This window comes from Schistosoma haematobium, chromosome 4 (assembly GCF_000699445.3).
Source record: "Schistosoma haematobium chromosome 4, whole genome shotgun sequence".
Classification (NCBI taxonomy): domain Eukaryota; kingdom Metazoa; phylum Platyhelminthes; class Trematoda; order Strigeidida; family Schistosomatidae; genus Schistosoma; species Schistosoma haematobium.
This window is the reverse complement of record NC_067199.1, coordinates 12,006,502-12,125,527: the sequence shown is the minus strand read 5'-3', so window position 1 is coordinate 12,125,527 and position 119,026 is coordinate 12,006,502. Positions and strand designations below refer to the sequence as shown.

At 35.5% G+C, this 119,026-nt stretch overlaps 2 protein-coding genes across 2 annotated transcripts; one reads left to right on the top strand and one right to left on the bottom strand.

Moving 5' to 3' along the window:
- Window positions 1-18,582: 18,582 nt before the first annotated feature.
- On the top strand, window positions 18,583-66,174 carry MS3_00007405 (uncharacterized protein). Its single transcript, XM_051215673.1, has 2 exons — window positions 18,583-19,112; window positions 60,923-66,174. The coding sequence occupies exons 1-2, from the start codon at window positions 19,050-19,052 to the stop codon at window positions 63,374-63,376; spliced, it is 2,517 nt and encodes an 838-aa protein (XP_051066203.1). The 5' UTR covers window positions 18,583-19,049; the 3' UTR covers window positions 63,377-66,174.
- A 4,867-nt stretch (window positions 66,175-71,041) lies between these two features.
- CEP44 (Centrosomal protein of 44 kDa) lies at window positions 71,042-106,163 on the bottom strand. Its single transcript, XM_051215672.1, has 12 exons — window positions 105,749-106,163; window positions 105,342-105,714; window positions 101,260-101,467; window positions 100,207-100,359; window positions 98,692-99,007; window positions 87,330-89,203; window positions 84,443-84,552; window positions 83,336-83,907; window positions 80,540-81,082; window positions 78,027-78,590; window positions 73,806-74,167; window positions 71,042-72,309 (listed from the first exon to the last, which is right to left on the bottom strand). Exons 6-12 carry the CDS (start codon window positions 87,410-87,412, stop codon window positions 72,180-72,182), a joined length of 2,364 nt encoding a protein of 787 aa, XP_051066202.1. The 5' UTR covers window positions 87,413-89,203; window positions 98,692-99,007; window positions 100,207-100,359; window positions 101,260-101,467; window positions 105,342-105,714; window positions 105,749-106,163; the 3' UTR covers window positions 71,042-72,179.
- Between the last annotated feature and the right edge of the window lie 12,863 nt (window positions 106,164-119,026).

Sequence of the window (119,026 nt, the reverse complement as noted above, 5' to 3'; positions counted from 1 at the left end):
TTGATGCTGACTCAATTAGTTTTACATGACACACCACCACTGAATGCCTCCTATCACCCACCAACACGAGGTCATGAGTAATTTCGCCGTGCTTCACCTTCCTTGCAGCTACTAGCCAGCTTAGATCAAATGCTTCTCAATATATCGGCAATTGTGTCTAATATAACTTCGGGTGCATTTTTTACTGATTTCTGGTTTGGCTTGGTAGGTATCATTCGAATATAAAGATATTGCGCACGAATGTGTCGTCAGATTTTAAATAACCGTGGCATCTTCAACTCCTAATAAAAGCAGGATGAAACTGTGCTTGTAGTATTCTGAGGTCCTCTTATTAAAATTTGTTAGATACACCACATAGACACTTGTCGATAAGCCAGCAGAAAGCTGTTGATGACAACCGTGTACACTGATGAGTCATCCGGTTAGTGATAAAACACAAACGTACTAAGATTCTGATTGAGTGGGTCGTAAATTCAGTGTGTAGTAGAACTTAAATCTGCAGGACTTGAAATAAATTTTACATGGTGAGCTTATCTATTTTCGCACCTAATTTTGGCTTGGTGTTTCTACTGAGGCACGGACAGTTGATACACTCGTAACTTACAACTCTAACATCAAGAAAAGCACATTTAAATTCAGGTACCTAAAGTTTATACTCAAAATGAGAGTTATCAACCCAAATATAGTTCTAATGAGATTTTAGGTTTTCAGAGCAAAATTTGCAAAATACTGAACCAAACATTGTGAAGCTGAAGGTGTTTAGGGCCAAAATTATAAACAAACGCCTTGAAAGTTTGAGTAAGACAAATATATCTAAAACGCAATGAAAATTATGTTCATGACAACAGTTAACAGTTCAGTAAATGTTCTGAATTTCTCATGTGACCTTTCTATTTTTCAAATGATAATCACAGTCCATCAGAGTTACCTGGAGTAGTTTTATCGAACAACGCACATAGTCGTAGGCTATAGCCACATTAAAGCAACCTAATCAGGCAGTTAGTGGCAAGTTGATAACCTATTATTCGTATAAAAATATGATAGATATGGAGTTTATTTATTTCCATGTCATATGTAGGTATCGTGTTTCCGAACTCCGTTCAATTTCTCCTTTTGAATGGTGAACATTTTGTACTTCTCGAAGGTTATTTCAAAGCTCTCCATTTGCTCCTCAAATTGTGTAATAACCAGTAAAACTGTGATGGTATTCGTTTTCAACCACACGATTTTTAAAGCTGAATAGTTAATAACTGAGGTTGTTTACGTTCAACATTTTACGCTTGTAGAAGGTCAGAAATGATGGACCCAGGAACACATAAACGGTATGGCATGGCCAAACCATTCAGGCGTGATCACTAAGTAAATTCTTATTTTACATAATAGACGCGTAATTCCAGTCCCAGACCAAATGTATTTTTCTGAAGTACTTGAAAGTATTTCTCTGGCCTTCACGATAAGACAAATAACTATAGACAATAATATGACGTTGTAGAATTATGGTCTACTTCGTTATTAGTACTATTATTATAATATAATTAATCCTAAAATTGTAGACAAATAGTACAAATCCGAGAGTCCAGACAACTATGTAGCTGTCACAGTATGAACCATCTAAAATTACCTTATGCTCGCAAAGACTTGATAGCTTAAACTCACCTTAATTTCTGGAGTATTGTCTTCGTCGTTTGGCAATAGAACTCGAAAATTGAAAATTGGGCAGGTAGTGGTCGGACAAAAAGATATTACTGGATAGTCCAAAGTTTAAAACAGAGTGAAATGTTAAGTAAAGAAACAATATGAAGAATTAGGTCCAGATAACCATTCAGTCCTTTTTCACGTTGCCAGTCAATGTATATTTCCGTTATTTACAGGTCACATCTGCTAGAAATTGATGTTTTCACAAGTTTATTTCGCTGAAGCATGTAATTGCTATTACAGCTTGTCAACAAACCATCTTGGCTAGTAATTGATATAGATGACCTGTTATCATGATCGATTAAGCTAGTACGTTATGAGTACTAGTCAACACTACAATACGATAGAAAACGTGAGCGTTAGTCAGGGGACTAAAGAATACTGAGTTAACATAAGTAAAAATCGATCAAGAAAGTTAAAGTGGAAATAAGGATTAGTAGTAATAGGCTGTGTTTCTTTAGTCATGTATATCAATGTGGATTTATGGTCCCTTTCGTTATTAGTACTATTATAATAATAGATCTTATCCTAAAATTGTAGATTTGTTATAATGTAACTGCCTAATGTATAAGATCTTACGTGGAAGTCAAACCATTGTTTACACTGGCTCATCGTATCGCAATAATCACCAAGTTGAAATTATTGTTTTCTTTCAAGTTGCTTACCATAATGGTTTGTTCTAATAGATTTCACGAGGTTTAAAACTTTTTACTGAGAGCTATCTTAGACTCTGAGTTTGTTAGCACCTCGGGTAAAGTCTGTTAAAAACGTCTGTACTGCGGCTTATCCCCTATCATGACAGTTGAATATTGTCAACAATTCTCTTAGATAGATCGCACTTACACATAAAACTGATCCTTATTATCTACACTGCCACCAATGGAGGCCGCATAACACTGGATGACTATCATCACAATCCCTCCTATTCTCACTTGAGGAATGTTTTGATTATCCTGGAACCATGGCTCCTCCTTCAGGCTTTTTTGACATTTCTCTGAAAAGTATCAGAGTAAACCTTTGTGTGATTAGGGTGTCGCTTTCATGAACGGAATACAAAAACACTTCACTCGAAGCTAGTCTCTTCCATCTAGCTTTTGTTCAATGGGTTTCACTTATTTCAAGCAAAACTAGGTTATACCTCGTTTCTGCCGCTATTCAAATGGTCCTCCCGGTCTCTCAATGCACCCATAATGATTGTTTCTCTGGGTGTCAGTTTTATTATTGTCACAGCTTCAGTAGTATCCAAGGTTTTGTCAGGAGGTGTTATGGACTATCCTCGACTATCAGGGTAGAGTTTATGTGGATTGGCCGAATTTTTCCTGTAAGCGCTTTTTGGCGGGTCTTTGTAATGTGGTATTATTAATAACTATACAAAACAACTTACTCCTTTATCTAGGTGTATGATCGGGGGTTCCCAAAGGGCTCAAAGTGGAATCGTTCATGGATCCATCGTAATTGTAGACAATTAGGAACCACCTCCACTCTTTAGTGTAGAAATTCAATTTACATTAGTTCCAAGTTATAGGGCTTATTCAAACTGATGTTATGTTGGAGAATAGACATTTGAAACATCCCATGTATCAGTCGATTTAGTTCTATGAAACGACCATTACACCATGGAAAATATGCAGCATGGTGAATTTTTAGCGCACCAGAGGCATTAATTAGGGTACATATTAGGGGATTACAACGTTCAACTACAATAAGTTTATTCTACTTGTACTGAAATAGTAAGACAGTTCTGGATTGAAAATCCCGTTACTTCATTCTTTGAGCAATATACTTGGTATCACTACATCCCTGAAGCAACACTCATCTCTTAAATAACCCACTTCACTGGGGCTACTTCTCAGTGGACTGTTATTTCCCAACACAAGTAGCGGAAAGACCACCTACCCGTTACGTTCTTTTCAGGCATGTGCTTCATCCATGTAGACTCAACCCTCCGATGTTAGAAAATATGTTGCATCGTACCGGTAGGATAACTATAGGACTTGTACCCGATATTCTTTAGACAATTTTTCACCTTATAATACCGGGTGAGATAGCCACAGATATATATAACCATGGAATACAGGTTGTAACACAATAATAAGTCGACCGAAATGAAGTGAATAATCTAGGACCTGTCAATAGCATGGAAAGTCTCACAAGGGCACATGGAAAGTAGAAGATGAATTCGGGCATGTTTTAAAAAATTAAACGTGCTTGTATTGCACGAGACCAGACTAATACAGTAACTTCAGACTGGGACGACTAAAAAACAGTAAAATCAAAACGGCAGCTGCCAGTGTATTATGATGAATGGTATGACTAAACAGATAACATCAAAGTCACACCTTACGGTTAGTACTTGTTATATACCGGTAAGAATTATGAATGGTAAGTCTTGAGAACTATTTATGGATCAATACGACATGTATATTTTTATTGTATATGCATATTCATGTTCGTCTTACTAAAAGCTTTATTATGACCCATGGACTATCACTAAAGGATTTGCCGTTCTTGAGTTCTGCCCAGTCTAGTACTCACAGTCTCCCTCATTCACAGCCACTTTTGGCTCGATCTTTGTACAAATGTTATTTTCTATTTTATGGTACGATGTAGTCTGTTTGAAATACATGATTCATATTGCAGAGGCTGAAATTGGTGCTCTTAACTTAACAGATGGGGCTAGGAAGTAAGCAGGACCGATATGGACTCTAGACTGCTCGCACGGTTTTATGTGTCATTGGTCTAGTAGATGATTCGCTGTTCTCTAATTGGCGGCATCATTACGTCATATAGTGATAAGGGCACAAGGCCACAAGTTATAGCAGTACCTGACGTGGGTCTGAAGTATTATGGTGTAGGTTCGTTATTAGTACTGCTATAATGACAGACTTATTCCTAAAATTGGAGACTTGTCATGAAGTGATTAGTTAATCTATGAGATCTTACGTGGCCGTCCCATAACTGTCCACCCTGACTCCTTGTATCATAAGAATAAGCAATACAACGCCTAGTGCTTCTGACGAATATATTTTGGCCGACGAAAGGATAATATATTTAATGTGAGTAAAGAGAAGTTGTACAGAATGACCACGTCCGTCAGGTTGAGCCATGCCATTTGACTCAACGAGTCACGAATGAATGTTCCCAAGCTCACTATCGTTGGCTTTCTCTTTGTGTTAAGTGTTGAAACTGTATTTTCCCACCTGTCCTATATTCAGCTTTGCGGATTGTCTGGTTATGACCAACACCACTACAGGTCACCCCTTCGTCGTATTCAGGTACTATGGCTACTTTGATGACCGCTTAGCACAAACGACGTTATCACACATATATCAGCAAAGTAGATACAAGGAACAGAATGTGATCACCACAGCATGGGCTAGTCCATGGTATGCAATCAAGTGATGCTCGTCAGTTGTCCTTGACCCTGACGAGGATCTGTGAACTGTTTGGTATTCAGCAAATGACTACCAGAAGATTTGGCTAGGGCTCAGTGAAATTTCACTGATCCTACAAAGTATTTTCACTTTTTTCTCGAAGGATCCCATTATTATAGAGAATCGAACTTAAAGCAATGTGATTGTCGATTTTACTGTAAAATACTTCTTAATAAATTCATTCTGGTACAGTACAACGAAGTAGGAGGGATTTAAATGTAGTTTCATAACACAAATACGAGTATCACCATCCAAGGGATACCAAAATATAGTTCTTAATGTTTTCCAAATGACACAAATTCACAAATGAATCACTTGCAAGAGACTATATATTTTCTCTGACCTCCAACTAATGTAATGTTATACAAACCTTTTGCCCGTATTTCTGTGCATCATAGCTCAACAAACGTTTTAGAAAACACAAAAACATCAAATTAGTGATTGCAATGAAATTTTTGATTACAAGTCACTGTTCGATATGCAACAACGGCAAGCTAAACGTCCGGAACAACAACTGATAATGCTGAGTGTGACACACAGTGAATAAAGAAGCACCAAGAACAATCTAAGTCCTTAAGCAGGTTTTGCATTTTTCTCCTGTTTATTACTTTTTGCACAATGCGCTAAACTACTTAATAAAATTTAGTAGTTGCTCTTGTTTTCGGTGATTTTTTCACTGTAACTTATTTTCATTTAGAGTTCTAATGAACTCCGAATCCCAAGCGTTTTAATTGGTTTTCTTACAGGTGGCAGTATTAAATTCTGCTTTCACTGCTCGATTTCTATCACCTACGTTACTCATTGAAGCTTTCTTTTTCTAAGTAGCCGGGATATTCTAAATGTATGGCGATTAGTATCTATGATTATTTACTAGAAAGTTTGATTCAGACATTTCCTGTCCACTAATTGGTAGAAAACGTTTTGCTTCGAGAGTGCACTTTCTTCTGGTTGTCTCCGATGGAAATATCAGCGCTTGGGCCCCTCATGATTGAAGGTTCGGATAACTCATTACTTACGTTGTTTTCTATATTTCCACTCCTTACCAAAGGAACCTAGTGTTATTTTTTCGATATTTCATACATCATTCAGTTGCTCGTTGAAATCCTCTGAGGGATTTTACAATAGTGATAGTACCTACGGAAAGGTTGATCTCAGCTAAGAAACAACTAAGGTGGTTATATTCGATTAAATAGTGCACCGTACTTTCTGTAAATACTGAAATAGAAAACGAAAATAGAAGCTCTACTGATTTCTATAATGAACTGTTTCCCATAATATCTCAAGCCATTGGGTTTTGCTATTTCCAGTACCACAGCCAGGAGGTTATAATGAACCAAAATATCCCAGACCATTCGTGCTTTCTTTGATACCGCAGCTCCATGTCATGAACCAATCAACACGTATTTCAAGTCAATCAATGTAGCTAAGTAATTGCTAGAATGATGGTTATTAATTGTGACCAAGCCACAGAAGCTGATGTTTGAAGATCATGAAATCAATTGAATAGTATTAGCCATGATTGAACTCTCACTTCTAGATCTTGGTATGACTTAGTCGAATTGTTCAGTTTATCCCCGAACGTGGTCAGAGGGAACACAACGAAACATGGAGATACTGCAGCCTCCCTAGACAACCAATCGGAAACAAGATGATCAAAATTGACCGACATTTTTCTTGTAAAGTTATTAGAAAACTCACCTCAACTTTTAGCAAGTAATGATGTTTTCTCCTAGAAAAACTAAAACATAGAACTCAGGGAGCTCAGAACTACCAAATAAACACTTGTTCAGCAGACGATACCACAGTAGACTTGTGGGGCTACTGAGATATCGCTGAGCTCTAGTCAAAACATCTATTGATTTGAATCGTTTTTAAATAAAGGGATTGAAATTGCATTGTTTACCAAATGTCTTTAGTGTCAATTGTAACAAACGTGGATTGATGGAACCGATGCTATGACTCGGGCCATGCGGTAGCGTCTTTACTCATTCTTCTCCGATCTATTTTACCTAATAAATGATTTCACTTTGGTAAGGTTCAACTTATTATCGAATTACACCATGGAAGCAGGAATGCCTAGCCACCACGTAGGGTAGTTCAGGCTATGTAATTACCAAATAGATTGAATTCCATGTAAGGTTAAGTCTGTTAGATACACTACTTCCTTTCAACTCTAGTAGATATCGTCATACATACAATTACCTTCAACGAGTAGAAAACGGTCTTAAATTAAGCCAGTAATTATCAATTGCAATAAGGGAAATTAGATAATGTAACAAAATACTCAATAACAACTTAAAATCGCATTTAAAGTCTTCAAATAAATGGTCATTTGGATGTGATATGTTATTAAACAAATAAAACGGAAATGAAAAAGTAACTCAATGACGAAAATAGTTGAGAATCCCTCTATATTATACACTAACTAAAGATGAAGATGTTGAATGAGTCGATTCTGACTATGCCACAAACATAGGGGAACTTGTACAAAGAAGAATTCTCAGTATAGAGGTTGATGTTAGACACTAATACTATTGGATGCCAGCTCAGTGGTCCAGTAGGTTAGGTGTTCGCGTGCGAGACTGAAGGCCCAGTGTTCGAATCCCGCGGGCGGGATCGTGGATGCGCACTGCTGAAGAGTCCCACGAGAGAAAGAAACGGCCGGTCAGTGCTTCCAGGTTTTCAATGGTGGTCTAACATCAATCGATTCACGATCTCAATCAAAAGGAGAAATTCCTTTATTAAAGTGATAAATAATCTGTCTTGATATGGATGAGTAAGGAAGTCATTTTGATAGTTTTGTGAAAAATTCTAAAGAAAGTAAAATATGTTTACTTAAATAAAACTTGTGTTAGTTTAAATGTTATTTAAATTAGTAATAAATGAACTTTACCAATTCTCTTCAACCTTCATTTATAAATACATAAGGAAAGAATACATGTACTGTATGAAATAGTTTATGAATCAATCTGAAATATTGACAGGATTACAGAACAGTAAAAAATTCATTTATCTTTAATGATTATTAAGAACAAATGTGTTAAATTAATTTAGTTATTTATTTGTTTATTTTGAAGAAGTGACTTACACTAAGTGACGAAACGTTAAAAAAATTCAAATTTCCACTCATTTGAATATTATAAATATAATAATATTTTACTATTAAAACATGTGTTTAGCTATGACAGATATCAGTGAAAATGGAATGAAGTATTACTATCTATTTTATACTTGTATGAGCTTTCTACACTAGAGCGAAATCTGTTTAATGTTGAACTGAATCGGATTTGTAAGATCTATCTATTCCACATTTTAAAATGATCAATTCTATTTTGAACTAAACACTGATGATGTTATGAGGAATGATAATCAAATAATGTTCGTTACATTATCTCCATTCAGAGAACTTAACACCATCAACATTATTTAAATGTAATTGTGATCTATATTATTTCGAGATGGTGGAGAAGATTTACAGCTCAGATGAATGATTTTGGTGATGTTTTGTTTTTTGAGCTATATGGTTTGGTCATGGAGCTTTCATAATAACCATCCAGTTCAGAAAACAAAACTTCATCTAGGTTATTTAACTTCAGTCGTTGTTTATGCAGCTAACATTTCGCCTTTACATTCATTATATTAATTCAGTCTACATATGTATAAATTCTAAGCAAAAAATAATGACTGAGTGACTTTTTTTCATTTAATAGGGAGTTGTTTTACCAATCAAGCATAGATCATTACTAGAGATAATTCGCATCATCCTATTATCGATAGTTTTGACTGAATGTCGACCAGCTTTTGTCGGCATATACGCTTCCTGTCTCGAATATACCGTTTTCAGCTGGTTCTGTTTATAATAAATGGGTTTGATCCTAGTAGTGGGATTCAGGAGGTACATTTCGTCTAATGTGGGACTCGTCAGGTGGATGTACGTGTATCCCGTTGTTTATGCTCAAGCTGGGATGTTTGAAATAAAAGATAGAAAGTTTAAGTAGCACCAAGAACATTAAAACTGAGATGGAGATACATACAGATGATAAGTTTTAAACAGTATGAAACGCATATAGTGGATTCTACTGGTACCTTTAATTTATCTATCCTGTAATATTTGGTAAGTTTAAATAGATTGATATGACGGAAATTATAAGACATTTGAAAATTTCCTATCAGTTACAAGAAATATTTTCACTAAGTAGCCGACGAAAACGTTTCTGTTTAAAAATAAATTGCCTGAGTTTCTGACCTTAAAAATATTTCTTAACTGATGTAACTTGGTTTCGATCTGATGACATTTGAGGTAAAAAATTTCTGCTGATTACGGGTACTTGTTAGTAGTAGAAAAGTTGAAAATGATGCATATTTCTGCGATGTCAAATAACAAAAAAATCATTTCTTTAGATGATAAAAATAACGTTGTTTAAATTACACAGTACATTTGCATTCTCTTATTCAAATATATTTAACTGTATATATCTAGTGTTAATGTTTCCGATAACTTTAACTTAAGAAAACAGTGACCTCATTGACAACCTGAATGGTTACTATCAGTCCATAAAATTTATATTGGAATCAGAATCAGGTTTAAAATTCCACTTTCTGAATGTCGTATTAAACAGATGACAAGATGGTACATTGTAAAGATCTGTATACCGAAAACCAACTTGGAATGGACAGTATAAGCAACTAGCGAAAAATAATTCCAACTTTATCATCAAGGGCTAGATAGATACACTCGGAAGATATGGTTAATAAAAAACTAACAAATCTCTGACAGATATACTTCAAAAACGGATGTTACTCCAGGTTTGTTGAGTGAAAGATGAAACATAAATTACAATCTATGAGACTTCATACAGTTCCTACAAAAATCTTTTCATAAACATTTAGTTCAAGGGGAATACTGATGAGGAAATGTCGAAGAGTTATCTTACAAAGCCCTTGGGGAAGACATTTTATACTACCTAGCTTCTCATTGTCTTTTCAAACTTCTCCATCGTTCATGGCTGTGTCAAGGATGAGCTGTCGCATTGGATCAGATAAATGTGTATTTATAAATTTATTTCCTCTTGTGAGGCAGGCTACGTAAGCCGAGCAAGGAGAGAGCTTTCAAAACTCTACTCCGAACATCATCCTTCGTCGCTTTGGAAAGGCAAATGTAAATCAATCAACAGTTCGATATTAGAACATCTTGTGAACTCCGGTTGCATGCCCCTCCACTCGACGAATCTTTTAAAATTATCTATACAGTTTGAAAATGTGGTTCAAAAGGACCGCATATCAGTAACTTATACGTTACAAAAGTGCTAGCAATCCATCTTTCCAAACTTGAAGTTTGTGTACAAAAGCGACACATGCAAATTATCATTCTTCCATTCTTCATTCTTACCATTCTTCTTACAGCTTGAGTAACTGATATTGTCGAAAATAAAGTTTCCTTTGGTAATTAATCTGAATTCTTTTTTAAAATTTACTTATTCAAATTATGAGTTTAACAGTTTTGATCATATCAGTTGAGATAGTTTCATGAAGATGAGGTTTGAAAATATAGTTTACATTATGTATTGAATTTCATTAAACAACTATTGAAAATCAGTTAACACCGGAACACAATTTGGTCCAAATATAGATATCCTCATTATAACTTATTTATAACCATTTTAGTGATTAAACCTAGGATTTTCACTTGAACTCATTGCCTTCAGACTACTGAGTTGACTATGATATTATGTATTAGTAAATTGTTCTATAATGACAATATACTGTATAATTGCTTCATTAGAATCGACTAATAGTATGATGTGGTGTAGTGATCATCTGTCGCTTTTGGTTCCATACTATCAAATTCAAAAGAATATTATCGTTTGGAACTTTAAACGTCGTAAGGTTATACAGAACACTAGTTTGAAAAGTTAGACCAAGATCTAAAAGTATACACTCATACATTCATAATAGTAATCAACCAATACAGTAGTGATACATTTTACTCATTTCTTTTTATCAAATTATATAATATTTATTTAATTAAGCAGAATAGTGTATCATTTTAGTTCTTTGAAAAAATAGTATTGACCGAAAAAAATAATACATACATGAGAAAAAAAACAGCTGATTGTCCTGTGAACGATCAGCTGTTTGAAAATTCTTAATAATAATAATAATGCGTATTAATACCAAGGTTGGATTTGTTAATTTCAAATTGAGCATTGTGTAGAGAGTTAATAATAAATATATTTTACATTAACTCATAAACGTCAGTAATATAATTTACCTACTCATTTGGGTTCGAATTTCGTGAGGCGAGGTCGTGGATGCGCACTTCTGAAGAGCCCTACAAAGAACGAAACGAGCGTTCAGTGCTTCCAGGTTTTCCATGGTGGTCTAGCTTCAATTGATTCATGATCTCAACTACTAAAATTACTATAATATTCACAAAAGCCCTTTCTGATATTAATCATTTGGATAAAACAAAAATATATTTGAGAAGGGGTTTTGTGGATAAGTCGTTAAGCGCTCACGTGCGAGACTGATAGATCATGGGTTCGAATCTTGTGAGGCGGGATCGTGAATGCGCACTGCTGATGAGTCCCATAATGGGACGAAACTTCCGTCCAGTGCTTCCAGGTTTTCCATAGTGGTCTAGCTTCAGCTGATTCATGATTTCAACCATTGAAAAATATATTTCTTATTAGTAATAATAATAATAATAATAGCTTTATCCTAAAGTAAACGCACAATAATCACATAAAATTCTTAGAAACTTTTGATATATTGCAACAATAAATTTATCTTTACAGTAATCATTATTTATACGAGTTGGCTAGAGTTCACAAGATTACATGTTGTTTTCTATCTTCATGTTTCTAAAAGCTTGTCATAATTGATAATCTTTCTTCAGGAAAACTTGCTTGATTTAGTTTAATCTGGAAAAAAAATCGATATGATTGATCGACAACAATTTTGATAACTCAGAATCAAATATGTTCACAAGTTAAGGGGATAAAGCTAGCAAAATTATATTTCGTTTAAGACAGGTGGCGCCAATTCACCAGAAAGAAGTGATGATAGAGTTAAAAAAAACGATGGCCATTGAATTCAGTGATTTGTAAACCATTGGTTCTCACTTCCATCCTTAGTCATCTAAGTTCTTTCTTGTTACGATGATAAATCATATTCACAATTCACCATTTATAAGAATCTAATGTCTTAATGAAAAAAGGCCGTTTTACAAACTGAAATTAGTCATTTTATTACTCTTGTAAACAATTTATGTAGTCTATCTTATAAGACAGCCGTGAAAATTATTCGCTTTTTTCTGTCTGCACATAAATTGATACACATTTACTGTTCATTACCCCATATTATCAGGGCAAAAATGAAAAAAAATCGTCTTCCATTGTTCAAACGAAAATTCAATTCACACACACACACACACAAACACTTGGGTATTGGTTTCCAATGTTTCTGTGATAATGATTTGTAACCATGTTTTCCTCCACCTGACCAAACTTGAAATGGAATGAAATTTGATGAAAATCTTTATATGAATAGTATTTTGATCGCATAATTTCTGAGTTTTATTCAAATAGAATGTTAATACATTAAGATCATTCAATGAAAGAATGAAGATTATCATAACTACATATCTAATAATACGTACGTAACATGGTTTATAAGTTTTCCTATACATATTTTGTGTGAAAACTGTAATAGTGATTCAATGTAAATGTGAACAATAATCAAATTGATCAGATTATGATCTGTAAGTAAACCTTAGTAGGTGTTATAAGGAAATACAACTTGGATAATATTCTGTTCAATGTCACTCACTAGTTTTAACTTTCATTTTAAGTTATATTATATAGTAATAGTCTGTCACTTGTTCCAAATTATCTATCTAACTATCAATCAACTTTTATATATAACTTATACATATAACAATTTATATATAACTGAGATCAATACCTACAGCCTTTGAATGTTATTGCATATAATCGTTTACAATGGTTCAGGATCCTTCGCTCATTATCGTCCAATTATGAATCACTATATTCTTCCATAAATACCTTCCCATTGATAGGCGACCTGCTTGAGCATCTGAGCTACCTGTTCCTGCCATCTAGATATTTCAACAAGTTAACTATTTTTGTTTGGAAAACCCTCATTCCAAACTAATGGTGCACATGGGCTCCAGTATTCTGAAGAAACAAATGGTGTATGAACCTATTGTTGGTCACCGGCCACCATAGGACTGTATCTCTTGACGTTGCTCCACTGCCTTGTGAGTTAAACATTTAGGTCGAAGGCTCCTAAGAAAACCACCTGTTTCGGTTTGGGCACCCGGGTAGTATCTCAGCCCTCACACAAATCGAATGATTTATGTAGCACATATCTATTTGGTTCCATCTTGTACCAATGTTTGTGTTTAAATAAATAAAATAAATAGTTATGAGAACATAATACAAACTGGTATCTGCATATTTTATCCTCAATATTTTGTGTGCATCATTGGTAAGAGTATTTAAAGTGAAAGATTCGAAAACGGTATTCAGTGATTACAAATGAATTGGTTAACTTTGGGAAAAGGGGGAGAAATTGTAATAAAGTTTCCTATGAGTGTTAGTAAGTAGTTTATTTGCAAAAGAAATATTTAGTTGTACGGTACTTTTTTTTCTAGTAAGTATTTTGCTGGTAAAATTACATTTACAGAGAATGGATCTACTGCATTTTGATCAATATAACTTTAGATTGTCTCTCTCCCTTTTGTTTCTGCCTGTGATGTCATAAGTTAACAAATACTGAATACTTTCACAGATTGAAATCATGAGTCAGTTGAAGCTAGGCCACCATGGAAAACCTGGAAGCACTGAATGGCCGTTTCGTCCTAGTATGGAACTCCTCCACTGGATACGTTTATATTGCTTACCTAACAATTAAGAAACATAAACATGTTTATTGTTCTTATGCTCCTAAATAATAGAAATAATCATTCAGTGATCTTATTTCACTACTTAGCTGTTTATACAGTAAAACTGTTTGACATTGTCTAATTTCTGAGTTATGCACAAGTTCAATTGTAAATCAAACTTTGCTTTGAACTTGTTATCAACTTAAATACAAATCATTTCTGATATGAGATTCTGACATGAAAAGAACAAGCTAAAAATTAGGTATTTTTGTTTGAACAACCACCTTTCACTAGGATTTTCAAATATTTTTGTACGAAAATGTCCAAATTTTAGTTTAGGTAAATTCTAATGTTTTTCAATTACCAGTTTGTCTTAGTTATCCAAAATCCAAGTTTGAGGTCAGAGGTTCTGACATGTATTAATCAACGTTACAGCCAAGGTATTTGTATTACTACAGTCATTTCAAAATTATCAAATTATAAAGGCTTGATGAAACAACAAGCCCACTAGACAGCATTTGAATAAATGTCGTCTAACCCATCAAAGCACCATAGTAACTTAAACCAAGCGATGGCATGAAAAGAAAGTAGGGCATGTTACTGAACCATCATAGCAGAGTAAAATAGGTATTTTTCAAGCTTTCTTGCTTGATTAAAACAAGATGTTAGTGCTATTCACTCGAGAATAGAGTTTCGTTTTTTTTCTCACTGTACTTTGTTTGGATAATTGTTACTACCATACAATGCTCACTAAATGGAAATGAGAATCACTTAAAAATATGTTTCAAACCATTTCAGTCAATGAAACCAGTTTTAAAATAGTCACTTGATAAATTTAGATAACGCAGATAAAACATGACGTTGTTGATGCTTTAGTCACATGAAAACTTAAACCCTCTCTCAATATTTCTTCAAAAAAAAATCGTGATTATACTAAACATACCCTGGCAAGGTTGGACGTGACAGTTTCATATAAATTGGGTAAAAGGTTAACAATAAATATATTTTTCGCTATAACCCAATGAGCGGAAAAATCGTATTTCTTAAGTTTCGTGACTCAATATAAACCGCTTCTTCAGAGTGAATAAATAACAAACTCAAATTAACACAAATCTAAATAGTATTATCCATTTGCTTTGAATAAGTGGCTCACATTAAGTCACGGGACGTCAGATATACAATCTTCCCGTTAGTATTTAGGACTGCAATTGATCAGTCTCTTATTACAGTCTTAAACATCAATCGGAAGTTTCAAACAACCTCATTACACAAACTTGTGGCTATCTGTACTCAATAGCTGAGTGGCGTTTGAAGCGATCGATGCTGGGTTCGAGACACGGAGTAAACATCAACTCTGGGATGCAGGTACATCCAGCTGACTAGTCCCAAACAGATGTGGTTTATAAATTATTTTAAAAGGACATGTATTCGATGGATTATTTGAGGCAGAAGTTATTCTAATGGACTGAGATATTCTGTTGAAGTATGAATAGTGTATCGCAAAGTCATATCAGTGTTATTACAAAGTAGTCGGAATTACCTACAGCTATAGGAAGAACGGAAACAGAGAGCACAGAATAATCAAAGCAAAGCTTACTGTGGTAAGTTTGCCATTATATATGTGCTAGGTTGATTTATGATTTACTAATTTAGATGGCTATTAGTCAAACTAATTAAAGTAACCAGAGCCAGTGTATATGCAAAATATATGCAAGAAGTTAGGTTTATTAAGTATACTCAGTTTAAAAAAATCAAACAAATAGTGTTGATATGATTTCACTAGTGTAATGGGGTATATTCACAGACGTGAGTACCTTAAAACACTTTTAGGAGTGAGGTAGCCATCGACGTACCGAACAAATTATGCTTGTGATTTTATTTGACGGTAAACTAATCAAGAATTTCGAAAATCTCCTTGCACAGTAAATCCGTAAGAGAGAAAATTCACTATGTGACATTTTTATTCTCGATATAGAGTTATGAATGTTATAACTAGGTGTTTCTGTATACTGAACTGCACCGGTGCACAAAAACATTTATTTTTTTTATTTTGAAGAGGAAAAAGATCAAACTTAGTTTCTCCCTACTTCCATAAAGAGTCGAATCTAAGCTTTTCGCATGAGAGTTTTAAATCGCAACCAGACAGATGTCAACCTACGTTTATCCTTGCAGGAGCACTATTCAGAATAGAGTTGCATCAATAAATGAAATTTTGTTGGTTGCTAATAGATTTCAAATTTTATCTTGTAACGAAAGCTAACATTCCTATCGTCTAATTATTCTTAATTTAATCAATAAGTTGGCTTACACATTATCCATTCATTGTTCAACAATGCTCGGCACACCCACAAATGAAACAAACAGTTGTTCCGACTATGCACTTCAATACAGAAGTTTGGCTAAGATAAGTTTTTTACAATGTTGATACAAAGTTCCCAGTAGATAACAGTTGATATTTTGTAAACAGTCAGTAAAAACACAATATTGGTTCAGATAGAGCAGTGTATTAATTACGAGATATTGAGATAACTAGTGTGAAATTTGATAGATGGGAAGCATGTATAAGTGGCGTCAGTGCTTGATCGCCTAACTTCAGCTAGTCTGTGTTCCCTAAAATTAATGAAGGAGGCACATAATGTCTGATACTAAATTGTTTATGCTAGCCTTTCTTTGAAACTACAATGTTAACGATCAGAACTTACTAAAGTAATTAGTTGTCTATTCACTGTCAAACATCTTTACAAAGTTCATATATAGTTTGAAATATCTTTTGTACACTTTTATTTATAAAATATTCAACGAATGTAAATAATATTTATGTGTACGATAGACAAACATTGGTTGATCGTCTAATAGAGTAATCAGTGTGAATAACTAGTCCTCATTCATGAGTAATATCTAAAAAATACCGTTATTAGATACAGTTAATTGTTTTATATTGCAGTACACTGTACTGAAGGTTGAATGATCCGAATCTCGTAGATCCTTTTCTATGAAGAATCAGGTTAAATGTGTATGATGTAGATGACTTCTGTAAATTAATGTTCGCAAGTTGTTCAAGATATCTTGAGACAGCTTGGTATATCAGTATTTTCTGATCATCAAATACCTGAGAGTGACAGTGGTGGAGATAATAGCTATCTTTGAACAAAGATTCCTTTAAAAATGGATAAACATTCAACTGTGTGATCTTTAGTCTTACGAAATAATAATATTAGCAAATATGAAGTGATACAAGTTTTCGTGATATTAGAGGAGTATCTTGAATTCTTAGTTGTATGAGAAATTAGTGTCCCATACAAAGTTTCTTGTGCTTTCTGTTCAACCATCAGGTAACCTACTGGCTTACTTAGGCCTATCACCACACCTGAAACAAAGTCCACAGACCAGAGATATCCAAACAACTCTGTTTTGAGTTCACCTTTCCAGTTGTTGCCAGATTTCATTCGTGGTCGTGATGTCTGTCTTCAGTTCTCGTAGCTATATGTATTTTGATCTACCTTATTCCCTTTTGCCTTGAAGTTTTCAAGTTGTGGCTTGCCTTGCTATAAAGCTTAAAATCATCAAGTAAGCCAACATGGAAAACAAATCATATAAGGTCAGAATTTTATCCATCGGTTTTAAATTTATTCACTGATACAATGATTACTTCGTATCTTAAATGAACGCAACATTATTCTGAGCATTATGATACCAATTATATCATATTTCATTTTAAACATAGCAAACGTTTTTAAGGTTCTGGGCTTGATCCCTGATGGGCTCGTTGGTGGGCACTGCAAAGAAGTTCTACACTGCAACAAAACCGATATCCAGTTCATTCTGGCTTTTCAATGATTGTCCACTTAGATTTAGTCCGTGATATGTGACAAACATCAGAGTGTGAAGCTGGGTGAGCGAGCTCGAGTCAGACAAGGAGCACCAGTACCCTCAAGACTCCAGGCAAACCTTGTTGACTAACGAGTTCAGCCTATCATGAAACCTATACAGATTAGGGTCTTCTGTCTACTACACCTAATCTGTTAACATTTCAACATAGTTCATGCTAGTATGAATTTAGCATCTTGATTGATAGAACTCGATCATCACTGAGCGACTAAACAAATGTGACAATGGTCACTGTTCAGTAACCGATCAACTATATTGAACAATCTCTACAAATTTCATACACCGGTTTGAGTTTCCTATTTATTCAGTTTGACACAAACCAAAAATCAATAATCTTTAAGATACTATTTAAATAACTAAATTTTGGACAGTATTGATCTTCCTATCCATTTAAAATTATTTAGTAGATATAGAAAGGAAAATACTAAGGTACCAAGCAATATATTCTATTGGTAAATATAATATAATCAGAGCTTGATTTGATGAAGTAGCGCATATATTTTACCATGAAATTTATTGTAATCATGCGAAGTTGCAATGTTCTTTACCTTTTCATAAGTTTACTGCTAGTAGTAGAGGGAGGGAATGTTTGGCCAAGATACCAAAATCATACCTAAATCTCTTATGGTTTATCATATTTAATTGAAGGCCAACTAACTCCCACGCAAATGATAAAAGTTATTCAATTTAAAATTGTTAATCATTAAATTACCCAATCAGTATCTAGAACTTGTAGTTTGATCTGAGATTGGATAAAATTTCAAGGTCAGGCCATTGCCTTGATCTTAGACTCCATTGCTAATTTTCCCCAATCCGATCATTTGTTTTGTTGCGTTTGTACTCTAGTCCAAGTATTCTAGTTACTGTTTACTTAAATATATACGCAGATGTACTTATAACAAAGATTATTGATTTTGTCATAAAGGTCTAATGGATAATAATAAAAATAATTGAGTTATTCTTTGAAATTTCCAAAATTCTTCTCTGAACATCAATCTGTATGAATACTAACAATAATTAATATAAATAATTTGTAGACATTTTATAGTGTCCGATATACAATGACAGGAATGTTTATTTTATTATAAGCAAATTGAATTACGTATTAAATACACGAGATAAAAATGAATACACGTTCAAACGGAAGACGTAATTCAGTGCTATTAAGATTGGATAGTGGATCAAAGGTACGTTTGTTTTTACGAGTAAATCTGTTTCAGTATTGATATTTGTAATGGATATGTTGTCTTAATTCTCCCTGAAATCATGCTCTACATGCGTCTATAGTTACAGGGAATTACATGAATTCCTAATCCTACTACCGTTTGGTAGCAAAAGTTAATATATGTATAATGAGCTATCTAGTAAAATGTTCCAGAGAAAATTGTAGTAATAACTTGTTGATATTTGAAAACGACATACAACACATGAGTAATCGTTGATTATGAGCGTCTGTTTTTATCACGGACTATTGCTTTGTCGTCACTTCAGAACTTTCATGTTTGAATTGCAATAAAACACATTTTTTCGTCATGTGGTTAATAGTTTGATAAATAAAGAAAATATCTTCCATCACAACAATCCTCCTATTGTCTTGTAATCAAAATCAAGACATTTATTAGTAGTGTAACCAAGTGTGTGTTTTGCGTACTCAAATTTCAGTTTCATCTTGTGCTAGAATTAATGATACAACTCAGTTGTCTAAGCTAATGTTAATTTTTGTCCAGGGGTTCAAACCTGTGGCCCAATAAACGAAGATCTAGTAGTTTAATCATCAGCTAACCACGTTTTTATATCATAACGAAATCTCACTTTTATATTGAACTGTCAGTAATCGATTATTATATTATGAGAATTTATGTTAAGTTTCTAATTAATAGGCGAGGTTTAAGTCTTGAAAACCTTGGAAAAGAAATTATATTTGTGAGATATCCAACTATTAAAATCAATAATTGAACATGAATAGACAAAGTGTTTAGTACAAAATTATTTTTGGCCCTTAGTAATTTTGTTTATGATTATTTCTCTGAAGAACCTAATACTAGATTATTGGACTTGAATGTAATAATTATTTGATTTTAATCGATGAAATTTTCGGGAAGAAAAAAAATTTTTTCCCAATGGTAATCATTATTAGTTGCTTCAATTTAAGATATTTCATGGGATAACTAAATAACTTAAATAGATTTTGGGGGATGTGCTAAAAAAGATCGAAATAAATTTTCAACACTTCATCACAAAATGATAAAAATCAAATAGACATGTCCGTTATGAACATTTGCATTGACTTAACGAAGTTGACGTTTAATATAATGTAAATAGGACAATAGGACGAAATGACCGTCCAGTACTTCCGGGTTTTCCATGATGCTTACTTATGCCTGTTACTCCTCGTGAAGGAGCACAGGCCGCTCACCAGCATTCGCCACCCAACCCTGTCCTGGGCGATCCTTTCCAGCTCCTATTTATCCTTTTCATATCTGCTTCTATTTCCCAACGTAATTTATTCTTTGGCCTTCCTCTTTTCCGTTTCCCTTCAGGATTCCAAGTCAGTACTTGCCTCGTGATGCAGTTTGATGATTTCCATAATGTGTGTCCTATTTATTTCCATCGTCTTTTCCTAATTTCTTCCTCAGCTGGGAGCTGGTTTGTCCTGCCTGTAGCTCTTCTAGAGTTACTGCCGATCCCAAGCCGAGGTAAAGGAGGAGGGTTGGGCATGGGATTAGCGACCCCATCCCGTAGATAACTAATTAGCCAAAAAAAACGCTAAGCAGAAAAAAAATAATCCAAACCATTTCCATGATGGTCCAGCTTCAATTGACTCATGATTTCAACTATTGAGATCATGTAAGTAGTTGACAGTGTTTGAAAATTCATTTAGTAATTAAATTCCTAGACATTTAAATTTATCTTTCATTTCCTACTTTGACAAGCATTACTTATTTACATCAAATATCACGTGAAATGTACGTGCATCATTATCATTATGTTTTTAGTTGATGACGTTATTGAAAGTGATTTATTATTTAGACTAAACAACTAATTATCTAACTAAATATACTTCAGTAAAATATTTGTTTATTAAATTAAACGATTTTTGTTGTTGTTGAGATGCTTTTTTCATCTGGCTGTAATTTTCACATTATAAACAATTGGCTAACATCATCTGGGAATACATCTGTAGTGTGTACTTCCGAATAATTTCAGATTTGAATGAAATAAATTACCTAGTTCATTGTGATTTGCAATAATCTTCAAAAACTGATTTCAATTCATGGTGTAAATTATGAGTAAAACATTAAAATGTGAAATTTATTTCCAAATTTAATCATTTGTGAACTGCATTAACATGGGGAGATATAGTTATACATATTCAATAGCTGATTTACTTTCTATAACAAGAAACTAAGGGGAAAAAAGCAGGTTCATTTATCAGGCTACATATCTTTAATACGGGAGATTTGCAAAGAGTGTAATATTTTAACAGGCGAAATCATGAACTGATCTTAGCTGGATCGCCATTGAAGACCTGGAAGCATCAGACGGCCGTCTCGTCCTAGCATAGGACTCCTCAGTAGTGTCCATCCACCATCCTGCGCGTGAACCTAACCTTGGACCCTCGGTGTTGGGCGCGAACACTTAACCTTTAGACTACTAAGTCGGCATCAAACATTATTAATATCTAATTTCAATCAGTTGTTATCTTGCACAACCATTTGTCCATTCCTGTAGTGGATAACCGTCTCACCCGACATTGATTGAACTCCCATGGTCACGGATTCTCGCCAGGACTCCGCGAGTTATATCTTGATGGGAATTAGATATTAGCCCCGTTCGATGGCGGGATCAGTGGTCTAGGGGTTAGGCGTTCGCGTGCGAGACCGAATGTCCTGAGTTTGAGTATAGGTTGTGTATGCTCATTCATGAGATGTCTCGTATCAAGACGAAACGGCCGTCTAGTGCTCCAAGGTTTTCAACGGTGGTCTAGTTACGATCAGTTGGTGATCTCAACTGTGTTAAATATCTACATCGATTGTAGTGGCTAAGGCATTTGCTACGCATATGTAACCATGACAGACCCCAAGATGCAGTGTTGGCTGATGAATATGTAACATGTCACTAACTGTCTTTTAGCCATATCAATATGTGCAAATTTATTGAGTGAGATCTATGTAATACTCAATCGTAGGCTTAAAATATCAAGTGACCTGGTACGTTATTGATCACCGTGACGCAAATGTCAAACATTCTAGCCTGGAATTGAGTGTCATAACATTTTTCGTCCTTCCTTCAGGACTGTATTCTTCATGTTCAAATTCTCGTTGTTTTCAATATTTTCCATCCTATGCTTCTCATCTTATTAAATTCTTGTTTATGTGATCTGAATTGTGGTAACTGGAACTAATGCACATGCATATCGGGTCCTTCGTTGACGACTGCTTAATGGATTGATGCTATTCAATTTTAAAGTGTAAATGCATATGGGATCCAAGTAACGAGATTCTTCTTATCGCGTCATTCAAATTATTTAACCTCATGCTCTAGATAACCATCCTCTTTTTCCTCATCAATTTTTATTTGGTCTTAATAATTTTTATAGGTCAATTCTAAATGACAATCAACTGAAAATATTTATAGTTCATGTGATATTTCTAGATTTAACTACATCAATAATAAAAATACAAAAGAATGAGAACCCTATCAGTAAAGAGTCAATAGTCAAACTTGTTATTTATAGTTTAAAGAAACTTCGATAGTGATTTGTTTTAAGTAACTACGGCAAAATGGATAAACGATAGTTAAAGAGGTGTTGACCAAACGAATCATAATTCTAAACTATATACTCATTCATATGTTATACCTTCTATGCTTTGAAGGTTCTCAAATCATATTTAGTCGACTTTCTTGTTTTTGTGTGAATCACAATATCGGATTTTACTTACTTACTTACTTATGCCTGTTACTCGTGAAGGAGTATAGGCCACTCACCAACATTCTCCATCCAACCCTGTCCTGAGCAATCCTTTCCAGCTCCTATTTATCCTTTTCATATCTGCTTCTATTTCCCGACGTAATGTGTTCTTTGGTCTTCCTCTTTTCCGTTTCCCTTCAGGATTCCAAGTCAGTACTTGCCTCGTGATGCAGTTTGATGATTTCCACAATGTGTGTCCTATCCATTCCCATCGTTTTTCCCTTGTTTCTTCAGCTGGAAGCTGGTTTGTTCTCTCCCACAGTAAACTGTTGCTGATGGTATCCAGCCAATGGATGTTGAGTATCGTGCGTAGACAACTTTATAAATACTTGTACCTTCTTGATGGTGGTTGTCGTAGTTCTCCTTGTTTCAGCTCCGTACAGTAGAACTGACTTTCTTGACGTTCGTATTGAAGATTCTCATTTTGATATTGGTTGAGAGTTGTTTTGAGTTCCATATGTTCTTCAGCTGTAGGAATGCCGCTCTTGCTTTGCCACTCCTCGGCTTTACATCTGCATCTGATCCTCCTTGTTCATCGATGATGCTTCCCAGGTATGTGAAGGATTCCACATCTCCCAGAGTTTCGTCATTAAGAGTGATTGGGTTGGTGTTCTCCGTGTTGTATTTGAGGATCTTGGTGTTTCGTTTGTGTATGTTGAGGCCTACTGACGCAGAGACTGCTGCTACATTAGTTGTCTTCATCCGTATTTGTTCGTGTGTGTGGGATAGGAAGGCTAGGTTACCTGTGAAGTCGAAATCGTCTAATTGATTTTGTGCTATCCATTGTATTTCGTGTTTTTCCTCAGATGTCGAGGTCTTCATAATCCAGTCGACCACGAGAAGAAAGTGGAAGGGGGAGAGTAGACAGCCCTGTCTGACTCCGATCCTTACTTGGAATGCTTCTGTCTGCTGTCCTCCATGCACTACTTTGCACTGTAGTCCGTCGTATGAGTTCCAGATAACGTTGACACTCTTCTCAGGAACTCCGTAATGTCGAAGAAGTTTACATAACGTTCTCCTATCCACACTGTCAAATGCCTTTTCATAATCAATGAAGTTGATGTAAAGTGTTGAGTTTCACTCAACTGACTGTTCGACGATGATCCGTAGTGTTGCAATTTGGTCTGTGCACGACTGATCCTTACGGAATCCAGCTGGTTGACCTCGAAGTGGAGCGTCTACTGCGTCTTTCATCCGGTTTAGCAACACTCTGTTGAAGACTTTCCCCGGTACTGACAGTAGTGTAGTACCTCTGTAGTTTTCACATTTGCTCAGATCTCCTTTCTCTGGAATCTTGACGAGGTGTCCTTCTTTCCAGTCCATCGGCACTTGTTCCTCCTCCCAAATCTTTTTGAATAGAGGGTAAAGCATGCTTGTGGTTACTTCAATGTCTGATTTCAGTGCTTCAGCTGGTATGTTGTCGGGTCCTGCTGCTTTCCCGTTCTTGATTTGTCTGACGGCCATTCTAATTTCTTCCGTCGTTGGTGGGTTGACATCTGTAGGAAGATCTATGTGTACTGCTTCGATGTCCGGTGGATTCATTGGAGCCGGCCTATTCAGGAGTTCCTCGAAGTATTCTACCCATCTGTTCCGCTGTTGTTGAATTTCGGTGATTGGCTTGCCTTCTTTGTCTTTGATCGGCCTCTCTGGTTTACTGTATTTCCCTGATAGTTTCTTCGTTGTATCGTAAAGCTGTTTCATATTTCCTTCTCTTGCAGCTTTTTGTGCCTTCGTTGCTAGTTCTTCCACGTATTCTTTTCGGCTTTAATGCTCTTCTTCACTTGCTTGTTTGCTTCAATGTACTCAGCTTGTGCTTGGACTTTCTTTGCTAGTGTTCGGTTGTTGTTAATTGCTGTTTTCTTGTTCTTCCTTTCTTTGATCTTGTCCAGTATTTCTATAGAGTCCCATTCCTTATGATGATGCTCCTTTAGGCCCAGAACCTCTTGACACGTTGAAGTCAATGTTTCTTTGATGCCTTTCCAGTTGTCCTCCATGGTAGTTTCTTCTTCCTTCAGTAAATCCTGTAAGACTTGGAACCTGTTGTTGAGAGCTATCTTGAATTCATTGAGTTTGTCAGTATCTCGAAGGAAGGCTGTATCGAACCTTTGTAATGTTGTTTGTCCACTTGTCCAGTTCTTCTTTAGCTTCAGTTTTAAATTGGCCACAACTAGGTGGTGATCTAAAGCTATGTCAGCTCCTCTCCTGGTTCTCACATCTTCCATTGTCCTTCGGAATTTTTTGTTGATGCAAATATGATCTATTTGGTTCTCTGTGACCGATTTGTTGAATGCACACAGATTTGCAGACCTTTCTGCATTTTCGTTTCTCTCACCCAGTCCATGTCGTCCCATGATATCTTCATATCCAGTGTTGTCTATTCCGACTTTGGCATTTAGATCTCTCATCGGGATGGTGAGGTCCTTTCTTGGGCATTTTCTCTATGATTGATTGCAGCCTCTCATAGAATTGATCTTTAATGTCGTCGTTGCTATCATTGGTGGGTGCATAACATTGGATAATATTCATTAAGATTCCCTCCTTCTTTGTTTTGAATGATGCTTTGATGATTCTGGATCCGTGAGATTCCCATCCTACAAGTGAATTTCGTGCTACTTTGGATAGCATAAGAGCGACTCCCTGAGTGTGTGGAGCATTGTCCTCTTCGTGATCGGAGTATAGCAGCATCTCTCCCGTAGCTAGCCTTTTCTGTCCAGCTTGGGTCCAGTGGGTTTCGCTGATTCCCAGTACTGCCAAGTTGTATCTCCTCATTTCCGTTGCTATTTGACTGGTCTTCCAGGTTTCCCACATTGTCCGTACGTCTCATGTACCTATAAAAATTGTTGCTCTGGTTGTTAGAAGGGGCATCGGCCTCGTGGCTTCCGAAGGAACTCGGTTTTCACCATGAGGCGTCATAGTTCTTCTAAATGAAGACCTAACTCCCAGGGCAGAGTTCAAATGGTTTGGATTATTTTTCCTGGTAAGCGTTTTTTTAGCGAGTTAGTTTTCTACGGGATGGGCTCGCCAACCCTATGCCCAACCCTCCTTTATCCGGGCTAGGGACCGGCAGTAACTCTAGAAGAGCTACAGGCGGAGCTGATATCGGATTGTGTTAATTGATGTTTTGATTTGTGACAAGCAGTCAAATTCAAAACGCATGTTTCATTCTGTTTAAGATTTGTTGGCTGGTTGTACCTGGATCCAAGTGTTAGTGTTCCTACCGAGACTCGAACCTAGTATCTCTCGTTTCAAGTGCTCAAACTGTTATACACAGAAATCGCCTATTTATTTCTCTATAAATCATAGATGTTTGATCATTTTATGTTAGATCGTTGATAGCAATCATTAGAAAGTCCACGCTCTAAGTTGTATGACAGTTGCAACTTTTCAGCAAGGTATACTTGTTATCTCAAGTCAAAGGCTCCACCATCGAGCTATTCAAGTAGAGTCATTTCTTGCAGAACTGACTGACCACTAATTAGTAAGTAATGTGGTTTCAATTGATCATTCTTGATCATTTTATAACTAATTATTATACACCTTCTAGTAGTAATTTCATGATTTGACTTCAGTTCTTGTTTGCCTTAAGAAATGATAATTAATTTATCAGATCCACTGTAGTTTAATATAAATGAAAACTCATAGTGAACATACTAAACAGACGAACACATACTGGAATCAACACAGTACACCAGATTCTTTAGTAATCAATAGATATTTATAATAACTACAGTGTTTCATGTTGTTTCCTAATTTATGATATCATCTAATATTTATACACTAGTATACGTATATGTTGTAAAAATGAATGCTTCGATCACTTATCTTCATTCTTTTATTAAATGGAAAAATGATGAATTGGATTGGTTGAAGTAAACATTAACTTCGTTGAATACCTGCTCAGTGGTCTATAGGTTAAGCGTCCGCGCGTGAGGCCGAAGGTTCTGAGTTCCAGTCCCACTTGTGGGATCGTGGATGCGCACTGCTGAGGAGTCCCATACTAGGACAAAATGGCCTTCCAGGTTTTCAGTGGTGGCATAACATTGATCCGTTCATGATATCAATCTAAACTCATTGATCTCGACAATTCTATACGGAAAAATTATGATATATGATTTATCCTTATCTAGTTAATTCTACCATAATATTCATTCAAGTACAACTCCATTATCATGTAATATGATATGAGTTTATTTCATACCACATTTAGTAAGTTATGAGATGCATATATAAGATGTACTATTAGCTGTTATTCTTATAAATTATAGTTTAACTAACTAAAAGTTATGATTTAATGATTTGACCTCGATTTTCTAATATTTTGATTGCCTCAAATAATATTTGTACTTTAATTGTGATGGTTGGATTTCCAATTGATTGTTGACACTGTTACTACTTATACTACTACTCTGGCATTTCACTGTGCTAATATGGTGTGGCAACGTGAAACAATGCACCTATGTGCCACGTTCTACGGTTGATACGACTGATTGACTGACTGGCTGTTGAGTTGTAGCTTTTATTTATTTTTGTTCATATCTTTTACCTTTCCGAGACTGTTATTAGTAAGTATTGCACGATTTCTACTTTTATAGATCAATTCATGGTCAAATGATCTGAAGTTTGATCATTTAGCGTGAAAAACGTTACAACTAAACTGAAGTCAATATTAAAATGATATTTTAATTGTATAATTTCGGAAAAGATAGTTATTCAGGTTTGTTGATTAAGAATCTCTTGCCTTCTTTTTTTTATTGACTGACTATTCCATTGACTTTACTCAGTAATGAAAATAAATCACTTTAAAAATCATCTGATGGAACAGTGGCCCAATAGTTATACCACATAACCTTTAATCACTGAGTTTTGAATTCAAACTCCGCTCCACCTACTTTGATTCGGTCAACCGATTAGCAATTTAACCTCAAACAATCATTGTGGCCGGAAGCTGAATATACAAACCTGTGTTTGATAAGTGATGTAATTCACTTATTAAGTATAAATTTCCATACATGGCTTTGAGCCACACTTTGCGGTACTCGTAGACACATATTTCATGCCTTTCATAACTCAATAATATTATCTGTAAGCTGACTGAACCATTGTCAGTCAACGCTTCACTTAAAAACGTCGAAACTGGATTTTTATGTGTTACATTTGGTTTTCTTGTAGACGTATTTGTATGGACTAGTTGATTATTGAAATAGCGTCATCGCCATTATGTCTGGTTTCTAATATTGTATCAATCCAGTGTGCATTGTCAATACTGAACGTGATAAATACACGTATGAATATGGCACTGAGTGGTGACAAAAAGTAATATCACTGAGAAAGCATGGAGTTCCTCTAGGTTGTTAACATGCCTTGGTCACTGACTATAAATTGGACGGGATATCGTATGAAAGATAATAACTAGTTATTTATGTATCAAAAAGCACTTGAGTTTTACTTTACTCGTATGAGCCTGCAGATCAGTAATAAACAAAGTAATTTCTCGCGTGAGACAGAAGGTCCTGGGTTCGAGTCCCGCGCGCGAGATCGTGGGTGCGCACTGATGAGAAAGTCCCATACTAGGATAAAACAGCCGTCCACTGCGTCCAGGTCTTCAATGATGATCTAACATTGATCCATTCATGACATCAATCTACAGTCTGTCAAAAATATTCATACTCCCAGGTTACTGTATTTCACTTCACTTTCGGCACAACGAGATGAAATTAGCGAGAACTATAACAGTGGAGTCGAAATATTGATACTATTTATGATGGTACGAAATATATAATAAATATCGTTTGAAAAAAAAGGAATGAATGTGAGAATAGAAGCATACGGCATTACGTCACACATTTGTATGATCTTCAATAATTAAAATATTATCAGAAAGGTGTTTTTATAGATATTATAGTAATTTCATAGTCTAGAGGCTAGCTCGGTTCGATACTTACTTGCAACAGAAGCTGCAACCAGCTTGCTAATATCAATCCGTTGATGGCGGTCACTTCGTTGTCCACTGAAAAGTAAGGCAAGATTGGCGCAGACCAAGGCATGGTCAAAGTCCAGATAGGTACTCCAAAAGGAGCGGCAGTCTTGTACACAACCACGCCAGCGGTAGCTGATCGCGATGTGATCAATCTGAGTCCACGCCGATTTCTTCTCACTTTGATGGAACTTTCTAATCTAACAGCACATAACCGACTGTTAATGGGGATCCAATCGACTAGTGCTGCCTCAGCTCTAGCGGTTAGTGCGACACCAACGCCAGCAAGACCAGACGAAGATGCCACAGGGTCCCCGGATAAGCGCACGTAAAACAAGCTTTTTGAAGTGACAGATGGAGAGCGGATTTGTAGTACTTCGCCAGAGTCTTGAATACGGGTCTCGGATAGACAGCAGACATCGATATGAAGACTTTCCAAAGACATAGCCAGCCCTATCTGTTGTCCAACCTGCATAAGTGTGCGAACGTTGAAGGCAGCCAGTTTGAATGGCGCACGTGGTTTCAGAAAAACTGCTTCAGTACTCATATTCGGTGGTAACATACAATTTTCAACCGGACAGTGACACGAGAACGTTTAGATACAGTCGAATTTCCACCAAGGACGAGCCGCTGTACAAGTATAAAAGAGGGTGAATAATGTGGAAAATAATAATAATAATAGTAATAATAATAATAGTATTAATAATGACAATAATTGTAATGATAATAATTTGAATCAATTGATTGTTTTTCGAAGCGAGAAAAGTAATTTCCATAGACATAGAGAGTTCATCATTTGTGTGTGGGCTGTGATACTGCCCGGGTGCTCAAACCGAAGCAGGTGGTTATCTCTCCTCACTCTCGGCCGTACCAGGGCATTAGTCATATTTTTAGGACAAAAATAATCTAACAAATGGATAGAGAGGTCATATACTTTTATGTTTCGTTTCATTCCATTATTATGAGAAGAAAAGAAACTTTAAAAGTTCATTTGAGACAAGCTAACAAATATTTGAAATGATGATTTTCAAAATTTACATTATGTTATGAGACTGATAGGTCCTAGGTTCAAATCTCGCGGGGGGGATCGTGGATGCTCACTGCTGAATAGTCCCATACTAGAACGAAACGGCGGTTCAGTGCTTACAGATTTTCCATGGTGGTCTAGCTTCGATTGACTCATGATTTTAACTATTGAAATAAATAATATCTGATTGAAAAATAAGCATAGTAAGACATAGATTTATGTGATTATTTGATAGGAATATATATTTTTTCTTAGGAGAAAGAAAATACTAAATAAACAATAACATTATATTGTACTTTTAAAACTATCAATAACATGTTTGTGCATGCTTTGAAATAACATCGAATTCTTTATTATTCTTAGTGTTAGTAAGGCTTATTAACAAATAGTTTTATTCTCTGAAGGACTAATACCTATTATCATTTAAATGAGAACATGAGTAAACACGAAGAATATTTAGCTGATAGTCAACAGAGAAAAAAAAGTAAACTAATTTTGATGTTTTCATGTAACCTATGTCCACTTAAACGAAATTATAAGAATCATTAAGTAAATTCACGAATAAGTTCATCGTGTTGTATTTTAGTTGAATCAGAAATATGCTATGCAAAAATTTGTTTTTTAAGAGGAAACATTTCTTTTTGGCATATTTTATCAGCTCTGTTAATGTCTGTCTACTAGGTTATGAAGTACAATATAGTTGTATAAATTCTAATGAAACTATACAGCTGTTCAAACCAAGGAACGGGGTGCAGAATTCAAACATATGGTGTACTAATTAGGGGTCAAACTTTTATACTACTAGACGATTGCTTCACTATCCAAATTTGTATTGATTCTGAATACGTATCATGTTTTTCGGTTGAATTCACTAGTCGATCTAAGTTAAACCACCAATGAAAACCTGGAAACTTTGGATGACCTTCTCGTCCTAGTATGGGACTCCCCAACAGCGCACATTCACGTCCTCGCATGTGGGTCTCGAACACGGGATCTTCGGTTTCATGAGCGAACTCTTAATCTCTAGACTACTGAGCCGGCATCCAACGGTGTGAATTCAACTGTGAAAATACTACAGTCTCCACAAATCCCACAAATGACATCATGTTATTTAGTCTGAGTTTATCTGCAACGTTTTCACTATTCAATTAATATACTGCATCCAGCACGTTTGTTCATTTTCTGTTCACTACTGTATATTACAGTGTAATTTTCACTAGAGGTTTCATCTCGGACCCCAGCTTTCTCGATACTTGTGTTTCCCGTCTGATATTTTAGATTTCACTATACTGACATGTCCATAGCAGAAAGCCGTAGATGCTTGAAATACAATCTCTAGTCAAAATTACATTCCAATATGCGGTAATCACTCATTAAATGACAACTTTGAAACAGTTGACTTTTTGAATTTCAATTCATTCTGTATTATGTCTGAATCGTTATTTTGTTTTAAATACAAAGACCCAAATGATATGTTAATGATATTCCGTAGTTACAACCAAGTTTATTACATGATGTAATTCTCTATTAGATTTCCGGTTTTTATTCCTACACCTTAAGAAGTTGTGTTTAAAAATTTTTCGTAATAAGTATTATGCGGTCAATTTGCACAAAATATTTGTTAATCTTCTTCATATAAGCTAAACTAATGAACATATGCAAAATGTTTGCTTTTAAAAAATTGCCGTTAAATGTATTGCCCTAGATCACGTTTAACTTTTGTCATTTATTTAAAGTACTTTTTAGATAAGATTTTACAGAGAATTAACCACTTACCAGTATAGAGGTACTAATCATCAATAATCATAGATTACAGTTTGTGATGAACGTTTTTGCTTGATTTGACTTGTTTAAACTTGAAATTCTTGGAAATATGTCAGGGGTTTGGGTGTATTTGGTGAGACACCCCGGTTTCATGGCACTTGTCAGCAAGGCTTATCTGTAATATAGAGGGAACTGATGCTCCGAAGCACGTTACATTCTGTCACCCAGTTTCACAGTCACAGACGTAACCACTGAGCCTTTCGAATCATTACTGACCTCATATATGACTGAGTTGAATCTACAATTGATCTATTACTGAGTAGTGATCGTTGTCATGTATATCAAGACCTTCTTAGTGCTGAGTGAGTTCTATCGAATGATATTTTTATTGTTGTAATTGAACCCAAAGACTAAATAGGTAGGCATGTAGAAAATTTCACCTAGATATTGTTGCATAGTTGCTAGTGTGACTTGGCGGTGATCTTTGTTCGATTTTCAGAGTGGACAAAAACTATCATCAGTGTCCAGTAGTTCATAATATCAGTCATTGATTCTGGGTTCTACAAACTGAGAAGGTAAAATGCCACTAATGACTTGTATTTCTGCATAAGCTACTCAATTTGATTCAGTTATTGAACAATAAAAATGGAATAAACATTCATTTTAAATAAATATTAACGGCTTGATCACTTGACTCTCAGTTTATGAGAATCATGAGGCCAGACATGAACTAACAACTAATTGACACACACAATCTCGCACACTCACATGTTTATAATTTGATAGTCATTCTTATTCTTACCCAACCGATTTCATATTCATACTAGTCTAAACTTTCCGTGGATCTAATATCATAAGATCGATCAGTTTGGCAATATTTTCTTAAAACTTTTTCTAACTTGTTTACTAATCAATCACCTGTTATTCACACAGATAAACATGTGTGCAAAATATGTGTATGAAGTTTATTACATTTATAATTTTTAAAACTGATATTTCTTTAAAAAAGAAACATAATTTATAGTTCCTATTTTTGCGTGTTTGCCCATCATTCCCTTTATTTTCTTCAAGAGATAGTAGATTGACAGGGTTTCCAAGGCTGAAGTTTTTCTAATTGAATGAAACAAATTCAAATTAGCAATCATTTATTGGCAAGTTGGTGAATTGTGCTATGACATACATATTGTGTGCATGGTACATCCAGTTACAAACAATCTAGACATGTTAAGCGGGACTTGAATGCATTACCAAAATCCAAGTACTTCTAACTGGTATATCTTAGTTGTAGACTTTAACTAGTAATAAACGGTTTACATGGGTTGATACTAGTAATGAACGTAGTTATTCTGGAAATCTGATCTACCACTTGAAGAATTTAAGTCGAGAGAGGTTTACTTAGATAAGAGATTGTGGCTAACTTTTAGCTTTGATAAAGGATTAGGTATTTACTAGTATTGTTCATAGCCTGTTTTATAGAAGAATTGGGTTTTCTTACAACTGATTTCGTTTATCAGTGTCTTATGATCATTAAGTTGTGTTGAGCATATCCTTAGTACAAGTAACTAATTAGACTCTAGATGAATTTTCATTTGATTGATAAAAAGAAGGATAATAAGCAGCTTCTTGATATGATCTGTAGCAAGTCACTTTCACCTTAGTACCTATAGAAAGAATATCGATTCAATAGATATTTCCACGAGTGTTCAACTATCCTCAATGTCTCTTGTTAATGTTTCTCGTTCTTCCTATTTCATTTACTTTACCAATTAGTTACATAAACAGTTAAGCACTACAACATGAGAAACTCCATATATTATTCCCACACCACATCGACATACATAGTAATAATAGCAATAATAATGTTGACAATAATAATAGAAATAATAATAATAAACAATTAAATAGTAATAATAATGATTCTACGTAATATCATACAATTGATCACAGCAGAGAATTCTCAGTACAAATGTGTGATGTAGCAAAAGACTCTTGTCCAATATCCATTTACTACTAAACAGATATATATAGATAGTATGTTTCAAAAGGGATTATGAGACGGTCGTCTCCAACAAATGTTTACGATATGCTTAGTTCTTATGATATCTATTTTTGCTGCATAATATACTTGATTCGTGAATACCATTGTAAGCAACTCTCGTTTCTCCAAAAAGCACAAGAGGAGGAAAATATATCAACCACTGTGATGGTTTCGCTTAAAATTAGCAATAAATTTCTTCATGATCGGTTGCAAACGTATTTTTTAAAGAATGCTGAGACATGTTAGACGCTTATCATATGCAAGTGTTTGGTTAAAGCGAAACGAACAGAAAAATGTCTTTTAGTATTGAAAAAAGTGAGAATTGGGCGTTTCAACAGGGAGTCAAAATGTATGGTGTTCTAATATTGAAGGGCTAGTTGGTTATCACCATTTTCTTAATGCTTATGTTTCCAAGTTTGTACAGTTTAACTACTTCATGTCAAAATATTTATTTCCAAGTTCAAACCGCACTCTTCTTACTATGGTTCGATCAATATTGTATTACTGTCAACGCCCAGGTAATAAAAAGTTGTTCTAAGCTTAGTACATCTAAGTTTATATTTTGTTATTCGGTTGCATTACTACATATGTTTATTTATATAGATGTAAACAACCACAATACAATTATGAACAACTGTCGATCAAATTCCAGATCAACAGAACAGTCAGTAAGTCAAGAGTGGAGAACTTTTAATAGCTCACCTCTTTCTGAAGTATGTATCATTGATGTTGTCTGGTAAGGTAATGAAACCTTAATGGCTAAATCACCAAGTTCAGGGAACATATCCAAAATCCTTTTTCTGAACTAAAAAGAGTTTACGTTCTTTTATTCATAAAACACGATTAACCAATGCGAAATCTCAAATTGTAACAACATGAACATGGTTGGATTGTAACTAGGATGGAATATATAGTTTTAAAAACTGTATTTATCAGGAAATTATAAATAATGAAATGTATGTTTGACTATAAGCTCTGCACTCTACAATCATTAACCTAGTTAAATCTAGCAATTTTATTCTCTTTTGACTTTTCATCCTCTTTTGTCATTGATCTTCTTGTTGAAATGCTTCTTCTTGAATATTATAATAATTATTATCGTTGTTTAAATTGGTTTTTATTTATTTTAAGGACACATTGAACCAAATTTCGAATGGGCTAACTTTTTTTTCTCTTGTCATGTTATTAAATCTGATTTCTGTTGTGATGAGAAAAATAGCTGAATTATGTATTTATGTAGATGTAGAATTAGGGATTAAATATTAACAACTTAAGTTCAGTATTTTATAGTGGCTTGAATAACACTTAAATTTCAGCTATTGATTCCAAGGTTTGATCCCGTTTCTGAGTTTTTCTGTTTGTATAGTCAAGTATATATAGTAGGTAATCAAACAACTAAATTGTGTCACAACTTCGAGTATGTAAAATGTCACCAATTTAAATAAGTTACATTATTATAATTAGTTTTTAAGCTAATCCCATTTTGAACTGTTTTCCAAAGTTACTACTTACAAGTAACAAATTCACATGATAATAATTCTTTACCTCACGTTTGTGTGAGGCAGTAAAAGCTGTTTAATACTACTGTCACACCGTCTATGTACTCATTATTTAAGATTATTTCCTTTATTTGTTATCTGGGAATTGGATATGAAAATTGAATGAGCTATTCAAATGAAAGTTAAGTACGATATTACATCAGTTTAAAAGATTTTCATTATTGTTCTATCAATAGTGCTCTATAATCGAATTGTGGTCACTAAGATAACTAATAAATTAACACAGTGTATTTAATTTTAAGTATATATGGCAGTTTAAACTGAAGTTTCTTGTTTATTAGGTATAGAATACATGGGTCTCGTGAAAACTTATACTACTGTAGTGATTCAAAATCATACCCATCAGATATACGGCTGAGCATTACTGTCTTTATAGCATTTCTGAATATAGCGCATAAGACACTGAAAATGGGCTTTCTACACACTAACTTGCAATATCTAACATATCGATCAGCCAGTGATAAGCAGTGTAGAACGTGGCAAAAATGTCCATTGGTTATATTTGCCACACCAATATCAACATATGGTGATGAAGTTATTAACACAAAAACCGGAGGTTTAATTAGTAACAGTATCAGTGGTAGTTGAGAACATGAGGCATGAGCGAAATGAATGCACCTCAACTCAACTCAGATCAAGAACACGTGATTAACCTGATTAGAAAGTAAATATATTTCTACACCAAAAACCGACAACAATCCAACAACAATCAATAATAATAATAAGAATAAGGATAGGAGCATATATAACTTATTAAGTACTTGTCAGACTATCTATTTCAATGGTTAAGATCATGAGTCAGTTGAAGCTAGACCACCATGGAAAACTGGAAGCACCGGACGGCTGTTTCGTCCTATTGTGGGACTCCTCAGCAGTGCGCATCCACGACCTCGCCCCCTGCGAGATTCGAACCCAGGACCTACTGGTTTCGCGCCCGAGCACTTAACCACCAGACCACTGAGCCGGCATCCAACGGTGTTAATGTCTAACTTCAACTAATCCACGAAATTGAGCGACACATTCACTCGCAGGGGGCGAGGTCGTGGATGCGCACTGCTGAGGAGTCCCACAATGGGACGAAACGGCCGTCCAGTGCTTCCAGGTTTTCCATGGTGGTCTAGCTTCAACTGACTCATGATCTTAACCATTGAAATTACTACAATCTCCACAAAAACCCATCTGAGACTATCTATTGTCTGACTAAGCAAACAACCAATCATTATCATCGTCACCCACGTATCAAAAGTATAAAGTAATTTTGAAACATATGATCCAAGGCAAGACAAAGAGTGAATGTCTGTAGACCGATGTCACAGATTTTGAGCCATCACATTCAGCGTTTCTAATCATTGAGTTTAATAGCCTCTCAGACTCCTGCTGGTTAATCTGAGTCTGGTAACGCATCAAATGGTCAATGGATTCATGGACTGATATCACGTCTTAGTTTGCCTGCCCTTAGCTTTTATCCAACTTACTCTTACGCTAGTCAGAATCTCATGTCAAAGTGGTGGTCAAACATAAGTAATGCATGTCCCAACAATCTCAGTTGACGAAGTTTCATCTTCTCTTCAACTAACTATGCCATGTTTACCTAACACCTATCATACAGTGGAAGGTTTAAAAATCAATAATGGTAATGATATATAATGTAACTCATTGGTTAGATAGATATTCCTAGAATATTCTCCTACTGTAATATCGTTTAAATCTTAATACTTGCTTTCTGTTGGACAAACAAAAATTAAAAAGACCTCTTGTCATTCATAAAGAATACGTTCCTGAAATTTTAATTTGTCTATTATTTCATTACTGTTAAAAAAATTTACTTGGAGAACAAGCTTTGTAAACAAAGTGCATTTGACTAATTTTTTGTTGTCAAGGTGATATGAAATATAGTTTATATTTTTCTGTTTAGTAAATCTTAAGATAGTGAAATGATATTTCCAAAAGAAAAGCTAAAGTGATATCATCTATAAAAACCTTTAAAGAATGTCACTAAATGTATTGCCCTATATGCTGTAATCTGCCTCTACATTCCACTGAATAGCTACAAAACAATTTTTTCTCAAAATATGTAGTAATCCATGATATTAAAATGATTGATTAGGCTTATATTAAAGTTGGATAGTGGTAATTATTAGAATTCAAGAAGCCTGTTCCGTTTCACTTGAAACTCATCAGCTGGAACAACTTGCATTTCATTATTAATGTTCGCAATGAGACTCGAACCAAATACCTATCACTTCAAATTCCAGCGAGTTATCTATTTAACTATGGGTTCCAGATAGCCTTTGTCTTGTGATAAATGTATGAATTTTATTTGTATTTTCCATAATGAAACATGCATTGTGAATCTCAGTACTAGGCATCATCCAACTTTAATAGAAACTTATGATTGAGTATCAGAATGGGCAAGTGTCAGTAGAGTCTGACCAATTTCAGACCTTAACAATAATGGGTAAATACATATCCTTACAAATAAGATTGATTAACTAGTTTTTTTTGCAAAAACGGCTGCGAACTATACTTATCCTTCAACTTCAACATTGATTATATACTCAACGTAATTAAAAAAAGAGAGATGTATTAGTTGTCGGGATGTTGTACTCACATGACTAGTAATATATAACTTGGTGTCGGAGGTAGATGGACTTATTCTACTAGAGACATAAACATATGTATATCACATGATCATCAGAGTTAACTGTGTCATTTTACCTATGAGATGAATGCACTTAAACACAGCTTTTCATTAGTGAATTATAATTATAAATTATTCTGTTTATTACGATGCGTAATATTAGTATTAGGTTTACGTCCGTTAGTTGGGATCTGAAATAGAACTGCTTGACGTTTGTACTTAAAAACGCTTGTTTACAATCGTAACTTAAAATCGAAAAAATAAATATTATACATTGTAACTCCTTCAAATTGTGAAACGCACAATTTGTTATGGGATGTAAAAATTATATTTGAACTAATTCCATCGATTGAAATTTGAATAATTCCAACGTTTCATCAACCAAACTGATTCAAGATTCTTCAAAGAAATTACCAAACATAAATACGGTGAGAGGAAGTTTGTATAAATATGTTTAAATGTTGAATTTGTATGAGAATATAGGTCATTTGACATGGAATCAGTTCAGAATATAGCATTCGTATGTATCCTATTATTATTTAAATTTAGTGAACAAATGAAGCCTCTGTCTATCATTAGAAACAAATTGATCGTTTTGTTTTTAATAAAACTGAAAATACACATAAGTAGATTAAGTTTATCAAATTTTGTTTTGATTGATAATAGTTGGATAATAAGTTGTTATGCTAAATTTAAAACAATTGGAGATCAATCCAAACAAAATAATTGATTGAATAGTTAAGCCTCCAGAACTAAGCGTTCATTCATGCTATGATCAGTTTCCAAATGTGTTATAGTTCCATTTGAACATCATTGTTAGTTAATTCAATATCGAAAGAAAATGGGACATTTAATAAACTAAAGCGTCAGTATTTCTTACATTATTAAGTACATAGATAACAGAAATAGAATGAATCATTTCAGCATCAAATATATGTGTAGATATACGTTTTAATATTTTGTACTAGTCTGTCTCATAAACCCTCAATGAAGCGTACAATACTATTGCCAAAACAATAAATCCTTATGTAGTTCAAAATGATAGAAACTAGATTTATCCGCAACTTCCGAAACACCTAGATGTCTATAGACTAGTGATAAATTATGATTTACGTTATGAACTAATCTTAGACAATAATTTCACAGTTACTCAACAATGTCATTGGAAGATAGTTGCACAATGTCGTTAATCGATTTAAGTTACGAATGTCGAATCTCTGGTCTAAATGTTAAGGGTCGCTATGTGAGACCCGAAGTTCCTGAGTTCGATCTGTTTTGAGGTTGTTGACAGTCACTGATGATGAATCCTATTTTCTACGGTTGGCTAACTAAGGTCAGTTCACGATGCAAACCATAAAATTAATCTCTTGAAATTCTGTATCATAAACTGATTTTACCTGTTAAATTACTAACCCTTTATTTCCCTGCTTCGGTTTGAGCGTCCAGTCATTATCCCAGCACCCACACAAATCATTCGATTTGTGTGACGCATATCGATTTAGTGCCTCCTTGTACCATTGTTTATATGTTTAAATACATCAAATAGATGAATACCCTTTTTGTGCTACTTATGATGTATTGATATTTTTTAGATACCTAATAATGATCTAGGAAGATAAACTAGTAGGTATTCTGTTCTCATTAAAGCGTTTGAAAAACTGCCTATAAGTCCTATGTATCTATTTCTGATGAAAATACCGTTTTCTATTTCATTCAGATGAAATTTACCTTAGGTTTATCTTTTGCACAAAATTACACTTTTTCTGATTGACCTGATCCAAGGTCATTACAAGGTGAACAAATCATTCTCATTAAGATTAACAAACGAAATTATTATTTATATTGGTTTTTCAAGAATTTTTTACTGATATATAAAAAGTTTATTTTATTTTGGAACCGTGAAATGTCGACAAAATTATGGGCTAATAGTGTATATCTTATTTATCTAATGTAACATACTTCAGCTAAACTAAATGTTTCAGCAAGCAAAAATCGATTTGAAATGACCTTTTCACTAAAAATGTTACGTAGAAAAGGAATTTTTATGGTGAATATTTACCATTTTATGTGTATGTTTATTTTCAAAAGAATCTGAATTCTTTATTCATTGAATTGATATTTAATGAACATTATTATTAAATGTTGTTTACCTAGATGTTCTTGATATCATTGAAATCATGAACCGATCTAAGACCATGATATTGTTTGATGATTTTCATCGCTTCTTGAACATGATGAAAATATAAATGAACATGAGTGAATTTGATATTCAATCGTTGCAAAGGTTATTGAAGCTTATCAGCTGAAATGTGTGTCATTGTTTACTTATGAATTTTATGTATTAATAGCTATTAGCTTCTCATATTTCTAATCTTTTAACATCAAGTTATCAAGGTTGTATTCATTAGATGGGTATGCTGGAAGTGTTTCAAATAATAACAGTAATAATAATAATAATACGTTACTCATCTATTTGGCTATTTTATTTACATTTAGTTCTTATAAAAATTAGGGGAATTAGTAAACACCTAATATTTTGTGAACTTAAGTATCACAAAGTCCTAATTTTATCCAAGTTAGTGAAGAAAACGTACGTAAATCCCTTTTCTATAAAGAGTAAGATGATAAGGAACTGAACAAGATTTTTCAGCTTCTAGCTGTTTGTAACAAATTGAAATTAAATATCCATCAAAAGGTTAGTGTATTGCACAGTTGTTTTCTTTTCTGTTTTACTTACAAACTGTGAATTGTGACATTGAAAGTTAGGTCAAATGCGTACGTTAATAATGTCTTATTATAGATACATTTGAAAACATTGCTGGAGTATAGTGAAACAATGCAGTGACAAATATCTAAGCTGGATGTAACATGTAACATTGTCAATTTCAATAATGAATATCATAATAATTATGGACTCATAACTGTAGAGCCTGATGATGAAGTTAGTGAAGACAATTGATCTCTCAAATATTCTTTGTTTTGGACGTAGGACTTGGACATGTCCTACAAATGTCGTCCCAGAGAACTCCACGTCGTGCACAATTTACCGACGCTGGGACCGGTTAGAAAAACAGGAGAGGTGGTCAGTGTAGGACATAGTTTCATGGTATGAAAGAAAGCTGCACAGGACTGGTTTATGTTGGTCCTTCACGACTACCTGGTTGACTTCCTAGAAATGGGACAACTCAGTGGCTTGAGAGGTTATAAGAAATGGTTTAGAATAAAAGCCAGTGGTGATCCTGCTGCATTCCAAGTAAGGACTGGAGTCAGACAGGGCTGTCTACTATCTCCCTTCCTCTTTCTTCTCGTGGTCGACTGCATCATGAAGACCTGGACGTCTAAGGCAAAACACGGAATACAATGGACAGCTCAGAACCAATTAGACGATTTCGACTTCATAGATAACCTAGTCCTCCTAACGCATACACACGAACAAATGCAGATAAAGACAGCCAGTGTCGCGGCAGTCTCTGCATCACTAGGTCTCAACATACACAAACGAAACACCAAGATCCTCAAATACAACACGGAGAACACCAACCCAATCACTCTTAATGACGAAACTCTGGGAGATGTGGAATCCTTCACATACCTGGGAAGCATCATCGATGAACAAGGAGGATCAGATGCAGATGTAAAGCCGAGGAGTGGCAAAGCAAGAGCGGCATTCCTACAGCTGAAGAATATATGGAACTCAAAACAACTCTCAACCAATATCAAAATGAGAATCTTCAATACGAACGTCAAGAAAGTCAGTTCTACTGTACGGAGCTGAAACATGGAGAACTACTACAACCACCATCAAGAAGGTACACGTTTTTATAAATAGCTGTCTACGCAAGATACTCAACATCCATTGGCCGGATACCATCAGCAACAGTCTACTGTGGAAGAGAACAAACCAGCTTCGAGCTGAAGAGGAAATCAGGAAAATACGATGGAAATGGATAGAACACACATTGTGGAAATCATCAAACTGCATCACGAGGCAGTCACTAACTTGGAATCGTGAAGGGAAGTGGGAAAGAGGAAGGCCGAAAAACAGTCTGCATCGGGAATTGGAAGCACACTTGAAAAGGATGAATATCAACTGGAAAGGATTGCCCAGGACAGAGTTGAATGGAAAGTGTTGGTGGGCGGCCTATATTGCTCCACGAGGTGTAACAGGCGTAAGCAAGTGACTAAGTGATCTTGCTGTAACTTTCTTTCACTTTCCTTATAACAAATAGGAGTAACTTCTCTAACTGGAAGAATTCTTTCCAATTGTACTTTTGTTAACTGAACTTCCTCTCCTATTATTTTCACATTCATTCTCATACACTAGTTTATGTTTGTTGTTGTTCTCTTTATTATACGCACTTTACATTCTCTATCTTATCACAACCTCATCGTTATGGTTTGACGCATATGTATTTAGTGCCCATTTGTACCGATATTTATATGTTCAAATAATAATAATGGTATTATTATTAATGCCTTAATTCAATATTATATGTTGGTACAATATAGAATTATCAGCATGAGGTAGTTCAACAAATTTCCTGTGCAAAAAACAAAAAAAAAGAAAATGATGAAAAAATATCTGAATTTGTACAACTTTTCAAATTAGAGACATGTTTAAGAAAACAGGCTATTGACTAGGTCGATTCTAACAAACTATTCGTCACAGAGTATAATAATAATAATAATAATAATAATAATAATAATAATAATAATAATAATAATCTTGTTAGTTGGCATAGTAGTAGTGTTCGAAATTCATAATAGTGCTTGTGAAAATCTTGTATCAAAATTGATGAACGATTGTTTTGATCATCAATTAGCGTAATCAAACAACATGTGATTATATATCTACATGTCTTCGTTGTTATCTCACTTATCAATCATTATTCATTAAGACAACAATTTGATTATATTTATAATAAGTTATATTAAATAATAATAAACATTAATATGGAAAATTAAGAATATTCGTTAGAAAGTGGTAGATCGATAGATTGATAAATGGTTCACTATAAATCATTCATGTTCACGAGGCTGTTTATCAGTTGTCCATGTGACGTGTTGATTATTCTATCATCTGAAATGTTATTATTTTTTTATTGTTATATAATATCAATATAGACATAGTGTTCATATATTGTGTAATTTATATTTTGTTAAATTGGATAAGGTATATAAATAAATACCGATCGGTACTTAAGAATTGAATATCATATCAGCTTGTGAATGAACCATGTATTTAGTTTGATCATATGATGAAGAAATTTTTTCCATTTGAGTAACCTATTGGTTTATATCCCTGAATTCGATTATTGAGTGATTTGCTTTTAAGTTTGTTGGCAATGGTTTGTTTAAAGACTATACATAAGCTTTTCTAATGATTGCCAATAAAATAGATATTAGTTTTCTACTATTTAATTTCAAACACATAAAGTTATATTAAAATGAATATTAAAGAATACGACATTATTTAATTCCAAAGTACTGTTTACAGTGTGAAATAAGCCCGTTGAAAACATAGTAGGAAGTGCTGAACTGCCATTATTCTGTGTTTTCGAATTCTACTAGCAATTTACATGACCTCATACATCACAGTAATACTTTTAATATCAAACATGAAAGATATAGGTGCCGTCGTTAAAGAAATCAGTCATGTATATTTCTGTCGAGTGAAAAACTTATGGCAGGACAATATTTAGATTGTATAGTAGTTTTTGATTCTCGGTTTCTGTATACCATAGTTGTTAGTCTAGCGAAGGAAACTAATCTTATCTGATTTTGCTATTTGCCTAATTTTGTGTTAGAGACTAGCAAACGTATCTGTGATGTATAAATTCACTTGCGGTATTGTTTACTTGAATCTTCCCATTGATGTTGAGGACTGCAATTAGTCAGTCTCTTATTGGCATATGTGCATACTGTGCATATTGCCTCGATATTACCGTAAGTAACAAGCGTTATAAGCTGAGATGGATGGTGACTAGCAGTGAAATCCAGGACGCACGTTTCATTCCGGAGTGAACATCAACTCTGAGATGCAGGTATATCCAGCTGACGAGTCTCAAATAGGATTCCACTGCTATCCATCATCCGTCTTTGCTTAGTATCTCTGATGTTTTTTGAGTTTTAGTTGTATTGGGCTCGGTCAGATGTTAACTAGTTTTTTAATCAGGAGAGTATTACTAATAGTGATGTTTAGGTTTATGATTTTGAAAATCCAGCTTTCATATCCCATGGGAGCGGATTCAAGAAAACCCAAGTTCAAACGTATTGTATTTCGCACATGTAAACGATTATCCACAGAGGGTTACATATTAGTTTAATATAACTGTATTCTATGTAGAAATGTTTGTCTATCTCGTAGTATAGTGGCTCTAAACCATACTGTCATTCACAGTCTGGGAGACGTGTTCAGTTCGTTTTATTATGATATTATTTAAAAACCATTTTGTGGGTGTAGGTTGAAGAAGAAGAATTGTAGTGAACGAACATTCAATTGAGGATAATCAATTTATTGTTTAGTGCTTTTGTAAAATATAAAAGCCATACATTAAATACACCATTTGCACATCCTTGAATTGTTTCTTACAAGCTTCATTGTTCCTTCATTCCTGTTGTTTATTTAAACGCATAGGCATTAGTACAAGGAGGAACCAAATAGATATGCGCTACATAAATCATTCGATTTGTGTGAGGGCTGGGGTACTGCCCAAGTACCCAAACCAAAGCAGGTGGTTTTCTCAAGGGACAACACATATAGCCTTCCACTAAAAGGTCTGATCCACAAGGCAGTGGAGCAACCTCAGGAGATGCAGTCCCATGGTAGCTGGTGACCAACAATAGGTTCATACACCATTTGTTCCTTCAGGATACTGGAACCCATGTGCATCATTGGTTTGGAATCAGAGATTTCCAACTCTCCAAAGTGAACTCTCCATATCCACCAACCCGGTTAAAGCGTCGGACATTCGCTTTTCGTCCTCCCAATTTCGTAAACAACAGTAATGCCGCGTGAATGCAGTGAGTAGGATTTCAGCGGTAGTGGCTGTATGCACGTGGCCATGTGATTGCATTTCGAGAGGGAGAGCGGACACTCCTCACCCTCAGCCGTACTAGGGTATTTGGGGGCCATCTTGATTGCTCTCAGTCCCCTTCTCTAATCTCTTCATTTCAGTCTTCTCAACCTTCTGCTCACAGGCTTTCTACTTTCGATAGATGCTGCGTACTACTTATATCTGTTAACATAATTAGCATACACTCCAGAATGACGGTTCACACTAGCTAATGATGTTTATATTCATTTATTCATTACTATGTAATAATTTAGAAGTGTTATTAATGTTGATAATTTTGTGTTTAAAAAGTTCTTTCAATCTTTATCTTCATCAGTGGTGTTTAGACATTCTTTCCAATAGTGAACGTTTTTTGTGTATCATAGTATGCAGTTATTTTTGGATTTGATTTATTTAACTTTCCAGCAAGTTTACTGGTAAGAGTCAATATTCAAAACTACAATCGATCACTTTAAAATTATCAGATGTGCATCTTTGATAGTCTTGAAGGAAGTTATTGACTATCAAGACTTAATAGCTTAGTGGATATCGCCTTATGTGTTGGAAGTGAAAGTTATTGTATTTCAGTTTCAGTGTGAACATCAGCACTTGAATGGGAAGTACAGCCGGTTAACGAGATTTAAATAGGACAGAATATACGTCCTGGATTCCACTGCATACCATACACGAAGTATATCAGTTTTAGCAAATTTCTTTAAAATATTATATATGGAATTTCATACAGATAATTACAATCACTCTTATTGAAATGAATATGGGAAATAATACGGTTTAAAAATTGCACTTCAAAATTCTAGATATCATCTGCTTTATAATTAACACAATAGATAGTCGTTGTGTAAACTTTTTAGAATTGACTTTATTCACGGTACTACCTAGTACCTTACATCTAAATTCGGCCATATTCCCTTAGTGATTTTCACCTATGCGAACAATTTCTATATCATTAACATCTATTTCTTAAGATATTTTCTTCACAGAGATTGAAATATGACACTGATTATTTAACAGTGATTAGTCGATAAACAATAAGTCTCAGGGAATTGATTAATACTAAAAATTAAAGTTGATATTAAATTAGAAAGCATTGGACAGTTGTTTCGTTCCCATTCAATATTTCCTAGCAATGTCACATCTTTAAATCTTTCCACACCTTACCCTCAAACCTTTTGATTATCAGTTGTTAATTATTCACTGATAATAAAAGTGTATCTTCAGTAAAATATTCTCTTCGATGACACTTGTAAATTATGTATTTCAAATATTATATACTTCTAGGTCTGATAACTAATGTTGGCACAATTTAAGTCGTTACTTATTACGAAACTGAATTATCTAGTTAGCTAATTTCATATATATATATATATATATATATGAATTATTTCGAGCGTAATACAAATAAAACTAAACAGTTATTAAACAATAGAATCAGTGTAGATGATAAGTGTACATTCTATTTTCAAAATATTTCATTGGTTTTCCACTATAATAGTCAGCCAGTTCTGTGAATAAACATCCCATATATGTGTTACTTAGATTTTATTTCTTGTGTAACACAGTTACAGAGTACACATTTGTATATGAGGTCTTATTCTGCACTTTAAGAACTATTGATACCATCCGACTACCTAAACCGAAGTATGGGATTCAAACTTCTAAATTAGTGATTGAAAAGCAAACGACCCAACCATTAGGCTTCTGATGCAAATTTTGTTTAACATTTGTACCAACAACCAAATGTTTGGATATGTGAATTTTAAGCTTTTCAGTTTCAGTTTACTTATCGGAATGACCTAAGTTAAACTACCATTGGAAACGAGGAAACACCGGAAAATTGTTTTAGACTAGTATGAGATTTGTGAGCAGTGCGAATCAACGATCCCTCCGGTGATCTAACTCAGAACCTTCAGACCTTATAGCAAGCGCTTAACCTTTAGGCTACTAAGTCAGCATCTAGTGGTTCTAATTTCTAACTACAATCAATTCACCATATCGTTGAACCATTATCCAATGTCACTGGTTGCTAAATATCTTACGACCTTGTTAAACTCCAATGATCATGACTTTTAACTAGAACTCTTGCAATCGTCTCTTGAAACCAGTCAGTAAAAAAGCACATAATTACTACCAGTATAAAGAGTTTTTGTAGATTGTTGGATTTCATGGTTTCGATGTCTTTGTAATTTGATGTGTATAGATTTCCTACTTGATGACTTAAAAAAATTCAAAGTTTAGCCTTTTTGAAGAGAACGTTAAACGTGATTTTCTAATGTCATTCCTGTTGACATTCTAATTAGATTACTATAAATTGTTGAAAAATTTCTTTTTTCGCAAACTTACCGTTCATCATATTACCTATAACCTGTAATAAGAATATTATTATCATTATTGTTACTATTTGAATATCAAGCATTCACTTTGTTGAATGAAGAGTTGCAGTCAGTCAGCTACAACGTAGGACCAGGTACATACGTGCATCGGTTCAGGTTGCCACACCTCATTAGCAAAACACGATGGTCACCAACTTCCTAGAAGTAGTTACTTCAATGGTAGTAATATATAGAAGAAAGATTTCAGATAAGTATATAATACAGGGAGTAAGAATTAGTTCGTGGAAAGAAAGGTACAAATTAGTTTTAGTCTAATGGTTCAAGGGAGACAGAGACGGAAATCAGTGGGATAAGGTGAGGTGTGCATTGTTAGGGAAGACTATTTCTAACCTCATCCTTCCTTGTGAGAAGGTAATAACTCTGTTACGCTGGTTGTCTGAAGGAAACACCTTCCTGCCACCACATCTCTGTATAAATAAAATAATAGCAGTAGTGTGGCTTCGCCCTCGGACCTTGGGTTTGCCGCTATCAGTCTTACCGCTCTTCAACCGACCTATCTGGCACGGTAGGACCTTGACCAACGATTGTTCCAGCCAGTATAGCCTCATTGGTTCATCACGATAGGCAAGTTCAACCACAACATCGAGGCAGCAGCAACGTCAGGAAAGAAGAGTTTATTGGAGTTAAATAAGACACCAAATTTTTACTCACTTGCATTGGAATTTTATCTTTATTTTTTTTCTATGATTGTTATTGTCGTTAGTGGGTAAAAATCAATAAGAAAGGAATTATTTCCTTTTATTGATTTATATTCTAGTTTTCGTAAATAAGTTTTTGTTTTGTTCTGTTATTGCCTTTTGATTATATATATGTTTTTGGAATTCTTTGTCCTTCATTTGTCAGATTAGATAATATGTGTGTTTTTTCTTACTTTCTATCTGATGTTTTCAAAAAAGAATATCTGTAACATTTGAATTAGTGATTCGTGAATTTTTGCCTAATTTAAAATTTTTTTTATGTACTGATATATTCTAGGAGGACTACTGAAAATCGAGACTATTAGATAGCTCTTTTATTCTAGTTTGAGTCTAGAGGAAATTTCAAACTTATCATCTACAGGTTTTGTTGTGAACATGACATTTCCAAACCACTGAGTTGGAATATACTGGGACACACTTTTCACTTCAGATGGTGGTTGGAGGTAGTCAACAGGAAACCCTGGACCCCGGTTTCGTGCTACTTGGCACTCGTCAGCAAGGTGCACCTTTAATCTTGAGGGAACTGGTGCTTCCTGACGGGTTTGATCCTGTGTCACCCAGCTTCACAGTCAGAGACGTTACCACTGAGCTATCTGGGCCGCGATCGACCTCCTGTAGGACTGAGATGTAATCACAATTGATTGATCACTGGGTGGTGATCAATGTCATGTGTGTCAAGTGATTACATCTCAGTCCTACAGGATATCGGTTGTTGTTCGCTAAAGCATTAAAGATAAAGTTTATTATTGACATAAGTATAAAATGATATCAATGCATTAGTTAGTACAAATGCATTCATTTTAGGTAAAATTTTAGATCTTCAGATTCATTATCATTTCATAGCATTTATTTCCTGGTGTTCATTCATTCATCATGAACTATGTGTTCAATATTATGTTTCTTTTATTAATAATTCATTTTTTTGAAATAACGAAAAACTATTGTATCATATAATAAGAATTGAAGATAATTCAGCAAGGAAAATTTCCTTCTTCACTATTTCATTTACTTGAACTGTACAAGAGAAGTTACATTAAGTTATTAATTAAAATTGGTTACTTACTTATTTACGCCTGTTACCCCTCGTGGAGCAATATAGGCCGCCCACCAACACTTTCCATTCAACTCTGTCCTGGGCAATCCTTTCCAGTTGATATTCATCCTTTTCAAGTGTGCTTCCAATTCCCGATGCAGACTGTTTTTCGGCCTTCCTCTTTCCCACTTCCCTTCACGATTCCAAGTTAGTGACTGCCTCGTGATGCAGTTTGATGATTTCCACAATGTGTGTTCTATCCATTTCCATCGTATTTTCCTGATTTCCTCTTCAGCTCGAAGCTGGTTTGTTCTCTTCCACAGTAGACTGTTGCTGATGGTATCCGGCCAATGGATGTTGAGTATCTTGCGTAGACAGCTATTTATAAAAACGTGTACCTTCTTGATGGTGGTTGTAGTAGTTCTCCATGTTTCAGCTCCGTACAGTAGAACTGACTTTCTTGACGTTCGTATTGAAGATTCTCATTTTGATATTGGTTGAGAGTTGTTTTGAGTTCCATATATTCTTCAGCTGTAGGAATGCCGCTCTTGCTTTGCCACTCCTCGGCTTTACATCTGCATCTGATCCTCCTTGTTCATCGATGATGCTTCCCAGGTATGTGAAGGATTCCACATCTCCCAGAGTTTCGTCATTAAGAGTGATTGGGTTGGTGTTCTCCGTGTTGTATTTGAGGATCTTGGTGTTTCGTTTGTGTATGTTGAGACCTAGTGATGCAGAGACTGCCGCGACACTGGCTGTCTTTATCTGCATTTGTTCGTGTGTATGCGTTAGGAGGACTAGGTTATCTATGAAGTCGAAATCGTCTAATTGGTTCTGAGCTGTCCATTGTATTCCATGTTTTGCCTTAGACGTCCAGGTCTTCATGATGCAGTCGACCACGAGAAGAAAGAGGAAGGGAGATAGTAGATAGCCCTGTCTGACTCCAGTCCTCACTTGAGATGCGTCTGTCCGCTGTCCTCAACTCTACTTACTGAAATATTTATTTCCATAATTTTGTGGCGATGAAAACTTGTGGCTCAAGTGTGTGATTTTGGTGGAGTTACGCTCTTTGACCTGGGTAGTTTATTGGTTAAACTCATTATCATTCTGGACAACATCATCAGCACAAACTTCAAGTAGATGTGAACTGTTCGAATTTCTCCGCATGTGATTGGCAGCACATATTTATATTCATACATATTCAAACAATAAGACATAGGGCAACAATAACCAATCAAGGTTGACAGTACAAGCTGTTAGTCATATATGATGAAATTCAAAAAACTGAGTTTTATCTGAAGTTCATGTTGATGGTGTTGTCCGGAAGAATGGTGACAGTTTAACAGTTAAATCATGCAGCTTAGAGAACGTAACTCCATCAAACTTTATGTAGTTTTCTGTAACACACGTTTATTTATTCCATATGAACAATAATGTACATTCTTGAAATATACATCATTATGATAAAGAAGTAAAAATAAAAATAAACAGCGTACAATAATCATTTAGTTTTTATATACAGGTCGTGATCATTTCAAGATTATTTTTTTTACGTCAACAAAACTAAATTGAATAACTTTAAACATTTTTAATTGACAAACGTAAATCTGATTATGGTTTTAACTACAATAAGTAATAATCTGATCTATACACGTACTTAATAATACTATGTTGATTAAAAATATTAGTTTCATTATGTCCACCTAATATGTTCCACATGTTCATCTAATTAATATTGAATATCCACCCCAAAGGCCCTGGTACGGCAGAGGGTGGGGAAAGTCATGTTTTTGGTCACGGGCTACCATGGGACTGCATCTCCTTACGTTGCTGCACTGCATTGTGGATCAGACGTTAAGGTGAAAGGCTCTAGGTGTTGTCCCTTGAGAAAACCACCTGTTTCGGTATGCAACTGGGTCAGTATCCCAGTCAGCATAAATCAAGTGACTTTTGTGGAGCATATGTATTCGGTGCTCCTTTGTACCAATATTTATGTGTTCAAATAAATTAAATCAATAAATAAATACGACTTATTACCACGCACATCAACAGTCCACAGAATAAAAGTTCTTAAAGTCTCACTGGTGGGCACAAATGACAATGTTCTCAGGAATATATTTAATGAAGAATCTCAAATATGACTTTTTAATTTTAAAACGGAGGCATATGTTTCACATTTAAAACTTATTCAAAATAAAATTCACTAAACATTTCTCAAGCACTTTCGAAATATCTAATTAAGTAGACTATCCCCTAGCTGTTCGAAGTAGATGTACGAAAAAACATGACTAGGGTAATAAAAATAACAATTTGTTACCAAATTTGAAGACTTACAGTATTTGTTAAAAGTAGACTCTTCATTAGACGTTAAGAAGACTACTTTTATTTACTGGTCATAGGGTAGATAGACAGAGGATGAGTCGAACACATTTCACACACCATTAAAAATATTATTCCCTCTTTCAATGCTTACGTTTATTAATATGTGCCTTTTTGATGGTCACCCCTATTGTTGTACACCCTTTTAAACCGCGTCCTTTATGACATGCTTTCTTGATATTCGTCCTTTTTCTACCGCTCTTATTAATGTGTACCTTTTATTACTACTGAGGAATTTCAAAATAGGACAAGGTAAATTGTTCCAGCAGTACATAGTTTTCATTTATTCTTCAACTAGTATCAATTAGTGATGAAATAGATTATTTCCAAGCAAAAAAATATATCTAAAACACAATTATATGAACAAAAAATATTCTTTTCAATAATTCCTTACCAAGTTCTACAATTATAAATCCAAATTATTTCATTAATATTATTATTATTATTTAAACACATAGATATTGGTACAAGGAGGGACCAAATAGATATGCGCCACACAAATCTCGTTTGATATGTGTGAAGGCTGTGAAACTGCTCGGGTGCCCAAACCGAACCAGGTGGTTTTCTTAGGGGGCCACACCCAGAGCCTTTGATATGAGGGTCTGATCCACAAGGCAGTGGAGCAACGTAAGGAGATGCAGTCCTATGGTAGCCGGTGACTAGGGATTGATTCATACACCATTTGTTCCATTAGGATACTGGAGCCCATGTGCAACATTGGTTTGGAATCAGGGTTTTCCAACTCCCCTAGGTGGACTCTCCATGTCCACCAACCCAATTAAAGCGCCGGACATTTGCTTTTCGTCCTTTTAATTTCATAAACAACGCCGGTGGCGCTAGAAGGCAATGAGTAGGACTTCCTTGGCAGATGTTATATACGCGTGGCCATGTGGTTGCATTTCGAGAGGGAAAGCGGACTGTCCCCACTCTCGGCTGTACCAGGGCATTTGGGGGCATAAATCCAAATTAATAATCCATAAAATTGGTCAGGTTTAAGGTTTATTTACATTTGATTATAGGATCCTAATTTCATACTAAAAAAAACAAGAAACTATTACCTCTATATTATTTATTAGTCATCGAATTGGAATTCATCGGTCTGAATAGTAATGTTCAAAAATCTATATATTCAACGTATGTTTATAGGCTTAACTGTTTATCATTTGATCTATTCGATAATGTTGCACATTATAAATTGTAAATTCGGTAAACTTTTAATTATGGTATAATTCATATTTGATTGAGAAAAAAAATGTTTCAATTCAAATGGTAACAACCTTATTTCACCTCCAATAGTAACTCTTGTTTTTTTTATTTATTTATTTTTGATTTGTTTGTTATAAAATTGTTTATTTTTAAAATTAAGAAAAAAAATAAACAAAACTATTATAACCTATAGTAATAATCGTACTGATCCACTGGTCATCACAGTTCTATATAAATATGTTGGTTAACTATGTTGATGTTGAATTGTTACATTATTTTATGCTACAACATTTCATGTTTAGATATACGTATGTCTTTTTTACTCAGATTGTAGAGAATAATATTAGACTATTTTGTACAGATAGATTGCAGGGTTTGTTTTTTTGTTTTATCGAACACATATTGTTATTAGCAAGTGGTATATATATATATATATGTATATATATATATATATATATATATTTATATTTATATAAGGTACTCGTTAGTGTACTGATCATTAATTGAGAACATAAAATAATTCATAATTTTCTATCAATGAAATTGAGCTATGTAGTAAGTGTTTCAAATACAAGACTGTATATTCAAATGAAAATTCTAAAGTTTAAAGTACACTTGTAAGTTCCTTTGAAATAAAATCTTATCACTTGTACTTTTATGATTGACTTAAGATTATTATTCTAACTATTAATAATAAATAAATGTTTATTTGTAAAACGTTTTCATGCTTTAATTATTAATTGTAAGAAATCTAAGTGAAATGCACCAATTAGTTTACTATCACATACATTATATGGACACTACATTTTCTAGTCACTGAGTAGTTGATTGTTTGAATAATATTTTTAATACCAACTTGATTCGATTTTGAATGAATTGATTAATAGTAGAATGATTAGAGTCTCTTACATAAGAACTATGAACTTCAACCCCTCGAATACCATGAACTTCCCCTTTTTTTAAACATTAGATGGTATATTTCTGTAATTATTTATCGATCACTGAATGATGATGAACATAATTTATTATAATCGTTGAATTCATTGGTCTATTTAGGCTAGATCACTATAGGAAACCTGGAAGCACTGGACGGCCGTGATCTAGCTTAAATAAACTCATGAATTCAACTATTAAAATTACTACAATCTCCCTAAACCCTTACTCCGACGAAAATGTATTATTCCTGATTGTTCTAAGTTAATTTGATATTAACCTATTGGTATAAACTGAATCCATTATTGAGTGTTTTGTGGAATTCACTGTCATCTTTGGGTACCCTTTTTTTAAATTAACAAATAACTACTTCAGGACATTCTGTACAAGTTAAATGTTTTGTAAAATAAATACTAAAAATGTTTTAAATTCCATTATTTATATTCAGATAGTCAGTCAGTTGCTAATTAGTCTTAGTATATGTAAATCTTTTCTATAAAAATATTTGTCTATAACGTTATTCGTTTCAGCGTTTTATCCTGTCGTTTAAACTATTCTATAATAATTACAAAACATGATTAAACACAACGCTAAAACTTCTATAGTGTTACACAACCGACGAAGTGTTTAGTGAAGCATTTATTTTAAAGTGTGATTTCGTAATTATCATTAATATCTATATTTACACAATAATGCATTTCCCATAGGAAAGCAAGGCCACCTAACTCTTGTAGGAAACTAACTAAAGACGACCGACTGATAGTCACGTAAATTGTCCCTCCATCCAATCAGTTTATGTGAAAGTCAACCAATAATTATCGCTTATGTCCTATAAAACTTTCAGCAGGGTGTGATATTTAAACCCCAATCTTTTCAGTGAGTATAAACGTTTGCCTAGTGAAACTTATTATGTTGTCTTTTCCATTTGTCTTAATCTCGTAACCAATTTATCCTTAAAATGATTGAGTAGATGTTCTCTCGATCTATTTATAAGTTAGTTGCATTTATGAATTAACGAGCTGGTGTGAGGTGTAGCATCACTAATCAATACAGATTTATGCTAGGCCACTTCTTGTTTATGACTACAAAAGTAAATAACTTGTTGTTATGTGTGAGTTTGGAGATCTAGTTCACGAATTTGTTTTTTTTCCAGTTATCAATAATCTATTATAAAGAAAACTGAATAAGTGAATTTTATTTTAAAACTTAGTTATAATTTATTTGTCTTATGTCTTAAATGATCTCCTGATACTGTGAAGCTATCTTCATCATCAACATGAACTTGGTGAAGTTTAAAAGCAGAGTCAGTCCTACTAGAGATCAAATAAGGCTCAAATAGGTCAGTGGTAATTTTTCAAACAATGAGACTAGATGATAGGGTTTCGAATGTTACAGGGATCATCAGTTCTCCCCTAAGATTTAAGGTATGTCATGCTGACAGCTACCAGCTAATAAACAATCGAGGTCCATGGTTTGCCATCGAATAATTTTAAACTGTTGACAATATTCTTTCTGCTGAACTACAAGGTTTACATCTGTTATTCAAACTTTCGTTTCACTTTTAATGAAAAACTTGTAATTCGGGAAACATCACATGTCTAGTTATATTTTCATAATCCTGCACCAAATATTATCAATTTATGGTGATGAATATTATTATGGACATTAATCAATTGTTTTGTTTTCTGCCCCTAAATGCCCTGGTACTGCCGAGGGTGGAGAGAGTCAGCTCGTTCTCTCGAAATGCAATCACATGGCCACGTGCATACAGCCACTACCGCTGAAATCCTACTCACTGCCTTCTCGTGGCGGGAGTGTTGTTTACGAAATTGGGGGGACGAAAAGCGAATGTCTAACGCTTCAACCGGGTTGGTGGATATGGAGAGTTCACTTTGGAGAGTTGGAAATCTCTGATTCCAAATCAATGGTGCACATGGGTTCCAGTATCCTAAAGGAACAAATGGTGTATGAAGATGTTGTCGGTCATCAGGTACCATGGGACTGCATCTGCTTACGTTGCTCCACTGCCTTGTGGATCAGACCTTTAGGTGGAAGGCTCTAGGTGTGGTCCTGGTCCGTTGAGAAAACCGCCTGTTTCAGTATTGATACTGGGGCAATATCCCAGCCCATGCACAAATCAAGTGACTTTTGTGGAGCATATGTATTCGGTGCTCCTTTGTACCAATATTTATGTGTTCAAATAATCAAATAAAAATAACATACATACTAGAGATTTCGTTTATTATGTAACTGTCTATTTCTAGTTGATTTTGTGATACTAATCATGTTTGAAAGCCAACTGTTTGATGAATAACGTCTTTATGAATTTTACACCATTTAGTTATTCATCGTAGATTTCAAAATCTTATTATTGTGTCTTAAATTTTTTTTGAAAACCTTAGAATCTCCTGAATAAAACTGTATTTTAATCTAATTTAAATTTCATGGTTGTTGAGTGATATCAGAGCCTTGAGATTTCGTTTCTTGTCAACAGTTGGTCCAGTTGTTTGGTTATTCATATCTTAACTATCACTGTCATAATACCAACTTCAGTCTTTTGAGAGATAAGTGTTTCTTTTTCCCTCGTTTTCTTCATTCGATACATATAATGACTGATGGCCCTAAATATGCGAACATATATTTGGTTATTTAACTACACATAAAATTTCAAAGTTAATAATTTAAGTCAACAACATGTAGATCCATATTATTTTAACTTGATGATTGATAATGCACCCCACTGATGAAGGGTCTTAAAATAAGGACGAGACAACTGGTTTTAGTGTTCGATAGTTGGTGCTAAAATCAAATTTAAGTAATACAAATATTTTAAATGAACACAGTAAATGCAGATAACAATATTATGAAAGACAAAATGAATGGTACTTAAGATTGTTTTGACTTAATTACAAATGATATGAGTTGCTAGACAGTTGATTATACGCATTACATTATTAGTAAAAATGATTCATCATGACGTATTTGTTAAATTTAACAAAGAAACTATACTTGACATATATATTGATTAACATTGATAAATTTTAATGAACAGACAAAATGTTTTACTGGTGAACTACGATTATTTTTAGAATGTTGTAGTTCTATTTATACTACTATATGATATGAGTAGTTTGCAGTTCTTCTGGAATGCATCATATTCTTCCAGTCAAATTGAATACATTTAAGTCTACCTATATTGATCGTTCAAACCCTAAGTTAGCATCAAAAGATCAAAGTTTCACAAAAGGAAGAGTCAAATAAGTATATAATTTGAATGTGTAAAAACTGTTCTCTTTCGATTATTCTGGGACATGAAAATTGCGCACCTTCCAAATCAAGATGCTTTCAAAGCATGGAAAGGTGTCTTTGTTTATTTCATGTTGAGCTTGTTGAGAAATTTATAGAATTCAGAGTCAGACTGTTCGCTTATTTTAGTTCTTATACTTATCGAACCAGTTCTGTAGGTTTGACCTTTAGAATGTGTTGTCTATGCTATGAATTAATCCCACTTCCTTTTTCTTAATCGGTAAACACAAGCAACTTCTTGTTCTCGACCTAAACCTAGCTAAAATCCCTCAAAAAGCAAATCTTTATAAGATTTATTGGATAAATATTAAAAAGAGATTGAACTAACCGGACAGTTGTCGAGTGAACTAATAACTTAGTAGTACTCTCCATGTCCTTGGTATGATATCTGAAATATCCAAGAGTGTTTACTACCCAAAAGATTCTACATTTAAAAAAGATAGATACGTAGGTGTTTAAAGTTGTTCTTGATCTGACGTCAATTCAACTGCTTTATTAAATGTCACTAATTTATATACATAATTGAGTTTGCCTTTCCCATCAATCCACAAGTGATTAACAATGTCATGAAAAGGAACGAGATTATGTTCAACCTTTAGAAAAATTCTCCATAAAATTACCTTGGTAAATAATAAGACTTGTTCAGTTTAATGACCACCTTTATGAGATAAGTTACCTGACGATCTTTTGAAGTGTGACTTCTGAAACAAATCAAATGATAATCAAAACTGTTACTCATCAATAATATTAGATTATATTACCGTTAACATTATGAATTGAAATGTATACACCAGTGGATTCTAACTCATTTACTAAATTGTATAGGTGTTTACAATAAAATCTGATGGTTCCACAGTTAAACTTCGTGTAAAATTGTGTACAGGGAATAGATACTGTTAAAGATTCCGAAACGTCAACACAATAGCTGTCAAAGTGTTTTTCTAGTTTTATTTATCAGTCATGATAAAGGTTCACCTGATAAATTTCTTAATTCCTATTTAATTTATTTATCTATTATCTTTATGTATTTAAATTCTTGGTAAACATGATGTTTGTTTGTTTTGTTTTAAGCAAACAATTTCTATGAAACTTCTTGTAGTAACTAACATATGTGAAGCATAAATTAAAAAAAATTTTTTTTAAATAAAATTCCAAATCACGAAAGAAAAATTATCAAGAATAATTTTTGTACAAACAAAAATCAAAAGATTTTTTTCTTGCTAAAATATTGAACATTGAAATTATTGTTCTCATTGAAATCAGTTCATCTTCAGGTCATTTGACACAAAAAGTACACTCACATGATCTACCAAAATAGGATCAATATCTTGAAAAGCATGTGACCAAGGTTGAATGAAGGCTATAGTAAAAAGAAAAAAATAATTTACCTTATTTTATCATTACCATCATTCCAATTATTTGTGACTGTTTTTTCAAGAATTTTTTTCACTTATTATTGTAAATAAGCTAAGTACACTTCAATATTGGTCATAGTAACTATATTACTGAATATGTATAACAGGCGAATTGGAATAAATTAAATTAGTTTAAACATGTTACCACTAAACCATTAGTTGATTAGATTTCTATTTCACAAAATCATACAAATTTAATGTAAATCACTTGTTAATAACAGGTTTATGTACTTAGTTTTCAACTACACTTTTTGTATTGAACAGTAGGAATATTACTCAAAAATTTAAGATAGAGTAGATGGAACTGGTTGGTCAATCATCAGCAACATAGAACCCATGTACTGTAGAACATGAACACTATCGTAATCGTATCCACTATTCATGGATGTTTTACATTGTTATTTGCGAGTTCCTTAGTTATCTTTAGGCACTAACAGTGGATATGAACAAGAAATGATTGTTATGAAAAGGTTTGTCATAGGGTTTCAATGATATCATCAAAACTGAAGTTACGTGGATTCTTTGAAAAAATAAAATTACTATAGCATTCGTGTTTTATATCCAGTTTTTTTGTAAGGACGTTCTAAATCTTGTAGGGTCATTTAGTTTGTAGAGATCAATATGGAACAGGTCTTCGTACTAATTTAACATTCAAAATAGAATTCATGAAAAGCATTGATTCCTAAATCTGTGTTACTTGTAGCTCATTGGACGTAGGGTTTTGCTAGGATAAACACATTTTCTGCATGACAGCTCCGATAATTCTTATTTAAGCCTGTTCGAACCGTTTCTTCTGCCACTGCAGATAAACTTCCAAACGTTCAAAAAATAATTGGCGTAGCTCATTCGTCTCCAATTGATATGTTTTCTACTCGAAAACTTGCTAGTGACTTCCTATTTAATTCATGTATCTCCAGACTACTTTTAAACTTGGAGATAGGCAGAAAGTAGGAAAGGAACCTTTACTTCAAGGTCAATTTATGTACAAAGCATCTGTCTTCAGAAGCTATTTACATTGTTTTAATTTTTCACTTTCCATTGTGTTCAACCTGTCTCACAATTTGGTTAACTTCGACCTTTTACAAATAACTGAGAAGTTCATGAAATTTGCTCATAGCCATTTAGCTATTTATTTAGCGACTGTACGGAGTTCTATTTTTAATCGTTAAGTTAACCTTGTTCATTAGCCCTAATTAAAATTTCTAAATCTTATTAGCTCCTTTGTGTTCGGTGAGTCTCATAATACAAAGGGTCTTAACTAAAATATCGCATTGTAACATAATTGCCTGGTATTTTATTTTGAATAAACAATTTCTTCTGTTATCAACCATAAAGCATCACTTACGTTGATCTTAATATCTCCTGACGTATGCATCATTGAATATTAATATGTATGAAATTTAGAACAAGCGATTCAACGTAAAACTACAGTGATCTGTATTGAATAAGCTGTCATGTTGTGTTGTATAGGTGATAGACTGAAACAAAAGATGCTATCATGTAGTTGTGTTTATGGTATTTAAAATAACCATTTATTTATTAAAATGTCAATATGTGAAACTATGGTCATTAAACTTAAACTTTTAATGAATTGATCTTTATTCATTTTTATATATGAATGTCTTGATTGACGAGTGTGAGTGCTACCAAAAATGTATCGCATACATACATTATATTTTTTCTAATTAGCTCTGTATTCTCATTACATCATCAGAATTTATAAAAGGAACTAAGTGATTTAAATATTAATGAGTTCATAATCAAAGATGAATGGTGGCTATCAGTCCAATCCATGACTTGCGTTTCGTCCTATTTCGGGCTCGTCAGCTGGACGTACCTGCATCTTAGGACGAAGCTCCCGTTCTGAATTCCACCATCCATCTTTGCTTATAATGCTTATGATTTAAAGTAATATCGAGGCAATCCTCACAGGATGCATATATGTTAATAAGAGACTGATCAGTTGCGGTCCTAAACATCAATGAGAAGATTCAAACAAACCATACAAAATGAATTAATGAATTTACTTAAACTAAACATACGTTAGTTTGTGTATAATTTCGTTTTTGTACAAGCTTACATAGTAGAATCAACATTTATCCTCTACCTATCACTTGAATCATCAAAATATCCAAATCACTCAAGAAAAGCTTTGCCCGATATACATAAAAAGACGAAAAGTTAAGGCAATCCAGATAGCATATTGAAACATAACATTAATATGATTAACGTTTGGTACATTCACTAACTATTTGCTCTTATCATTTGACCTTGTGTTAACATTTGTTATCCATAGGAAATAGCTTATTCTTAAGCTTCAAGAATTCATTTGTTTGATGACCTTGGATGGATAAATAATTCGCTTGCTACAAGTCGTGCTCACACTCTTGGATATGACTTCCCACATACCTTTTAGATATCGTGCGATTTGTCATTAATGGATATTAAATAAAACAGTTTTATTGCATAGATAAAAATGTATCGCCTGAATTTCAGTAAACATTCATAATGAAAAAAAACTTATTTCATTCACTTCGTTTCCTTTATTGATTTTCTCCATCTTTTCAATTTTTCTGTTCTTTCTAGGCTCAAAAATGTAGACGCTCAAGTTCATCAGTGCTAGAACCGTTGGAAGATATGGTCACATGTCCAATTGATTTAAATTTTTTAGATAACCCAAAATTATTACCATGTGGTCATGCCTTCTGTTGTAAATGTTTAAATAAATATATGGAAAAATTGCCAACATCACCAACCAATGCTAGAAATACTACTACTGCTTCCAATAATAATAGTCACAACAATAATAGTCGTAATAATCATAATAACAACACGAATACCGGTAATCTTCGAGATCATAGAAATGATAAATCCAATGAAAAAACATCATTTCCTTGTCCAATATGCCGTGCATTATGTCCAATTCCAGCTACACGTAATGCTGATTCATTTCCCAGCGCTTTTAATCATAAAGCAATTTTAGAATTTTTAAAAAATAATCATATTAGTAGTTTTGTATCACGTATGAATAATAATAATAATAATAATAATAATAATAATAATAATAATAATGGAATGATCGAACAAACTGATAGCGATGGTAAAAGTCCAGTACCTACTCGTAAAACATCATTACAAGTTAGTTCAAGAATGTTAAATTACATAGTAGATGATATTGCATCAAGACAGCGTGAAGGACGAATGAATGCAATTGATCGTGCTGTAATCATTGATGAATTTAAAGAAATTTTAGTAAATTTACAAGCATTCGATGATAAATTACCATTAACATCTTTAAATAATAATAAACAAAATTCATTAAATATAAATAATATAAACTCATTAGATAAAAATGCTAGTCATGATACTAATATTAATGGTAATAATAATGGTTGTACTACTATTAATCAAAATACTAATCCACGTTCTAGTACCCCATCTACTATTTCACCAACTAATTCAATACGTCAGTTTGGTCGATTTCATGCTGCAGCATCACGTATACGTAGACTTACAGCAAGTTCAATATCATCAAATGATCTATTACCGGTAGAAACAACATCATCTTATATAACATATCGTGATGCTGAAGGTTTACGTATAATGATGGAACGTAATTCTAAATTTCATGTACTTACTAAAGGTAAAGATTGTTGTATTATGCGACCAGGTGAAATGTATCAACCTGTTGATATGAAATTAATGATCAATCATGAAGATAACGATTGTAACATACATCGCTTTACATTAACAACAAATTTAAAATGTGATGAATTATTATTATGGAAACAGCAATTACATTTTAACAATGGATTTTTCAATCTTATTCATAATAATCATAAATATGGATTAAATCAAATTAGTAGTCAAATTATTGTTGATAATTCAAATCCGATTAAAATTTTGTATTTACGTTTTCATGGTTCTGTTATTTATTTAACGGGAATTATTACACCGAATACATCAACTGCATCTACATTGAATGAGGCAGAAGGATTAGACTCTATAGAGAAGTCGGAATTTGGTATTCTAGTCTGCTGTACAATTTCTGATGAAGATCATTCGAATAAAAATAATACAGCTACTTTGGTCAATGGTGCTGGTAGGAATACTAATAATAATCGTGAAACCAATACTGAATCAAATCAAGATACATCATCGTCGTCGACTAATCCATTCCCAATTATAGCTACTTCAAGTTTATTCTATCGTGATGCTGTTGGTTTAGAAAGACAGGATCAACCAATTGTCTTTGGCATAGACATTGATCATACTAACGGTGATATTTATATTGCACAACCAGCGAATGCAATGATATGTCGTTTAAAATCGAATGATTTAACTAGAATTGATCGTACCTGGTATTTAAATGATCCACAATTATCACCTTACTTTTTATGTTTAGCTAAAAATGAACAAAATGTTTGGGCAACATGTCCAACAGAAGATAAAGTGTTAATTCTAGATATTGATATTGATGGATACTTTCATTTTACACCAAGTATTTCATTCAATATAGTACCTGGACATATAATTTACACATCAGATAATCGTATCATATTATTAGATCAATCTAATTATGATTTGTATTGGATAACAAGAATTGAAAAAGCAATTTGTGTTCAACGTTTATACTATAATATCGGTAGTCATCAATCAAAGAAATTTCAAATTATGGCTATACAACCAGTATACAGTGATGAAATTGTTCACACTGCTAATACTACTACTAATACCAAGAGTAGTATTAATGCTTTGTCTCATTCAAACCATCCCCATCAACAACAAACTAATCATAATAATGGTAACACACACAATCATTCTAATGAGAATGGTAATAATAAACTGAAATTATTTTCAAAACATTCCTTTACTACTGTTACATCATTATCACCATCATCACAGTCAATTGATAAGCTACTTGGTGGTATTATGTGTGCGCATAATTACGGCTGTACTGTGATCTATCCACAAAAATTATTTTCACGTAATAAATCGGCTAAAATATCATCTTGCTTAAATTTGTGCGGTAGGATATAACGATAAAGAAAAAGAAACTGGGGTTTCCGTAATTTCACAATTCTCCACTGTTTTAAACAAAACAAAAATGGAGGAAATTAGTCAAAGAGCGTAGAATAAAGATAAGTAGTAGAATGATCCAGGATAAGAGTAACATTCAATGAAAATTTGCTTATTCTGCTTGTTTGTGTTTCTTCTCTTTTTATTACTGGAAAATAATTTTCTTCAAATGAATTTATTGTTGCATTTATATTTTGTAAAAATACAAAAATAACGCCAAAAAAAACAACAGTCCAACTCATTTCTATCAATTCATATTAATTAATTCATAGCTTCTACCTGTGTGCCTCTTCACATCACTTAATACATACAAATGTTTTAACACTAATTCAATTGTGCACATTGAATACAGCATATATAACACTCATCATTATCATACCTTTCTCTTAAGGTGGTTATCAATAAGATGTTGGAAGAGAGAAAGAGAGAAGACATTTTCTGGTTTTGTTACTTAATATTTTGACTTTTTAATAATGAAATTATCATATTGTATTTATTTCACAGTAACTGCCCCATTTTTTGTTTGCCACATCTATTTCATGATTTGTCTACTTCTCTTTTTTTTTTATTTTAATTCATATTATTATTGTTATTTTAAATTTTAGTTTGTAAATGGTTTTACATAATACAATCAGTTTGTATAGTTGTGTATGATGGATACACTACACATTAAGATAAATTTACCAATCTCATTATTTATCTTCAGCTTGTCATGCATAATTTAAAACAAAAACAAGCTAAGAAATTCTATTTGAAAAGATGTTTTTATTTTATTTGAATGAATCACTAAATTAAGTGTAGGATTTAATTTATCTTATAAATATTCTATTAGAACTGTAAACGGGACACTGGCGATCCTGGAGACTATGTGAAAGCTATAGTCAGAACGAAGATAATTTGCCTTTAAACTTTATTTGTTTCTAAACGTAAAAACAATTAGATTAGTACAATAATTAAGGGAATTATAGTTATTAAGTGGAACTCACCAATATACCGACCATTATTGCGTGTCTTATCGAAATGAATAAAAATTCTGTTACACGTTCGTTTCAAAAGGGGCAGTGATTTTTGTACTTGTTGTGATTATACTTGCTTCGATTACTTATTGCACCAAAAAGCATTCTTGGTCTACTTTAACTAAAAGTACTTTGGTTAAAGTTTGAAGTTTCTTTGCTTAATTTTGTCCTGGGTACCTTTTTTTACTCCTAGACTAACACTTGTGTTCATATTGTGATCATTGTGTGTTTTTAAACCTTTTAAATCAAATTACAATTGTTGGTAAGACTCACAAATGTGGGCAACCAAATTGTTTGTTCCCCGTTGAGGAGGGAATGCAGTGTGATGACTGTAAAAAGTGGTGCCACAAAATGTGTACACGCCTAAGTCCGATGGCATACAAAAGATGCTCGAAGCCTAACTCGCATTGACTTTGTATGTTCTGCTGTATGGATAAAAAGGTACTAATTCAGGAGGCTATGGGCATATTGGCTTTAGCCTGCAAGAAAAACGATGACACATGCGCTGACAACACCGGCACTGACAGTGACGATTGTGTCAGTGAAGTACCTGCTGTTACGCGACGCCTCAAACCGACTCTGATCGACGCAAAAGTGAGATCGCCGTTAACATTAACAAAGGGAGTAATACCACCTGGTACTGACATTGATAACAATGCACCTTTAGTGGGAACCGACGAACTGGATAAAACCATCACCGTTCCAAATAGTCCCAATGTCCTGAGGGATGAACAATGGACTACGGTACGTAGGAAACGAAACGAAAGGAAAAAAGCTGTAGGCAGTACACAGGTAGTTAGTAACTCGCTGATGGACTCTCATTGTGAGTCACATACTGCACTACCAAAATCTGATGGTAAGAGTGAAACCCATCCTGGCGTGACTGAGAAGAAAAATCAAATAACAGCTAAAACTAATGACTGTTTACTTGATAAGTCCTTGGTGGACTCTCAGACCAATCCACCAAAGCTCCAAAGTAAAGCTTCGTCTAACGCTGTTGTGAGTCACTCACAGGACTCTGTTACATTAAAAGCTAGTCGTAAGATACCAGTAGTTAATATACAAGATCTATCGTCACGGTCGAAAGCTGTTAACACAATTTCAAAGGAAGCTAAATCCCTTCCTAGTTTAATTATTTGGAATCTAGAGGAGTCGAAAGATAACGACCCTGCTAGAAGACATGCACATGACCTGAAGTTAGTGGAGTCTGTGGTAATAAATGTGCTACCTGAAGAGGTTTCAGGGGTACATATTACAAATGTAATACGACTTGGTAAATGGGTTAGAGGCGAGACACAACCAAGAAGAATCCTGAAGCTGGTTCTCGGGAGTTTCGAAGAAAGAGACATATTATTGAAAAACGCAACAAAAACTCGTGACTCAAATATCCGTATTCGACCAGATTGGCCGCTTGAGGATCGAATCAAGTGGAAGAATGCTCTTACGGAGTTGAGGACTCGCAAATTAAATGGCGAAAATAACCTCACCATTAAGGGTTTTCGGGTAGTCAGGTCTTGGAAGCCAATACTTCCGAGGTCTGTATGGGTTGAATGAATGATTCCCTAAACACCTTAAGTGTGTGCTACACGAACGCTCGTAGTCTTAGAAATTAAAAGTCCCAGCTAAGTCTGATAGTGCAAGAATTATGTCCCGATATATTCGTTGTTACAGAAACTTGGTTCACCGTTGATATAGACTGTTCTCCTTTCATTGCAGGCTATATCTGTATTAGAAGTGATAGAATTTCAAGTCGCAAAGGGGGAGGTGTAATATTTTACGTTAGGGATCACTTTCGTATACAATCAACCATATCGGAGGCTCATATCAGTGGCACATGTGAGGTTGCATGTTGTAAGATTAAATCTAGAAATGGGTTAGTGATTATAGGGGGGAATATACCGTAGTCCGTTTTGTCTTGCTGACGACTTTATCTTAAGACACATCTGTTCTTGGAGTATGGCAGAATGTTGTCTCATCATTGGGGACTTCGATGCACCACATATCAACTGGACAGAGCTTACAGCTCCAGGTAGTGGTTTCGATAGCGACTTTTTATCTACCGTTATTCAGTGTGCACTTGTACAATATATCACAAAACCGACACATATTGATTTGCAACATGATCCGTCACTACTGGACCTCGCCCTCACCCACCACTGTGAGGATGCCTTTGATATTCAGCACATTCCCCCACTAGTGAACAGTGATCACGTTGTAATTCACTTTAAGTTTAGGACACATGGTATACAATTCGTATATGCTCCACCCCGTCCCAATATTTGGCGAGCCAATATTCCGGCAATCAGAGACTGTGCTATCTCGACTGATTGGTCGGTCGACGCGGATGGATTGATCGAAGATGAATGGAGTACGTTTAAGGCTACATTCGAGTCCGTAACGCCGTTTATCCCATGGTCAACACGTAAGCTATCACATTGCCCTCCATGGATTAATAAGGAAACCCGGAAGCTGTTAAAGCGTAGGAAACATTTCTGGGACTTATTCTTGTTGACAGGTCATGCACCATTTAGGCGTGAGTACCGAAAATTCCGTAATATCTGTAAGAAAACCATAGCGAAATCCCGTACCACTTACGAACGACAGTTAGTATATGATAGCCGTACTTGTCCGAAACGATTGTTTTCGTATGTTAAGCGGCGAATGAAACGTAGTGATGGTATTCCCTCGTTACTGTTACACGAAAATTCAGAATTACTAGCTGAATCAGATCGGGCAAAAGCTGAGACTTTTTCAGACTATTTTAGCGAAGTCTTCACTACGTTTATTGTAACAAATACTTGTCCCACTCACACCGAGATACCAACCATGGAATCTGTACAGGTGACTGAGGAAACTGTCCTTCCGTTGATAACTAACCTCAGACCTGGTAAGACACCGGGCCCTGACGGGTTACATCCACGGTTGCTGTCATCTCTTGCGGACATTATTTCAAAACCGCTTGCGACACTCTTCAACATGTCCCTTTCACTCGCTCAACACCCTAGAGATTGGAAGGACGCTAAAGTCAGTCCTATATTTAAGGACGGTCAGAGACATATAGTATCTAACTACCGGCCTGTTAGTCTAACTAGCATAGTCGTTAAGTTACTTGAAAAGATAATTCGGGTTAGGTTTCTAAACCACATAGATTTGCACAATCTGTTAGCTCCTGAGCAACACGGATTTCGTAACAAGCGTTCATGCTTGACTAACTTGCTTATTGCGAGGGAGGATTGGACAGTAGCCCTAGATAACGGTCTGTCTGTCGATGTGATATTCATAGATTTTAGCAAAGCATTTGACAAGGTTTCACACGTAGGTCTTATGCAGAAGCTCACGAGCTTCGGAATAATAGGTACTGTACATGAGTGGATAGGAAATTTCTTATATGACCGCAGACATAGAGTGAGGGTCAACGGAACGCTATCCGATCGGAAGCCGGTCAAAAGTTGTGTACCCCAAGGCACCATCTTAGGCCCTCTGCTCTTCCTTCTCTACGTTCATGAGTTACTGCTGTTACTTAGGTCGTCGACATTATTGTTTGCGGATGATGTAAAAATCTGGAGAACAATAAAAAATGCGGCTGATCATCTGGATCTTCAAGCTGACTTAGACGATTTAGTTAGATGGGCTCGAGAGTGGGGCTTAGAAATCAATGCTAGGAAGAGTGTACTAATGCACATCGGTCACGGTAATAGTTACCGTTACACTATTGAGGGTAAACCTCTTCCATGCGTTCAAGAGCATAAAGACTTAGGAGTAGTATTAAGTCATAATTTAAAAACAACTACACATTGCAGCATAGCCGCTGTCGAAGGTTTTCGTGCGTTATGGTCACTTCGCCGAGCGTTCAAATCTTTTGACGAGGAAACGTTTCGAACTTTATATCCCATACATATTAGACCACATTTAGAGTACTGTATCCAAGCAGCTAGCCATTTCTGGTAAAGGATACTAACTCCCTTGAGCGTGTCCAGCGTGTGGGAACGAAACTAGTGGAGGGTCTTTCTAGACTCCCTTACGATGAACGTTTAAAACGCCTAGATCTTTTGCCCTTGTCGTATGGTAGAACACGAGGTGACCTTATACTGGCATTTCGTATGTTTAATTATGATTTGGTTGTTAATATCTCTTATCTTTTTGTTCTTTCCAGCACTAATAATCTCCGAGGTCGTATCAAGAAGGTTCATAAACCGCGATCTAATAAACCTAAAGTGGGGTCCCGTTTTTCTCATCGAGTAGTCAATGATTGGAACGCCTTACCCGAACAAGTGGTATCAGCCCCATCAGTGAATACTTTCAAGGAGAAGCTGGACCTTCACTGGAAAGCAGTGTGTCAGGATTAATACAGGTTCATCAACCTACCATTCTTATTACTGAAGACTAATATGTCCTTCAGTTGACAGGTTTTATTCAACAGGGATCATCTACAGACACATCAGACCAGATTAACGTGGTGAGAACTTAAGCAACGATTTGATTGATAAGTTATGAACATAACTAACATTAAGACTGGACTAGACTACGGATGCTAACATGTTGGAGATGTCTTGTCCATAGTATTGGAATTGAATTATCTTCAATTGGTTGGTATTGTCCATTAAAACTGGGTATCTGGTTCGTGACTTAAAGCGATATCGAGGCAGTTCGCACAGGATGCACATAAGCCAACAAGAGACTGATCAGTTGCAGCCCTAAACAACAATGAGAAGATGCAAGTCGACAATACCAAGTCAATTAAACTTCACTCCATTGCGCAAGCAAGTGGCTATCAGGATTCAGTAGCTGGGTGGATAACTCGATGCCGTTTGAAGCGAATGGTACTGGGTCCGAGTCCCGGAGTGAACACCAACTCTAGGATGCATGTACACCCAACTGACGAGTCCCAAATAGGACGAAACGTGCGTCCTGGGTTCCACTGCTTATAAAACTTGTGACTTTAGGCAATATGGAGGCAGTCCGCACATATGTTAACGGGAGACTGACCAACTGCAGAACTAACAACAATGAGAAGATACAAGCAGACAATCCCAAGTGAACTAGAGCTGTACTTATTTTAAATGTGTATTGCGTAAAATTCTTCAGTTCAAACCGATTATTGGACCAAGGTATTAAATATTATCAATATTGATGCTAATATTAATTCGAATTTCTGAGGGATGTTTATGCTACGGATTGTGAAATTTGTTTACTATGACTTATCCATGAGTAACTGGCTGTTTTAATCGTATAACTTCTTTCTTTGATTAATCATAAACTATCCGTCCCTTCATTGTCTATTCGTTCATATAGAACTAGTTATTTTTGTAATTTTCTGAGCTGAGGGTCGACTACTGTTGTTGCTGAATCTGTTTCACTGGATGTGAGTTTGTTAGCCTAAGCTGATTATCATATATTGTAGAACAATTTATTAACTAATTATATTCATCTATAAGTATTCTGCTAATCTGAGACAGTCATTTGACTTTAAATGACCTCAGGTCAGTCATTCTGATTGATCAGATATGGATTGACTTCGATTAGACAAATACACCGTCTTAGTATAAGGACTTTCAAAAGTGTACACTGACGATCACTGCACTAATGACTGAATACAGAGGCTGCTTGGTGCATCACTTATACATCTTTGATATATTGAATATTTCACATTGTAATCTCTAGTTGAGATCTCTAAGGTTATAGGCATCGAGTTTGAGGACTGACAATGTTAGAGTTGTGAATTCTTTCTTCTGAATAACCATCACCTTCAGCAGTGATGATCCCCCCTAAGCGGAAAGGGAGGTTGGGAAACGCAAACCCTAAAGACATCAGAATTAACCTTCCCTAACGAATTCCTGTTGTCGAACGTAAGATTTAGAGCGTTTGCAACAAATAGAAAAGCTGTATTACAACTAGTTGTCCTTTGGTTTTGGATTCACACTTTCAAGTCAATATAACTATCAATACTAATACAATTCCTTGAGAAAAGATATTTCTCAACTCGGGAATCCAGATACTGATCGCTAGCAGAATGGAAGCATGTCTTTACTAATAAATCGCTTTTGTTCCTATTATAGACTTTTTGTGTGTTGTCATCTCTCATGCACCACTAGTACTAACGATTGGAGATCAAGAAGTGTAAACACCTATCTCCTAAACGCTCACTCCAAACTACGTATACCGACTTTCGCTTCTCTTTTAAAATTAGTAAAAACATTAAGACAGTGATAAACATATGTAGAATATTCACAACCATCACTTTCATTATTCTAGTGTCGTCAGCGTTGAACATGCTTTGCTTGCTGAGTGTACACGTTTTATAAATTATGGGCTCCTTTGCTTTATGATTATCTCTTATTTATTTACCCAACCTTGGTATACAGTTATTTACCTATATTAGCGCTAAACCCAAACTTTTGACTAGTCTTAGATTTGGTTGCTTTAATCCTATACAAATGATTCGGATAGTAATAAGAAGTAGTTGACTGAGTATGAACTATTGTCGCTCTAATCGTATTTTACTTATCCAGTATGTTTGAGTCTTAAGGCTTCGAGCTATGCATAACATTTAGCCAAAACGTTGGCAAACAATATTCAATAGTCAGAGTTAAGACAACAACAACAGCACATGAATAACCGATTTTTTTATGTTAATCATTTTAAACAAACAAAATTAAATAAGAATACAATTTTCTAGAGGGAGGGGGGAGAACAAGGGTAACAATCTTATAAACTGGATAATAATATTAGTAACGTAAATTTCACTACCAAGGTGTAAATCACCTCTAATATTTATACTCTCAATATTAATATCACACTAAACTCAATTTTCTTTATGAAATGATAAACAATTTAAAAAGAAAAAAACACATTTTCAAAATCAAGATTAAAGGGCTGAAAGAATATTGTAAAACATTACAATAATATTAGCGAAAAAATACAACCGGGTTTGTTTTAGAAGTCACTACTATCATCAATTATAACATGAAGAGAATAGTTCGAGTGAATGAAGAGGCATTTTCAAATAATAATAATAATAATACTAATAGTTTATTATTCTAACTAATTCAGATTGGGATAAACTTGGAAGCACATGTTCAATAAAACAAATAACCAAAACACCATTAAACGAACACTATCACTAATGAGCAAACAATGTAAATGTAATAATATTCTAGTCACAAAGTCTTTACAAAATAATTTGAAAACAGTCTACAGATAATCATAATTTGATAATAAAGTGATTTGACAAGGAGAAATAACAAATATCTGAGATAGTTTTTCATTGATGAAATTATAATTAGACGTTTGAATAAGATTATTCTTTGAATTTTCTGTTCCATTTTAAACTTTTAGTTTGAAATTAGAAAAAAAAGAAACACGTTATAACCGTGTTTCTGACAGTTATATTTATTATTCCTTGCCATCTGTGTAGGTAGATCAATGTGTAGTTGATGTGATCGTTTCATGTATCGAATGATGATGATGACGATGATATTAATAGGTTCATTTTATTCTGTATGTTAAAGTAACTCACTAGTATGTTTGTTCCATTTAAAACAATCACAAACAGAACTAAATGCATTCTTTCTCTTCTGAACACACACATACAAATGCGAAAAGAACAAAAACTTGTACGTCATATTAAGACAAACAAACAATGTAGCATTATTTGTTCGAAAACAGTCACACGAAAAATTGGTTCCTTTTTCATCAACTATAGTCATTTATAATTAAAAAAATTATTCAATCTACTAAGAATTTCAATTTTATGCTTTTAAAATCACTGCATTATTACTATTATCATTGGTTATGATATTATTATTGTTACTGCTGAATATTTCGTTCATTTTAACAACAGGAGAATGCTCTTGAAGAAGATTTTGGGTTTCAGCAAGCCTACAGTGAAAACATTGGGAAAGAATATATATATAGTCCAGTTGGTAGGTTTTCGTGGAGATCGGTCTAATTTTTAGGTTGTACTTGTCACAGACTGACCTTAGTTTCGAGATTATTGAAAACCGGAAAACCTTAGATAACTCGATTCGTCTTAGTTTGGGACTCCTCAGGAGTGCACATCTACGACCACACCAGGGATCGAATTCAGGACCATCAACATAGCAGCGAATGCTTAACCATTAGAATCACTGGTTTAAGCTTTGATGATTCAATTCGAACTTCAAGGAGTCCCATACTGAGACAAAACCACTGATTACTGCTTTCCGGCTTTTACTCCTAGCCCAACTGAGATCAGGTTGTGACGAATACAAATTACAAAAACACATATTTATGGTTAAAATGACTAATCAAATGACTAAACATAGTTTACATAACGAAATAACATCAGCTATAAATTTACATGGGGGTATTAGACAACTGAGAGACATGAGGGCTCTGACTGTATAATGTTGGAGTCACAAACTAAAAAAAACGAATGTTCAATGTGAGTTTGGTTTTCAAGAATCCTCTATCCGGTTATAAAAGGTCGTGATGAAAACTAGCTTCAAACTACACTAGTCATTTTACAAAACATCTAAGTAAAATATTAGAAATACTATGGGTGAATGCGTTCCGCTTCATCTAAATGCGAAATACTGCTGCTTCAGAACTGGTCTGCGTAATTGTCTATATTGATCATAGAGAGTGAAGTATTTCAGTACGTTCACTGGTTGGTCGGTATCTAACGAAAGCTCTGTTGGTTTTTATCAAAGCGCATTACGTGTGTAGGAGGCGAGGTGTCCATCTGCCAATCGTATAAAGTTCAGGATTTGTGATTAGAGTCATAGAGATATAACCAGTCAGTGACTGAGAACTCCAAGTAATATATCTCAGAACCAACTATCTTGGAGATGTGCCCACTTATTTTTCAACAGATCTCGGAAATCATATTGATCCTCAATTTTTGTGTCATTGAATTATTTTGGTAAACTGATGAATTCATTTCCTCATGCTACTTCAAAGTGTAACGATTTGAACCGATGCATTTCTATTTGAGGCTGTGTATATGTGTGGCCTTAGTTTACATATTGATTTTCTTGGCTGTAAGATTTCTGTTAGTACGATAAGATCATTATGGAAGATGAACTGTTATATGTTGATTGGGAGGATTGAACTGTGAAACACTACATTTTGTATGTTCAAACGAGAACCCGATTGGCCACTTAGGTTTGTAACTTGACTCTCTTTACAAGTACAAGTTGGTGTACCCAGCTTTCAGTGACAATTTACATGTAGGAGTTAGTGATAATACTGCAGCCTAATCGAAGTAGGTAGAGAGCGACTCAAACGTGTGACCAACAGACTGAAAGTCGAATGCCCAATGAATTAAGTCACCTCCTAGATTACAGCAGTAAGCGTCCTTAATCACTGAAGAAAGGAAAATTTAGATGACTTACATATTGGTTATACGTTCCACTTGAGCACGATATGAAGCCTCGGACTTCTGATTGATTGGAGTCTTTGATTCAACAGATTTACGTGATGAATTTAATGGCAACAAAGGTATCATCATTTTACGCTGACCACAAGAATTCTCAAATGGATTAGATGTATCATGTCTGGTAGAATAATCAGCAGATGATTTAGGACGATAAGGTAATGCCGAATTATTACGACCGAATGAAAGGGATTGAATTTCAGATTGTTGATCTAAATCGACCAGTGAACAAGTATTCAGATCAAGTAATCTAGATGATCGATGATTGATAGTTTTCAAAGAGTCAGCATATTTAGAATGAACGGATCCTGGAATTTCATTCTTTAATACAATGCAAAATAATGAATAAAACTATAAACATACTTTTATTGAAAACAGTATAAACTGATAGTCGATTTTGATAATTACGTACTCTATTATAATGGATCATGCTGACATACATATGTCATGTACAAAAAGTTAGCACATATCTAGTATCCAATAACTTAAAAGCAGACCTTACTTAGAAAACATAATTTTCAGTCTACCAACAAATTTGACTACTATAGTTAGGATATCGTTCAAATATTCACAAGTTTTTAAACAAATAGATAACTGTTACATTAGTAAAACAGACATTTTGAACTACAATGTCTATTTCATCGAACAAATCAGAAGGAAATTTAATATATTTCGAATGCGACCCGGGGGCAGAGGCGAATTACAAGATTATTTCCCCTAGTAAAATACCATTAGCAATGATCTATCTAGCATTTTGGTAACTCATTAATCAATTACAGGTTTGTGTAATAGGCTTTAGGTGCCAATTTAAGTGTAAAGACTAGTAATACCATATGGTTTCTGAAACCGAATTCCATAGAGTGAAGTTACCAGTTAGAAGCTGAACGTCCCAACCATTGGAGTCACCGCTCCATATCTCTTTAGTGTACTTATTACACGTAATTGTTAGCAAAACGGATCATCACCAAGTTTACAAACATTTTAATGTTAGATTATTTGTCATTGTGCCTTGTTATTAGATATTATTTCAATAGACCAGTTTACAAAACTTTTTGTTTTCTGGATTGATGTTATTCACCGGTTACGTGAGTGAAAAGTCCGAGAATTTCGTATTGAAGGTTTTAGTGTGTTAATTTAAAGTTCACAACATCTTTAAGCTCATAGAGTAAAAACGAATTGGAGACTTTTCTGTTAATTCATCTACTTAAATTTTGTCAATATAGGAAATAGGTCAGTAAAAGTAACAAATGTTAGCAAAATTCTAGTTGACACACGTTTTTTACGATCGATATTTGATTTAAACAAATTATCTTAATTTTAATACTTAGCATAGTATCCATACGATAATTGCGCGACTTTGAAAGATTATTTCTGTAACTTTTTCTTACTATACTAACTTTGAGTTTCCATTATCAGACTGTCTTAATTTCATGTATGTGGTACTGCTAATTGTCGTCAACTGATCACATTATTAAATGTAATTTTATCCTATGCGTTCACAGTCTTTTACTCTTGTTCTTCTCTATTTCAGACTTCTTCGCACACGCTGATTTGCATGCTCCCCCTTCATAGCATATAAAATGCCTTCAAGGCTGGATGTAAACTGCTACATGCTTCCATCTTATTGGACGATCTACTCCTATAGATGATTCCAGCCATTCAGCTGAGTTGCACATTGTGCAGTTACAGTTTTTTCGCAGATTGACAAATCAGTTAGTTGAAGAACCATTACTGAATATTAGAGAGCAGTCGATAGCTTTTTCACCCTAGTATAGGTCTGTCTTCAAAAATATGCACCCACGACGAACACATAGGATCTAAAACAACAACTTCGGGTCTAGCGAGTCTAAACAATTAATCGAAATTCAATGGTCTATATCAATAATCATGGTCAACTTACTATAGACAGCAAGATAACGATCCAACCTAATAAGTAGTAACTGACTGTTATAACGGAACGAATAATGTAAAAGTTTAAACCGGTTTTCCGAATGATTAATTATACTTTTTTATATGATTACTGAGTATCTACATTACAGTACTGATGTGTGGACGAGAATGATAATGATTGGTTATCCGCTTAGTCAGACATGTAGATAGTCTGACAGGTGTCAGATGAGTTATAGATTCTCTTATCCTTATTATTATTACGACACAATTATTATTGATTGTTCATTGTTGTTGGATTGTGTCTGGTTTTGGTGTGGAAATATATTTACGTTGTGATCAGGCTAATCACGTGTTCTTGATCTGAGTTGTGTTGAAGTCCTGTAGAATAGACACTGAGAGGGAATCTAGTGTAGATAATCGTTTAAGGTAAATTAACGTCCCATACGTGGAAACGTGGAAACCCAACCGTTATAACATTAGACGAAGTAAAACCGAGCGTTATAACAAGTACTTATGTATTCATTTTATCATTTCATTTTTATTTTAAACACATAAAGATTGGCACAAAGTGAAACCAAATATACATGCGCTATACAAAGTTATCATAGAATATTTATGGGCTGGGATGCTGTTTGGGTGTGCAAACGAAGGAAGGTTTTCTAAGGGGGCCACTCACAGAGCCTTTGACCTAGAAGTCTAATCCACAAGGCAGTAGAGCAACATTAGATGTAGTCTCGTAATAACCGGCGATCAAGAATAGCTTCATGTGTCCTTCGTTTCCTCCGGATCCTGGAGACTATGTGTAACACTGGCTTGAAATCAAGATTTTCCAACTCCCCTAGATGGATTGTCCGCACTCACTAACCCGGTTTAAGCGCCGAATATTCACTTCCCGTCTTCTCAATTTCATAAACAACACCCCCACCGTGAGAGGGGAGTATGTAGGAATTCCTTAGCAGTGGTTATACACGCATGATCATATGGTCATATCTCGAGTGGCAGAGCGGACCCTCCCTACCCTCGGCCATATCAGATCATTTCGGGGCCTTTTAACCCAAGCTTTCGACTAACCCATAAACTACTGTCGTACGACTTACCATTCCTATTTAATTGCCATTTTATTATTTAGTCTCCTCCATTCACAGCCACTTTTAGCTTGCTTATGCATGACTGTTAGTTTTCATTTTATGGTGTGGTGGGGTCCGGTATGTCTGTACATAAACCACATCTGTTTGAGATATGAAGATAGTGGAGGGTGATTACTAATTTTGGATAGAGAGGAACTAACGAATAGTTGACTAATAAGAACTTAGCTGCTGGCTCAGGGACAATCGTGCTGATCGGGCGTATATTCGGCCAAGTTAGAGACACTAAGCTAACAGAAGACCAAATCGGAACTGGGATTCTGATATGTGACTGGGCACATGACATTTGTCAATGCGTTCAGGAGACATAACATTGTTATACTAAGAATATGTTTGAATTTTACATCAGTTACGACATAATACTAGAATTCAGCCTTCTTATACTGAATAGCTTTCTTAAAACTTGATACAAGGATGTTATGTTATAAAGGAGGTTTTCTGTGATTTAGTTAAACGAAATTTCGACTGTTAAAATCGATTAATATAATGCTAATCGACAGATGAACGCAATGATGTAATGTGACCGAAATAACGGCTACTCGCGAGATGATTAAAGATCAAAGACAAAACCACTAGCCAGAGGGATGGATTTTTTAAAAATAATAAAATGACAGAATACGAACACAAAATAAACATGATTAAAATACTATAGGCGATTGGAAGAAAATAGTCTATATGTCTCACAACCTCTAATCAATTGAAATCTGATGTTAGAAGGAGATGATATCATGATAATTCTTCTAGCGGATGTATGGACACCCGTAGAGGTCGTATTAATCATTTGACATGTCTCCAGGCTACGCAAAAGGGTTGTGATGCATTTGTGTGAAGTGCTAGCACCGAAGAAACGGATATAGCAGAAAAACAAAAAATCGCCTGTACGATTACGTAACGGCCGAAATGTTGCTTGCTCGTTACGTACCAAAATGTTGCTTATACTTCATTGTTCCAGTCTTACTAAGTGCTGAATTCAACATTTTTATCTAATTTCGCCTCTGTGTGAAAGAACCCTACAACACAGAGAACATTATACAAACTATATAGTCTACGTAAATATCTCTAGACTCACAGTAATTTTTTTAAATGACATAAACTATAAAGAGGCAAAATATATATGAATATAATCTATAAATATATAAACTAACCCGACTTGATAAGTCATAACAATTTTCATTGAATTTATATGAATCATGGAATGAATTAAAAGTATTCGGAACATTTTTGATAGATTGATGATTATCATTTATAGAAATTTTCACGTTCTGACTTTCTGTTTTATCCATTATAGCTTGATTACTAGCAACTGAATAATGATAATCGTTGTTATCTTGTAAATTCAATTTTGTTGATGTCAAATATTTAGGTTTTGACTCAGATAATTTATTATTATAACTTGGAATATAACGATCTGCATACGATTTAACATCATAAGAGTTGGTTGTTGTTGTCGCCGTTGTCACTGGTAACGATGAAATTACAGCATTCGTGGTAGTGTTTGTTTTTGTTCCAATTGTGCACTTCGTTTCATTGAACGTATCCAACGTAGAACTGCCACTATTAGATGTGACAATTGAATTTGTTGAGTTAATGGGCAAATAACTACTATATTTTCCTATAACAACATGAGGTAAACTAGTAGGATCGACAATATTCCTACTTCCATATATATCAATTGAATCCGTGAGTGGTTGATTTGAACCAACAGTATTCTATAGGTTAACATTTTAAAAAAAACACATACAACCTGAAACCGATAATCGCAATGAATACAAACAACAGTGTCCTTAATTAGGAAAATTAATGTTTCCTGTTTCAAGTTTTGCATAAATGTTCGGGTAATAACTAACGAAGAAATTCATAGTGTAAGCTACAACCCACTATCTCAAAATCTACAATCTATCATTGATAATGCATAATCCGGATTTATCGATCGTTCAAGGACTCTCAGTGTTCGCAATAAATTGAAACCCAGTCGATATTATCGATTAAGTGAAGGTCACTTCTATGAACGCATAGCAAGAACACACCATAACACGAACATTGTTGCTGATAGAGTGGAAATAAACGCTTCCCATCCAACTAACAGGAAACAACACCATCCAAAAACATCTCGAGGACAGAAATCTCAGATGGTGAATTCATGCATCACAAGTTTATACAATTGCATACTCTTTTGGTTTACATAAGATCAGACCAGTCCCGTGGCCATAAAGTGCATCAGGTCCGTTTTATTGGTTTTCTTGTACCCAGTTATATTACTAGCCCTAAATCGCCATTCATGTTCCTTTTATATACCTTTTTTTATCTGTATGTCTATCGGTTATGTCTCTATAAAAACCACTACGCATTCGGGATTCTGGTTGTGCTACCACACTTGGATATTAGAAACAACCGAGCTATTTTAATACGAATAGTCCTATTGCGGACTCGATAACATGAAGTGTAAGAAAAACTTGATATTCAAGTCGGCAAACTTAAAATGACATAACTCAACATACACAGCAACGAAGGTATAGATTTGACCTCAAAGTGTACAGAAAATTAGAGACCGATTAGAAAACGGTAAAGATCGTGCTCAAAATTGGATTGGAAAAAAGCACTCGCAGTTTCTGTCACTAGCAAGACTTGAGCAGTATTAATAAAAATTGAGTAATCATTTGTTAGCCTTAGGACTTCTCCTTTTCCAAAGTCCATTCACTGCACCTGAAATTCTATGGTTTTCCTTCGCTATCGTTTACTTCTTCAGAGTAGCAATTCTTTTATAGGTTCTTGTGTCACTTCTGTATTTTCTTTACAAGAATCAATGAGGGTATCCACGGCTGTAGTGAACTCCTCTGGTCAGTCTTCTTTGGGTTTCCTGAGCAAACGATCCTTGTGGCGTACATGTCTTTTTCCTTCCACAATTACTTCAAAAATGACTACCTCTCTGACCCATTAACAAACCCCTTTGCCCATGCATCTCTGTCAATTCTGTAGTCTGCCAGTCTTTTATAAGCTGCCTGGCTGCTGTTTTCCCTTTCTGGATCATTTTATTGCATCATTTATTGTTCGCAGCCTTCATCTTCTACCAGTAACTTTTACGGTGGGGAACTGTTGTGGGGGCATGCTTGTATATAGGTAGGAACCACTGAATGATTTCTGTTACATCTCCTTTTGCTTTCAGAACAGTTATTTTAACTGTCCACATTCGCTCCCCACCATGTCATTCATAATTTAACAGACAAACTGAGCGACTTGTTGACAATAATCTCATCAATTATACATACTTTTGTTAAAAAAAGAGAATGAGCTACACGTCTATATATGTAGCAAGATTAGGGAACGCCAATACCACCTACTTGCTTTTATTCAAATAAATGGATAAGTCTCTAGAACTTTATTCACTGATTCTCTGGTTTAAACCCTGCTTCATCTATTTCAGTTTGGACAACCAAGTATAGCCATCCCATTTAAAGTGTGGGTCAAAGCCAATTACAGGAATCTGTATCCGGTAAACGAGTTAAAAGTAGATTAGGAAAAAGAAGCTATTGATCACAAGCTAATTACCTACATTAGTGAGATGCATATATAAGGACACACACAAAAAGTTTCAAGACTAAATTCCTTTTTAAAATAGAAAAAAAACGATGAATGAATAAAAAATTAGCCATAAACTTACTCCGCTATATGTTCTTGAACGATGATTAAACGAACAATCAGTCTCAACATTTGTTAGTCTACTCTCTAATTTATTTATACGCGTAAGCATACCATTCACTTTACCGGTTAATTGGAACAATGAATTCATTATATTTCGAAGATCTTCATGATTCATTAAACTAGATTGATTATCCTGATGATCAACCACTGGAGGAAGATCATTGCTATTGAATAACAAATGTTCATTAGTATTATTATTGTGATCTTTAAATGATGATGAAGTACAATAATTCTCTTTTGAGCGTTGCTTCGAATTATTTGGGGCATCAAGTGATTTTATTGGCACCATTGAAGTTGCAGTCACCGTACTGACGGATCCAGTAGTAGAAGCGGTCAATTTATGATCGGATAATTTTGTACAATTTTCATATAGTGTATGAGATGTATAAGAACGTCGTGGATTGTTATTGTCAAATGGATGATGGGCATGATAGATGTGTTTATACTGAGCATATTCATTTTTGAATTTGTTATGTTGATCACGTGAATTAAGATCAGTATTCTGAATATTATACAAAATAGGATTTAAGAAAATTAAACCATTTCATGATAATTCATTATTTGTAAAACGAATTAAAAGTTCAGCGAATAAAAACAATTAGAAGGGAGAAAAATAAAGTTATTTTAGTACTTAAAATGAAGTTTTCTTAACCAATGGTTCTTTAGTCCCAAACTTGATCGGCTGACAGATTATCAACGGTGGTCTAGTAAAATCACTCTTGACGTCTAACACTGTCATGTTGACTTAGTATTATTTCGCCTAAGACTAAATATCTTTGCTTTATTTTTTAGACGCATTTTGACGATGAATATGAAACGACATTAGTTCGAGGTACACAGACCTTCTAGCTATCCAACAGTACTGTACTTCGTTGTCAATTTATTTATTTTAGTGTTACGATTGTAAATATAACGGATAGAGATAGGTTAATTATCAAGAAGTAAACAGCATGGCTCCATGTAGATCGTATAACGCCTAGCAAACATTCTTTTCTAACTGAAATATATTCTTTCGATTTTTTTTTATCATGGTTAATAGATAAACCAAAGATAGCTCCAACAGATTGCAGCCCAGATGAGTTTTACAACCAGTAAACTATTCTACAGAAAGTGCATTCGACAGATATTGTAGTACTAGCTATAAACTTGGATGCTCAATTCAGGTGTCTAGGCACAGAACAGAGTCGTTGAGGTGGCTGATGGGGACTTATTGGTTGCAGGTCAGATAACGGTGACCGTCTAATGCAACTATGCGCAGAATACAACCTGTTTTTGGTTAGCATTAACTACCGACACAGTCATCGCCGATGTGCTGCCTGGCGTTCTCCCTCTGCATCTAAAACCTGGACTCAGATTGATCATATCGCGATAAACTACCTCTGGCGTGGTTGTGTACAAGACTGCCACTCCTTTGGAGTATCTATCTGGACTCTGATCATACCCTTGTTTGAACTAGTCTTACCTTACGTTTCAGTGGCCAACAAATTCATCGTCCTAAACAGATCGATGTCAGCGAATTGGTTGCAGCTTCTGTTGTAGCTAAATAGTGAGCAGACAGTAGTCGGGGAATTTGTGTACCTGGGTAGCTGCGTAAATGCTGGTGGTGGCGTGAGATTAATTTACGTATAGTGAAAGCCAGAGCGGCTCATGCCAACTTGGAGCATCTTTGGAGCCTTCGTGATGTTAGTCTGGTTGTAAAGGGTTGGGTCTATAACACATCGGTGAGAGCAGTTTTTAAGTATGCTTGTGAAACATGACCTCTCCGAGCTGAGGACGTTAGACGACTCTGCTGACGTCCAATGGCAAAACCATGTCAGAAATGCAGGAAATCGGCATCGTGTGTTAGGGCACAGCAACGATAATTCAACTGGTTTCACTATCTTGAAACATCGACTTCGGTGGTTTGGAGACATCTTACAAACGTTGTCCAAGAGAATTCCACGTCGCACACTATTTGCCGACACTGTGACTGGTTGGAGAAAGCGGAGAGGTGATCAGCGTATGACATGGTGTTGTAATATGAAAGAAAACTGTACAGAGCTGGCTTCTGTTGATCCTTCATGACTCCCTGGTTGTGGTCCTAAAAATGGTGCAACACAGTGGCTAGAAAAATTATCAGACATGGCTCAGAATAAAAGCCAGTGGCGATCGTGCTGTAACTTTCTTTTACTTCATAAAAGTAAACGTAACTTATTTGACTGAAAGAATTCTTTTTGGTTGCATTTTTGCTAACTGAAATGTTTCTCTGATTATTATCATTTCACTCTCATACACTGATTTCTGTTTGTTGTTGTTCTTCTCTTCATTATACGCACTTTACATTCTCTATCTGTTCACCTCACTGTTATTGTGTGGCGCATATGTATTTGGTGCCCTTATATACCAATGTTTACGTGTTTAAATAAATAAATTTCTTTTATTTGAAACAAGTCAGATGCATATACATACCTACATCCAGCTGAAGCTGGAACCCAGTGCCTATTGCTTCAAATACGAGAACGTTATTTGTTAGTCTGTTGAATCATGAAAGCCACTTGTTCAACGAGTATGTTCACTAAAAGCAACTATACAAAATTCTAATCATGTAAATACAAGCAATATTAAGGCGTCCATTCAATAAATTTACAGATTGGTAGATTAATTTAGACAATGAATGTCAACAAAGAGAAAAATTCAATTCTTTACAAGTGATGATGAACACCAATATATAAAATAATAATGGTAATAATAATACGTAAGGAAAAGAAAAACCTACTAGTGTCTTTGTCCTGTAAAACTTTGCTTGTTTACCATTTACATTACGATCATTACCACGGTTATGAGGTTCTTGTGAACATTCTCTACTTTGAACAGTTTTATTACCATTTAAAACAGTACAATTGATTTCATTCGATAAATCATTATAGACTACAGGACTTTTTCCACTGGAATGTACAAATTTTCTACACAATTCAGTATTATTATCATTATTATTGCTGTTATCATTAGATGGAACAAGTGATTTTTTAACATTCCGCTCAATTGATCGATTCAATGAAACTCCAGGCAACACTAAAGGTATTTGTGTGTTCGAATTAGCCTTCAACTGATCATTATGATGTCGGCTCTCGTGTTGTCGTTGATGATGATAATAATTGGAATGTATTCTATTCTTATCTTGATGTTTAATTAAGGATCCTATATTTAAAGCAACAGTGGTAGCCATTTCAATTTTACGTTCTGCAAATCCAGTCACAAAAAATTGTGCCATTGTAATCGATGGTCGATAAGAGAAAACATCTCGAAGAATACGATAAAGCACTTCCATAAATCTGCTGTCTGTTGTGCCTGAATTTATATACATATATGACGGATCAAGAAAAAAATGAATGAAGTGATAATTATGGATAATACTTGGCAAAATTGAATGTATTATTTGCCTAGTACAAATTTATTTACCTGGTTACGAACAGAAAGTTTTGTGTGTGAAGCCTAACGATACTACTCATCTTCCTGAAATGAGGTGAAGCTGTTTTCAAGCCTGAGGCTGAATAGTCTGAAGTTAAATTTTTCAATCACTAAGTCATATACGTGATAATTATATAAGAAGTAACGTGATTTACTTGTTATGAGTTTGCGTTGAGAGAAATTCCGCTGACACTGGTTTTGTCTAGGTTTACGATTTTCTAGGAGTACATGAAATCCAGTCTAGCATAGTATTTTTTAAAATTTAATCCAATTCAAAAACGCAAAAATAACTTCACAAGAATATGCACTCAAGATAATATCTACACACATAGTGTCATATTTGACAAGAAGAAGAAAACATAAATAAATTTATTAATGGTAATAATGGATGTATTAACTTATTGTAAAATCATACCGAGCATTCCAAATCCAAGTTCAACGAGGTAACTGGTGACTTTTGCATTATAATCACAGAGTAAACGCCGATAAAATTCAACAAATGCAGATGACTGACCCAACACCATACTAAAATAAACATGAAAACATGTATCTATGTATAGCATCGGTAAAATATAACTCACTAGACTGTTAAGCGTAATTATTTTCTAGTTATTAATGGTCAAATCGAATGCTATGTATTTGAAATGTTAAATCATGGACTGATTTTAATTAAAAAACTGCTGAAAACTAGGGAGTAGTAGACAGCTATTTCGTTTTAGTACGGGACACCTTGGAAGTGTAAATTCAAAACTCCACCAATGATTGAACCCCATGATCATAGGGAATTTCGGCTAGTACTTAAGGATCAGACAAATCAAGAACGGTAAAGCAGCGGGACCAGACAATATTCCAGCAGAGGTACTGAAAGCAGATGTAGCAGCAACTGCAAAGACACCCCACATTCTCTTTAATAAAAAGTTGGGATGAAGAACAAGTACCAAAAGACTGGAAAGAAGGAATTCTGATCAAAATATCAAAGAAAGGCGATCTCAGCAAGTGTGATAACTACAGGGGCATCACTCATCTCTCAATACTAAGAAAAGTTTTCAACAGGGTATTATTAAACAAAATGAAGGACTCCGTAGACACCCAACTTCGTGACCAACAGGCTGGATTCCGTAAGGATTGATCGTGTACAGACCGAATCGCAACACTACGGATCATTGTGGAACAATCAATTGAATGGAATTCATCACTCTACATCAACTTCATTGACTACGAGAAAGCATTTGGTAGCGTGGACAGGACAACATTATGGAGGCTTCTTCGACACTACGGCGTGCCTCAGAAGACAGAAAATATCATACGAAATTCCTATGATGGATTAAACTGCGAAATCGTGCATGGAGGACAGTTGACAAAGTCGTTCGAAGTGAAGACCGGTGTCAGGCAAGGTTGCTTACTCTTACCTTTTCTCTTTCTCCTAATGATCGACTGGATCATGAAGAGGTCAACATCTGGGGGGAAGCATGGGATACAGTGAACAGCTAGGAAGCAGCTGGACGATCTAGATTACCCAGATAATCTGGTTCTTCTATCGCACACGCAACAACAAATTCAGGAGAAGATGGCCAGTGCAGCAGGAACCTCAGAAGCAGTAGGTCTCATTATACACAAAGGGAAAAGCAAGATTCTCCGATACAACACAGCATGGAACAATCGAATCACACTTGACGGAGAAGATTTAGAAGGTGTAAAAACATTTACATGTCTAGGCAGCATCATTGATGAACACGGTCGACCTGATACAGATATGAAGGCGCTGATCGGCAAGGCAAGATCAAGGTCAGTGGTTTAGTTGGTTAAGCGACTGGCGCGAAACTGATAGGCCCTGGGTTCGAATCCCGCGAGGCGGGGTCGTGGATGCGCACTGCTGAGGAGTCCCACAATAGGACGAAACGGCCGTCCAGTGCTTCCAGGTTTGCCCCCAAATGCCTTGGTATGGCCGAGTAGGGTGGGCCCGCCCTCCCTCTCGAAATGCTCGCACACAGCCACGCGTATACAGCCTCTGCCAGGGAAGTCCTACTCACTGCCTTTTCGTGGCGGGGGTGTTGTTTACGAAATTGAGAGGACGAAAAGCGAATATCCGGAGCTTTAACCGGATTCCAAACCAATAGTGCACATGGGCTCCAGTATCCTGCGGGAACAAATGGCGTATGAACCAATCATTGGTCGCTGGCTACTATGGGACTGCATCTCCCCACGATGCTCCACTGCCTTGTGGGTCAGACCTTCAGATCAAAGGCTCGGGGTGTGGCCCCCTAAGATAACCAACTGCTTCGGTCTGGGCACCCGAGCAGTATCACAGCCCTCACAAAAATCGAATGATTTATGTGGCGCACATCTATTTGGTGCCTCCTTGTACCAATGTTTATGTGTTTAAATAAATAAATAAATTTACAAATGAAAAACATCTGGAACTCAAAACAACTGTCAACCAACACCAAGGTCAGAATTTTCAATACAAATGTCAAGACAGTTCTACGGTATGAACAACAATTGGATAGAACTAGAAAGGAAAGCCCAGGACAGAGTGGGTTGGAAAATGCTGGTCTGCGGCCTATGCTCCATTGGGAGCAACAGGTGTAAGTAAATTCTAAGTAAAGCTTAACCTACAGGCCCACTGAAATAGCACCTAACGTTTTACACTTCAAACTTCAGTCGATTCTCGATGTTGCAAGGATATTCTTAGTGATGGAGTGGTATCGTTTGAACGGACATTGAAAACCGCAGATAAATAGATAAGCCTACTAATATAAAACAAGCACATATAATTCTTTTTGAGACCCCATACGAGATATAAGTCTTTCAGTTGAGGTAACAGATGTGAGGCCAATATTTAATACTATCAGCCTAAATTAATTAATGATGTAATGCAACAGTTCATTAAGTTATCTAGGTAAAGCCATAGGTAAGCGTACTCGATTTTCAAACGATGGGCCGTAGATTTAGACTTTTCTTTGTCTGTATCATTTCGGTTAGGTGGATAGTATCAATAGCATTATCATGAAAAGTATGGGTCAAAGGCGATTTCACATTAACATGTACTTTATTTTTGAATTGGGATGTAGTCAGAGGAACTCAACATTCTCTAATCGATATATCATGATGTCGTATTATGGAATAGTATACAGATAAACAACATAGAATCTCAAATATTAGTGAACCAGTCCTAAGTAAGATATATATATAGTACAAAGTATTTAACAGGAGAGGAATAATGAATAGACTGATCTTATTGAGGACATCTTTAAAGTATTCACAGTAAATGTAATCTATGTGAAACTATAACCAGAACTTACCCTTGAAAATTGACATCATAACTAAATCGAATTGAACGTAGTTGACGACGTAAATTTTCGATAGATCCTTTTATATTAGGCATCAGTATGGTTCAGCAGTTTCTGTTAACCGTATTATTGCATTGAAATAAGTTCAAATCTTAAACAACAAAAAAAGAACTGTTGACGTTAGCAATTGCACTATCTTGAACATAAGCAATAACAAGATATCAGCATTTGTTCAATTAGTTTTCCTATGTAACTAAAACGTTATTCATTTGGAATTATTACAGTTCGATCGCATGCCTAGTTGTCATCCATCCTGCGACAAAACAAGCGCAAATTTAAATTTAATTTCGCTAAACATTGATAAACAAGAATTTAATGAGGCTGCATACTGAAGCAAGAACATATCACTAACAACAAGGAATCATCTAGATAAGACACCAGAGAAAACGGTAGTCAATCGACAATATAGCCTATTGGGATTGTTAAGGGTACCAAATAGTAATCTATAATTAGGGATTATGAGAATTCATGTTGGATATTCTGATGATAGAGCTCAAAATTAACCATATTCTGGAATATTTACATATACACACATTTTGTGCACAAGAGAAAAGGGATTCGCCAACTGGATATACCTCGATTCCGATGATGGAAAAATTCAAACTCTTATTTCTAAAAGTATTTATCGCTCTCAAATTAATTATTTTCCGCATTACATACAGTTAACAAATGAAGCAACTGAAACGAATCTATCTTACACTGTATTACAGATTGACTGAAGATTCTTAAGCATAAATACAATTTGCTAACGATCTACAATTAGTTTTTTTGTGTAAAAAAATACTGATATTAAGGTTAAACGACTAACTTGATTCAAAACAAAGGCAAAATAGTGGGGTGATGCAAATTCACTCAATATACTACTATTATTGTGTTGCTTCTTTCCAAACACTAATTGAGAATGGAATGAAATTAAACTTGCACATCATAACTCACATTTAACAAAAGAACGGATAAACGTAAGTAGGTGTCAACTAAATTCACTTCACATTGGTGAGATTTAACAAGAAAAATAACCAGACAGAGAAGTGAAAACGAAGGGAAAAGCAACAATTTTACACTTTTCCTCCCTTCAAACTAACTTTTATTTCTGAGTACATTCCTCTGTACATTAATAATAATAATAATAATAATAATAATAATAATAATAATAATAATAATAATAATAATAATAATAATGTGTACATATGTATTTTTGCAGATACAAATACAAATTCAAACGACAAGCGAAATCAAAAACAAGTCAAAAGAAGAACGACAAATAAACGAGATCAGTAAAAAAGAAATTCAGAACATTATTCTCAAAAAATAAATAAATATTCAAAAAGAAAGACAAATTCATTTGCACAAAAAAATTAAAATAAAAGTACATGGGTAGGAAAATAAGTTGAAAAGTAGTGCTCTTGGTTAAGTATTAGTATCATTATTATTAGTAATACTCACTGACGTATAACAACAGAATCGTACTAATAAGCATCCTTAATCGCTGATAAAATGACAGAACTAACCACCTGCATAAATTATATTCGGCGGTAAAGCTATTTGGATAGTTGAATCTTCAGGATCAGCAAAAGACGTAAGTCTTGATGGATAAGGATGAATAGCATGTGGTTGTTGTCGTCGTGGAGGAGAATATTGAACATTATAGGCTGATGACGATGAACTTACGGATTTTGATTTATGAACAGCAGATGTTACTGAACTTGACTCTTTGTCATCATTCAATACACTTTCAATTGGAATACGAGTAACACGATCGGATTTTGTTTGATGATTTAGTACAGCTGCTTCTAAATATTCATCAAGTGTTCGTTCCGTACATGTTGCTATTGGAAAAACAAAGTGAAGAAAAGAGTGAACTACTACAAATAAGTGATTTGTAACATAAATACAAAACAATGTATAGGCATAAACGAGAATAGATAACCTATCTAGACAGATAACCTAATCTTCTATTATATAATTTGTTATTTATTGAATTACAAATTATACCAATCTTTAGTGAAGGTGTACAATCATATTTATTAACAGAAGTACTAAAAATTTACGGAAATTTAACATCATCTCATTGTCAAAGGGTAACAGTAAGAATGAAATAGAGTACAGAAGCGCGATATGAAATATCGTCTACTTGATAATAAAAGAACAAATAGAAAATAATAAACAAAATACGATATAGGACAGATAAGTAAAAGTTGATTGTTTGGTTCAAGAATATATAGGAAGGTGAAGAGAAAACAAACAGGTGTCAAGAAATAACTAATAGGATAAAAAGAGGTGGGTCATAAGACTGTGGTAAACTAAGGGGTTGAATATATAGTTTCCGAACATAAAGATCAGGCTTGAATCGATGAATTACCAAAGCCTTCTCTGTGAACAGGTTTCTTAACCAGCTTCCCACAGGACGGGACAATCTAATTTTATGAAAAATTGATGTTAATAGAACGATTCCCCGTTTTATTACAGACAACACATACAGAAAATACATAACTATTCTCTGCAACTTTTGAGAAGAAAAACAATTAACATAATATGGCATTAAGTCTCTTAGACAAAATGATTTGTTTCATGGTAACAACTACTAATCTAACGACACTTTAAACTAGGATATGACTTCTAGTTTCTCTCTTAGCCTCGATTACCTTCAAGCACATACCTTGTAAGGAAGATCTATATGGTCAAGAGCTTAGAAGATTTCGAATTACAATCGTGTTCATTCAGCTATATATCAATTAAATTGTCATAATTATTTACAAACATGAACAAACTGAAAAAGTGTCACTTGAATCCAGAGCGACAGAAAAGGAATTTATACAATGAAAAATGCACTGAAATCAAGTATATGGAGTTCACACTTAAAATCAATACATACTCCCCAAATACAAAGACACATACTATAAATCGTTATGCACCTGACTACAGTTGATACATTAAAACAGTGGTCGAGCCTGCCTATATATATCACTGAAAAAAGTTAGAGACGTACTGGACAATGGACTTGTGTACCAAACCATCAGACGTAAATAATCAACAAATCCAAATTTAGAAAACACAACTTACTACTGATTACATTAGTAGTAGCTACCCCAAAAAGACTAAATAATCGGAGGAACCTGAATATGAGTCAAGTTTAGGAGTAAGATGAAGTTGCAGTCTAGGTTTTCATCAACTTCTGACGAACATTCACAACTCATAATTCATTTCCAATACTTAAATATGAGTCTTATGTCATTTTATGTGTCTATTTTTTCTCCAAGATACTATTGGATGGAGTGTCTAGCAGTATAATATAAAGATTCCAACTTAGGTCCCCAACCACCGATCACGACTATCGTCAGTAGGTCAGTCAGCTACAACGTAGGACCAGGCATACATTTGCATCGATCCAAGTTGCCATATCTCATTAGCACAGAAAGGCAAACACTGGATTCATAGAATTAGCTAATTCAATGGTGGTAGTATATAAAAGAAAGATTGGATATGAGGATATAGTACAGGAAGAAAGAATTAGTTCGTAGAAAGAAAGATATGAAGTGATTTCAATCTCATAGTTTAAGGGAAGACAGAGAGTTTATACGCCGACGCCAATGTGATCGATTCTGAGTCATGTCACCAAGAGTCTCCGACCATTAGTTACGATAGTCACACGGACTCCAACCAAGTAGTCTGCATCTACCAATATGGCTCAGACTAGAAGTTAGTAACCTCAAGCACTGATGCCAAGTTTTGGTTTGGCCGCCTCTAACCTTCGTTCAACCATCTCGAACACCGGTTAGCATTGCACGTCGTGGTAATCGGTGTTCAGGCATACGTAACACGTGGCCCAACCATCTCAGTCAATGAAGATTCACAACATCATCAACTGATTTACCATCGTTCCCTAATACCCTGCGTCTAACCTCACTATTACTTACCCGGTGATCCCAGTAGATGCGAGCAATATTACTAAGGCATCTGTGGTCAAATACTAGTAGCTTACGTGTATCTTCTACTCTTAATGACCACGTTTCTCAGCCGTAAAGTAAAACAGAACGAACTACCGCACAGTATACTCATCCCTTAACTGATAAACGGACATCTCACCTTCGCCTTGGGTGACGTAAGTTGGCAAAAGCCAAACGAGCCTTTCGAAACCGTGCTGAGATTTCGTCAGACACCAACCCATTAGGGCTGATCAGACTTCCAAGATAAGTGAAGTTGCCAACGCGTTCGACTACTTCACTCCCTATCCTTAGTTCAGGTGTTGACGCAGATCAGTCCTGAAGCAACAACTTGCATTTAGAGAGAGAGAAGCGCATTCCAAACATTCTGGCATTGTTGCTTAGTGCTACCAAAAGACTCTGCATTTTATCAGCGTCTTCACCAAACAGGACTATGTCATCTGCGTATTCTAAGTCGATAAGTGGACCTCCTGGTAGGAGATCAATACCCGAGAATTCAGTAGACGAGAATGTTATTTCCATCAATAGGTCTATGATGAAGTTGAACGAAAATGGAGAAAGTGGACAGCCTTGACGGACAACACTTCAGGTTGCAAAAGCAGATTACAGTTCGCCATAAGCTCTGACTCGACTAGTAGTGTTCGAGTAAAGAGCCTTCACAAGGTTTATGTACGCCTTTTAATGACAGACACTACCACAGAATCTCGCGGTCTCCAGAGTCAAATGCTGCTTTTAAGTCAAGAAAGACCACCATTGTCGGACGCCGGTAAGTATGCCTGCGTTCTAGAACCTGACGAATGGTGAATATGTGGTCGATGCAGCCACGACCAGGTCTGAAGCCAGCTTGGTTCTCTCGTGTTTGCAGTTCACGAGTCTAAGTTAGGCGTCTGATAATTATCGAGGCTAGTATTTTAGATATTATATTAGTCAAACTAGTCCCTCTGTGGTTGTCACAGGATGATTTTGACCCTCTCTTATATATTGGGACGATAAGTGATTGTGACTAGTCAGATGGGATTACGTCTAACTCCCAGATTTTAGCCAAAATATTAGTCAACCCAGTCGCCAAAATTGGACCAACATCCTTAGAGACCTCTGGAGCCAATCCATCTGGACCAGCTTCTCTTCCTAGTTTCAGATTAACTATAGCCTTTCGAACTTCCACTAGAGTCGGGGGACCTACTTCAATGTTTCATTCACACTGTCTGGGAATGGAGGGTAGTTGTAGAGTAGCTGAAGTTCAGTTAAGCTGTTCTCTAAAGTATTCCGGACTGAGAGCAGATAAGTATCGTCTTTTTTGAGATAGTCTCACTTACACTTGACTTATTAATTCCAGTTTCTTCTATTAGTCTAAAGAAATGTCTTGTGTTACCTACAGCCGCTGCCTTTTCTATCTCTTTTGCTTCCGATGCCCACTACTGCTCACGGTCGTTCCTTAGACTTTTGCTTAACCTGTATCTGATTTGTTTTCGCTGTCTATCGTGTTCAGAGCCTGGTGGAATGAGTCTACGAGAATCCATCAGTGTAATAGACTTAGAAGAAATCCACTGGCTTTTTGTAAACCTTTTGTTTAAATCAATAATAGATGTCCGTGCTGATTCCACAGCTGTTTGTTTATCTTTCCAAGCAACATCTGGGTCAGCCTCGTTCCCAGAGCTACCTAAGTGTGACCTCAGTTGTTCCTGAAATCTACTTTTGGCTTTCTCGTCACTCAGTTCAATTCTAGTGGGTCTTCCTAATGTGCCTTTTCTGCATCCAGTGAGGCACAAGCAAATGCGTGCTCGTATTAGAGCATGATCGGAGTCTAAACATGTACTTTAGAACGAGCGACAGTCTTCTATCGAGCCTCTCCAACGATGACTGATGACAATATGGTATATATGAGTCCATCGTTGGTTTGATACAGGGGATCGACATGTTAGATGTCTCTCCTTATGCTTAAAACTAGTTTGCTAAAAATAAACGATCGTCTGAGCACAGTTGCAGCAGACGATCACCATTATCTGTTCGCTGTGCCGGAATGCCAAAATACCCACCTAAATGTCTTTCTGCTTGGCTTAAGCTACCTACTTGGGAATCAAGGTCACCTGCTACGAGTACTATGTCTGAACGTTTAGCTTTATGGAGAGGTTCAGAGAACTTTCTGGGCTGCAGTCAGTGGGAACGTACGCAGAAACAACGAAAAGGCAACGACGTGTTTCCCTATCCTTTTCATTTCTTACGGACCCGATTACTCGAACAGCACATAAACGACTGTTAATAAGGATCTACTCTAATAGCGCTTGTTCTGCTCTCGTACTTAGTGCTATACCAACACCTGCCAGTCGACGAGAACTAGCCATTGGGTTGCCAGATACACGCGGAGTATCTCGTTGGCTCTCCATTTTAGCAAGGTGAATTCGACTGAATGAGCACACCAGGATCCTGCATGCGTGTTTCGGAGACACAGCATACATTAATAGTACGAGATTCTAGAGTCTCAGGCAGGGAGGCCTGGTGGCCGATTTGACACAGGGTGCGTACGTTGAAGGCTCCAATGTGTAGTTTGAAATGAGGTTTCAGTAGACCTGGGACAGTGTTTCGCGCACTAGAATCGTTAGCTATGGTGACACTTGAGGAGGCCAAAAGATGAAGTTTAGTGTTGAAAGTCGATTAAGGAGGAATAATAGGAATTGAAGAGAAAGGTTGATTATGAATACAGTCGTAAGGCGAGGTGTGCATTTTTAAAATCGACGTTTTCTAACCCCCCCCCTTGTCAGTCAGTCAGTCAGAACAACGTAGAACTTCGTACGTACGTACATCAGTTCGAATTGCCACACCACATTAGCACAGAGATGCAGTTGTCGATTCAAATCCCGTAGTGGTAGAGGTAGTAAGAGTATAAGCAGTAATCGGGAAGATTAGGGTTTAGAGATGTTATTTAAAGAGTATAATCCAGTGAAATAAATTTGGAAAGAGGAAAAAAGGGACATGGAGAATTCAGAAGATTAGAATTTGGGAAAACACAGAGACTGGATGCACCTGAGCCACTGCAAACGATTTTGAGCCATGTCATTCAGGGTCTCTAACCATCGGTTGCTATCATCTCGCGGCCCCAACCATGTAGTCTACACCTACCAACATGGCTCAGTCCACTTGTTGGTGACTTCATGGATTTGTGCCATGTTTTGGTCTGGTCGCATCTAGCTCTCTTCCAACCTACTCCTATACCACTGAACATAGCACGTCGAGGTAGTCGGTCGTTGGGCATACGTAACACGTGTCCCAGCCATCTCAACTGATGAAGTTTCACTACGTCATCAATTGATTTGCCATCCTTACCTAGTACCCGTTTCCTAACAACTGTGTTACTTACTCGATGGTCCCAGGATATACGAGCAATGTTTCGAAGACACCTATGATCAAATACTAGTAGCCTACGGATATCCTCTACTCTTACCGGCCATGTTTCACTGCCATAAAGTAGGACGGAACGAACTGTTGCGCAGTAAACACGTCCTTTGGTTGATAGACGGATATCTCGCCTACGCCATAAATGACGCAAGTTGGCAAAAGCTAGTCGAGCCTTCTGTATCCGTGCTGAGATTTCGTCACACACCAAACCACAAGGGCTGATGAGACTTCCAAGATAAGTGAAGCGGTCGACACACTCAACTACTTCACTCCCTATCATTAGTTCGGGTGTTGATGTAATCCAATCCTGAAGCAACATTTTGCATTTCGAGATGGAGAATGGCATCCCCAACATGCATGCATTGTTGCTTAGAATGGTCAGAAGACTCTGAATTTTGTCAGCGTCTTCACCAAATAGAACTATGTCATCGGCATATTTTAAGCAAACAAGTTAATCTCCCGGTAAAAGTTCAACCCATGAAAATTTAGATGAGGAGAGTGTTATCTCTGAAAGTTCGTCAATGACAAAGTTAAACAAGAGTAGAGAGAGTGGACAGCTTTGAGGAACACCACTTGAGGTAATTAATTCTGATGACAGTTCGCCATAAGCTCTCACTCCGCCAGTTGTGTTCGAGTAGAGAGCCTTTATAAGGTTAATGTACTTCTTCGGTACTCCTTTCAGTGACAAGCACTGCCAAAGAACTTCACGAACAGAGTCAAATGCCGCCTTAAGGTTGAGAAATACTACTATTGTAGGACTTATGAGTGTGTGTGCATGTTCTAGGATCTGAAGTAAAGTGAATATCTAGTCTATACAGACACGCCCGGGTTGGAAACCAACCTGGTTTTCTCTAGTCTGCTCTTCACGAGCTTTAGTTAGGTGTCGAAGTATCATTGAAGCTAATATTTTAGACACTATATTAGTCAAACTGATTCCTCTGTGATTGTCACAAGAGGACTTTTGTCTTTTCTTATAGACTGGCACAATCAGTGATTGAGACCAGTCAGATGGGATTACGTCCAGTTCCCAAATTCTACCTAAGACCTCGGTTAATCTCATTGCTAATACTGGACCACCATCCTTAAAAATCTCAGGAGTAAACCTGTCAGGGCCTGCTGCTCTCCCTCGTTTCACATTTCCTATGGCTTTTTCAACTTCGTAAAGGGACGGAGGACCTACATTAACTTGCCATTCAGGTTGACTAGAGATCGTGGGAAACCGAAGTGTGGCTGAAGGCCAGTTGAACTGATCCCTAAAGTGTTCTGCCCATCGATCCAATCTCCTGGATTGAGAATGAATAATATGTCCATCTTTCTCTGAGATTGTTTCGCTAACGGTCGGGTTCCTAAATCCGGTTTCCTTAACGAGTCTGAACAATTGTCTGCTATTACCTATTGCCGCTGCCTTTTCCATCTCTCTTGCTTTCGCTACCCACCACTGTTTGCGATCATTGCGTAGACTTCTTGTCAGCTTGCGTTTAAGCTGACTCCGCTCTTCGTTATGTTCAGAGCCAGGTGGAATGAGTTTCCGAGCATCTATCAGTGAGATAGATGCTGCTGAGATCCAGTGTTGCTCCCTAACCTTACGGGTAACCGTACTAGCAGATATCACTGCTGTTTCCACAGCTTTTCGGATATCATCCCATGCTGCCTCAGGGTGGGCATCACATACATGGCTGCCTAACTGTTTTCCTAGTTGTTCCTGAAATATACTCTTAGCTTGACTATCATTAAGTAGGGTCCTAAGAGGTTTCCTTGCAGCGTCTTTCCTACGTCCAGTAAGACGCAAGCAAATACGCGCTCGTACTAGAGCATGATCTGAATCTAGGCATGTGCTCCAGAATGAGCGACAGTCTTCTATCGAGCCCCTCCATCGGTGGCTGATAGCGATGTGATCTATTTGGGTCCAACGTTGGGACGAATTAGGGGTCTCCATGTTAAAAGATGTTTTTCCTTATGCTTAAAGTTAGTATTTGCAAGGAACAGGCGGTTATCTGAGCATAGCTGCAACAGACGGTCGCCATTATCTGTTCTTTGAGCCACGATGCTATAAAGATCCACCCAGGCGTCTTTCCCTATCGCTTAGTTTACCTACTTGAGCATTAAAGTCACCGGCCACTATTACTACATCCGAGCGCTTAGCTTTTCGGAGAACGTCCGAAAGCTTTCTGTAAAACTCATCTTTTACATCATCTGAGCTGCAGTCAGTGGGAGAATAGGCAGAGACGACGAAGAGGCAACGACGAGTGTCCCTATCTTTCCGGATTCTTACTGTTCCGTCCAGTCGGACAGCGCACAAACGACTGTCTACTGGGATCCACTCTAAGAGAGCTAGTTCTGCCCTAGGACTCAATGCTATACCTACGCCGGCGAGGCCACGGGAAGCAGAATCAGGGCTTCCAGATACACGAAGCGTAAATCGAGTCGGTTCTTTATTTTGGCATGGTGAGGTCAAATGAATGACGCTACTCGGATCCTGTATGCGCGTTTCGGAGACGCAACACACATCGATGGCGCGGGATTCTAAAGTCCTAGCTAAGGAAGCCTGTTGTCCTATTTGGCACAGTGTTCGGACGTTAAAAGCTCCTACGTGTAGTTTAGAGCGTGGTTTCAGGAGACCAGGAATAACGTTCCACGTACTCGAATCGTTTGCCCTAGCGGTGCTAGGTGATAAAGGGACATGAGGAGGGTTAGTCGGGGAGATAAGAGAGGTATTAGGAGGTGTAGGAAGGATTTGCATGTGACCACCTTGGTCTCTTGTGCTGTTACGAGTATGAGGGCTGATGTCACTTCCCGGCTGCCCACACCGTGGAAGGGTATTTCTTGAGGAACCTGAAAAGGAAATTGGATTAGTGTTGGTCTTGACGACCTGGGAGCGTGACCGCAGAGCCCAAGGGACAACTGCTTGAGGCCGGTCGCGCACGGCCTTTTTGTGGAAGGTTTTTGACGTGTTAGCTCCGTTCTTCAAAGGGCCTTACCGACGGAGACGGAAATCCGTGAGGTAAGGTGAGGTGTGACATTTTTAGGGTCGACCTTTTCTAACCCCACCCCTCCTTGTGGGAAGGCAGCATCGCTGTCATGCTGGATGTCCGAGGGAAACACCTTACTGCTGTCACACCCCTCTACAGTCAGCAGTACGACTTCGCCCTCAGACCTTGAGTTGCTGCTTTTAGTCTTACCGTTCACCAATCGACCTGCCTGGCATGGTAGAACCTGCAGGAACATATGTTCCAGCCAATATAGCTCGGTTGGGTCATCACGATAGGCAAGCCCGACCACCGCGTCAAGGTAGCAGCTTCGATCGGCCCCCCCCCTTGTGGGAAGGCAGCATCGCTGTTATGCTGGTTGTCTTAAGGAAACACCTTAATGCTATCACACATCTGTACAGTGAGGAGTACAACTTCGCTCTCAGACCTTGGGCTCGTTACTTTTAGCCTTACTGTTCTTCAACCGACCTGTCTGGCATGGTAGAACCTTAAGGAACGATTGTTCCAACCAGTATAGCCTGATTGGGTCATCAAGATAGGCAAGCCCGGCCACCACCTCAAGGTAGTAGCAACGGTCGAGGTGTACCTCAGTAGGATAGTTTGCATCTACTAACATGGCTCAGGTCAATAGTCAATGACCCAGTAGATTGACATCGTGATTTAATGGAGCCACCCCTAGCTATCTTCCAACACACTCTTGCGCCAGCCAGCACTATAGAAAGGACACTGAATATGGATCCAAGGAGCAATCCAGCAGTCAATGGATCCCATTATTGTCCGAAGAAACTACAAAAATCCTAATTGTCCGGTTGTTATATGACAATGAGAAAATAATGGACAGCGTAAATGCTATCGACGTGCATCGACTTTCGTATCATAAAATGAACTAAATCAAATTGTGTTCATTTTATTATTGTTCTATCGATAATTGTCCAAATATATCTTTAAACTATGAAATATGCATTTAAAATATTGAATTACACAAAAACTTACCTATGAAACGAATAAATGGACGTACGTCTCCATCATTTGCTGTTTTTAGCAATTCATAATAAGTAAAACGATCTTCTATTTTAATAATAGCTGGAGGTAAACCAGAACGCATTAAAATCAAATTCATAAGAAGTCGAGCAGTACGTCCATTTCCATCATAAAATGGATGAATAAACACTAATTTCCAATGCGTTAGCGCAGCTAATTCAATAGGATGCATATCGGCTATTTCATCAGAACTTAACCAACTAATTAATTCCGACATTAGATCAGGTACACTAGATGGAGGTGGTGGTTGGTGATCAGCAATATAAACCTTAAAACAAATATCAATTAGTAAATAATGAGATATTTAAATTATAAACAACAACAAAACTCATATTAATATTATAAAAAACTATGTTAATGATAGGTTAATTTTTCCAACTACCATTAATTGATCCACTACTTGTCAATCCAATCATGATCAACACTAAAAACCAGTTAGTTGGTCTTAATCTTGATATAAGCTAATGCAAAATTTAAAGAATAATCAGTCATAAACAGCCTAGAATCTTGTGCATTTTATGTGGTTGCATTGATTTAAGTTTCTACACTTGGTATTAGCATAGGGCTAGTGGTGGACTGGATATAGGAAATACAGTGTAAAATAACGGAAAGAAATCGAAGACAGGACATTTTAAAGTGGTAAGTTGTTTAATACTAAGTGAAAGAAAATATTTTTTGTGACGTTAGGACTAAGTTTGTGATTTTTCTAATCATAGATTACGACTATTTAGTGAATATTAACTAGAAAGTCTACACTTCATGGTATAGTTCGAATCAATAGTTGAAGACATGAATAGCTGAAAAAATGTCTTGTTCTGATTGTTGTTAGCCCACTATCAACTTACTTTTGTATTAGTTGCTGTAGTGTGTCTTCATGAACGCTGACTAAGCATCAAATAATATATTCCGACCAATTCAGTCGACAGAGTCCACAACTTTTACTTCTTACTCTACAATAACATTACTTCTGTGATCCCACCTTATGTCAGTAATATATGCAAAATACCTATGATGTGATACTAGTATCTTGTGCAGACCTTCTGTCTTTAAATAGCAAGTTCTAAGGTCGTAAGGTCGTACAAGGTGTAACCACGATCTGATGAGAAGGAAGAATCATAAAACTTGAATAGGTTGCATAATGTAGTTTTGCAAATTTACTTATACTATTGTTGTAGTAATAGATGTACAGGCCTTAAGATTGATGTATCCAACTGATACGATCAACATGTACACTCTCACATTAATAGTTACAATCCCATAACCAATTAGTTGACATAGTCTAATCCCAATTTGAATCAGCTTGGAGGTAATATCTCTGAGTGGTGATACTCAGCTCTAATCAAGGTTATGGACACATCACGCTGTTGAGTGACAAAATTGTAATTGTCTAAGATTAGGGTTACATGGTGATTTTCTTCCAAATACATGACATCCTAAAAATATATCACAAAACTGTCGATGAACTACCTGAGAACGTCGTAATCTTCCAGCTTCCCTCAAATCCACAAACGATAAGAGTCTACGATGCAATTCCAATATATTGTCCAGTGTTATAGCAGTCAAATCTCCACGTAAAAGAGTGTTGTTAATATATCTGAGAGCTGAATCCATACCAAGGACCTAAAATATAACAGGTAAATTGAGCGTCAATTGTTTAATTAATTAACAATTTACTATTTCTATAGAATGAATGGTAAAGTGGTTTGAAATGATAAAACAGGATTTTTAAGTTGTTGAATGATGTACTACACAATCTTTTAATACTTAAACTAACGAGTAAGAAGATAATATAACAACGCTTAAGAATTGTATTGTTTTGTATATATTTAACGGTTGAACATTTTTTCATTCAAATATAGTTCTTAAAGCAAGTGACAAACTGATCCAAATGGAGAGTGAAGAACAATGTTTCATTGAATTATGATACCCGTAGAGAAAGTGTACTGTGAAAAGTCAAAGAGGTGACGGTTTTCTAACTAGATGCAAGTTTAGGTGCTCAGCTTTGGATTTACGCATTTTATGCAAGGATAAGGGGCACTATTCAGCTACCTACATCGAAGTGGGTGAAGGTGGAGTCAAAGCTTGCAACGTAGTAGGTGGGAGTAAAATATTCCAACTACTAATCTGGCATTTTGCAGTAATACGTGAAACATGCAAAAATTTCATGCGTAGTCATTTAAATCGAGTAAAGTATGATACATACATCATTAAAAGACAGTTGGGGACGAAACTCCAGTATGAAAATGGTGACCAGTAAGATATATAAAAATACAATGCAAATCATTTGTCAAGTACAGATTTACGTAATCGGTTTTTTCACAGTTTATGTGAGGGCCAGTGACAATATCTTGCATCCAAATCAAAGTATGAGGAACAAGTCAGTTAAAAGAGAAATAGTCCAACCACTAAACTATCGCTAGTAAGACAACAGATTATACATAATTTATTCGTGAATATGACCTAAGCGAATTTCAAAAAATACGGACAAAACTTTGGACAAGTATACGAAAATCAAAATACTTCATTTTGCTCCAATAGGCTTTTTCCACCAACAGCTAATCGTGTTTCCAAAATTGATCGAGTTTGAGCCAATGTAAGCGTATTACCCTCAATAGCATTTGAGTGATATACATGCTTGAAATAATGTTCAACTTTAGCACGACGCAAACCTGGATCACCTTCTGGAATATGATAGAACTGACGAACTTTAAAATCGATTGCATTGAGACTACGCAAAAGAGAGAAGAAAGAAGGTGAACAATCAAAACAGGGACTGTTGAAGATGTAACATCCCCAAAATACAACGTATTATAAAGAAAATCAACTTTGAAGTTAGTATATTGTTTACGATATCTTTTGCTAAGTTAATTTCTAATGCATTTTCGTTGTATTGATTGATTCACTGTGATTTTACGTTCAGTGACAACTAGTCAGTTTGATAGAATTCTGTAATCAGTAATCATTTAATAATGGATATATAATTTGAATAAATTTGAATACGATTTAATTCTTCTGAGGTTTCTATTAAAAAGCTTCTATCTAACCTTGAACTTATCATTCTAATTACCAGACAGGAAAGAAGAGGATAGAAGCAGTTTTGCTAATTGAACTTAAGTTGGAGTTGTGAAAAATCAGTCTAATGCAAAAACGTATCAACAACACAGCATGAGATCTAAAAAATATTAGTTTACATAAATTTGCTGGTTCAGAATAAGTGTTTTGTGACTTGACACTAGAAGTGGATAAATTTAGGGTCATGAAAAGCAACACTAATCCAATAAAGCTGAAAATAGTCCTATTAATAATTATATGAGGGATATATGAGTGCAAGATTCGAATAAATAACAAAACAAAGCACCACTAATCATCTATGATTATCATAGAACATGATAATAATAAGGTAAAATTATTTTTCTAGCTTTACGTATAATTATTGCTATCACTAGATTATTAACCATTGATTGTATCGTGGAGTCCTACAGACAACAGTTGACTATCTTTGGTGAACAGAACAATATTGTTTATATAAGCAGATTAAATACAGAAAATAGAATAAATTGTATCAAGCGGTTACACTTTTCAGCAGGATGTAACAGAAACACCATCAACATAAAAATTAAAAAAGACGGTCTGAATTGATAAGACCATAGAACATAGGAAGAAATGTTTAGAACCTAAAAGACAAAAACTGAATGAATATAGGTCATTGTCATCGATTCCGACGAAACCAAAGAATGACAAAACCGAAACTTGATGTCAGTTCATGAAGTTATTGACTGTTGTACTGAGCTGTGTAGGTAGACGCAGATTACATGATTGGGGTCCACCTGAAAACGGTGATCAGTGGTTGGAAATTTTGAGTGACATAGTTCAGAATAAGCCATTGAGGAGAAGATGGATTCCATCTTCATTTTATAAGTCTCAAGTCTCAATATTTTTTGTACTTTTATGTCTTCTAATTTGTTCTTCCTTTTTGAACTGTATTAGCAAGTTTTTAATCTTTTCAACGATCATTAATACTAATATAACTTCGACCCTTGATATTCATCTTGATAATTCTGTCTCGCTGTGTTAATCATCGGTTGCTATCTTCTCGCGCATCCCAACCAGATAGTCTACACCTACCAACATGGCTCAGTCCACTTGTTGGTGACTTCATGGATTTGTGCCATGTTTTGGTCTGGTCGCATCTAGCTCTCTTCAAACCTACTCCTATACCACTGAACATAGCACGTCGAGGTAGTCGGTCGTTGGGCATACGTAACACGTGTCCCAGCCATCTCAACTGATGAAGTTTCACTACGTCATCAATTGATTTGCCATCCTTACCTAGTACCCGTTTCCTAACAACTGTGTTACTTACTCGATGGTCCCAGGATATACGAGCAATGTTTCGAAGACACCTATGATCAAATACTAGTAGCCTACGGATATCCTCTACTCTTACCGGCCATGTTTCACTGCCATAAAGTAGGACGGAACGAACTGTTGCGCAGTAAACACGTCCTTTGGTTGATAGACGGATATCTCGCCTACGCCATAAATGACGCAAGTTGGCAAAAGCTAGTCGAGCCTTCTGTATCCGTGCTGAGATTTCGTCACACACCAAACCACAAGGGCTGATGAGACTTCCAAGATAAGTGAAGCGGTCGACACACTCAACTACTTCACTCCCTATCATTAGTTCGGGTGTTGATGTAATCCAATCCTGAAGCAACATTTTGCATTTCGAGATGGAGAATGGCATCCCCAACATGCATGCATTGTTGCTTAGAATGGTCAGAAGACTCTGAATTTTGTCAGCGTCTTCACCAAATAGAACTATGTCATCGGCATATTTTAAGCAAACAAGTTAATCTCCCGGTAAAAGTTCAACCCATGAAAATTTAGATGAGGAGAGTGTTATCTCTGAAAGTTCGTCAATGACAAAGTTAAACAAGAGTAGAGAGAGTGGACAGCTTTGAGGAACACCACTTGAGGTAATTAATTCTGATGACAGTTCGCCATAAGCTCTCACTCCGCCAGTTGTGTTCGAGTAGAGAGCCTTTATAAGGTTAATGTACTTCTTCGGTACTCCTTTCAGTGACAAGCACTGCCAAAGAACTTCACGAACAGAGTCAAATGCCGCCTTAAGGTTGAGAAATACTACTATTGTAGGACTTATGAGTGTGTGTGCATGTTCTAGGATCTGAAGTAAAGTGAATATCTAGTCTATACAGACACGCCCGGGTTGGAAACCAACCTGGTTTTCTCTAGTCTGCTCTTCACGAGCTTTAGTTAGGTGTCGAAGTATCATTGAAGCTAATATTTTAGACACTATATTGGTCAAACTGATTCCTTTATGATTGTCACAATAGGAATTTTGTCCTTTCTTACAAACTGGCACAATTAGTGATCATTTCAAAAGTTTGAGGCAGAAAACTGCAGGAAACAGATGCTTAGATCGCCACTAACACCAACAAAACTGGACCCGCCAACATGCTATTTGAGTTAAGAAATATGAGGTTCGGAATATTCCCCTACGATATGAAAGTACGGCATATTCCTAACAGATGAATAAACCTGCACGACGAAATTGCCTTTAATATCAAGCGTAAAAATGTTTTATGTTTTTTTGCTGTTTTATCTAGAATGATATGCATCAATTGAACATGAGAATTTTGTTAGGCAACCATCACAACTAAGTAAGAGGAACAGATAACGGCAGTATTATAGACTAGGAGGCTGCATTTATTTTTGTATCGTTTTGAATGTTTTAAGAAATTTAGTAGATCAAAATGAGAGGAAAATTATGAATACCAATGTAAGCTAACATCTTGACCAGTACTTCTTCATTTTAAAAACAAAACCAGTTACTTTTTTCATAACAGGCGTCTATTTTTGTCACTACGCCGACCCTATACACAGTTAGCACATGGAAGCTCTAGCAAGAAAGTCACCGGGAAACCGTTTCACCTTAAAATGGTTCAGATAGGTATTGACACTCTATTAACATATGACTGAAGCAAATTACATTATTCCTCCCACAACGTTAGTCCCACAAACTTGTTTATTATAAAACTTCAGATTTGAAGGATGTATACAACTTCCAGACGCCATATTATAAGAAGGATCTTCGTTCAAATGCGGACACACACTTTACAACGCGACTGTAGATAAGTTGACTAGGCAGTTGTCTTCAGGTTATTTAGATAGCCTTAAAGCCCAGTATGTATACTGTACCTTCAGTCCAAAGATCTGGACTTGACTACCGAATCCGAATAATTTATTCATATAAAAATCTTCGCGAGACTATAATTTATAGACAAATCAGTCATATCTAAGATAACAGGTTCTGGATTTTGACGCGAAGTCCGACAACCCATTTTACCAAATAGCGTTTTGTCATGTCAGTTCGTGATGAAAACCCTAAATCTAATTCCTAACCTCTAACCAATAACTGCAAATCATAATTTTATTTCCTCACACTGGTTCACAACCCTCATTCAGCTCTGCTTAGAAGGTGGACATCGTCAAGGCCAATTTAGCTTCGCTCAAAGGTCGTCCATAAGTTATAGTTTCAGCAAAAGCTTTTATCAAAGACAAGAATCGAAAGTACTTACATTCGTTGATCTATTTCCTCCACAATTGGCATTAAACGTTCTCGGTGTACACAAGCTTTAGAAATGGTGGGATCAACAATCAATGCCTTTGTATAAAGATGTTCAGCAGTCAAGATAAGACCATCAGCATCATTGTTTGGTACTTGGCCATAGACAGGGGTCAGAGACTTCGTTAAAGGAAGAGCAACATGCGGGGTAGATTTCCCATAGTAATAAGAACTCTCTATAGCTTCACCCAAAGCAATTAAGACATCTATATTGTCCGGGTCAAGTTTGAATGCATGTTCCAGTAGTTTCTTGGCTTTCGCAAAATGACCAGTAGCCTGTTGTAGTGAAGCTGCACGCAGAGATTGTAGAGCTTCTGCTTTTTCACCTGAAATTGTGCTAAGTAAGGAATAACAGCTCACTTTCTGAGGGGACAACGCGGGTGCGCATTAGTGGAGGTAAATTGAATTCCGATCTAGCCTTTTTGTAGGTGTAAATTATGTCTCTCACCAAACGCCTGTAAATATATTCCCCACCTGAATCTTGATACTTAGGTTCGCTTGTGAGGAAAAATATCTTCCCAGCCTTTCGAATATCGTCTAACCGAAAGATTAAGTGATAGATGGTGGATGACTCGTAAAGCTTGGTGACGTTCAACTTTTTGTGAAGAGTCAGTAAACATCCTAGTAATGAATTCCAAAACTCAAAGGGAGTTATAGCCAAAAACAAAGCGTTAAGGCTGATGAAAAACACCATTTTTTTCGTACGCCCTATTCTCATGTGATAGGTCACTTTATTCAAAAAGGCCGGGAAACAACAAGAGCTCGTAAACACAAGCTATGGCAACAACTTCCAATTATCAATAGACTAGGATTTGGACTACGACATGTACATTAAAAATAAAGAGCAGACTAAAGATCTTAGTCCTCTTCTCTTGAGGTCACACTAGTGTTCTATTTGTTGAATGGGTCGTAGGAAGATAAGCAGACCAATTTACACGATAATATTTGAAAATTCAAATATTATTATTAAGTAATCAATCTTCTCCTTGCATCTTAATTCAGGTTATAGAACGTGGTTTTTCATAATGAAATTATTCGGCTCTTCATATGCACAGTTTTCCTTATTATTTTATTATTTTGTTTCGTACCTGAGATCGAAGGGTAGAATAAGTCGGTTATTGATTGTCAAAGTGATCGTGAAGTGACACTAACAGTAATCACCTTCGATATCTGGGCCGTTAAACTATACGTGATAAGGAAGTGTGGGACAAATAGGTTAGCACTAACGTTAACCACTTGCGATCTGCGTAAACTGATATTTAGGAGGGGGTTTCTATCGTTTCGGTTGTAAGTCTTAGTCAAGTCTCTTCGATGAGAAAAATTATTATTTGAGCCCAGCACCCCTCTCCAAATCCTAAGATCACGTGGACACGATAGTTTAGGGGTCTAAAGTTCTATGTGAGACGCTAGTAAACATTACACTTGCCGTTGATGAAAAATCTGATAGATTCGGAAGGACGCTGGTAGTTTTTGATCCTTTTATACGTTGTTCACAAGTCACATTGTTAAAAACTCACTAATCTTCAAAAGCTTGGTTTGTAGGTTTGGAGTTCTTCGACCAGTCACGCTGAGTGCCCTTGAGGAGTTTGAATGTCTATGTGAACAGAATGTTTGTGTTCCGTTGATGGAGTCCAGAATCTCCAGGTGTTCAACAAGCTTGCGTTTTAATGAGCTGCCCGAGAGAAAATTATGTCGTGAACAACAAAGCATTTTCCATCAGCCGGTATCAAATAAATTCATTCCAAACCCTTTGCATGACTTTTACTGACGCGGAGAGCAGGACAATTGGTCTGTAATTGAATGTTTCAAACTTCCCATCCTAACGTATACGAGCATGATCACACCTAAGTTGCTGTTCTTTGTAGTTTTCATAATACCTGAGTTAAATTTTATACAGGAGTCTGTAGAATTTCCCATAATGGATTCCACAATTTTGACCAGAACACCAGTGTGTCTACACATATTTGAAGTACATGTACAACAGCATTGCCTGCAACCATATAATATTTATGTCTAAGCCGGTATTAGCACCGTTATCTATAATGCTATAATAATAAACCTAGTGAAATTTCTGAATTTCCAACTATGTGGTTACATAAAATGTTAGGCCTTACTTGCACCTTTTTAGTGATGTTTGTAGTAGTCCTTCAAGATTCAGTCCCATACAGTAGAACCATCTTCGCATTCTAAATGAAGTTTCTAGCTTTGATGTTATTGACAGATGTTTTGAATTCCATATATTCTACAACTGTAGGAATGCTGCCCTTGCTTTGCCAATCCTTACCTTAAAACCTGCATCGGATCTTCTTTTTCTTCGATGATGTATTGCTCCACCATCCACGTCTGGTCGCCTTGTAAAAACTACCTGTTTTCATATTAAATATATTATGCCAACCTCAGCCGACATGTAACTCCACCGGTAAATATCCTAAGGCTACTGTCGGTCTAAAGCGAATAGTCAACATCCCGATCCCGTAGATAAAAATCTTGTTAGAATGACGCTAACCACAGTAAACAAATTAAACCATTTAGCTCCATCCTGAGATTCGAATAATCTTTATATAGAAGAATTCAGATGCCGCATTACAAATGATGAGATTCTTCGAAAGTCACAAGGCGGATATCTCCTTTGGTTATCCGTACAATGTGAGAGACCAGAAGAACCGATCAAATAGTTTCAGAAATTAGGATATGCAGTTAAGCGGCGAGCAGGAAAAGTGAAACCTGTTGGACTAAGGCTGGACAGAATGGATTACGTTTGTGTGGGGTACTGTTGTAGTCTGGTCATGAAGAGGAAAATGCACCACGCAGGGATTTACGCTGATGCTGTCAAGAGAAGCACATAAAGCACTTATATAATGGAAATTTCATGGACCCAGGATCATCAAAGCATCTAGAAGTGTGGCATCGAGTCGCGGTTGACAATGATCACCACTACAGGAAGATTACGTGCCAGTTATTAGGTTGGATCCCGACGTAGGCCGACAGCCAGAAGGCAGTCAACGGTTTTAATAGGATATATTTGTTGGCAATCTCGTGATATTGAAAGAATACCGAGATCGTGCCAAAGTTTACAAGCAGGACTACTAAGCGTACACGAGTCCGTGCAATGTCACGGTCAACGGAAGAATGTGTGTTTTTAGTACAGTTAAACAAACAGGTACAATAAAACTATCACTGGTACAATTGGTTATAATAATAATTGTTTCCATTATATCAATCGCGTTCTTTTCATAAAAGTGGGTAACTACAAACAAATCACAGAGTTACACATATCCTAAATGAAAAAACAGACTACTTTATAAACTATGTTAAACTATGATCAGTAGTTGGAGAAATTGATGAAAGTAAAGGAGATTTAATCATTTTATTTCATCCTTTGACTCTCGATATACCTGCATATAAATCAAATTTTTGTTCCTTATTTTTGAAAGCAAATTCTTATTATCTATTCTTTCGCTTTATTATTCATTATTTTGATCGTTTCCACTTTTCCAATATTACTCATTAAATTCATCTGTTTGGGAAGTTGTTGTATAGAGATTTGGTTTGATGTATATTTATATTGTAGCGTGGCGTCGAGTTGAGGTTAACTATGAACACCGCTACCAAGAAACACGTGCCAAATAAATCAGAAGGCGTAGGTTGAACGTAACCAAAGAAACCCATAGAATCTCCGAGAAGCCAAATATCAGAAGACAATTAATGGACCAAGTCGAGGTTTATTTGCTGGCGATCTCGTGGCATCGAAAGGATACCGAGATCGTGCCAGGATACAGGCTTGGCTACAGAACGCAACCGAATTCGCGCGAAGTTACAATCGAAGTGTAAGTAAAAGAATGGAAGAACAAAATAGCTGTCATTAGCACAGTTAAACAAAAGCACATTAAAACAGTCACTGGTACACTTGGTTATAATAATAGCGTTTTTATTAAACCAGTCGTGTTCTCGTGATAAATGTGAGTCACTACAGGAGCCCCCCGCTAGAAAGGGTTTACACTTTCGATAAATAGCGGTTTAAATCATGGGACTGATCGGCTGACGAGCGATTGTAGGACGGAAGAATTGGCGGACAGGAAAGCGATCGTTGATCGTCGAGTTGCCAACGAAGGTCTTTTTCGGAGAACGGTACCAGGAGCGATGTGCTGTATTTGTTGCTTGAGTTGGCATGCTACACCAGAGTGGTTTGTATCCAGAATCTGAAGATTGCGTTCGTAGGGAAAGCGGACCAGAAACGCTGCAGACGAAGGACGAAACCACGTTGAGCAGAAAGACCAGAAGCGACCATAACGACCAAGTTCGAGACCAAGCGTATGCCAAGCATTCGAGACCAATATATCGACTGAGTGCGTTGACAAGAGCATGGGTGGCCAATCCAGCTTTCGCCAAAGTTGACTGAAGTCGACGGAACCAAACGGAGATGGTCGAGGGCGTGGGCTCAGGAAACAAAAAGAAAATCAAAAAAGAGAAGAGTGTAGCATGCAAGTAGCATAGGAATAACCCTACACCGTATCGGTTGTTAACTGTGCGGCTAGTCGCGGAAGCGTACGGGCAACCGTACTCGGCGACTGGAACGTGAGACGGTAGTCTCGTTCGCGTCGTGTGAGCCTGCAATCTCATCTGAAGTCAAGGGCGGCGTGGTCTGCTGATCTGGACGTGAGACTGTCGTCTCGTCCGTAGACGGTGCATATGACGCGTGCTGTTGACTGGGACGTGAGAATGAGGTCTCAGATGTATCTAGCGTGGGATCTGAAGAAGATTTAAGGATCCCGCTAGGTTTAATAGGTCTAGCATTGAATCTCAGGGTATCAGATAAGGCACTGTCATCGACGTGTGCTGGTTTGAGACGATCAATGCTGACGATCTCGACGCGTCCATATCGATCAACCTTGAAGGTCTTTTCGTGACGAGCGATCACAGGAAAAGGGCCTTCGTAAGGTTGTTGCCAAGGTTTGCGTACCGAATCTACTCGTACAAAAACATGTGAACAGGTAGATAACTTTCGAGGGAGAGCGACCAGTCGATGTTGTATTCGAGTTGACACCGGAGACAGCGTTCGCATAAATGCAGACAGTCGATGGACGTAGTCTGATTTACCGAAATTAGGTCTGCTCCGTGGTGTGAAGAATTCTCCAGGCAGACGCAATGTCGTGCCGTAACCAATTCGGCGGAACATTTTATATCTGCCTTCAAGCTCGTTCGAAAACCTAAGAGGACGAGCGGTAAGGTTTCGTACCAGTTGTCGTTCCCGTGTGCTCGTAGAGCACTTTTAAGTTGGTAGTGAAACCGTTCAACTTAACCATTTGATTCTGGGAGGTAGACGTTAATGCGTATGCGAATGCATTCCGTACCAAGCAGCCGGGTCAGCGAGGAGAATAGTTAATAGGGGAAAATTTCTTAAATAAAGCGTGGAATTCATCGTCACGCGAATAATAAGTAACAAGGATTCGGTACACATACATGTGAGTCTATTATATTAATACTATTTTTATCGTTATCCGTCATGTCGAGTATATTATATATTAAAAATATGAAAATATACGACAGACGTGGATAGATAAATCATAGACTCACCGAATTGGCTTCTTTGGAAGATTTGACCAAAGGACGAGGCGTGTTCCAAACTTTGGGATCACCAATTGTAGCGTGGCGTCGAGTTGAGGTTAACTATGAACACCGCTACCAAGAAACACGTGCCAAATAAATCAGAAGGCGTAGGTTGAACGTAACCAAAGAAACCCATAGAATCTCCGAGAAGCCAAATATCAGAAGACAATTAATGGACCAAGTCGAGGTTTATTTGCTGGCGATCTCGTGGCATCGAAAGGATACCGAGATCGTGCCAGGATACAGGCTTGGCTACAGAACGCAACCGAATTCGCGCGAAGTTACAATCGAAGTGTAAGTAAAAGAATGGAAGAACAAAATAGCTGTCATTAGCACAGTTAAACAAAAGCACATTAAAACAGTCACTGGTACACTTGGTTATAATAATAGCGTTTTTATTAAACCAGTCGTGTTCTCGTGATAAATGTGAGTCACTACAATATCACGTTACACGTTGATTGTAACTGGCTCATTGTTAAACTCTGTTCAGCAAGATTTCTCTTTCATAAGTACTTTTATAATTAAGAAAAATTTCTTATAGAGATTTAAAACAATTTTAGTTAGCTAAATAAACTTTTCAAACGACTCTTAATAGAGTAAAACAGAATAGCTTCATTTGTGTGGATTATGTGGTGGATCCCAGTGAAAGAGCTTATTAAAGATATAACAATAAGCACAGTTACTAACATTATACCAAAAAGAATTAACACTAGAACAAAAAAATGGTATATTAAATAACAAAGTGATAAAAACTGTTATGGAATAAAAATTGGTCAGAACTCAGTGACCAGTCACTGAAACTATCTCAGTCCTGTAGAAGGTCATTAACTGCCCGAAAAGATCAAGAGTATCTTAGGCTATGAAGCTGGGTGACAGAATTTCAACTTCCTTAGGTAGCACCCATCCCCATAAAATTACAAGTGCATCTAATTGCTGAATGCCAACTAGCAGGAAACCAATTGCCATGATTTTTCTGACAACCGCCCCCAACCATCTGACATCAAATGTCGGTTGTATTGTAACAAATCTTCATATTTAGAGTTAGCTGCAATTTTGTAGTATTGTTGCACAATCATACTTATCGGCTTTTTACACCAGTCACTACTTCTGTATCTATTAGAATGTGCAGTGATTTAGTTCACATGGATAATAATTTTTCATCACTAACTGATTTCAGATTAAGTGCATTGAAAACCAGTGATCAGGAGACAATTAATCAGTATTAGTTTAAATCCCCTCCCCTAGCCATTGTAAACTTACCGTTTCCCATCACATCAAATACCGGATCAATAGGTCACGTGACAATCATGGTACTTTTAGATCAGTATGTGGGATTTTAATTAATTTGTAATCTAATGTGATTTATACTTATGTTTATATTTTAATTGTATGACTGTTTTTAAAGTCTTGTTTACTAATCTTATAATCACAGTTCACTTAGATGTAAACAAACACAATCTGTAAGGGGTTGCCAACTTAACAATCGATAACTTAGATTTTCCTCATTAATATAAAATCACCGTAAAAATAAATCATTTCGTGACAAGGAGACAGAGATCATCGATAGTAGCGAACATTTGTGATATATTGCGAATAAACTTAAGTTGGTCTAGAGAACTACGCTCTGTTCATAAAACCCAAAGATCTTTGTTTAGTAACCTGATATCAGTGGTCGTGGTCACTGAATAATATGAAGTGCACGACAAAAAATCGTGAAGCATTCCGTATTTGTTCTAAGTAAACGAACTAATTCAGAGAACTCACCAACACTTAAGTCTTCATACTATGACCGAGCAGGTATTCAGTAATTTCTGAATTTGATGGTTCACCAACTTAAAATACCCAACAATGTAAACTACCTGCAAAGTGTTTAAATGTCAGTATGTTGCTATGAAAATTAGGATAGTTCAATTTAAACAGTTATTTAATTAACAGACTCGACGAAATCAAAATGAAAGTGTTTACTACTTTTATGTTAAAATTATCTATTTGTGGCATTAAAAGTAAAATTAGAACTTTTGCTATTTCAAGAGATTCCCAACCACTTAGAACACAACTGTTCAATAGTAATGTTTGTTAATATAGAGATAGTGGAGGGAATTTGTAGTTTAGGTCGATGGTTTGGGTGGAATTTCATTCTTTGAGCTGGATGATTTAATCGTGGAGCTTTCATTGTTCCACAGAATTACACCAATATCATAAGCTTATCTTTGAAGTGAGCTTTTCTAATATCTTCACATATGACTGACAGTTTGTCATGTCTGCTTTAATCTTGATCATTGATTGTTGGCCTGTAACAAGTCGTTTTCTGCATATTGTTTTGATATTCTCTCCTTTTGATATGATTCTTGTTCATATATTTATCCATGATTTTTCTAATTAGTTGATAAGTTGGGTCTATGTGTCTATTGATTATTGATTGACTTGAGCGTCAAACTTAGAAAAAATTTCCAATCTCATGTGTATTCCCTATATCAGTAAATTGATAAACGTGAAGGTACATCATGACGTTCGACATCCAGTTGATGTTTATGCAGAGGCAGAGGGCATCCATTTTGTCTGACCTGTTTTTCTAGCATTTGGAACAGTTTATTTCGCAGATGATGTTTAGTTTTTGTAAAGTGGTAATTGTTTGCAGTCGACAGGGAACCGTGGACCTAAGTTTCATGCTATTTGGCATTCGTCGAGGAAGTGTACCTGTTATCTCTACGGTACTGATTCTATCTAGTAGATTCACCCCTGTATCATCTGGCGCAATTGTCAGAAACGTACCACTGAGATACTAGAATAATGACTGTCCTCCTGTAGGGTTGTGATGCTTTTACGGTTGACTGATCACTGAGTAGTGATCAATATGATGTATGTCAAGTCCTTAATTCAGATCGAATTTTATCGATTGGTCTATACTTATAAATTCTAAAATAAGAAGCTAATGTTTATTTCGTTTTGAATTTCAGTAATTCCTAACAATGATTATATTCTTGGTATGTAGTCTAGATGATTTCACCCATTGATTCTACTTTTACAAATGGTATTTTCGTCATGTTTTCATACATCTCCATACACTTAACAGTTGAAAACATGCTCCAAGTAAATAATAACCTATTTATGTTCTCCAGACAGGATAGCAATTTCTCAATCAAATTCTCCTTTGAAACACCAATAGTCAATATGCCTGTTGAATTTAAACTGACACTAAAAGTCAAGTTATTGGATGATATTATAGCACACGGGGAAACTTGTAAGTCTCATAAACTATTCGTGGTTGATACTTTGAGCGGCTTCATGAAGGGGATTTTAGTAGATAATCTTCGATAAAGAAGGTTCTTTAAAAAATTATTTCGAATAATGTATATATTTGGTAATTCTTTATATCATTAATAAACTGTTCCGCTCATTAAATGAAATGATTTCAGACAGCAAAAAGAAAATGGAATTTCATCAGATGTACAACTACATACCAACACTTTATCAGGTTAATATCTTATTTCTACAATATACGTGATAGAAAGCTAAAAAGTGACTTATCTGTAAAGCTCTTAATTGATTGAAAAACTAATTGGAAAGAAATTTTGTTACGTGACACCCAATGTTATTTTAAAATTAACAATTCAGTTAATGGTAGAACAATATTTCAGTAATGAGAGCATTATCACTGAGCGATTGTTTCAACAAATAATTTTAGCAGATGTATGGTAATGACTTTTGTTTATGTATATCGATCTAATAGTTCTATAAAAACTATATTTTCATTCATTTTTAGAAGATGAATAAATGTCCAATCACGACATTTAAGATTATTGATGTGTGGTAATGATAGCTAAATATGATTAGTCACTAAGCCTAGATAAATAGGCACGTAGCCTAAGGACTACTAACTATGTAATTTCCTTTCGTTTCATTGATTTCTACTCCAGATTCACTGAGTGTGACTGCTTGTATATGTATTGATTAAAGTATTATCTAGGTAAAGACATGATCCTATTTCTGAACATTTCTCTTTTTGGTTGGTCAAAAATGTAAAGGACGGTAGTAATAATAAGCTGTTTTTTTTCACATATTTAGTCAATATCTGTCAATAGGTCGAAATAAATTTAGCTCTCAAAGTTACTCATAAGATTCCATTGAACTAACTCTATATTTCAAAACCTCATTCTTTTACATACAACCAAAACTATAAGTATACACACCGACAAACCTAATCTTTATGTACATAAAAAATTAGTACAATCTCTTAATACACCCAGAACTCCATTTAAGTTACTGTTATAACGGATGAATTAGAATTACCTTTTTTCCTAGGTATACTACAATATTATAATTCAACTGGTGGCTGAGATTTCCCCAAATACTTCACCGATATGCTACACATAGGCTAGATCATGTTAAATAGGGTACATAATTACGACCAGAAGTAAACGCCAGGCGGTACTTTATTCTACACAGCTGCAAGCAGTCACTCTCAGTGAGTCCAGAGTGGAAATAAATGACAAGGGTGCAGATACATCCAGTTGTCGAGTTTCAACTAGGACGAAACGTGCCTCCTGGATACCACTGCTAGTTACATTCCATTTATTCTCAATAACAGGAAAAGAAATCACATTTAATAGTTAGTAAGCTGTATTAGTTTATCTACGCTCCATGGTCAATCAAATTTACGTTCATCACAATTCATTCGTTTCTCAATGTGTTCAATTTAAGACTTTATTATTACGTAACCCATCTATCTATCTTAATAATGTGATTGAGTGATTTTCTTTGCACACTTTTATTAATGACTCAATTCTTATACTTATGTAATATGTTAATATATGATCTTATATTTGTATTAAATTTTTCATCCTTTAGGCTAATAAGTGCTTATTGATTTTTCAGAAAATATTGAGATACATTGTTCAACTGATCTATCACCAGTTATTTCGTACTGATTTTATTGGTAACTGTTAAATCCATATATCATTGTAGGGCCAAAATGAAAAGAAATATTTCTTCCCTCAACCTGTTTTTAAGTAATAGTGACAAATAACTCAATTGCTCATTAACCATACTTACCACTAAAATCTATCGATTAACTGAGTAGATGGATTTCGGTTAGCAGTGAAATCCAGGACAAGCATTCTTTTTTACTATTTGGGACTCGTCAACTGGATATACCTCCATCTTAGTGTTGATGTTTCAACTGGACCTCGATACCAAATAGCCACCTCTCATTTATTCAATAAAAACTTGTAAATGGCTATATCAAGGCAATCCCTGCAAAAAAACACATGCCGACCAAGGCTGATCGAAATTCAGTCAAGAATATCAACTTAAAATTTTTTAATAATGCTTATTTAATTAATTTACAAATATTAGTGATATGATAGGAGAAGAATAGAGCCTGATGATTAGACTTTTTTTCATTGAGTGACCTACGAATTCCATATCTTCCAGTAGCTTATTTCAAATGAGTTTTTATCATACTTATTTCTTGTATTTAATAATCAGTGTATAAATACCTAAACTTCTGGGCATCTGACTATCTTGTATTCTGATATTTGTTCATTTTGAGAGCTTATTTACTTACGCCTGTTACCCATCGTAGTGGACTATAAGCCGTCCATCAGCATTCTCTGTCCAACTCTATCCTGGACACACATCAATAATTCCGCTATTGAACAGTTATCACTTGATCACATTATATCATTGTACATTGTCAGTCAAGCAGTATTGTATTCATTTATTATCATAAATCATTAAACTTTCATTCATAACAATTACCTACAACGGGTGATAATAGGTCATATGTCGAAAAAGTTGTTTTTTCCTTATTACATGCTAACAAATTTCGAAATCAATATCATGTTTTATTAGTTCCTTTATCTTATTATTAAACTAAGATTAACAATAAGTTTTGTGACATTATAACCATAGATACATAGTAAGTACACTTTAATAAACTAATCTATCTAATAACTACACTTAAAAGGTAATGAGTACTCGATTACTTTTTTTTACTCAACTTGGAATAATTTTAATATCAGAAAGGGTATTATAGTAATTTCATTAGTTGAGGTCATGAGTCAAAGCTAGACCACCATGGAAAACCTGGGAGCACTCAACAGTCGTTTCGTCCTATTGTGGGACTCCTCAGTATTGAATTGAATAACTTTAAAGAAATTTTAATTTAGTCACCTAATTATTGACAAGATTTAGGATATGATGAAATATATATAAGTTTGTTACAAAAAAGACAAATAAGAAACGTGAAATTTTATTACGTCGATTACATTTACACTTCGATCATTTGGTTTAGTCTGAAATAAATATACTTTGATCATAATAAACCGATTATCATTTGTAATATATATTTGAAACCAGATTGTAAAATGATCTCGTCATTTATTAGTCAAGATTGACACTGTATTTTACAAATTGATTTAAGCTTTGAAAATCCACTTTTGTTGGAATTGCCTAACAACAGGTTGGAGTTCTATCAAAGTGATTGTCAGAGTCCATTCGCATGAGATATAGCCATATTCTTAATCTAATGAGAACTCTAGAGGTAGAAGTTTGTAACTACTGACTCATTTTTCTTCATCGTTGAACATACTTGAAAATGTCGCATGTCTAAGTCACTGTTTAAGTCCTCATGATGCTGACGTACAAATTCGATGTGTTTATGGAGAAAGTCAAACCAGAATGTGTTAATCTGGCCCATTTGTGGTTCATTTTCAACGTTATTCCGATCATATTTAATCAGGTGGTCATGTCAGTGAGTTCAGTTCAGCTCTTTACTCGTGATTTTTTTCCTATTATGCCGATGTACAACCAAGTGGTTTCAGAGGCCGTTAGACTGTTAAAAATAGAAGCTACTGTAGACCATTGTGTAATTTTCTGATTACCTCATCCATGAAAAAAATAGAGCATTTTAACTGACCGAAATTCAATTAGTTTGTTTTCTTAACTAAACTTTATCTTTTAACACATACCGTTGTTTATTTATTGATGAACAGTATGACTTTCGCGTCTTCTATTTCTTCACAATGTTGTTATTTCGCTGGAATACGGGATACCACAAAGTCAGTGTGCTAGACCGTCATGACCTACTTCTTTAAATTGTGATAGAATAATCCGTCAGCCATTTCAGTTCTTGCCATTAGAAATAACTTCGAGACGACGGAGATTTTTTAGTCGAATTAAAACAGAGTAGTAGAGTCACTGAAAACAGTTTGACGTGGAAAGAATCAACCAAAGTGACTGTTCATAGTTTGCTTGGAAAAACCTATAAATAATAAACTAATTGAATTATACACATATCGTCAGTTTCCAGAACAGAAATTTATAGCTACAATCTTAAGTTGTTTACATGAATTTTCAAGTCATGTTTTGTATTTAATATTATGAGTATCGTTGTAAGTACATACTGAGGATAAATAATGATCAATTTGATCGATTTCCGAAGCTTGATGAAGTGAACAAGTTGAAGGTAGGAAGTCAAAGACCTTCTCTGACAACACATTTTGCTTGTACAAATTCCCTTAAAATGAGCTAGCCATCTCCATATAAATACATTTTTCCGTCTAGACTAATAGGTGAGATTAAGTGATTTGTCCATAAAGTCTACAGCACCATATATTTAAGAAAAACAAAACAACCAGGCAAGCACAAATTGACATCATTCTTGATATTCAAGTTGTATCTACTTTCAATAAACCTTAATTAATTGATTAACTAAAGTGAATAATATGTTTTCTGAATATGTTATAACGTCAACAAACAAAGTACAAGAACAGCAAGTAGGCTAAATTTTCCATCTAAACTAACTGCAGATACTGTTTATCATGCATGCAGCAAAACTTATTTTCATACGTTCAATGTATATGATTGTGAATTTGAACTGTGAAAATGCAAGACTTCAACATGTGAGTTCTCTGATATACCGAAGGATGTGAAAAATCTAGTTAGTCAGTAAAAGCACATTCAAATAACAATAACTAATATATTCAGGAAAGAACGACAAATCACTTTTACACAAGACGTTAGCTCAAA

What these genes read in the sequence shown, in the direction of transcription:
- MS3_00007405 (XM_051215673.1), top strand. Translation starts at nt 19,050, where the DNA reads ATGAATACACGTTCAAACGGAAGACGTAATTCAGTGCTATTAAGATTG. An exon ending in GATTGGATAGTGGATCAAAG is followed by an intron (nt 19,113 to 60,922) that starts GTACGTTTGTTT and finishes TGTTCTTTCTAG; the next exon opens with GCTCAAAAATGTAGACGCTC.
- CEP44 (XM_051215672.1), bottom strand. Translation starts at nt 87,412, where the DNA reads ATGCCTAATATAAAAGGATCTATCGAAAATTTACGTCGTCAACTACGT. An exon ending in ACTTGGATTTGGAATGCTCG is followed by an intron (nt 83,908 to 84,442) that starts GTATGATTTTAC and finishes ATATAAATTCAG; the next exon opens with GCACAACAGACAGCAGATTT. An exon ending in TTTACAGGACAAAGACACTA is followed by an intron (nt 81,083 to 83,335) that starts GTAGGTTTTTCT and finishes TATAATATTCAG; the next exon opens with AATACTGATCTTAATTCACG.